Source organism: Panthera pardus, unplaced genomic scaffold (genome assembly GCF_024362965.1).
Source record: "Panthera pardus isolate Hobbes unplaced genomic scaffold, ASM2436296v1 HiC_scaffold_20, whole genome shotgun sequence".
NCBI lineage: Eukaryota > Metazoa > Chordata > Mammalia > Carnivora > Felidae > Panthera > Panthera pardus.
Genome location: NW_026526766.1, coordinates 15,006,400 through 15,150,578, shown reverse-complemented (window position 1 = coordinate 15,150,578; position 144,179 = coordinate 15,006,400). Strand labels below are relative to the sequence as shown.

General features: G+C 39.1%; 1 protein-coding gene across 1 annotated transcript; it reads left to right on the top strand.

Moving 5' to 3' along the window:
* The first annotated feature begins 66,010 nt into the window (after positions 1–66,010).
* ALDH1A1 (aldehyde dehydrogenase 1 family member A1) lies at positions 66,011–124,732 on the top strand. Its single transcript, XM_019463600.2, has 13 exons — positions 66,011–66,142; positions 79,718–79,822; positions 87,587–87,727; positions 89,909–90,038; positions 92,174–92,235; positions 94,009–94,137; positions 95,558–95,671; positions 100,333–100,435; positions 101,995–102,179; positions 106,744–106,908; positions 112,292–112,449; positions 119,316–119,390; positions 124,116–124,732. Exons 1-13 carry the CDS (start codon positions 66,077–66,079, stop codon positions 124,186–124,188), a joined length of 1,506 nt encoding a protein of 501 aa, XP_019319145.2. The 5' UTR covers positions 66,011–66,076; the 3' UTR covers positions 124,189–124,732.
* The last annotated feature ends 19,447 nt before the right edge of the window (positions 124,733–144,179 follow it).

The window sequence follows — 144,179 nt, the reverse complement described above, 5'->3', positions numbered from 1 at the left end:
GGGGTGCAGATATCATTCCAAATGATGTGTTTTCATACTCTTTGGGTAAATAAATCCCTCATAGTGGAATTACTGGTTCATATGATAGGTTTCTTTTTAGTTTTTGAAGAACCTCCACGCTGTTTTTGAAAGTAGCTGCACCAGTATGCATTTCCATAAACAGTGCACAAATGTTCTTCACGTCTTCTCAGAACCTTCTTTTTGACCGGGCCTTGTCCTCAGCCCTGTCTTCATTTAGCATAGTACACTTGTAGCAAGAATCCTGCTAACTCAGGTAAGACAGAATCTTTTACCCTTGATATCTGTTAAAGTTCTTCATCCCATTCCGTTGGTAACTGGTCACCATGGTCAGTCTTCAACAAGAGTCCTAAGTCAATTTAGCATGAATTCCCCTACCCTGGATGTGTTTTTCCATCCACTGACCCTCTCAATCTGCTCAATGGCCATAAATCTCTATCTGTCCTTGATGTGTTCCGAGTTGAACCCTATCTCTCTCCCCTATTGTGACAGTCTTGACCCCTACTGCAATAATCCTGAATAAAGTCTTTCTTACCGGCCTAACAAGTGCCAGAATAATTTTATCTTGAACATGATCCAAAAATTCACTTCTGGGTTTATACCCAAATAACCAAAAGTGGGTATTTGTACAGATACCTGTAACTCATGTTCATAGCAGTATTATTCACTATACACCAAAACATGGAAGCAACTCAAGTTTCCACTGGTGGGCAAATGGATAAACAAGATATGATATATACATGTAATGGAATATTACTCCGCCTTGAAAAAGAAGAAAATTCTAATTTCTATGCCACAATATGAATGAATGTTGAAGACATTATACTAAGTGAAATAAGCCAGCCACAAAAAGACAAATATTGCATAGTTTCACTTACATGAGGTGCCTGGAGATGTCAGATTTGTAGAGATGAAAAGTAGAATGATGGTTTCCAGGGAGCCGGGGGATGGGGAAAATGAGGAGTTATTATTTGCTGAATATGCATAGTTTACAAAAATTAGTTTCAGTTTGGCAAAATCAAAAAGTTCTGGAGACGCATAGTTGTGAAGATTGAACAATGTGGAATGTACTTAATACCACTGAAGTGCATGCTTAGAAATGGTTAAAGTGGTAAATTTTATGTTAAATGTATTTTACCACAATAAAAAAAAAGCACTGTAATTGACATTCTCAAGTGAAAAAAATAGTTCTCGACACACTGAGCTTCTTTTTCAGTTCATAGCATCATAATACAGTTTCCACTTATTTATTATGTGTTTCTCATTCAGCTTATACCACGGTATGATTTTTTAAAAAAAAACTTGTAAAAAACATAAACCAAAAAACCAAGAAAACCAGAAACAGGCGCATAAATACAGAAAACAAAATGGCGGTTGCCGCAGGGAATGGGGGAGGGGGGATGGAGAAAATAGGTGAAGGGGATGAGAGGTACAAATTTCCAGTTAGAAAATAAATTAGGAATAAAAAGTGCAGCATAGGGAATATACTCAAGACTGTAACAAATGAAGAGTGACAGATGGTAACTACATTGATCCTAGTGAGCATTTCGTAATACATAAAATTGTTGAATCACTATGTTATATATCTGAAACTAATATAAGATTATATGTTATCTATACTTCAGTTAAGGAAAATGTGGTCTAGATTTTCTTCCAAGTATCCCCTCTTACTGATTAAAATTCTTTTTTTAGTTTAAGCCTTTATTTTTGTATTCTTGCTAAAACATTTCAGAACTAGTTAGCTGGCATTCTTTTTTTTACCCTTTATTTTAAAATTGCAGTGATTGAATACTTGAAATTTTCTTAAATAAATATAAAAGCTGCTCTTTCTTTGTAAAAATAATTTTAAAGAGTACTTGACCCCCCCAAAGTAATTAGTATGACTGTATTAATAGGTCTGGATTTGACCTGAGACCCGATTTGACTGGATTTACTTCAGGGAACGAACCCATTTAAAGGGTTGAAAACAAACTCAAGAAGATATCTCGTCCGTTTGTTCTAAGAAGGACTCACCCATTCCCAGAAGGTGGCTCTTTATTATTCTATATTCACTTTTCTAAGACTTTGATTCAAAAGAATCTATTCTACTTCTTAATAATACTATTCCTGGTTCAAATTGCCTGTGTTTAACAATAGGCTCTTTACAAAATGTATTCCCTCTTTTTCTTCCTACTTAGGAAAGAATATAGTCTGTTTCTATAATGTGTGTGTCTGAAAGAGAAATGTGCCCCTATCTGTCAGGGGAATCGTGCCAGTTTAAAGAGGAAGTCAGTTTATTCAATTTGTCATTTCCCCTGGTACATTAATGTCTTCAAGTAAGTGGGACAAAGTGTCTCTCAAAGAGAGAAATTATCCCTAAGGGGGGAAAAAACTTAAATCCTACAAGAGCCTTTCTTGGTGGCTGGTTGTGTGGCCATGCTTTCTACACATTAAGCTATTTGGTGAACAGAGAAGAAGAATCTCCAAAAAATATTTACTCTCATTGTTTAATACTATACAGTGGCTTGCTTAAGACGTCTATGACCTAAATCAATTTCTTAAAAACATTTTGTTTAAACCCCTCTCTTTTAAAAATCGAGATCGTCTTCAATTTACCTCCCTGGGGAGGAATCCTGAGCTGAAAGGACAAGGCTGCAAATGGTGGAATGCCCAGTGAACATTTAATTGTGCAGACATCTTATTAGGATTTTAATTATTTTCATTTGTGCTCTGCTTACAAATACATTTTCGGTGATCTCTTTCTAACCCTGTTTTTTAAGTAATCCTGTAATTATTTACTTTAGCTGTTAGAGTTCTTCTTCCTTCCGTTGGTAATGATTCTAATTCCTTTTCTACCTAATACAATTTGCCTAAACAAGATGTAGATTATCTAATTTACTCACCAGTATATGCTGAGTTCCTACCCCATAGTATGAGCTCTATAAGCATTTGTTAAATACATAAGTGGATGAGTGCAGACCCACTAGCAAGAGTGATCCTACCTTCCACTGTACGATGACCTTCCCAAGTCATCCCTCCCTACCAAATTATTTAATCTGATCCTCACGGGACCAAAAGCATCCTTGACTGAGACTGTGAGAGATAAAGGAAACAGAAGAACCTCTTCATGGTTGAGATTATAGTAGACCTGGGTGTCAATTATATCTGGCTAGGAAAAGTGTTTTGTTTGGTCCACACATTTCAATCAATGTCCTATATTTAGGTATTAGAAATTCTCACGTAAAAACTCAGCTTGTCTTAAAAGATCATAAGATCTGGCAACACTAGGTTCAGAGTTGGCTGGACCTGGAGTGGCTGACTGATATCAGTGGGTCGTGCATATGTCTTTTCTTCTTGCTAGTCTTCCCTACGGGATCGTGAGTCCCCCAGAGCCATCATAGCATGTTTTCCTTATAGCTGGGACTCAGCAGCCATGTGCGGAAGAATGCATAAATTATCAATGGGCCACAGACAGACCTTAAGGTCAATTTCGAGGAGGGGTTGAAATAGTTATAAGGGTTAGTCCTCTGCTCTCTTCCTCACCACATCCAAGCCCATGGCTTATCCAAGCCTATGGCTTAACTACCATGTCTACCTTAAAGCTGGGTTGGCAAGCTTAGCCTGCCTCCTGGACCGTAACTGGAAATCTCTCACTGTCCCTTAGCAACTCGGACTATGTCAAGAGCTTAACCCATTGTCTAGTCAGGAAGTACTTTCCAGTTGACCACCCAGTTTTCTGTAACTCTTACCATTAGCCTCCCATCCGCATAACCTTGACATCTCAGCAAGTGTAGATTCCTCCTCTACTGACAGGCACATTCCACGAGTTGCCAGGTCTTGTTCATTCCTCAAAATAGTGAATGTCTCTTTTCTCTTTCCTTCCTCTCTTGGAGGTCACGTTTTGTTATCTTGATAAACACTTAATTGCTCTTCTTCACTCAAGTCTCTTGACTTCCAATATAGATTTATTCATAATGCCAACAAATATTTATCAAATGTTCACCACTCTCTTAGGAGTTAAGGGTTGAGCAGTGAGCAAAAGTGAGTCTCTACCCTCATGCAATGTGTAGCCAGCAAATGCACGAACACATACATAATCATACAATGCCAAAGGGAAATAAATTATATAAAGAAAAGCAGAGTAAGAGAATCGGTAGTGATGCAACACAGAGGTACAACTTTAAAAAAAAAATAATTCTTTTAATGTTTACATTCCTATGCAATTAAAGGGAACTTATCGCATATAGCTGCCAGATTAAACTGCGTTTTTCTCTTGGTGACGCTGAGTCTATACCTGAGACAGAATCATCACTTGAAGAGTCCGCTTGAATGTGCCTTTATGTTCGCCTGCAAAGCAGTATGTCACAGTAATCCAAGCCCATCCTGTAGCATTTTGTGTCTGGGATGAAATGCTTTGCTCCATCAGGAGGTAGCTTTCTACACCTACCACAAGGGGGAGCAAGTCTTCTCCGGGACTTAAGACCATAATTCCACTCCACACTTGCCGCCCAGATAGTTTAGCTCCTCCATACTTGGTTCCCATGAATTTTTCTATTCTTGGTTTTTTGTTTTTGTTTTTGTTTTCTTTTAATCTCCTGCATGTCTTTCCCACAACAAAAGGGAAATTCCTTCTTCACCTTATGTATAGCACCTTAGAGTTTGCTTGACTCTATTCCTCTAGCCACTATTTCTACTGGATTCTTAATTCTCTATTTTTAAAGATCTGGATATCTAAAATGGCACCAGCACTTGTGGAGAATATTTATTGTTGCAAATAATTCAAGGGGAAACCAGAAATGGCCTTTCAGTCAGCAGCTTACATGGACGGCAGGTAACATATTTTTGTCCCTCAGTTTACCTGAATTATCAAATGCAGTTAGGTATTAGATACTTGCCAAATAGGAAAAGTTCTTTACTAAAACTGGGGGTTCCAATACTGTACGTATATACAGGCTGGCAGGAAGATTAGAAACAATCTGAACTCAAAATTTCCAGTTGGCCAATAAAGGCATTAAATCACAGAGTGTCAGATGATGTTGCTGGTTCAGGAACTCGTTTATGTGCATTGTTCTTCCCATGAAGCCATGCCACCTCTCTCGGGATCAAGAGGCAAAATCTGAACTCAACTAGTTTTCTCACAAGTCTTGCAATATTCTGCTGATAATCATTATAAAAATGTTGCTTTGAGTTCTGAATACTTCAACGCATCTTATACCCACACATAGTACTATCTATGTTAATTGAAGTAGGTCTATCTATGCTGATTTGAGATGCAGACTGAGTGAAGGAAGCAAGTCAAACAATAATAATGAAAACAATGGAAATAAGAGTAATACCCCATAAGGATGACTTCTGTTTATATAAAGAAAACTGTATATGTCAACGCACGGATAATATTCTGGAAGTATGTACCGTCAAAACTGCTCACCGTGATATTCTAGACAGGAAAGAAAAAGGAGGAGGTGAAATGCCTTCCAAGGAGGCTTTCAATTTACACTGTGCTTACTTCCATACTATTTGAGGTTTTGCAACAAACACGCATGACTTCTGAATTTATGACCCTTTAAGAGGCAAAAATCAAAATCATAAAAGGAAACACCACAGGAACATTATTAGGGGAAGAAAATGGCACTTTTATGAAAGGCCCTTGAACTTGATGAAAAAACAAAGACATCTGTTATTTTCCCGCTGAAAATACAGTCGGTGACTAACCAGCACAATAATAAGAACTCAAGATACAGGCCTAGTGGTGACTTATAGTGAATCGAATTATGACTAACAAAGAATGGACTTTTTTTGCAGAGGGGTTAAAAAATTCTCACGAGCTACGTCTGTGTACATCACGGGCTCTACTATTCACCACAGTGGATATCCAGAAGAGATAAAGACATCTAGGCTTTTTTACTGCTCAAAGTTCAGGCTCAGAGGTGTTTCACCCTCCAATACTTGGCCTAAAAGAATGACCAAACCCTGGGAAGTTACTACTAGGAAGCTTTCTGTAAACTTCTGACTAGTGTCTTCTTATGTCCACTAATCCCCTGTTAGCTTTGCTTATAAAAATGTAATTACATTAATGAGTTTCTTTTATCTAAATTGAGCTCTATAGTTTCTCCTTTCCTAAAATTAGAACATAAGAAATAATTTTGAACCCTTTATATATTTCATGTCCTTTATGTAATATTCATATGTTTTATTAAAGGAACATTTATCCCACTCCTCTCCTGACTCCTCACATTGCCATAAGGAAAATGGTATTCAGTCTCAACCTCCAACTTAGAAAGGTATTAAAATAATACTTCTTGCTTTTAAAGAATGTACTCTTTTTCAATTTTTTTTTTATTTTGGAAGAGAGAGAGAGAATGCATGAAAACAGGAGAGGGGCAGAGAGAGAGGGAGAGGGAGAATCCCATGCAAGCTCTGTGCTGTCAGTGGGGAGCCTGGTATGAGCCCAAGAACTATGAGATCATCACCTGAGCTGAAATCAAGAGTTGGACACTTAACCGACTGAGCCACCCAGGCGCTCCTAAAATAAACTTTTCTAATCCCTTTCTCTCCCTGGCCATTTCTCCCTTGGCTGAAGGAATGGCTTATCTGATTGGTGAGTTCAGTGAGAATCTGGCCTTCTTCAGTGCCGGGTGTCTCCATTGGCTGAGATGTTTCGTGTTGAAGTTCTTGTCCATGAATGGCCTTGCACCTCGTCTATTGTTCTTTTTCTCTTGGATCGTTCTGTTCTCAAGTGGAACATGCTTTCATTCTGCTGCTCTTCAGTGCCCACTTGTCTGCCATTCTCTACTTTCTCCACCTTAGATTGGGGGGGTCAAATCCTAATGAAAGGAAGACCCACAATGTACCCAAATCCAGTATTATCAGAATAATCCTGATTCTGGATTTTGATCCTCATTTATCTCCTTGGGTTATCTCTAAGTTGTTTATGACCCATAGGAAGAGATGTGCGTGTACTTGGTAAGCTCGAGAACTACATATCCAAGTGTCTAATATGTATTTTCTCTTGGGGCATCTCAAAATAACCTAAAAAAGTTGGCACACTCAAAGCTAACTCATAATTTTCTCCCTTGGGTGAAAATAAATTAGCAAAATAGTAAGTCCCTTTTGGGTATCCTCTGTCATAGCAAATGACATTAGCTTATTTCTAGTTGTACAAGCCAGAAACCAGAAGTCTTCCCTAACCTCTTTCTTCTTTGTTTCACATATCCAATGCATTACACTTCTCTCCATCTCTGTCCCCTCCACCTTATTCTAAAACACCCTCATCCTTCACCTGAATTACTGCCATTGCCTCATAATTGGTCTGCCCACATGTTCTCTGGTCTCTGTTCAATGAGCTCACCATGTTATGGCCAGCAGCATCTTTTCCATGCCATCGATGGCATTTTATTTCTCTTTTAATAGACAAAACTCCTGGCATAGAAAGCAGTAGGAGTGAGCAAACTTTTCCCTCTAAGGGGCTAGATAATAATGTTTTAAGTTTTCTGGGCTATAATTTCTTTGTTATAACTTTTCAACAGTTACGGTAATGATCAAACAACTATGGACAATGTGCAAACAGATAGGTGGCTGTAGTCCAATAAGAGTTTACATATAAATCCAAGTGATGGGCTGAGTTTGACTCATAGGCTATCGTTTGCCAACCCCTGCCCTAGAATATTCTGCATATCACAACCTTATTTACCTCTCTGCCACCACCAATGCCACTCCAATTCACTTCCTTCATGCTTTTATTTTATTATTTTTTTTAAATGTTTTTTTGAGAGAGAGAAAGGGAACATGTGAACGCATGAGCAGAGGAGGGGCAGAGAGAAAGGGAGAAACAGAATCTCAAGCAGGGATTGGTAGCACAGAGCCAGATGCAAGGCTTGAACTCACGAACTGTGACATCACGACCTGAGCCGTGATCAAGAGTCTGATGCTGAGCCACCCAGGTGCCCCAGGAATAGTGTCTTTCTTTTGTTTATCATTGCATCCCCTGGCCCTAATGCCACTACATAGTTGGCACCATCTAAATTCTTGTTGACTGACTGAACACATGAATGAATCATGGGTGAATTGTCCCCACTCCACCACTAGCAGCCTCCGACGTCCTGTTGTAACCTGTGCCTCTATTCTCTAGCCTTCTCTTCATAAAGTGTTTCTAGTGATGTTTGTCTATCCCTCTTTCCATATCAATCTCCCTTTTTCTGCATCATTGGAGGACTTTCTATTGCTGTGAATATACCTCCATGTCCTTCGCACACGTCTGTCTTCTCTGGTGAGTGTTCTACCTTTGGCTCCCAGATAGTCATGCCACAGATTGGTCGAATCTCTCCAGCCTCCTGGAACACATTTGTAGTAGAACACGGTTGCTTTTATTCATGTGTTGCAATGGGAGAGAACGTGCATAATGAAAAGCCATAGGAACATCTCAGTAGAAGGGTGGTAAAAAAGGATGTAGAAGATTGGGGGAAATGTTTGGTAATTTGAAGGTAGAATTCAAGGAAGCAGGGCTTTTGCTCTGGATTGGTTGCTGCTAGCAAGAAGTGAGAATAATTCTTTGATCGGCGGGCTTCTTACTTATTTTCTAGGAGGTAGGGAAGAATGTGGCACAGCTAATGCTGAGATTGGTGAAAAGACAGTGGCAGTGATATTAGCCAGATCAGGTATCTTGGGTCTTTTTAATCATTTGGACAAATGTTTCTCTTTTTATGTACTCAAGACATGATTACAAAAGGTCCTTGTTGTTGCTTTGATCCAGGAAGGTTACAGAATAGCCTTGCTTTGTTTTGTTATTCTCTGAACTTGTTTATGTTCAATAGAATACCATGATCCACCTGTAAGTGGCAGGTCTGATCCCCATAGCATGAAGGTCTTAGCATAGTGGCAGCTCCTGATTTTCAGGGTTGCTGTTCTTTTCCTCAGAATGGGTCCTCTCAGGGAAGAGTGGGTGCCCATGAAGGATGCCCAAACACACAAAGGTTCTCTGTGCTTAGTTCTGTGTCTGGTGGTCTGGATCCAGGCAGGCTAACCTTGGCCAACATGTAATAGAATTTCAAGGGTGAATACTTTTGTTTATCGTTTTTCATTTTGTCCTAGTTAAAAAGTCACATTAAGTTATGAAGTTAGATAGATAAAATTCCCCGCTTCTTGAAAACCGCATGGCATTCTTTGGCCTGTGCTCACTAGTATCACACAGATAAGATAAATACAACAGCCCTCAATAATCTCCTCCAGTATATAATTAAAAAAAAAAAATCTCTTGGAGCGCCTGTGTGACTCAGTCAGTTGAGGGTCAGACTCTTGGTTTCAGCTCAGATCATGGTCCCAGGATCATGGAATCAAGCCCCGCATTGGCTCTGTGCTGAGTGTGGAGCCTGCTTAAGATTCTCTCTCTCTCTCTCTCTCTCTCTCTCTCTCTCTCTCTCTCTCTCTCATTCTTCCCCTGCCCCCTCCACACTCTCACTCTATATAAAAAAAAAAAAATCTCTTGTGTAATTTTGCCAAGATCATCTGTACGTTATCGACTGAGAAGGCAAACAACTGAATTTTGGAAAAGTGCCAATCTGCTAGCACCGATTAATGGCTGTAGCCACTGCCCCCAGGTATGGCATGTCCAAAGGATTTATGAGAGGTCACGTGTAAGGCAGAGCCTGAGGACTGTAGTAAGGAAGGGTCTGCATTCTGGAGGCAGAATCATATTACTATTAAATAGTCCATTGACACAAGAGTTACATAAACTTGGGGCACCTGGGTGCTCAGTCAGTTGAGCATCGGACTTTGGCTTGGGTCATGACCCCAGGGTTTGTGAGTTTAAGCCCCACATCTGGTTCACTGCTGTCAGCCTGTGAGCTCAGAGACTGCTTCAGCTCCTCTGTCCCCCTGTCTTTGCCCCTCCCTTGTTCACATTCTCCCAAACATAAATAAATATATTTGTAAAAAGTTACATAAACATGCATCGGGAGGTAGGAAGGCAAAGTACCTCATTTACCCAAATCCCACTGGAATCAGTAAAGCATGAGTTCTGGAAGTCTCTGTTCAGTATGTATTTTTGAGAGGAGACTTGATCCTATTTGAAGCTATGCAAAGTAAGTGACTGGTCACCAGGACAATACTGAGGCCATTAGATTTCGCTTCTTGGCTGGAGGAGGTGGTGTTGAATGTGAAAAAAAAACTTTGTGAATTTCAAGTACCACACACATATAGTGAATGCATATTAACGTTATTATTATTTATCATTTAATTGCATAAAGTAACCTACAAGTGTGTAAATATTAGCATGTGCATGATTATCCGGAAGAGAGAACATTGGAAATATGGTTCCTGGGGCACCTGGGTCTGGCTTCAACTCAAGTCATGATCTCATGGCTCGTGAGTTTGAGCCCCACATCGAGCTCTCTGCTGTCAGCGCGGAACTCACTTCGGTTTCCGTCTCCCTCTCTCCCTGCCCCTCCCCAGCCCTTGCTTTCTGTCTCAAAAAAACAAAAAAACAAAAAAACAAAAAAAAAACAAAAAAAACACAAACATTAGAAAACTAAAAAACTGCATGGGTCCTGAGAGAAAACTACTCAGAAATAAAAGGATTTAAAATGAGACCTCAGGAATATATGGCATTTCTAACATTCACACTACTTTTAATCTTTATCTGTCCTTAACAAGGTCCTTATCCCATCCCCCCCATATTCGCCACTTTTCTTGAGTTCTAATATTTTCTTTTTTTTAGCAAATATGCTGACCCTGAATTTCACACACTAAAATCACCAGGGATGATTACTCAACTCACCTACAACAAACAGGTCTGCAACCAGAGATATACGCCCTCTCTTGGTAAGGAGTCCCTTCTGTCCACGGTAAATGCTTCTAGTGTGTTACAAATTCTTCATCTCCCCACCTCCTCAAGGGACCTTTTTCATAAATTCTCCCTCTCTCTCTCACTGTCTCTCTCTCTCTCTGTCTCTCTCTCTCTCACACACAAACACACACACACACACACACTTCAATGTTTCCTCCGGTCTATAAGCTGTTTTATTTCAACACACAATATGATCAAGTCTCTCTTATTACAAAGAAATGCCTTCCAAGAGCCATATTTTTAAGAGCCATATTTTTATTAGTTATTCTCCATTTGGGAAACAAGATGTAGAGATATCTTGTCTCCCTAACACACACAAAAATATTTTCAACAGTTACCTAAACTCATTGCTTCTCCCGTTTAAATACCCATTTACTCATCGACCCACTGGCATTTTTCTCCTCTACCAATTATTCCTTGGAAACCATTTTGACCCAGATCACCATTTATGTGTAGGTTACCATTGCATAGCAAATTACTCCAAAACTCAGTGGTTTAAAACAAGAATAACTTATTATCTCCTTTGGTTTCCGTTTGTCAGGAAGTTGGTCAGGACTGAATGGTCACAGCCTATCTCTGCTCCATGATGTCTGGAATGCTCAAGGCTGAGGGTTGGAATCATTGGAAGCCTTGTTCATGCACATGTCTGTGAGTGAGATTTTAGCTGGGACTCTTCACTGGAACCCTTACATGTGGCCTTTCCCTTCTTCATAACATGGTGGCTGGGTTCCAAAGGCAAGCACCCTGAGAGAGAGCCCAGTGGAAACTTTATGACCAGGCTTTGGAAGTCACATAGCAACACTTGGTCCATTGGACAGACAGCCACAGATTCCCTCTCAGGCTCACTTGTATCATCCTGTTTCTTGCATGTATCTCTGTCTTAACACAACATGGGAATAGGAACTTCCATTAAATTGAGTTCAAGGGGAAATACAAACAAATTTGCAACTTAGCTAAAAAACAATGATAATCAAATGAAAATAAGAATTAAATTAAAAATGATAACCAAGACATTCTATACGAGCATCTATGAGATGCAGTTAAGACAGTGCTTAGATGAAAATTTCATTGACCTTAAAGAAAAGCTAATTCCAATGGTATTAAACTGTGTCAGACCTTAGAAAAGTAAGGAAAATTTTCAAGTTTGTTTTGTGAAACAAGAATAACAATGATTTTCGAAATTTTATCTTTAATGGGTAAAAGAAGCCTATTTATATGTTATTATAATTGATACATTTAGTCTGAGTTCTATCCTTTTATATTACATAGCCTGTAGACCTATCTATATATGATCTGTATTCTTTGCTCAGTTTTGAAAGTTCTTTAGATATTTTCTTATATTTTCTCATTTTCTTATATTTTCTAGTCTTCAGGTCTCAATTCAAATGTCACCTTCTCAGAAAGGACTTGTCTAACTTGGCTGAGACCTTCCATGCCACCTCTCTGTTTTCCACTCCTCTTTAAGTTTCTTCATATCATAATCAGTACTTGAAGTTAACTCACTGGTTTATTACCTTAATACTGGTAGTTAAAAAAATGTTATGCCTGAATGTTATTTGAAACTGTATGGTTTTTTTTTTTAATTTTAACTTGTACTCTTTCTAGTAATGCCTCACTCATTTTAAGCATTTGGTAAGTTTGTTACCACTGGATTGAATGAGTGAGGACTATAACCTTATGTAAAATGTAAAATATAAATGGTGATGATGAGGATGAGAGCTAATATTTGTGGAACATTTACTATAATGCCAGGCACTGTTCTAAGACTTACATGTTTAACTCATTTATTCCTTACAATAATCCTCTGATAGGTACCAATGATACTCTCCCACTTTACAGATGAGAAAACTGAGGCACATAGCGGGTATGTAACTTTCCCAAAGTCACAGAGTTCGTAAAGACTTGCTGAAGGTTAAGTAAGAAGTTACAAAGGCTATAACTGTATTTCAGATGGGAACTATGTGTAAAATAATGTCATCCTAAAAGTGGAAGGATTGTACTCATAATATTTTATTTTGTCACTATTGTGTCCTATGTATAATTCTTATCCTTTTATTGCATTTTAAGTTTTGAAAGCAAGCACTTTAAAAGTACCCATAGATCATAGAAGGATGCTAAATTAATAGTGACCAAAAAAGTAGCTTCTATTTACACAGCACTTTCTATGTGCCAAGCACTGTTCTTACTGCTCTAAATATATTACTTCTTTTCATTCTTACGATAGTAGCTGATGCTGTTATTTGCATTTTATACATGAGACATTGAAGCACAAAGAAACTTAGTGACTTTCCTAAAGCCACTGGGTTTGTAAATGGCAAAGCCAGAATCTGAACACAGTCAGTCTGGTTCACAGTCAGTGCTTACAGGTATTATGTTCTATTACTCAGTAAATGCTTATGGGTGATTAAAGAATCTCAGAAGACATATATTTCATTATAGGATAATATAATTTAAGGCATGATTTATTCATATACTTATCTATCCAAGTTCCAGGTTTATACTCTTGGATAAACCAAGTGAGAACACAATCTAGGTTTTAGTGAATCATACTGGGTGAATTAAGAAGTACATTTAAGAAATGCTTGATTTTCAGAGTCTATAATTTCTCTTGGGAACACAATGATCACAATGATCATTAATTAAGGTGAATTTTTTGAGAATCACAGCCATGTTTTATACTTCTTCAATAATGTTCTTTAAATGGTCTCCTCAAGATGCAATATATATTGCATATTAGTAAAAAATACCCATGGATTTATAGAAGCATTCCGATATTTAAAGGCATAGTTGCCAAAACAAACTTTCCAAACCAGCAATGACTATTTTATCAAAAAACAGGTTATGATGCCTCTTCAGACATAACCTTCTTTAGAAAAATATAATTTATTTTATTTTCTACAGAGTATTGATTAATTCCATATCTGAAAAGAAAAGAAAACAAGATGTGATTAAGTGCAAATTTCAAGACAAAACTTGGAATCTTCCTCATATTCTTGACTACAACTTATCACGAAACAAAAGTAATATTTTCCAAAGGAAAATCAACAAGTGTTAACAATAGCAACTATGATTATAAGCCACTGTTGAACTGAGTATGTGCATGGGGCCTTAAGAGCTATCTTGAGATCCCGGTTTTTAGATGAATCCATTCACAACAAGATAAAATACATCACAGCCACCGGAATACATATTTCATTGTTTAAGACTTTCTGAATCATCAAGCGGACCTACTAATGAGGCATTGGTATAACATGAGGACACGAATTACTGCTTCTTTAAATTAAAAAAAAAAAAAGACTAGTTTTTTATCCAAAGAAATAAATTTGTACAGTATCTTATATAAATTTCTGGCATAGAAATATACAGTAATCACAGAATATAAAAGAAAGGAGATATCAAAAACTGCCACTACAGGGGGAAAAAGGACATTTTGTAAGGATAAAAAGGGTTAGAGAGGGTTAAAAACTAGAAGGAAATTAACCATTGAATGATAAGCATGCAGAAGGATTTTTCCCTCTTCTTACGTGTTCTTTGTGTTTCCGTATCTTCGAGAATCAGCTGCAATTACATTTAAATCTTTAAAGTGTTACAAACTTCTGCTACAAAAATAATAAAGGGAATAGTGATTTACTTGAGAGGATTAGCAACTGAAAATAGTAAATACATCTCCTGTATGGCCTGACAACCGTAACTTTTATAATTTCAAGATTAGTAGTTAGTTTAGCATTAAATAGCAGTGATCAGCTCAGCACCTCAGGAACATTAATAATAAATTTATAGTGCCTTTACTGAAACATTTCTATAAAATTTAAAAAATATATATCAACTCATATCTCCAATGGTACACTAAAGAATCACCAGAGTGTGGCATCATCTATAATATGACCTACCAATAAAAACTAACAGTAACAGGTCATAAAAACTCACCTCATCTATATAAGCAATGTACATACCCCTGGTTATTATAACTATCCCAAATAACATAACTTATTCACATTAACAGTTATAGATATTGTAACAAAAGAAAGATCATTAGCATCAGAGGGATCCACCTTCTCAAAGACTAAAACCCCCATGTATTGTCCACTTTAACTGAACTTAACTAAATATTTTTGGTGAGTGACAGAGCTTCTCTAGCTGGGTTTAAATCCAATCACAGATTTCCAGGCCAGCAATTATAGGTTCTGTCATCTTCACGCAAGAACAGCTAGAAAATGTACATGCATCTCAGAAAAAAATATTATAAACCAATGCATATATGTAAATATCATTACCCATGCTGGGCTTCTCATTCTTGCCAGAGTTTTATGCCAGCGAAGAGAGAACTTTCTTCTAGGTCGTTTATCTTCACCAATCCTTCTTCTTAATCTCACAGGAAATCAAGGCTTACTTTTCTTTGGTCCGTAAATAAGCATAGCTCTTCATAGGTGAGGAAGAACCCCAACTAACAATTTTGAATCATTTCCTGAAAATTCTCGGAAGTTTCACTTGACCAAACTCACTCTATAGAAAATGACAAATCCTTATCTGCAACAAACTCCATTTCAAAGCAGTTTGAGGGAGAGGGGAGACAAACAAACAGCCAAAAAAAAAAAAAAAATTACAGGTGGAACCCATGGTGGGGCAGGCAGCAAAAGAGATCATTTGAATTTAAGTGGAGCACTTCCAGGAACTAGAGCACGGTCACGCTTTCCCATGTTCTTCTTGTCCCTCAGTCTGTATGGAGATCCAGACGGGACTCCCACTTCTTCCCAGTTAGTCAGCTGGAGTCATGCGCTTCTGTCCTCTGAATACAAGAATGGTTTCCTAGCCTCTGCATACAGAGGTGATCTGCTTTCATTGTGAAAACCTTCACAGGATGCAAGAGAGTACATGTTGGATCCTTGATTGTATCTGATTTGGGGACCAGTGAATGGAGGCATAAAGGTCTGCATTGCAAGAGAAAGACAAAACCGCCTGCAAACAATTTCATCCTCACTGGGGACTTCTTTTGGGGGCTTCCTACAAACTCCTCCGGAAATAGCTGACGCTGATTCACTTGCTTTGGGGACACACTTTATCATGGCCAAATTTTTTATGGCACTTGATTGTGAGATCTAAGATAAGTGATGTTGCTTGGCAACACAACAGCCCCCACCTAGACCTTTTCATTTTGACTTACCTAAATTCAAATTTTAAACTTTCAGAAAGAGCACAGATGGTTTTAAGAGTTAGCATTTAATATTTGCAAGGAGAAAAGTGTTCAGTTCTAATTTATTCTCCTAGCACAAGAAATTCTAAGTTTTTGTGCTAAGCAATTCCATTTATATCCATGTGAGATGTCTTGCCATTTCCCTCAGTCTCCACCCCAGCTGTTCTCATCACTACCCACACTCAAAAAAATTTCTCTCTCTATGCGTTTGTGGTCTTAATTTCTTCTCTAGAAAGGGATGTGCGGTAATCCAAGTAACGCCTCAGCCTAACATCGTATCATGATTGATAAAAAAGAAAGAGGGAGAGATGGAAGGAAAGAAGGAAGGAAGGAAGGGAGGGAGGGAGAGAGGAGGAAGGAAGGGAGGAACGAAAGAAGGAAAGATGGAAGGAAGGAAGGAAGTGAGTTTGCATTTGAACTGCCATTAAAGAAATTGCTTTACTACCTGCGACAAATATGACTTTCTTCTTTTTAATACATTTTATTTTTAAGTAATCTGTACACCCAACGTGGGGCTCAAACTCACAACCTTGAGACTAAAAGTTGCTCATATCACCAACTGAGCCAGCCAGGCACCCTGACACACATTACTTTCAAAGGGCTTTATATACAGAGTAAATATTGTTAAGATTCAAACAAAATGTAAGAAGGGTGAGTGGACATTTCTCCAAAATTTAACAAGTCAATAAATGTTTGTAAAGAATTTAAAAGATATTTATCAAAATATAACTTGGGGCACCTGGGTGGCTCAGTCAGTTAAGCATCCGACTTCAGCTCAGGTCCTGATCTTACAGTTGGTGAGTTTGAGCCCCACATGGGGCTCTGTGCTGACAGCTCAAAGCCTGGAGCCTGCTTCGGATTCTGTGTCTCCCTCTCTGTCTGCCCCTCCCTCCCTCACGCTCTGTCTCTCTCTCTCTCTCTCTCTCTCAAAAAATACATAAACATCAAAATATAACTTATTAAAACAAATTATTTATACATCCAGACATGAGCAAATGATTTATAATAGCATATACAATAGAGAGATATACTCAATATCCAATGTGGATAATAACATTAATGTTGTGGATTATTTATTTATTTAAAGTTTACCTATTTATTTAGAGAGACAGAGAGACAGTGTGAGCAGGAGAGGGTCAGAGAGAGGGGGAGAGAAGGAGAATCCCAAGCAGGTTCCGCACTTGTCAGCACGGAGCCTGATGCAGGGCCTGAACCCACGAACCAGGAGATCATGACCTGAGCTGAAATCAAGAGTCAGATGCTTAACTGACGGAGCCACCCAGGCACCCCAATGTTGTGGCTGTTTTAACGAGAAAGATGGCAACAGCGTATTGGATTATTAAATTAAAAGTTGGTTTCAAAATTTGCATGTGGTACATGATCCTATTGTTTTGCAAATATAAAGATGTGTGTACATGTGTAATAAGGGGAGTACCCTATTTTTTTTAATTTTTTTTAACGTTTATTTATTTTTGAGACAGAGAGAGACAGAGCATGAACGGGGGAGGGTCAGAGAGACAGAGGGAGACACAGAATCCGAGACAAGCTCCAGGCTCCGAGGTGTCAGCACAGAGCCGGACGCGGGGCTCAAACTCACGGACCGCGAGATCGTGACCTGAGCCGAAGTCGGCCGCTCAACCGACTGAGCCACCCAGGCGCCCCAAGGAGTACCCTAGTTTTTAAAATAGTACGATGATGGGTGATTTTTATGTTTCTCCATTTTTCTCCATAGACACCTAATACCTTTAAAAGGCACATAAGCCAGTTCAAGTTGTTTATCCGTGTCGTGCGGTGGACAAAGTTGATGATCAATTTCATACTGTGCCATTACTGTGCTGGCCGCAAAGCTAGGGTATGTCATCTCCAAACACACTCTTCTATGCGCTGCTTTGTGATGCTGAGGCTGTGAGGCTGTAAATAATCTTTCTCTTTTCCAGCTGGTTTCTTGTTATATTTGGCCATTAGGGGCACGTGACTGGAAGGCAAGAACGAGAGGAGGAGACATGTTTTCCATTTCCTTGTTTCTGTGGATGTCATCCCATTAACGACGTGTCACTGCAGCAGCAGCAACAATTTATGTCACTCCCCAGCCTCTTCCCGCACACCCAGAACATCCCTTTGGTAGAACCAGCGTAAAGTGGTCAGTGTCCTCTCCCAGTTCCTACCACCATTTACCAAGTCACCTCTAAACACGCCATGTTTGAGTGGAGACCGGAGAAAGTTCTGCAGCCAGTTCAGGCTTCAGGGCAGGCTAAGAGCTGCCCCTTGGGGGTCTCCGGCAAGCCCCGACAGGAGGATCACAGTGCAGAACTTTGGGGTGTGGGAGCAAGTCTAGGTTCCCCTGAACATACTCTTTTCTTCTTTTGAGGAACAGTCCCGGAGTGATTTTGGATTCTTGTGGAGACTGAACTCCTAACCACGGGACATCAAAATGACCACATGACCTGAACTGTCCCTCACAAACTGTGTATTATATGACCCATCACGTGGGAAGATTGGGCAAGTGATTAATCATCAAGTGGATGTGCTTTGAAGAGATGTACCCACTGCATCTACCCACACTCAAAAAAAATTCTCAAAAAATTTCTCAAAAAAATGAGAAGGTGTTGCGATGCCTTCATTTGTCCTTCAGTGCCCTTCTCTGACACCTATTCCTGCTTCATTTCTCTTAACTTACCCATGGTCGCAAGAGAAATAACTGTCAAATCTGGATTTGAACCCAGATCGAACTGACCCAAACGTCCATTAACCAATGACATGATAAAGTGTGATATGCCCATACAATGGAATATTAGTTGGCAATAAAAACGAATGAAGTATTCGTACATGCTACAACATGGATGAACCTTGAAATCATTATGCGAAAGAAGCTAGACAAAAAAGGCAACATAGTGTATGATTCCCTTTGTATGAAATGCCTACAGTTAATGGGCACATCTGGACAGCCAGAAGATGGATTAGTGGTTGCCAAGGGCTTGGTGGGGCAGGGAATGGGGGCTGACCGCTAATGAGTATGGGGTTTCTTTTTGGACTCTTGGAAATCTTCCAGTATCAGAGGGTAGCGATGCTGGAACAAATGCAAATATGCTGAAAACCACTGAATCACATACCATAAAAGGATGGATTTTATAGTATGTAAATTTTATCCCAAGAAAACGGTTCTGAAAACTGTAATTAAAACCAAATAATGAAACAGGGAGATGAATAGCTTCATTAGTTTTTACTCTAGGAAAATGATGATTTTTATCTTTGTTCACCAGCCTAAAATAATTTCAGAGAATGGTTTTCTGCATTTGGGGAGTAAAAACCGCTATTCTGTGTTATGTGTGCATACATTTTCCCCAAAAGGCTTTCAGGCAGAGAGCACTTTAATTTTCCAAGGTGTTACTATATTGATCTTTGAGATCTTGCAAAGTATTTGTGATACTGTGCTAAAAAATACAGCAGGAGGGCGAAAGTACGAATAGCTAATATAAAACAAATGCCCAGCTTCACTAAGAGTGAAGTTCATTTATAATGTAAATGAATTGAACACAAGGCCATCACCTCTCCCCCTCAGACTGGCCAACGTTGGAGTGAGTGGTAACAAGTGAGGAAGAAAACTCTCCTGCATTACTGATGGAAGCATAGTCATAGCTTTGGAGGAGAACATTCTGACACTATATACTAAAATTCATAATCTGTGTATCTTTTCATGCAGTAATCCCACTCATGACATTCTAGCCCATTGAAATAAAAGTATCAGGGGGCACCCGAGTGGCTCAGTCAGGTAAGCATCTGACTTCGGCTCAGGTCATGATCTCAGCTTGTGGGTTCGAGCCCCGCATCGGGCTCTGTGCTGACAGCTCGGAGCCTGGAGCCTGCTTCAGATTCTGTATCTCCTTCTCTGTCTGCCCCTCCCCGGCTTACACTCAGTCTCTCTCTCTCTCTCTCAAAAATAAATAAACACTAAAAATTTTTTTTTTAAACAGAAATAAAAGTATCAATGCATACGGGTATAATAACAAAGATGTATTTGACACCTTTGGAAACAAGTGAATGTCTACCATTTGGGGACTTTAATATACTGTATGGTGATGACTTCATGTAATATTTCTTAACCATCAAAAAGAATGAGCTAGATCTCTATATATTTCCCTGGAGACATATTCATGATGAAAGGGACAAGAGCAAGATGCAGAGAAATCTGCACAACATTTCATTTGTGTAAAACAAAGTAGGAAAATGTGTTTTATGTGTGCCCTGTGTATTTGTATGTATCTGTATATGATTCTACGTGCATGGAAAAGAGCGTAGAGAGACATATACCAGATAGGATAATTTTTTGTTATCTGTTGCTGCTTTGGTGACTGATACTCATGACTGAGACTCCAGCCTGACAGTGGTTTCTCAAGATCTGGGGAAGGGAGGAAGGACGGCTTTCTTTCAGAGTTACGTGCAGCTGAGGCTGTTGGAGCTTTGCAGGTACCGCCTGGATCCAAGAGAAATTTTTACCTGCTGTCATTTCCTTACCTGAGTGGTGAACACTGAGTCTGTCCTTGAGAAGTAACGAATTGGATTTTCTGGGTATGTGTTCTATTAGTCGATCTGCCCCTAACTATTAGTAAGAGTTTGCAACGCGCAAATAAAATGTAGATAACAAAAGGAGTGAAAATTTCTATTTTGTTATATAAATTACATTCCAAAACTTATTCTAAGTCAAGTGAAACCACTTTTATTAAAGGTCTTCCAGCAAGATAAATTTAAAGATAAATATCCTATAAAGATAAAGTTCATTATGTATTTCAGATAGAGTGCTTTCTACTCTTCAATTTATCGTAGAATGTTGACATAAATACTCTCCTTTGCTACTTGCTAATTCTCATGGAGCTGAAAATAGAATGTGATCAATTAAATATCCACGGCTGGCGATGAACCCGTGAGAAAATCCACCTTTTCTTATCTTTTATACATACATCACTAGTTTCAATGCGTGAAAAAAGAGAGCTGTGTTGTATGTTAAGAAAAAAAAATTAATTGCCCCAATTCTAAAACTGTATTGTTAAAACAGTGTGATATGTGTGAGGTCTTTTTTTCTATGCATTGAATATTTTAAATTAACAACTTATTTTGCCCCAAGTATTTTGCTAGCCACTGAAAATTCAAGGGCGAGCCAAGTATCTTTCCCATTTCCCTAGATCTTGGATTCAGTTGGAGCATTGCTCATATAAACAAAGAACAGTGGTAAAATGTGATGCAGTGGCCACAATAAAAGCAAATAAAAATGTTCACTTCATTTATAACTTTCCATTTTTCCACTTCCTCTTAACATAATAAAGTACAATGGTATGTATAAATGCTTTGATATGCTGATGTGTCTTTAACCACCAAATAAAATGTTACTATTGATCATTTTGAGAAAAGGGAGTTTATAAAAATGGTGTGAGCTAAATGAATTGCCTGCTAATTCTAAATATTAGGCGTTTAAAGTGGAGAAAAACATACATGGAATCATAGGTATATATTAGATCTAATAAAATGATTAAAATTAGATATATTTCATAGTATGTTTAAGAATACATAAACGTTTTTCGATTAGAAAAGCTGTTTTAAAATACTCTGTCAGATTTTTCTCTCCTTTCCTCACTCCTCTTATTTCTCCATTTGCTCAGTGTCGGAATTACAGTGTTAAAGCGTGTCAGGTGTTAAAATAAAATTAAAAAAAAGAAAGAAAGGAAGGAAGAACAACAACAATAACAAAAAGGGAAAGCAAAGAAAAGTCAGAAACACAACGTTCACAAAATGCATATTTAACCAAATCTGGGAGATCAAGTCAGACCGCACTTGGTAAATACTCTTTGGAGACAGTAATACTCAAAGCTTGTGTTTGCTGTTGTGCTTGGAGTTTGCTTTGCGTGGGATCTAAGACACCAGATGACCAGTAATCTCACTTGCCCTTTCTTTTTCTCCTCTCTGCGGGCTCTGCACACACCTCATTTCCCCCGCAGCCTCGCCTGCCCCTGGCCATCTCCCAGCTCCCTTGCTCTCCTACAGATGTCTGAGATGGTTAGGATTCAGCTGGTCACACCTTAGCCTGTCAGGACCCGGCGCCTCCTATGCCAAGCATTGGTTCATCGCTTCATTTCCTCTCCAAAGGGCCCGGGGACACGTCGGCCTTGTTAGAGGCCAGTCTCAGGGAGCCCAAGGCGGCGGCCGTTTCCCATTTGGTTACCTGTCATCTCCCCTTATGCTTTGGCAGTCTGAGACACCTACCTCGACCCCAGGGAGGGCCACGCCAGGGAGGGCCAGCCGTGGGCTACACCATTTCACGCAAGGCCTTTTGGATTTAACCTGCAAAGGTCAGCACTGATGGCCGCGTACGGGTAGGCACAAAATCGTGGTAAATTATTCTTAAGTTTGAGTTTGGCTTCACTCAACTTCTGAGGGGAACTCCGAGGCGCCTGAGCTTTGAAAGTTTAACACACGTGACCGGTTTTCACAACCACCTTGGGAGACAGACGGGTAAATAGGCCTTCCCGTTCCATGGCATTCCCTTCACTATCCATCCGTGTATTCACTCAACAAACTTCTTTGTCAAGACTCAGAGTACTCTGTACCTGGCACTGTTCTTGGAGTGGAGCTACAGAGAGTAATAAAGTACCGTTTCATGGGAGAGCCATATAAATTAGGCAGATGTGGCGCGGAGTAAATGTAACAGATCAGCAAAGAAGAACAAAGGAGAGTGTATCCGATAAAGTAAGATAAGTGGCTGCACGCAAGGCCCACGTGTTCCAAGAAGGTAGTGCCCGAGTGAAGCATGAAGAAGAGTTTACCAGGAAAACAAAACACCCTGGCATATTCCGCCCCTATTCTAGCTACACTCCCCTAAAACCCTATGGGGTTCTCATTAGGGTTCGAATCCAGGTTTAATGCAGTTAGGAATGAGGCAACGTTGGTTAGCAAATAACTGGAAAAAATGGGACAAGGCAAACTCATGCTGTCTGACTCATATTTAATGATTTTTTTTTTCATGAAACAGTATTATTTCCTCAGGAGGGGCTACTTCTGATTTGAAGAAAGCATTGATAGTAGAGAAGAAGTGAATTATAAAATGGAGATAATTTAATGTCCTCAGAAGCCAGAGAACAAAAATAAGTATGAGAATTTTTCTGAAATACTCCCAATATTCTAACTCCACCATACAAAATAAGTGGACAAGTGTCCATTTATCTGTTAAACTGGGCTTATTATGCAGTAAATGTTTTGTAGTTTTTGCAAAGTATAGGCTACCACTCAAACTTCACTAAACAAGAAGAGAGTTTAATTTATAGTTAAATTCCATACTGAAGAACTTTCCTTTCTTTTTGGGGGGCGGAGGGGGGAGGATCATCAGAGACCTTAAAACATACTCCTACCCAGCCAAAGAGGATGTTTTAAAATCAACAATTAGGGGAAATAAAACAGGTAAAAGAATACAAATGCATTCCTCTTGTAGACTTTCCTGGAAAGACAGCAGGAGCTACTTCACAAAAGATCACTAAGAAAAATTACCGAATGGAAAACCGGGAGACTGGAAATGTCTGTGCTGACAAAGTTTGTGGTGTAGTCCCGGACCCTTTGAGTCATCAGGGTGAGGCCTTCTCTTTCCTTTTGTATAATGGAGAAAACAGTCATGATGGTGTTCCAATATATAAGGTTTTGGTAGACAAATAATACGTGGGAAATAAATTGAAACATCAAATACTATGCATAAGGTACTAAAAAAGAATGCTTTTATTTATTATTACAAATCAAGTATTTTGTGTATATTAATAAAGAAGAATATTTATAAGAGCAGCTATTCCAGAGAACGAGTTGATACAGATAAACACCTTAGGAAAAACCTAGGTCTTCTCGTGGGCAGATTATAACAATTCCTGTTGTGTTGCCTGTAGTTTATTTTATTTTATTTTATTTAAAAAAATTTTTAATGTTTATTTATTTTTGAGAGAGAGAGACAGAGACATAGCACGAGAGGGAGAAGGAAGAAAGAAAGAGAGACACAGAATCTGAAGCAGGCTCCAGGCTCTGAGCTGTCAGCACAGAACCCGACGTGGGGCTCGAACCCACGGACCGTGAGATCATGACCTGAACTGAAGTCGGACGCTTAACTGACAGAGACACCCAGGCACCCCGCCTGTAGTTTATTTTAAATACTTCAACATAGATAGTATGAGAGATAGGTAGGGTAACTCAACTATAGTCTTCATACTAGAGTAGATTATTAGCACTTGAAGTGTTCTAGTTAGGATAACTAGAAATCATTTCAAAGTTGCTAATCATGGTTGTATTGTTTCCAATAGTAATGGCCTCTAATATCCCCATCTCCACCTGCAACAGGACAGAAGAGATGCCTGAAACACTTTTTTCCATGGTAAAAATGATATGAGAACCTGGTGAGCCAGGCCCATCATGTTCTTCAAAGCAGTGCCCTAGTCCTAGGAGTCCTGTTCCTTCCCATGGCACGTGGGCACGACAGAAACCACACCTCATCCCCGAAGATGACTAGCTGGTTCTCAAGACTTGCCAGATGGGCCTCCCTCCAGAGAAGCATTCATGCAAGTCCTGGTGGACAACTGAGGATAGAGCTGGAACTCCACATAGTCTGGGGGATAGGTTGTTGGAACGTTTTGTCCCTTGTTGGTGATAAATCTGTGGTGTGGACTCGTATCTGAGACTTGCTTCTGTAATAACATCCCCCTTGGTACCTGGGAGAGGGAACCACAACTCATCACCACCTCAAGTGTGAGGAGACAGGGAGAGAAGGATAGGAACTAGAAGCCAACAAAAAGGAGCGTAACAATTGAGAACGGGCAAATTGGCTTAAGCCACTTTACCAAAACTCTCTTTTTAGTATTATTTGGAATATCAATCCAAACTTTTCTTACAAATGTAGCAAACACCTACCTACTATAAATAGCAGACTTATGGAAGAGACTATTACTTTGTATGCCACTATGTAAGTTCTTCTTTGAAAGTCTTCCAGGAACATATTTCTCGAAAATAGTGTTTCTTCTGAGAAACTAGTGTGACTCCATCTTTTTTTAATGTTTATTTAATTTTGAGAGAGAGACAGAGCATGAGAGAGGGAGGGCCAGAGAGAGAGGGAGACACAGAATCCGAAGCAGGCTCCAGGCTCTGAACAGTCAGCACGGATCCCGATGCGGGGCTCAAACACACAAACCGTGAGATCATGACCCGACCTGAGCTGAAGTTGGACGCTTAACTGACTGAGCCACCCAGGTGCCCTTGATTCTATCTTTTTAAAATAATGACAGTCATATAGCCTATTTTATCTCCCTTTTTTCTCTAGTTTACTGAAAATTTTAAGTCTGATACTTCATTATATGTCCTTTGGGTTTAATTTTAGTCTTCCTCCTTGATACGGTTTTGCTTTTTTAAATTTGAGTCAAATTGTTCTGTATTTTATTATTACACTGGGGTGTTATTTCATTTTTTATCTTACATTCTTCCTATTGCATGGATTTGAATTACAAACATATACTTACAAGTGAACTTATCATATGATATGGATTTCAAACAACATGACTTATATAGGAGAATCTTGCAGCATGAAAAAGATGACCTTTCTCTACAAGCCTATTTTTTTTCTCTCTCTCTCTCTCTTTCTCTTTTTAATTCCAGTTGGTCAAAATATAATATCATATTATTTTCAGGTGTGTAATATAGTCATTCAAGGATTCCGTACGTCACCCGGTGCTCATCACTCCTTAATCCCCATCACCTCTGCTCTGGTAACCATCAGTTTGTTCTCTATAGAGAAGAGTCTGCTTCTTGGTTTCTCTCTCTCTCTCTCTCTCTATCTCTATCTCTATCTCTTTCTCTCTCCCTCTTTTTTCCCCTTTGTTCATTTGTTTTGTTTTCTAAATTGCACATATGAATGAAATCAGATGGTATTTGTCTTTCTCTGACTTATTTCACTCAGCATAAAATTCTCTAGCTCCATCCATGTCATTGGAAATGGCAAGATTTCATTCTTTTTTATGGCTGAATAGTATTCCATTGTGGATATACACCACATCTTCTTTATCTGTTCATCTATAACTAGACATTGGGCTGCTCCATATCTTGACTATTGGAAGTAATGCTACTATAAACATAAGGGTACATGTATCCCTTTGAATTAGTGTTTTCATATTCTTTGGGTAAACACCCAGTAATGTAATTGTTGGATCATAGGGTAGTTCTATTTTTTAGCTTTTTGAGGAAACCCCATACTGTTTCCACAGTGGCTGTACCAGTTTGCATTCCCAACCACAGTGCAGGGGGGTTCCTTTTTCTCCACCTCCTTGCCAAAACCTGTTTGTCTTACGTTATTGATTTTAGCTAATGTTAATACGTGTGAGGTGATATCTTGTAGCTTAGATTTGTAAGTGATAGTGAACATCTTTTCTTGTGTTGGTTAGCGATCTATTTGTCTTCCAACCCTATTTTTTCGGAGTAAGCAATTGAGAATTCAGAGAAATTAATGAGCATTAGAAGCAACAGTATGAAAGTAAATTTTCAGAGTTGTGAACCATGAAAAAATAGAAAGTGTGTGCATTTTCAATAAGAAATTTCATCAATGTGTATCTATAATTAATAAATGGTTTCCTCAAACAATATTAGAATAAATGTTCTCAGTATACATCTTTTACAAATATCTTTAATGTATGCTGTCATACCCAGTCTTTCTAATTTGAAAGTTTGCTTAAGCAAGTTTTTAAATCAATAATATTTTTTTAAATCATTAGAGGGTTTTTCTATCGCCATGACTTCCACCCTTCCCACCCCCCAAGCTAATGAAAAATATGGAATCAAGTCCAAGAAGTGCAAAAGAAGGTTTAATGCCATTTTGAAATATGGGCTATTCTCCTTCAAGTGCTGAAATCTCTCCTTGCAGAAAGTCAGGAACTTGCATTCAAATGGGTTGAAGCCACTGCTCAGGTTAGCACTCGCTTCTAAATCTTTGAAGTAGTTAGTGGCCCAATTTGTCCCCTTAACGTTTATTTCCTTTGTACCCAATGTCTTTGAGGTTTACCATTAGGATTAATTTCCTAATCTTCATGTTGTAGTAGTAATCTCTCTCATCAGTCTAATTTGAGTTAATTAGAATCTGTAGTTAGGTCTCAACCTGTGTTATAGTCGAACAACTGAAAAGACAGGCACAGACATAATTATTCTGTTTTATTGTCTGGAGGAGACAGAAAGCCAGTGGGGCTTCCTTATTAGGTTAATATCTACCTGACATCAAAATGTTTCAGTGATACAAATAGCAATGGAGACACTGGGCATTCCACACCCGTCTCTTGTGGCCTTGCCCTACCCCTTACAATCCAATTAATGCAAAGGTGATGGGAGAAGAGAAATGTTCTACATGTCAAAATGACAATGATCATTACATGACTCACAGAATGATAGATGGTGATGGCTTTGGGTAAATTCATGCTTTTACTTTTAAAATAAATTATATTTTTGTCATGTTTTATCAACACCCCCCCCCTTCAATCCATTATGAAAAAAAAAAAAGTCTGTGTTGGAATAATCTCTCTTGATGACCACAGTGACCTGATAGACATGGGAGTTAAACAAATATACAATGTTGTGGGTCCATCACCTCCAACTGGTAGTCAGTCTGGTGGTTGTGGTGTGGTTTGATACCCCAAAAGGGAACTTTGATTTTGAGCGTAGGTTGCAAGGCCAACTTTTGCTGTAAAGGTTATATACATTGCATTCTTCAAAATCTGCGTGGTTTCATCCTAATCTGAATTTCAATGAATGAATAGGCTATTAAAACATCAAAAGAGAGCATAATATTTGGTATTATTACATATACATAGCATTTATTGTATTCAAATGAACTCTAAGCCTCCAGTTCAATGGTTAAAAAATAGTAACTGTTAAGAATATAATCAGTCTGAATGGGTTATTAATGTTTACCAAACTGAGGTTTTTAAAAAAACCGTAAGTTCCAACAACATTTGTTGTATATGTAGAAAGATCTAAAACCCACTCCTTAAGAAAATTCTAGTTGAAAATCACTGGGAGCCATTAGAACATGAATAAATGTAAAACAAATGAAAAACAGGTTTTAAGGTACCAAGATCAGGTGGTAGGGAAACAAAATAAATGTCAGCTACTTAAGAAATCTACATTGAATAAGAAACTACTTAATACTCTTTCAAAAGGGATATTAAGGAATTATCTTAAAGATATTCTCCTCAGAGTCCTGTAGATTCATAAAAGTATTAGCTAACTTGTTTTGTTCTCATCTTTGAATAAAATATATAGCATGAAAACAGTAGTTCCTATTCACTAAAAATAGATTTTAATTGACTGTAATGTAAACTTGTTTCTCAAAGGTAGCTGTTATAGTCAGAATATTTTCAAGGGAGGACTTTTGTCGTGGGCTCACTGAGGTAAATTGTACAAAACCAAAATTATAGTAAGTAATGCAGTAAATAAATTAGATTTGCAGGGGGGGGGCACAACATTGCCATTTACATTTTAATACAAGTTAAACGACAAAATATGATTAAATATTTTTATGAGAAATCAAAATTCTGATTGAATTTTGCAAACAAAATTATGATTGAGTTGTGTCCTTTTATTACAATATGTTCTTAATCTATAAATGTTACATTCATTTTAGCTGCAACGTTTATATCTATGAGGCTGCCTCATGAGTTATAGAGATTGCAATTTTATTTGCAAGGGGAAAATGAGGAAATTCAGTTCCATGTCTTTGTTGGGAAATGAGCACAATGCATACTTACCTTTATGTGTCTCCTTCAAGAATACTGATAAAATATGTGTGAAAGTTGGGAAAATAATAAAACCTTTGGCAAATGTAAGGTGATAACAGAATTCTTACTGCATCTACCTAGATGATTTGAGCAGAAAACAATTCTCTGAGAATGCATTTTGTAATATTACATGTTGCATCTTGATGTAAATACAGAGTTAGCTTGCCCAGATGCTGTCTTTGTGCCATTTAGAAAGGAGCCCCGTTTTCCAGACAAATGCAGGTCACTGCCAGCGCCATTGCTTGGTGGGTGATTGTGGGCTGGATCTTGTACTTAGGAGACCTTGTTTTGTGAACAACCTTTATGACTATACATGTGACTCAACAGATGTGCTTTAATTTACAAATTCCAGTTTTCACTAAAAATATTAACCTTAGGGACACCTGACTGGCTGAGTTGCTAAAGCGTGGGACTCTTGATCCTGGGGTCATGAGTTCAAGCCCCAAGTTGGGCATAGAGCCTACTTAAAAACAAAAACAAGAAAGCCTTACATAGGCTCTGAACACTTACTAACAGTTGAAATCATTTCACATGGAGAAACTCATGCCCCATGTGGTTAGATTAGTTATAACTATGTGAAATGCATATAGTAAAAAATACATGCATAATAATTAGTGACAGGTTTATTGGATATGCCACAAATTCTGTAAACTGCAAAGATTGTTAAGTTTTAATTGCTATTGACAATGTAGATCAGTGTTGTTCCATTGAAAATGTAATGTGAGCCATGTTTGTACTTCAGAAATTTCTAGCAGCCACATAAAAATATTAAAACTGGTAAATTTTAAAAATTTCACTAATGTATTTTATTTAATGCACTATATCCTAAATATTATTAATCTAACACGTGAACAATATAAAAAATTACTGCTTTGTTGTTTTTCGTTTTTTTCCATGCTGTTTTTGAAACCCAGTGTATATTTTGCACTTAAATCACTTCAAAGGATTTGATTTTCATCAGAAATACTTCATCTGTACTTAGATTTCATAAAATTTATGGTTGACAAAGTTGTCCCAAGTATAGTTAACATGTTTTTTTTTTTAAGAGAGAGAGAGCACGAGTGAGGGAGAGGGGCAGAGGGAGACAGAGAGAGAATCTTCAGCAGGCTCCGCTCTTAGCTTAGAGCCCGGCAAGGGGCTGGGTCCCACGACCCTGAGACATGACTTGAACCGAAATCCAGAGTCAGATGCTCAGCCAAGTGAGCCACCCAGGTGCCCCAACATTTTTTAAAAGTAAAATTAAAAAGCCAATTCTTCAGTCAAACTACCCATATTTCAAGTGCTCAATAGCTACATGTGACCTGTGCATGGTTAGACTGTGTAGCTACAATAAAAAGTTCAAGTATATGTTTCTCAATCAGCAGATACACTTTTGGATATGTTTCAAGTATGGCTCCTGAGTATATAACAACTTTAAAAAAACAATATTCAAATAAAGACGTAAATCATTAATCAAATCCGAGAAATAGTATTTTAACAAAAGACATAGGCTTCTAGAAAAGATTTTGTAGAGTAATAGATGTTTACTTTGTTCAAGTACTAGTTTCCTATATTTGCTTATTAATTTACTCTGCTGTCATCTTTTTCTTTCATAAAATGACTTAAATCCGTAATAAGCACATTCACAATTTCCTACTTTAAAAAAAAAGCATCTTTTCTTACATATCTTTTAACTTGGGACGTTGTACGTTTTTACTTTCAAGGAATAAAGGAGAAAATTCAGTACATTTTTTTGTTCAGGACAGTGGCCCTTCCACAGATGAAGAATTTGGAGAAGACAGGTTTGATTTGTCACACTAACTTTTATTTCTTTTTAAGTTGCAAATTAGAAAATGAAATGATGAACACAATTCTGAATAGTCACACTCAACCATTCTCTTTCCTAGTCTCTAGAACAGTGCAAGCATTGCAAAGATTTCCCAAGCATTAAAAAAAACAATGTTTACTGCAAGTTTTAGTGTGCTATTTTTCTCTACTTTTATATCCTTCCCATATGTTCTGAAGAATGTTCACTTTTTAGTGATAAGATTTATTATTTTGATGGAAAAATTCTTGAGAATCTGTTCCATTACATTATTTTGTACTACCTTTGTCACCATTAAGTTAACAGGATGAAAAACTTGAATATATGTTCTCTAGAGGAAATCAAAATCCAATATGATATAATAATCTTCCTTCTTCAAGAATATGGATACATATCATTCAGATTCCTGATTTTTCTTTTGCTTAATTGACCTTAAAAATGTATTAATGTCGGGGCACCTGGGTGGCTCAGTCGGTTAAGCGTCCGACTTCAGCTCAGGTCACGATCTCGCGGTCCATGAGTTCGAGCCCCGTGTCAGGCTCTGGGCTAATGGCCCAGAGCCTGGAGCCTGCTTCCAATTCTGTGTCTCCCTCTCTCTCTGCTCCTCCCCCGTTCATGCTCTGTCTCTCTCTGTCTCAAAAATAAATAAACGTTAAAAAAAAATTAAAAAAAATGCATTAATATCATATGTAAAAACATATGCTAAATGTGTGCACCTAATAAATATTTCAAAAATTGAATATTTTCACTTTTCTTGATTTTATTCATTGAAAATACATGTACCTGTTTTCCTTCAAAAAATCTGTAAATAACTTCCTTTTGTTTCACACTTCAATGGGATGAAAAAGATAAAATTTTTATAGTGGAAACTCATATAAATTATTTTCCTTATAAATTATTGTGCTGTTTCAGAATTATATGCTGAAAAAAATAATACTACAAGCCTTCATTGTCTGAATGTTTTATATGAATTTTGCAACCCATGACCAGTCAGTGAGAGGATCCAAAACACAGGGAGCGAATTAATCGTTAAAGTTTCAGGTCTTACTTTACTGAACCTTTTCAGTTTGCAAAATATATTCAGCGATATGGGCAGCTTTGTATCTGGACAGTTTTGTGTCTGGACTTGACTCGGTGTGAATTTGAATGACTTTTATGGTAAATGACACAGACTGGCCCTATGTTCACAGATTGTTCTTTCTCCCATTGAAAATTACAGAGTGCTCATGTAATTCTCTTCAGAGAGAGCAGATGTCTCGTTATGTTCCTGTTCATGATGTCCTGTGATTCCAGAAGCATTGTAATATTTATTCCAGCAATGTAATTCATGCCACCATAAATATGCCAAACTGTCTGGTAACTCCATGAAGAGGCAATGAATTGTAGCGACAAAGGCGTGTTCTAGGCAGAGAATGATGTGCAAATAAGAAAGCATGCCGGCTCATCTCTTTAAAAGAAAATAGCTTTTACAAGACAAATCTTATTGCAGGAAGTTTGTTAATACACCTGGCAATTTTTATACTGGCATTTTATTGTATGTAGTGCTGCATGTAATAAGGAGTACACCAGTTACAGTGTAGAAAAACATTCTTTTCACATATTTTTATTTTATGGCAATAGTTGCAATGGGATTTGAGCTCCAGAAAATACAAAGGAAGCTCTATCTTGCAATTCATTGCAAGTTTATGTGCTAAATAAATCTTGTTTTGTATTTTGGTGTTCCTACTGGAAAACGTTTTTCATCAATGTGTCATGCCATATTTAGCCATACAAATGTATTTATCCATATGTTTCACAAAGAACATCTACTCCTGTTTAAATTTAAAAATACTCTAGTTAAAGCATAATGATTTTTCATAGTCTTTATTTAAAAAAATATATCCAACCTTGTTCTTTTCTAATACAAAGCTGTTGAGAGTTGTCACTTTTTATGCAGAAAAAGAGTAGGATAACTTCAGGTCAGCTTTGCCCCTTCACATTTCTGTATAATTTTGGACTTTTTTTTTTTTTGAGAGAGAGAGAGCATGCAAGCAGGGGGAGAGAGAGAAAAAGAGACGGAGAGAGAGAGAGAGAGAGAGGATCTCAAGCAGGCTCCATGCTCAGCACGGAGCCCGATCCGGGGCTTGATCCCACAACCCTGGGACCATGACCTGAGCTGAAATCAAGAGTCAGATGCTCAACTGACTGAGCCACCCAGGCTCCCCTAATTTTGGATTTGGGATTTTTGATGCCAAGGCTAGAGAGCTAGAGAGCTAGAGCTAGAGAATCCACTTGGGATTTTCTGGTACTTTCTTCACTCTTCCCCTAAAGTACTCTGGGTTTTTTGCCTGCAAGTGCTAGGCTCATCTTCTCGTTAATGAAACTTAAAAAGATAAATAAATGTGTGCTTCTTCCTCCCTCCATTCCCATAAAAGCACACTCCTCCCACAGCATCATCTAAAGACCATAACGCATTCTGCCAGGCTGCATTCCCTTGTCACCCCTCTGCTTCCCTCCTCGGTAAAGAGGAACAGAGTGAGAGATGTGTGAATTGGTGTGGTTCTCAAAACCTGTCCCATACCGGAAGCATTAGAAACACCTAGGGACTTGGTAGGAGATGCAGATTCTTGGGACCCACCCAACCTACTAAATTAGAGCACTAATTTGTGTTCTAACAAGTCCCCCTGCTGATTCTGAGTTTGAGAGCTGTTGGCATACAAAAAGGCAGCACAGAATTGCCCCAAATCATGTAGTCAGCATTAAAACCAGTAGAGAAATCATGTGCCCTGACTCCCAGCTTGCCCAAGACTCCACATAAGTGAACGTCATGTTCTTCTTGAGCCTTCTTTGGGTAATTTGGGAAACAGAACTTCTCCAGGACTTCACTTAAGTTGAAGAAATTTATGACGGCATTGATTGTCATATTTTAATAATGCAAACAACAAATGAGAGTATAATGAATAACGAACACTTCTTATTATTTAATAATTTCTGGACTTTGAAGATCATATGAGAGATAATGGCTCCGATTAGACTCTGTTGTTTCTGTTTCTAGGAACATGCTCCTACCAACGGGAAAACCTAAAGGTTTAAAAGCGCTCACTAAAATCTTTGTGAAGTCCACCGGTGTTTCTGAGAAGAAGTCTCTTGCAGGATCACACCGATGTACTCAAATACCGTTCTTACTTTTCTTTATCTTGGTATCAGAGAATTCATTGAAAGCACATCGGGGAAATGGTCTTCAGTTCTCTTGGCACCTTCAGACGTTCCAATGCTTTAGTACTACGTCGTTTTATTGGCCTCAAACTTGTAAATGAACTATGGGCACCATCATAATTGTTTTGCTGTTTGCAGCTAAGATTTACTCTGGATCTTTCTACTCATAAAATAGTTCTTTCTCAATTTGTTACTGGTGATATCTATGTATTTTCATTTTGTATATTTTTAAACGTTAACACGGTGGCCTGTCTTACCCTTCAAAGTATTTAGGGATCTGACACAGTCCATAATTTGGGAGGAAAAATGAGCCGCTTTGAAGTTAACGTTTCAAAAAATGATCCCCAGAGTATCCTACTATGGCACGAGCTTGACGTTTTCAAAGGGGGCCGGCCCCAGAGCCATTTTATCACAAAATAGTTTTAAACACCCTGTATGGCAATGCATTTCTCAAGTCACAAGTTGTGGAAAGAAGACAGGTTTTCAAGGGTGGTTATACTTAACAGGCTTGATTTCCCTTATACCTCAGGTATCTCCCCCCTGCCCCCCAACCCTGCCACTGTCTTAGGAACACTTTGTGTTAAATACAATGAAATTATCATCACCTGGGGGTTTGCTCTGACAGACATAATCCAGGTGAAACACATTTGTAAGAGGCAGCCAAGTGTACGATGTGGTGTGCCAGTGATGGGATTCCTTTTGGTCTGTAAATTGATAGGCACAGCCAGAGGGATTATGTAAATAACAAGGGAATGAAATGCAGTACAGAGGACGTAACTCTATCCCAGGCTGCGAAGCAAGAGGCAGCATGTACCTGGCACACGCTGGACCGGAGTGCCTAAAAATGGAAGCAGTTACTTTTTATAGTCGTGTTTCTCCAGGGGACCTATTCTACACAGTTCTGTTAGACAATCTCAGTCTTCCAGTGCTGCTGCGGGAAGGTCTAAATCATTCTGTAGATGGCTGCTTGCAGCTCTCTTGGAACAAAGTTTCGGCTTTTGAAGTTAGTGTGCCCTGTTTTCATATTTTAAAAAAGTCTGTGATGTGCCTCATGCTCGAAAGGAATGGTTTCTTGCACCATCTCCTAGGATCATGGTAAATGCTTCTTCATCTCATTTTATAGTTATTTATCGAGTTCACCTCTTTAAGACACAAGTGATCCTATTTTCTGAGAATATAATGCTAACAAAACCCCGTTCTGTAATAACCCAGTGGATGTGACAGATTCATAGACACCCGGGTGTGGTAAGAGCCCAGACAGTCTTAAAGGGTCTGAGAAGGTTTCCTAGATATAAGTCCTAGTAATGCTAAAACCTGAAGTCGTAAATAACCCAGTGAAGCGAAGAGGGAATGTGGGGAGTGGGGGGCAGTAAAAAAAAAAAAAAACAAAGAAAAGGAAAAAGAAATGGAGAGATTTACAGATAGAGAAAAATAGCATAATAGTATGTTCTGATCCTCAGAAGCAAGAAAGCTAATTCTGTTCAGAGAAATGACATCATATGATGAAGTTTAACATTTATGGGCAGGGAAGTGAACGGTTGGCTCGAAGGTAAGCAAGATGTACAGCATGAAGCAAATTTAACACTCCTTGCTAAAAAGCTTGAATTTTAGCATCCAGATCACAATGGGAAGCCACTTACCAGGTTTTAGCAGGAAAGTGACAGCCAGATTTGGATTTCAGAAGGATTTGTCTGGCTCTGTGGAAAAAAGATTAGAAAGACCCAGGTACAGGCAAGATACATCAAAGTGACCAATCTTGAGGCAGTCCTGTCTGTCTGCATTTCTTGTTTTTTTCCAATAAGGAAATGTTTCGAGTGCTCATTCAACCATTTTTACCTGCAATGGGGACTTTTCTTCAAATAATTATCATAGAAACACAACTTGGAAAACTATCTCATAATTATATGGAAACAAATAGCTAAGGTCATTAGGTCTAATCCCTGCCTTCAGTACAAACCAAAGTCTTAAAAGTCAAGAACATTTACCTAACCATTATTTCTCTGATATGTTGCAATTGCCCCGATGGGCTATTCTGGTATTTTCTTGCCCTTATAAACAACTCTATAGCATAGTGCCTGGAAAACTATAGAAGCTCAATAAATATCTGATGAAGTATTATTTAAAATAGTCTCTTCTGTGATCATATAGTCTAGTTTGGGTATAGAAAAATATTTGGATCTTTTTTCTACCAAATTTCTGCATATATCTCTTCCTTAAGGAAAAGCTTTCCTTAACATAGCCAGATCAATAATATCCTTTCTCTGAGCATTCAGTCTAGGTTGGGGGGGGGGGGGGGTGGGGGGAAGTGTGCTTGATGGAGGGGGTCTTTTAAAGAATAAACTTTTAACTGTGAACTTCGACATCAAACTAATTTAACTCGAATCATTCTATAGTGGCAAAACACTTTGGACATGGCCTTTCCCAATGCAATGAAGGAGAAAATGTTTCACCTCTAAGCAGTCATTCCTGTTGTCATATATCACTACATCTATGGTTCTCCTTTCTACCTGCTTCAAAATGAAGGCCATTAAATGTGATGCTTAATTGCAAAAATATTTATCTACAGATTTACTGCCCACATATCAGGCATGTAAAAATCAAAAGGCTGCCTTAATCTTGGCTTTGAAACCAAGATTGCTCCAGGGAAAGTTGAAAGCTGCTTAACCCCAAATGCTTTTCAGTACGAGCTGATTGCTTAAGGACTATCTGCAATCTGGTGTGGGATGGGGATCTATTAGTCTACTCATATCATATTTGATGCAGAAAAATTTATCAGCCATCCTTTAAACATTTGCGTGGAAGTAATTTTTTCTTTTTTTTTTTAAGTAGGAAAAACTCATGTTAATGTTTAATTTGCCCTCTTTAGATATGTCATTTGAGTCAGATTGTTATCATCCATGGCAAATAAGTATCTTAATGAGCAGCTTGGGAGTATAAAGTTCACATGGAATCACGCATGACAAAGATTGAAAGGCAGGTCCATCTCGTCCAAAGCATCGTTTCTCAGCTGGGGACACAGAGGACTTGAAACCCCAAGTGCCTCCACCTGTCAGGCTCACACTGCTGATTTTTGGACGGATGGAGCTGGAGCCCTAGACTCCTAACATAAATCTGGGCTCTCTTCAGTCGATCCTGAGTCTCAGTTGTTATGTTGGGATTTTCAAATTGGAGCTATTAATAGACTGTGAACTACTGAAAACAAAAACAAAAACAAAAAAACACACCAGTCATTTGTACGGAATAGTTTTATATTTTGATCACCAATTATAGTCATTGACCTTTCTGGAGGATATTTTAGTTTACTGACCTGTTTTTTACTTCCCACTGCCAATAATTACCTAAAATTTCACAAACGCATGCGAATTATATATATAATATAATATATAGTATGTGTTATATTATGTAACACATTATATATTGTATAGTATATTAGATATAACATGCCATATTATATATATTATATAATATATATACAATTTTGTGTTTCCTATTAGCTACATATATCCAAATTAACCCTTTTGGGGAAAGATTTTGAGGATAATTCTTAACATAATCATTGACTAGCTTTCACAGATTGTTTGACTAATTGGTAACTCCTATGATATATTAACCCATGTTATCTATTCACTGATTCCCTAAGCCACGGAAGTTACCTAAATAAGAAACCAATTATTTTTTCTCTCAAAGCCTTGTTCTTTTAATAGGATGACTTGGTTCAGAACAGGCACAGACAGTATAAGTTAGGCACAGTCTCCTAAAAGACAGAGCAAAAGGTACTCTAACAAGTCTTCTAACATCATTCAGGATCCTGGGGAAAGGTATATAGAGATCCACTATGACATGCAGAGGAGTCAAAGAATTGCAAGAGCTTGTGATTTTGAACCCAACACTTCCTAGGAAATTGTAGTTTTAATGAGAATTCTGTTCAAGAAGCACTCTCAACATCAGACCTTTGAACCCAATGACTCATTGTCCAACCATGGCCACCATGACAGCCAGATTCAGAGAGATACCCGAAAAGAGCACCTAGCTGATAACAGAGCCCTGACATTTCTCTTTCAGAGTTTGTCCCTTGAGTTGCACCGCTTCTCTTTCACAAATCTACTATCAGGGTACCTCTCCCCAACACAGTTATTTCTCGGGGATTATTACTTTCATCAGCTTTTATTTATTTTCCAGGAAATACTAACACATGATGTGATATGGACTATTTCATATGTTGTATTTAATATTGTCTATAATATAATCTCATATATAAACATAACTGAAAAAAATTCTTGAGCTAACACTACGTTCAGTTCATTCTAATCTATTCGATTTTAGTCTATTGCATTTAATTTTTTTAAATGCTGATCTCAACCCACTAAATTCATACCATTTCATTTTCAGTTTGAAAATTAACCTGACTGATTATTTGATTTGTCATTTGAAAATAATGTTTTAACCAAATTAAATTTTTTTAAAGACATGGTAAAAATAATTTGTAAACCTTGTTAATGATTTTCGGTTTTACCTTACAGGTCACAAGAAGCTGTTGAAGAATTTTAAGCAAAAAAAAAAAAAATGGGGTGGTCCTGTTGGTATTTTATTTTGTACCCAATTAATATTTTAATTAGGGGTAACAGGGAACGCCTGAGTGGCTCAGTCAGCTAAGCATCTGACTTCTGCTCAGGTCATGATCTCATGCTTCGTGGGTTCAAGCCCCGCATCGGGCTCTGTGCTGACAGTTCAGAGCCTGGAATCTGCTTCAGATTCTGTGCCTCCTTCTCTGTCCCTCTCCGACTCGCTTTCGATCTCTCTCTGTCTCTTAAAAATAAATAAACAAAAAAAATTTTTTTAAAGGGTAACAGAAACTAATGAAACATGACATTTCAATTATTTTTCCCAACTATAAATAAACTGATAGAAATTATTATTAAGTCTGATTTAAATATTTCTTTGCAGGATGCCTGGGTGGCTCAGTCGGTTAAGCATCCGACTTCAGCTCAGGTCACGATCTCGCGGTCAGTGAGTTCGAGCCCCGTGTCGGGCTCTGGGCTGATGGCTCAGAGCCTGGAGCCTGCTTCCGATTCTGTGTCTCCCTCTCTCCCTGCCCCTCCCCCATTCATGCTCTGTCTCTCTCTGTCTCAAAAATAAAAATAAACGTTAAAAAAATTTTTTAATATTTCTTTGCAAAAACAGTGACTTCAAATTACCTGTGATCAAAAACATTCCCTGGGGCTCCTGGGTCGCTCAGTCAGTTAAGCTTCTGACTTCAGCTCAGGTCATGGTCTCATGGCTTGTGAGTTCGAGCCCTGCTTCTGGCCCTGTGCTGACAGCTTGGAGCCCAGAGCCTGCTTCATACTCTGTGTCTCCATCTTTCTCTGTCTCTCCCCTCCCCACACTGTCTTGCTCTCTCTCAAAAATAAATAAAAACATTAAAATTTTTTTTTAAAAACCACTCCCCACTTTTTTTCCGGTTTTATGAAATATAACTGACATATAACATTTTGTAAGTTTAAGGTATACAACATATTGATTTTTTGCACATAGATGTCACAAAATGGTGACCACCGCAGTTTTAGCCAACACCTCCATTACGTCACATAATTACCATTTCTCTTATGTGGTAAGAACATTTAAGATCTGCTCGCTTAGCAAATTTTAAGTTTATAGTACAGCATCATGAACTCTAGTCACTATGCTGTACAATAAATCCCAGAACTTACTTACAGACTTATAACTGGAAGTCTGTACCCTTCCTCCCAACCCCCAGCTCTTGGTAACCACCATCTTAGTCTCTGTTTCTCTTTTTGGTATTTTAAGTGTTTATATATGTATTTATTTGGAGAGAGTGAGAGAGAGCATGCACGGGCGCACACCCACAAGTGCAGGGGCAGAGAGGGGGAGAGCAAGAATTCCAAGCAGGCCCCATGCTGTCAGCATAGAGAGCCTGACTTGGGGCTCAAACTCACAAACAGTGAGATCCTGACCTGAGCCGAAACCAAGAGTCGGACGCTTAACCGACTAAGCCACCCAGGGGCCCCTCTCCTTTTGGTATTTTAAAACACAATTCTGGCTGTGCCATGGAGCGTGCCTTGGGGGAGACGGAGACATCTGTACAAGAACCTGGAGCTTCACTTAGCAACAGAGGGGGATCTGCTTCTTATCACAGCTTAGCCCCCTGCGTCCAGGAAGCAATTGGAAGGCCAGGGTTTTAAGGTGGTGATTTTTCACGTGGCAACAGTCAGATCAAGGAAACAAAGAAAGTACTGCAAGGGGGTTATGAAATTAGTCTAGTCTTTTGGAGCTGAAATTTAGAAACTTCAAACTATAGAGCCCACTGGCGTGTTAGGCCTGTGTATTTTATTATCCAAAGTGCTTAGGTATTTTAATCGCTCAAGTATTCATTCATTCAAGTGTATCGAACAATTACCACATGCCAAGATTGTGCTAAGTGTCAGGGTTTTAGAGGAATAAGGCAAATCCCTGGCCCTGAAAATGATTCACGCATCTTCACCTGAAAGAAAACAAATCTCGTGTTTTCAGTATTTATTTCCCTTTTGCACTTCCTATGTACTTACTAAAACTCAGAAACTCTAGCCTGGCTTTGCTTTACTGACAGGCACCTCTAGTATCAAGGAAAAAAAAGTTTAAAAAAAAAACAACAGCACCATGGGAAAAAGCGAAACTTGAGAGAACATATCCAGAGCCACTTGGTTCCAAATGGACCTTCTGAAGGAGATTGTCCACAGTGAAAACATCTTTTGAGGTTCTGTATTTTGTTTTAAGAGTTAGCATGCCCTTAGTCCCACAACGTAATCTTAGTGTATGTCTTTTTAAAACACATTGGGTTAACTATTAAGAAAATCTGTGGTTCATCACCAAGAACTGAAAGATGAATGAAAGACACTCTCCATTATTCATACACACATCTCTCGGAATGTATTTAAGCCATCAGCAAGTAATGTTGGCAACAGCTGAAACAGGTTTACGAAATACTAAAGGACATATGATAAAGATCTGAGCAGTAACACAGAACTGAAATAAGGGTTATTCAAAGCACACTTTCCCCCCAAACTCTAGTCCACAATAACTCCCTCTGTGAGTAGCAGGCTTCGGGGGAAGATCAAAGAACTAACACTTGAGACTATATCAAGAAATCTGGTCGTTAAAGAGCCAAAAATGTAGATCTGAATCTTCTTTCAGATTAACTCAGGATATGAAGCAGAAGAAAATGGGCAAAAGAACTTTCCAGCGAAGTGAAGAAGAAAACAAAAGTAAAAGAGAAGAAAGCCTTAATCTATATAGCTCACAGCGGACCCCTAAAATATGGGCACTTAAATATTGTATCTGTTACCTGTAGCCTGTCACTTCCCTCACTAAACTGCTGATTATTTGTCCTACATTCCTGAAAATTATAAAACCACTATAGAAAGTTTAAAATGCTAACTGACAAACAAGGAAGTTCTGGAAACTGTTCAACACTCCTGGTGGTTATCACTGCAGGGGGGCTGCATTAAATGGCAAGCCATTCTTGGGTATTCACTATTTCTATCTGTAGTTTGTCATACCTAATGAATATTTCTTTATTAATTCTTAAACTTGCAAAATAAAACAGTAAAACTAAATGATCTCCAAGGCACTTTAACCTTAGGATCTTATATATTCAACCCTTTTGGAAGGATATACCAGTTGGTTAGATTATATATAACATAATACACACACACACACACACACACACACACACATACACGGACACACACCTGAAGTGTAACATTTCTGATAAAGGCATCATGAGATGGGTCTCGTGGAACTCTGAATGCTACCACCAACTTGATCAATAATTAGTATGTTAAATAAAAGTGCCAGGGTGCCTGGGTGGCTCAGTCGGTTAAGCGTCAGACCCTTGATTTGGCTCAGGTCATGATCTCACGGTTTGGGAGTTCAAGCCCTACATCAGCCTCTATGCTGACAGCACAGAACTTGCTTGGAATTCTGTCTCCCTCTCTCTCTGCCCCTCCCCCGCTTGCTCTCTCCCTCTCTCTGTCTCAAAATAAATAAAAATAGACTTTAAAAAGAAAGAAACATTTTTCAACAATAAAGAAAGTTCCAAATGGGCATTTGACTTCATACAGCATCTGTTGACAAAGACTATGTCTTTAACCCGAGGAAAATGCAGTTTTCCCTGGATTTAATCTGGATGTTAGGACTTAACCTTTAATTTCTTGCACAGTGAGTCAGCATTATTTGGTGCTGGTAAAGCAATAAACTAATCTGCACACTAGCTGTTATATAACCCATAAAAATAAAATCTACGCCCTTCTCTTTTCCCATGGCACTCTCATAACCTTGTACCTCCTTACAACCCCCAAAGACCATTATGTATGGTCTTTCGCAATCATGCGTGCACCTTGTGTATACACCTGAGGTCTTGTTTGTATTTGGTTGCTGCGGTGGTACCCACAAGAGCATTTTTGTGGTAGGTGGTGCTGTTTGCACCAAAACTCTAATTCAGACTCGACCTGTAGACACCAGAACTTAGGAGACACAAGTGAACTCCATGTGACTACGCTGTTCTGTATGTCAATACTGCTTCCCATAATTCTGTGACTTCTGTCTTCTGGTCTTAGTAGAGATAATTACCTCTTTGGTAGAGACTTGAGGAGACCAGTGAAGGCCTTGCTCTGAGAAAGAGGCTACGTGGCAAAAAAAAATGTTGAATGTGCTTGATCCTAATAGTTCAAGTCTTGCTAAAATGGTTGCCTTTTGTTATACAGCAGTCATTTTGTGGCGGTTCATGGGAGGGAAACATCATAGAAGAGATTAGAACATTACCTCAAGCATATTAGTTCATGAACATATAATACTTTAGTTTATCTAAAATGTGTGAGTCTTAGGGGTGCCTGGGTGGTTCAGTCAGTTAAATGTCGACTTCGGCTCAGGGCATGATCTCACGGTTCGTGGGTTGGAGCCCCGCGTCAGGCTCTGTGCCGACAGCTCAGAGCCTGGAACCTGCTTCAGATTCTGTGTCTCCCTCTCTCTGTGCCCCTCCCCCACTCATGCACGCTCTCTCTCTCTCTTTCTCAAAAAAATAAACATTGAAAAAAAATTTTTTAAAACGTATGTGAGTCTTAAAGCACCTGTTCACCTCTCAGTAAGTAGAAACATAGACTATTGGATGGTACCCAGTAGATCCCAGTCCCAGAAGGAAATACTTTTAATGAACTCCATTACTCAGGCCTATAATCTCTTGGATTGTTATATAACATTTCACTTCACTATTTGAAAATGCTTGCAAACCACAGAATGTCTTTAGCATCACAAATAAGTTACTGTGCCAACATGCCTCTGCCGTCCTGCTGAGCCGCATTATTCGATGCGTTCTCTTAGCACAAAGTATTTTCTGAGGGACTAGATTCACTTGGTTGGAAATATCATACTTTCGATAACTTTTTCACACAAAAATCGGGGGTCCTATTTCATGCATGCATTCAGTCAATCAGCACGTGTCTGTTCAGGTATTTGTCGGGAGCTATAGTGTAGAGAAGAAAGCGAAGAGAGTTGAGAGATGGTTCACGTCTTCTAGCTGCTCAAAGGCAAGCGAAGGAAACAGGCACATCACCCTAATTATAAAACAGTATGATTAAGATTATAAGCAAGATCAGTGCAAAGTGCCATAACAATAGAGAGGTTAGCAACTGACGGAACAGGTAGAACTGAAGCTGGGAAAGTAACACTTGAGCTGTTTGGAGAAGAGGAACAAAGGTCTGTATGACGGAGGGCACATAATAAATTACAGAAACTTAAAAGGTTATATTAGGAACATTAAGATGATGGTGATTTGTATGGTAGTGACATTTTCCAACCTGAAGGATGGTAGGGAGTACATGGGAGATGACAGGGAACATAGAATGAGTCTGGTGTACCTATGTGCCAGGCAAGAGGACTGTTCTTACCCCATGCGAAACTGAAAGGCTTTGAAGGACTTTTGAGCAGGAAACTGGAGATACACTGCAACTTTATTTTAAAGTGATAATTCTGGGGGGGACCGGGGCGGCTCAGTTAATTAAGCATCCGACTCTTGATTTCGGCTCAGGTCACGATCTCACGGTTCGTCAGATGGAGCCCTGTGTTGGGCTCTGCGCTGTCAGAATTCTCTGGAATTCTCTGGAATTCTCTCTCTCTGCCTCCCCCTGCCCCTCCCCCACTCATGCATTTGTAGGCACACTCTTTCTCTTTCTCTGTCAACAGAAAATAAACTCTAAAAAGTAAATAAGTAAATTTAAAAATAGAGTGAGAATTCGGGTGCTCTTATTTAGTCAACATCTGTTAATTTTCAGCCGTCCCCCCACCCCCAGCCTTTGTTTTGCATATTGTCCCTTCTTCCCTGTGCTCTTTGCGATTCTGGTGGGGCTGTCTTACCACAATTAGTTCAGGCACGTGGTACAAGCTTGCTAATCAGCGTGGTCCAGGAGTGCACCCTGACCCTAGAGAGCTTAATACGGGCCTTTGAGGGTAGGGAGGGCAGATAGCATCCATGCAATGGGGCATCATGCTGTTTTCTCTGGAATGTCTACCTACGAGGCTCAGGTAAGCCTATGCTCCTCGACCATCTTCATCACTATGTGGCCAGAACCTGCCCTAAGGAGGCTGATTTCGAAGAGAGGTGAGCTGCGGGATGGAAAGAGAGAATTCTGATGCCATCTTTTGAACGCTTGTACCTAGCTAAGTTAAAATCAACTCTACTCTTCAGTAAATTATTTTTGTTGTTGTTGTTTATTTCGTAAGCATAGTTTGATCCCGGTATCTGTGTTTGTAGTTGAAAATGTTCTCACTAATGTAGAGTGAAAGTCAGATAAGCGTGAAAGCAGACAGATGTACTGAGAGGAATTAAAGTCATCTGGATGAGTGAAGATAAGGGCCTGAACTAAGACAATGGAGCTAAAGAAGAGAGTATACATCCAAATGTATGAACCCTGAATGAGCGAGAGATTTGGTGAGTTATTAGATGTGAGAGAGAATGAAGAGTGACAGATGTTATCTATGAAACACTCTCCACCATAACACTGAGGCAAGTGAAAGGGTGCATTCTTAACTAAAATGAATGAATGAAAAAGCGGGATATGATTTAGTTCTCCTTGGGGCTCCGTCCAAGGAAATCCATATGGTTTACTGAACCCTGGTGAAGAGCCAAGATGAAGAAACAGAGGCTGTGTGTCCAGTTTTTCCCTGGTGCTACGGGAGTCAGGTTCCAAGCCCAGTGTAATCAGTTAGCATGGCACTTGATGTTCCTTCATCTAAAAGCTGGGCACTGTCAGATGTGACATGCCAGCTAAGCCGGGTGCCCACAAAAGGATGATGCTGGCTCACGGTGCTCTGCTTCTATGTTTGCCACTGCTTTGAATGGGATAGAAACTTAAACCCTCATCTTTGAAGCTGATCTTTGTGGGTAACTCCAAGCAGAGCAGCAATTCGATCTCCAGTTCCCAGAGGTATTAGTGATAGTGATTTCAGAGCGATGATGCCACATCTGTGCCAAAATGCAGCTGGAAAAGAAGTCCTTTGCCTCTATTCAAGAGCTCAAGATTAATCTTGTGTGATTTGTCCAATATGATGGAACGAAAAAAAAGCAGACCGAACAGGGGCTTAAAATAGATGTTAGCTGTTGAGAAAAAAAAAAAAAAAAAAGTCAAGTTATGCAGTAGGTGGTATAAATCTGTAACCTCTAAAGAGCCCATTCAAATTTTCATGGAAAGCACCAAACTTCAACATAAAGATGGTGACCAGGAGACCCACTGGTGAAGGGCCGTGGACAATAATGACTCAAGGTACCCTGTTTAGCGTCATGGACAATCAAATAAGTGCTTATTAAAAACCAAGCCAAAGCAAATTATAATGTTTAAGTGAAATCATCATTTTTGAATTAAGTATGATGATGTTTAATTTATGGTATTTAATGCCATGAAATATCATTACTCTTAGTCAATATGCCTATTCCTGAGACTATGTACTCAGGATATTATTCAGCATACGAAAAAGGTATATGGGGGTGCCTCGGTGGCTCAGTCAGTTGGGTGCCTGACTTGATTTTTGACTCGGGTCATGGTCTCACAGTTTGTGAGTTCGAGCCCCGCATCAGGCTCTGCGCTGACAGTGTGGAGCCTGCTTGGGATTCTCTGTGTCCCTCTCTCTCTGCCCCTCCCCTGCTCTCTCTGTCTCCAAAATAAATAAATAAACATTTAAAAAAAAAAAGAAAAAGAAAAAGGTATACGCATAAAATGTCCATTATTGCACTCTCTATAATATAAAAAAAAAAAATAGAAAAAGTTTGACAAAGAACAGGGAACGAATAGACAAAAATGCTCCAAAAATGTCATAGTTATAAATATCATAGTTATAAAATCAGTTGGAAATATGGAAAGTGAGATGATTTTTGAAATAGAGAAACAGTATACAAAATCATATATATATATTATGTGGACAAAAAGTATACATTTAGACAAAGACTAAGTTGACCCAAATAAAGAAAACAGAAACAAATAATACATGTATTAAAACTTAATTTACGACTGAAATTAAATGAAAGACAAACTATTCAATAAATAATGCTGGATAACACAAAGGCAAAATCAATTCCAGGTATATTAAAAAAACTTTAATGTGAATCGTAAAACTGAAAACTTTTAGAAGATAACGGAGAAGAAAATTTGTCTGGCTTCAGGGCAAGGAATAACTCATCAAACCATATAGTAAAAGCATTTACCATGGAAGAAAACTAACACCCAATTAACCTCATGAAAATAAGAAACCTATGTCTATCCAAAGACACCCTGCAAAGGGTAAAAATACACAAATTGAGAGGAGATATTTGTAACATATGATTGACAAAGGTCCGGTATGTAGACTGTAGCAAGAATTGAAAACTGGGTGAAAGGCACGAATGTATACTTCATAAATGAAGAAACGTAAGTAGCCATTAAACAAGTGAAAATAAAAAATAAATAAATAAATAGAGAAACAAGTGAAAAGATTCTCAAGCCCATTAATAATCAAAGGTTAGAAGTTCAAACCACACTGAGATATGTTTCATACCAAGGTTGCTCGACACAATTGCATGGATCGCGCACTGCTCAACTCCAGGGAGCATCATCCTTATCCACTCGAATATGATGCCATCTCCTCCCCCTCAAACTGTGGAATGCATTGGCCCTGTTTTACAACCAGCAAACTGGCAGAAATTCAAAAGTCTGCACTATGGGCAAGGATGCAAGGATGTGAAGCATTAAGAACCTCGGCCACTGCTTACTGACGTGTAAATGAGCTCAACCACTTTGAAGAACAGTTTGTCTCCATTCAGGATGATTAATGGAAGGTTTAGAAGAGGAGTGGGAAAGAGTATTGAGTAGTGATGAACACAAAAATAAGCAGATATTCAAAATAAAATGTGAAATAGCACTGAAAGGCGTAAAAGTTTCCAGATGTACTTAGACGCTTGGCCACAAAAGTGAGGAAAGTAGATCAAGATGAGATAAAAAAAAAAAATCTGTCAGGATATATTACATGTTTGGGTTTTGTTTTGTTTTTTAATGTTTATGTTTTGGAGAGAGAGACACAGCACGAGTAGGGGAGGGGCACAGAAAGAGGGGAACAGAGGATCCGAAGCCGGCTCCGCAGTGACAGCGGAGAGCCCGACACAGGCTTCGAAGTCTTGAACAGAGAGATCATGACCTGAGCCGCGCAGGCTCCCCTACACTGGATGTTAACTAACTGGAATTTGGATAAGACCTTTAAAAAACAAATTTAAAAAAAAGAATTTAAAAAAAAAAAACCTGCCAGGATGGATGGCGTTAAAGTTCCGAAGACATCAGTAGAAGTGAAGTTGAAATAATTTTCCAAGCTATTTGTGTTCGTATACAGACAAGACATGGGCCAGCAAACTATGACCTGTGGATCAAATCCAACGTATTTATGTTTTATATCCTATTTATGTAGACCTTGGACCAAATCCAGCCACTACCCATTTTTGCAAATTACTGGAATAGAGTCACATCCATTCATTTACGTAGACTCCATGGTTGCTTTAGGTCTGTCACAGTGAAAATTCATTGTTGTGACAGAGATCATAGGGCCTGCTAAGGCTAAAATATTTATGATCTCACACATAGAGACAGTTTGCTAACCCTTAGACCAGACCATTAGGTAAACAAACAAACAAACAAATTAGCATGCTTGGTGCAATTAGAAATATGTATTTTAATGAAATGATGAGACGATTCTTGATCACTATTCTGCAGAGGAATTACAGAGTTCACATATACTAAGTTGAAGAGAAACTGGACGAGAACAAGGGCCAGAGCGTGTTCATGCCAAATTGATATCAAGTTGTGACTAAATATAACAGACTTTGTGATATCTAGTAAGCATAGTGGAAAATCTTGGACAGATTGCCAAATATTTCCTATGAATTGGAAAAGTCTTCTGTCATGTGCAAGATAGATATAACTGACCCAACTTAAAAGATCAAAAAAATAAATGGTGAGAGGTTCAGTTTTGCCACTAGATTTTCTGGATATTCTGTTGGCTTTTTGACTCTTCTAGTTACGGTGACACAAGAGCAGATCATTTGTCAGAGTGAGACTAAACCACCTTAACTGATTTCCAAAAATCCAGTGATCTAAGAATAAAAGCTGTCCATGTCTCTCTCCCATAAATGTGCCTATGAGTTCACTCTAGGTTTTCAGAGATCCCTACTACTTGAGGTCATTCATAGATCAGATTCCTTCTGTCATTGCAATGCCATCCCTGAGAACTGAATCCTCACCTCATCTAGCTTCTTGCTGGTGGAAAAGGAAAGAGAAGACGGAGGGGGTAGCCTTCATGTTTGAAGTCCTGGACCGAGAAATGGACACATAACTTCTGGAACTGTGCTGTGTAGGCATGTATCAGTCTCAATTCTATTGATTTGGAAGATGAGGATAATGGATTCTGGTGGACAAGTAGCATTCTCTTTCTTACAAGAGATAATAGTCTTCTATCTAGAAGAATTCATGCTAAACAGAGATTAAAAAATATGATTCAAAATGTGAAGATCATAAGGTAATTTATAAATGGTGTTTGCTTGAAAGGAAAGCCCAGAAAAATTCTCCAGGGTTTTCTACTCTTTTTTTTTTTTTAAGTTTATTCACTTATTTTGGGAGAGAGAGAGAGAGAGCACAAGCAGAGGGGGAACAGAGAGGGAGGGAGACAGAATCCTAAGCAGGCTCCGTGCTATCAGCACAGAGCCTGATGCGGGGCTTGAACTCATGATCCGTGAGACCATGACCTGAGCCGAAATCAAGAGTCAGATGCCCAACCGACTGAGCAACCCAGGCTCCCCAGGGTTTTCTACTTTTAAACTGAATTATGAGAAACATGCAGAGATCTTCTCACCCTTCCACTAGGGGATGAGAGGAGGAAATGTAATATCTTTCCAGTTACTGAAGCTTCGATATATTTAGCTTTTTGGATTATGAGAAGAAAGCTGGCAGAATGACAACATGGTCACAGAACAAATTAACCTCAACCTAAGATAACAAAACCTGGCAGTTCAAAGCTGCCACAAAGAAGAATTCCGGCCAAGTGACATGCTCATGGTCTCCTTGCCTCTCAAGGCAAATAAACATAAAGTTTTGTGAGAAATATCCTTGTATGTTAACCAATGAGGAACACCATGTATCTTGTTTTACTAACCAGATTAATCACAGTTTTGTGGATGGAAAACTGTGGTGCTAACAACTTTCCAAGAATGCTTTGGACCAGGTATGCTGGTTGGGGATCCTGGCTCTTAACCGTAATATGAGTATTTCTATCTATGGCCAATCAAGTTGAACCATCACGAGGAAATGTGGAAAAATAAACCATCAGTTATTCAGAAGATAGACACTGGGTGGCCTATACCCAAGTCTAAGTACTTTACTAACATCAATGCCAGTAACTTACAAAACTTAAAAATAATTATGTTAGATCCTGTTAATATGCAAGGCACTTCCCTCTGTACTGCATTTGGTAGAAGGCTGAGTGAGGTGGGCCATTCCCTCAATTTCTAAGCCTCTGCAAGAATGAGCCAGGGTATGTAGGGGTGCTAGATTTAAAAATATAGCAAGATAGAGTTAATGCATTTTTATAAAATGTAGCAAGGCAAAGAAGGTAGGGAGCAAACTGATTTGGAATGGTCGGTCAGGAAGGGTCAGGAAGACATGAAACTGAGGCTATAACTGACCTCACCAAACTCGGTTTTCTTGCCTGCACAAATGGGAAGAATATTTGCACTTTTCATCTGTATCTTTATAAAAACAGAGAGCAGAATTGGGTTCATAATAATGCTAAAAACCCGTCAGTTGTCATCATAGCTATTTTTGTTGTGGTTAATGTCGTTCTTTGAAACTTTGATTTTGAATAATGAACAGGATTCCAGTAGCTACAGTTTTTGGAGTGTATAAAGTCAGGCAGACGGAATGGAAGCATCAGCTGCTGGATACTTCATTGGTATGAACCCAGAATGCAATAGGATTTAGTATGGATTTACTAAGCAAAATGCCTTTCTAATCCAGATGCCTAAAAGGGACTCTGAAGCACCGTGGTTTTTCTGTCCTTGGTTCTATATTTACAAAGAGTGATTTTATTTGCTCAATTTTATGAATGTCCTGTTTTACACTCTTCGGGGAGAATACCACCAGCCTCCTTCTATACGTTCCCCAGGGTAAAAGAATTTGTCCATGCACACACAGCGCTAGCCCAGATTTGGAAGCACGTAAAAGTTTTTTGCTATGGGGTCAGCCCCCACTCAAATGGTAGTTGAGATAAGAATAGGTATACAAGGTCAATTTCAATACCCTGGAATGGTCTACTTGGGTAAGGCATGAGTGACTCACAATTTCATGAAACAGACTCGAATCTCTATACACAGGTGCTTGCTAAAATCCAAAGAAGCCATTTTTTTGGCATTAGCTGTGTATTTCTTGACATTTCACAGCTTGGGAATTGAATTGGAAGCCTAAGTTTGTACTGGAGGACAAAATTCTCATGGAAAATCAACTAGTTAATGCACAATGAGCTTTCCAGAGCTCTTCCAGGACTCTGGACTGTTGAAGTTCATTTTCTTGAGGAACAGTTTGGATAGCCTACAGATAGTGTTAGATTATATGTGTTTATGGAGTTCATGATCCACTTATTTAATAAATCATTCTTTATATAGGAACTTAAGGGAGATAAATGTGCCATTGCTTTTTGGTCTCGGAAAGTTCTATCCTGGGAGAGCCACCTCCCAATGGTTTAGAGGGAGGCTTTGAAATGTGGGCCCAGGACAATCATGATGCTATCGCCTGCGGGAAGCCATTTCCTATGTTCACACACCATTTGTTTTCAAAATGTTTAAACTCCACATTCTAAATTGCTGTTCCGTGCTTTAAAGCTATACTCGCCTGGCTTCAGACAGAAATAAATTCCCAATTCTCAGGATGTTGTACAAACCCTTTCCAAAACTAATCAGGATGACTTACGAAAAATGTTGGTTAGTACCTAGTTTTGTTTTATTCTTTGAGGGAGGGGGGAGATGTGAGAGAAACCATCCTTTATCCTCTAGAAAATGATCAGAAACAACAAGAAAAGTATACAAAAGTTACCCTTTTGGAATATTCTTGAAGTGTTACCCGATACATGCTAATCATTATTTATGTTGTCACAATATCTAAGGATTGAGAATGAAACAATAGGACATGGGAGCAAAATATTTTAAACGGCATGAAACTCATATTTCCCCAGGGCAACCATTCCTGGATCGGTTTGAAAGGAATAAAAACTGTTTCTCAGGGTTTTCATATCCATGTTGTTGTAAGGTCCAGAGCCCCATGGAAGAATCACCCATTATTTGGGGTGTTTCTTGGGTTGTCATCTGTGGTCAAGAATAAGCTTCTATTTTCTTCCCCTTTATATGTTTCAAGTAATTCATTGAGGTGAAATTTTCATACCATAAAATTAACCATTTGAAAATCAACAGTTCAGTGTTGTGTAATCCATTCACAGTATGGTTCAACTACAACCCCTCTCTGGTTCCAAAATATTTCTGTCACTCCAAAGTAAAACTCCTTACCCATTCATCAGTTTCTTGCCAGGCCCTGGCTACCACCAGTCAGCATTATGGCTCATCTGCTTCCCCTTTTGTGACCCATTCCTTTGAGTGAGGGCTCTTTCCAGCCTTTTATTGTCCACAGAATCACCTGAGAGCACCTTGTTGCTGCCATTTACAGCTGAATAAAGCTGATTCTAGAGCCAAAGGTACAACCTGTCTCTTGGTGGTCACTAAGCTTCCAGTACCTATCCTAGCTGCTGGAATACTATCTTATCTCCCTGGCTACCTTATCTTTTGGGCATTGCTCTGGGTCCTACATCTTTGCTGCCAAAGTTGATATAGTAGAGTCTCCAAAAATGCCAGTGAAAATGTATTTTCTGGGTTTGTTAATGCCTTTAAGCCAATATCTAAGGAATAAATCTGTCTCTTCCCTTTTACATGTCTCTTTATCATGTAGGTAATAGAGATAAATTGAATACCCCTGGGATTACTTCATGTATATGTAAAAATGACTTTGCGTTAGTCAATGACTTTTTAGTTGATTAATTTCAGCCTATTCTTTCCCTATCGTTATGATGTGAGACCACGTTTAAAAAAGGGAGTGCCGAATCAGGAGTAAATCTCCCCAGAAAATAACAAGTTGTGATCAGTTTCAACCCTCATCTCTGATAACCAAAGCATTATATAAACAGAGATTTATTTGTCCGATGCGATCTTCACTTAGAGAATTATTCCCAGGAACATCATAGCCCCTCCTTTAAGAATACTTCTAATGAATTAATATGGTCAGTTCTCAAGACAAATCCAAAAATATCCGAAATCTAGTGAACTTTGAGGTTAGACTCCATCTAGAACTCTAAGTACAAATTTAACTTAGTCTTGGAGCAGTAATAACCTGGTATGACTTTGTAACTTATTAGCATAAATCAGCCAAGAGTTTCTATAAAGGGACAAAAGCTGAAATTTCTGGAATAGCTCCAAATCAAGGAAGCTGTTCTAAACAGATACACCTTGATGCATATAAGTAATAATGAAGCAAAAAAAAAAAAAAAAAAAAAAACTATAACAGACTAAGAACATTTTCTGATATTGATTGCCATTTATAAGAAAAAGCTTCCCCAAAGTATGTGCAAACTAAAAATAAACAAGTCATAAGCCTAGAAGTTTAATAAGCCAACTAGGTTTACTTTAAGAAAAAATTTTTTTTAACATTTATTCATTTCTGAAAGGCAGAGAGACAGATTACAAGAGGGGGAAGGGCATAGAGGGAGACAGAGATCAGAAGCAGGCTCCAGGCTCTGAGCTGTCAGCACAGAGCCAGCCACGGGCTCGAACCCACAAACTGTGAGATCATGACCTGAGCTGAGGTCAGACGCTTAACTGACTGAGCCACCCAGGTGCCCCAGGTTTACTTTTTGTTAATGACTGTGTTCTTTTGGAAAAGTAATTTCTATTTCACTCACTTTAGCTGACTAGATTATGTGGAAATTCTCCTTAAAAAACACAACTAAAAATGCAAGATAAAAATATAACAAATAGCTATCAAAAGAATATTTGGCCCAAAAAGAAAGCAAGAGAAATCCCCAGAAGACAAAAGAAGAGAGGAAACTAAAAATTGGGACAAACTATTCCTGCCCTTGAGAATGTGTTGCCTTGATAGCCAAGTAAGGAGAGCAGTCAAGGTTGCATGAAGAGGAGATAGAAACCAAGAAACTCGACTTCCTGGAATGATTGACGCTCATTAAAGAAAGTAATAGAAAAATATGCCCTCTGAATCACTGGGTGACTAGGCAACGGCATGGCCAGAGCTCCTTAGCCTAGGCTGTGGGTGTAAAAAAATTCTTTCTTCTTTGAGATTTCATAAACAAAGGCTTATACTCGCTGTCTGTGTCCTATCACTTAGCCTTGAAGCTACAGTCCCTCCCAAATGCTAATGAAAGAAATATCAGAAGGCTAACAATCCAATGTTCCTTCTTCCCCCTTCCAGTACAGAGTAGCAAAAATAATTTCACATCTTAAATGTAGTTCTGATAAAGTGGTGAATTAAGAACACTCACTGAAACGTCTCTGTGATTCTCCTTTCTGCTATGGAGATTTGTATAAAAATGAATAACCCTGCTCTATTTCATAACACATTCTTGGAAGTGTTATTTCTACACATGAGCCTTCAATGACATTGAGACTTTGGAGATTGGTGCTGTGTTTTGTGAAATATAACCTCAGTGGACTTTTATGTGTTTTACCCAAGTAATTCTATTTGCACTGACAAATATTCTGAGGTTTCACTATTAGCCCAGAAGTACATTAGGCTTTTGTTTTGTTAGCATTTCTGTGTAAAGATATAATACATCTGTGATTCTGTTGAATTCTTTAGTTAAATGATGATTTCAGACTCTTCATCTTATTTAAATCAACACAAGACAACACCAAAAAGAATACGATGATTTTTAAGATAATCAAATGAAATTCTAGAAAGAAAAAACAAAACAAAACATAGTCACTGAAATGAAAAGCTTAACGGATGCCCTAAATAGCAGATTAAAAACAGCTGAATAGAGATTAAGTAAACTCGAGTATAGATTTGAGGAAAAGGTTTAATACACCACACAGAGAAAGCAAGATGTGGGAAACAGAAAACAGAAATTCAATAATACAGAAGCTAAAATCAGAAGATACAACATACGCGTAACAGGAAGAAAGACTGAAAATCGCCAAAACTAACGAAGGCCATAAAACTCAGATTTAGGTATCAAAATAAACCCTAAAAAGTATAAAAATAAAACATACATTTAGACATATCATAGTAAAAATGAGAGTACCATGAAAAAAACAGAGAGTACTGATAAATGACTGACAGAAAAACAAAGCTGCCAATCTAGAATTATCATTTAACCTAACTTTCATTTTAAAAACTGAGAAAATTTTCTCAATAACTGACTCTGATAATGGCAGAACAAATAATTTGGACTGAACCCTCCACTGAAGAGCAATGAGAATCTCTGGACAAAATATTTATTTAAACAAGTGTCTTATAAGCAAAACTTGCTAACAGATAGTGAAATGCTCTCAGGCCAGATTCCAGGGCAGAATGGAAGTCCTGAAAAGGAAGCCCACTGTTTGGACAATCTTCACATTGGGGGCATTTCCTCATTGCGGATATATAACATCTGAGTAAGGCTGTGCTGCCCATTTGACAATCTGGTGGCACTTAGCCCAGAGCATGCAGAGACGGAAAGGGTAGCCTTGATGAAACCCTTCTACTTTGATTCTAGAATACTAAGGCCCAGAGTTGTTTGGAGAGACCTAGAGATACCAGGAGTCTAGCAGTAGCAAATACACACATTCTTTGGGAGAAGATAACATCATTGTAGTTCTCTGATTGTTTCTAGAAACAAATTTTTCAATCGAATGCTTCATGCCAAAGAGCGAGCAGAGCCAGAAGAGGGGAAGACGACATGAAAAAAAGCCATAAAGAACAAAGGACAAGATGTATTTCTCAGTGCAGAGGCTTAAGATATTGGGATTATCAGACATAGACTTCAAAAGATCTGGATTTAAAAGACAAAATTGAAAATTTCATGAGACCTGGAAACTAAAAAAAAAAAAAATGATAATAAAGGAAGATGTCTTGAACTAAAAATGGCCATTATCAAAAGCTGCCTGGGTGAATTATTTAATAAAAATTGGACGCAGATTGGGGCACCTGGGTGGCTCAGTCGGTTAAACGTCTGACTCTTGATTTTGGCTCAAGGCATGGTCTCGTGGTTCATGAGATTGAGCCCTGCATCGGGCTCTGCCCTGAAAGCATGGAGCCTGCTTGGGATTCTCTGTCTCTGCCCCTCCTCTGCTCGTGTTCTACCCTCCTCTCTCTCAAAATAAATGAATAAACATTAAAAAATATTGGATATAGATAAAGGAAGAATTAGTAAATCCATTTGGATAGAAGAAATTTTCCATAAATGAAGCCTGGACAGACAAAATAAGGAAAAATGGAGAAGAGAAGGTACATGAGTAAAGAATACGGTGATATGATCTATAAAATGTGGCTGGAGTCCCAGGAGAAGGGAGAAGTTTCAATGGAATCCCAATTGAAATCCCAGAAGCTTTTTAGGGAGATTGACAGACTGATTGTAAGATTTATAAAGAAATAAATAGGATCAAAAAAAACACAAACAACTTTGCAAAAGAACAATGTTGGAGGGACAACACTGCCCGATTTTAAGACTCATGATAAAGTGATAGTTATTACAACAGTGTGGTACTGGTCTAAAGACAGAGAAAGAGATTAATGGAATGCAATAGAGAATCCATAAATAAGCCTACATATAGGTGGACAGTTGATTTTCTACAGAGGTACAAAGGTAACCTCATGGAAAAGAAATAGTTTTTTCAATAAATGGTGCAGGAACAATTGCCTAATTCATATGCAGTTGTTGATACTATTTTCCTTTTTTTAAAAAAAAATCATTATTTTATCTGCAAGCATGTCCCATTTTAATCAAAATATTTTTGTACCTTTTTTCTCTTCTATTGGTCAGTCTTGCAAAGGATTCCATCTTATTATTTTGTCCAAAATGTCAACCCTTTGGCTTTGTTAATTTTCTCTATTTTGTCTCTCTTTTTTTTCCCCATTTAATTAATACCTGTCTTTACTTTTATTATCTCCTTCTTTCTACTTCCTTTAGGTACATACTGCTATGGATTTCTTAGCTATTTAAAATGAATATTCAATTTGAAAAATTCTTCTTTAACTTAAGTTTTCAGGAACAAAAATTTCCTTTGAAGTGTTTCCCTTTTTTGCTGGGCCTCGCAGATTTTAATACATGACAATTTTATTATTGTACATTTCTAGATATACTGATATTTTCATTCCAGTGTAAGTCATCAAATGTAAATCCAATTTAGCTTTATCTCCTGCATGCAGGGATTGTTTAATATCAGCAAAATCCATAAATGTAACTGACAACATACAGAATTTAAAAAGAAAAAAGAAACATGAAAAGCTAAGGTGATATGAAAGAAAATAAGTTTACAACATTCAACACATTCATAATAAAACAGAAGCTGTGACTAAAGTAAAAATAAAACAGAACCTTCTTTAAACTAACAGTGGGTTTTTACATATAAACAAACAAAACCCATTATAAAAATCTATCCAAATGAGAAAACACTAGCAAATGCTGGAGAATATAGATCCACAGGGTCCTTTTTCCATTGAAGGCGGAAGCCTAAATTGATAGAGACGCTTTGGCGTTATATCCCAAAGTGTAACACTCATGTTCCTTAAGAACCAGAAAATTTGATTTCAGATATATACAGTCAAGAGAAATATACACAAAAAAAATTTTTATAGAAGCACTATTCACAATAGCAATCCCCAAAAACCCATTAGCAAAAGACTGGATGAATAAACTATTATCAGAAAGGTATAATATCCAGCAGTCAAAATAAAGAACCTCCAGTGATATTCAATAATATGGATGACTCTTATTGGTATAATATTTAAGGAAAAAATAAGTTCATTTTTATAAAGTTAGAAATAACTTTGTGGAGCACCTAGAAACACAATGGAAGTCAGTCAAGAGAATAATGAATACAGGTTTCATAATTCTCCCATTTGGGTGAGAATGAGGGGACAGAGCAATCAGATGAAGGACCACAAGTATACGCGTAGGTTATCTTCCCAGTATTTTGTTTTGCATAATGGCTTGTTGGTACTTATTGTTATTATACATAACTAATTATAGAACCTTCCTCCCACCCACCCCCACCCTCAAAAAAAGAGGCCTCTGAAGTTCTAAAAATCCTTTCAGGGTCACTGCAAAAAAACAGAAGGCACACCTGGCTGGAGTTTTGAAGATGATTTAATGAAGGGACTCTTTACAGAACGTGGGCAGTCCACGAAGGGTACTGAAGAGCTCAGAACCCGAAGATATAGACGTGGAAATGGTGTTCTCAGAGCCCAGTAAATAAGGGAGTTGTAGAAGCCAACGCTCCACAGGGAGGGACACTCAGCAGGGCCTCGGTCTTGGGAGGAAGATGCCGCCCTGCCAGAACATGCCAGAACGTGCCAGAATGTGCCAGAAAGCACCAGAGTGTCGCTCAGACAAAAAAGAAGCAAGGGAGGAAGCACTCGGGCTTTCCTCTCCTCCTACACGTCATTCTCCGGTCAGCACCTCCTCCCCCACCCCCACCCCCACCCCTCATTTCTACTGGTTAAACTAAATCAGAAACCAGGGAGCAAGAGAGGTAAGATTTGAGGCAGTGATGAAATGGAAGTGGAGTGGAAAAAAGTAAGATTGCCATGCACACAAACATGTAAATAAACATCTATCAGCAATCACATGGATATGGGGAGGGATGTAAATAAAGTGTTTCAAGTATTTGGATGAACCGAAGAAAAAAGTAAAAGCACCAATTAATTTTAGACTCTGATAAGTGACAAAATACCCTTAGTATCTCAAAGATCCATTAAAATAACAATAAAGACAATATGTAATCCCTAAGCTGATAGAGGGAATGAGGAGTTAATTTTTAAATTAATTAAAATGAATGTACACTAAATGTAAAATTAACATTAGTTTGGTTTAATTTAAAAAAAATTTCAATGTTTATTTATTTTTGAGAGAGAGACAGAGTGCGAGCAGGTGAGATGCAGAAAGAGAAGGAGAGACAGAGAATCCGAAGCAGGCTCCAGGCTCCAGGCTCCGAGCTGTCAGCACAGAGCCTGACACGGGGCTCGAACTCCAGAACTGTGAGATCATGACCTGAGCCAAAGTCCGACACTCAACCCACTGAGCCACCCTGGCGCCCCTAATTTTAAGACTTACATCTTAAGTTAATTTAAACTAATTTTTAGAAAAAAGGTAAGAAAAGAGAGAAAAAGAACATAGAGTAAGTAAGACCAAAGTATTTCATAAGATGGTAGAATTTTTAAACATAAATTTGTCTGTATATTGTATTACATATCAATAAAGGAAATGATCCAATTAAAAAAGAATGTTTATAAAATTGCGTAGGTAAATAAAACCCAACTATGGGCCGTTTGAAGAACCATATGCAAGACATAAAGATACAGACTTTTTTTTTTTTTTTGCTTTATTTATTTATTTATTTATTTATTCATTTTTAATTTTGTTTAAGTCCAAGTTAGTTAACATGCAGTGTCACGATGGTTTCAGGAGTAGGATCCAGCAATTCATCACCCACACACAAAACCCACTGCTCATCCCAACAAGTGCCCTCCGCAAAGCCCATCACCCACTCACCCCATCCCCCCACCCCACACCCCTCCAGCAACCCTCAGTTTGTTCTCTGTGTTTACAAGTCTCGTATGGCTTGCCTCCCTCTCTGTTTGTATCTTATTTTTCCTTCTCTTCCCCTAGGTTCCTCTGTTTTGTTTCTTAAAGTCCACATATGCATGAAATCATATGGTATTTGTCTTTCTCTGACTTATTTTGCTTAGCATGATACACTCCAGTTCCATCCACGTTGTCGCAAATGGCAAGATTTCATTCTTTTTGATTGCCGAGTAATACTCCATTGCATATATAAACCACATCTTCTTTATCCATTTGTCAGTCGATGGACACTTGGGCTCTTGCCATAATTTGGCTGCTGTTGGTAATGCTGCTATGAACACTGGGAATATGCAGAGATTAAGTAAGGAGATGGAAGACGACATATTATGCAAACCCTAACTGAAGGAAAAGCTACTGTAGGGATAATCTCTCCAAGGAAACTCTAGGGCAAAATCATAAAGAGGAGCAGAGAGAGCTTATAATGATAAAAAAGTTCAATTTCCTAGGAAGACGTAGAGATGCTAACTTTATAAGCAGATAAAAATATAGCCCTACTAATGTGAACTGCAATGATTGAGGGGTTGTTTATTGCCAGCCAACAGAGAAACGAAGAAATGCACTTCCAAATAAATCATGAGTCAGGGAAGAAATCACAATGGAAATTTGAAAGTATCTTTAATTGAGCAAAAATGAAAATACTATATTCAACTTGTAGATGTCACTAAAGACACTCACAGAGGGAAATATAGAACTTTAGAGGGAAGAAGGATGAAAATAAAATGATGTAAGTATCGAGAAGTTAGAAAAAAGGGACACCTGGGTGGCTCAGTCAGTTAAACGTCTGACTTCCGTTCAGGTCAAGGTCTCACAGTTCATGAGTTCGAGCCCCACATGGGGCTCTGTGCCTATAACTCAGAGCCTGGAGCCTGCTTCAGATTCTGGGTCTCCCTCTCTCTCTGCCCCTCCCCTGCTCATGCTCTCTCTCTCAAAAATAAAACATTAAACATTAAAAAAAGAAGAAGTTAGAAAAGGGACAAATGTCGAGAGAAGAGAATGAAAGAAAGTGAGGTTATGAACAGAAATTAGTCAAACAAGTGAACATACAGTAGAGAAAACCAACAGAGCCAAAAGTTCTTTGAAATACTACCAACATTGACAATCTCCTGACAAGAAGACAAGAATGTGAGCCTCTATGAGACTCTCAAAGAAGAAAACTATAGCAGAAGAAAGGGCTAAGGTAAAAGAATGAGCAATGGCCAAAGAAATTTTTATATAATTAAGTAAAGTAAAATAGGAATTGATTGAACAGGGCAATAATTATATAATTATGATTCCTTTGGGGCAGTGGAACAAAAATTTGTAGCAGGCATATAACATGTAGAATAGGAATAGAGAATCAAGAGATAAAATTTTCAGAGTCCTTAAATTTTGTGTGAGATGGTGATTAAATGTATACATATGCTTCTAAGTGTGTTAAAATTTTTAGGTTAACCAATAAAAATAGATGCCTGAAGTTTGGTGGTACCGTTTTTGCATGATCAGAAACAGGAAATTCAAGAAAGAGATTCGATTTTGGGAAATGATACCATGTTCAGTTAGGGTTCTTAAAATATAAACGAAAGGACTAGGTTAAGTTAATTGAGCACAACATCCTGTTTATAACAGAGATAGGTCGGGTCTATGTCAGAGCGCAGCGGTTCTCAAACCTAAGCTTGACTCAGAATCACCTGAAGGGCTCATTAAAGTACAGACTGCTGGGCTCTATGTCCAAAGATTCTGATTCAGTAGGTCTGAGATGAGGTCTGAGACTTTGCATTTTGTAGAAGTCTTCCGTGAGAAGTGGATGTTGCTGCAACTTTGGACCTTGACAAAGTGGAGCCAGAACTGCGTCAGTGGTTCTGACAGCTGACTACGCTTCAGAACTACCACAGGACCTTTGCATGCATACTGATATCTGGGCTCAAACCACTCCCAGGGAATCGGAATCTCTGCCTTGTTTTGTTTTGCCTTGTTTTATGTTGTTTTGAATTCCCTGGGTGATTTCAGTGGGCCAGCAGGCTAACACCACTCCTTGGGTCTTCTCCTTTAGGAAGTTAAAATCTAGGTTTTAATTTTTTAAACTAAAAGAAGAAACGTTTCAAATGTTTCTCGTTTTCTTGTTATACACTGCATGGGTTCACATGAAACAAATATGTAGGCTCTTGAGTTTGGAAACCCAGGTATATGACTATGTGACATGCAGCTCGGGTGCCCAACAGGCAGCTGACAGGTAAAGCCAGGAAAGTTCAGGAAAAAAGAAAAAAAGAATGCATGGCATTGTAAGTTAGGCTATTGGTGATATCTTAATGTAGGGTGAGAGAAAAGGGGATAAAGATGGGACGATATACAAGGTGGGCTTTGAGGTACTGATATTGCTCTGTTCCCTGACTTAAATGGTGATTTTGTTTTGTTCATTTTATGAGTATTTATTGAAACGTACGCTTATGATTTTTACAGTTTTCTATATATGTATGGTATGTTTGACTTTAAATGTTTTTTTTTAAAGTGTTGAAAAAGCTGGGGCGCTTGGGTGGCTCAGTTGGTTAAGCGTCTGGCTCTTGATTTCGGCTCAGGTCATGATCTCACGGTTTGTGAGTTCAAGCCCCTCATTCGGCTCTACCTTGACAGTGTGGAGCCTTGCTTGGGATTCTGTCTCTCTCTCCCTCTCTCTGCCCCTCCCCAGCTCACGGGCATGCATGTGCATGTGTGTGCATGCTCTCTCTCTCTCTCTGTCTGTGTGTCTCAAAATAAATAAACTTTTCTAATATATGTTGAAAAAGTAAAAAAGCAAAACCACAGCATTGACACTTCTGTTTGTATTCACCCAGTTTAAGGCACAGTTTCCTCTGCTTACCAACAGTCACATCTCTGCTCCAAAACCTGATCATTCACATGAGCCCTAGTGTTTCAACTGCATGATTGAATTAAATGTAATTTAAATTGGAGATTTATCTGGAGGAAAAGGAGTGTTGCATTTATGAAAACTATGTGTAAAACTGAGTGTTACACAAACACCTAACCTTGTCAAGTTGTTCAGCATGTTCCTGTGTAATCTACGCACAAGACCATGGTAAAACAACATGGGAAATGTCATAAAAATCTCAAAGTAGTCTACATTCACATTGCCTCAAAAATGCCGTTAGTGTCTTTAATTTCTCTCTCCACTTGGAGGAAACAAGTGCACTGTGAAGGCCATGCAAGATTATTTCAAAGTCTGGCAGCTGACCCAGTTCTAAGAAATGTCTTTGGCCCGTAAAATTTAGCAAACACCTATATAAGCTAAACTCAGGATCTGAGGGAGGCTTTAGCCTACTGTTTGTTTCGGTGACTTTACTTAGTTGATCAGTGTCCTGATTGTGTCAGATAAGAGGGGCGTCTGCCGAAACAAAGAGAGAACAATGGAAGGGTGTGTGAAGGGCAGGAGAAATCAGAGGGGAGGAGATATTGCTAATTGGAGAAGAATGGCGGAGGAACAGAAGTTAGCCCTCAAATACGTTCGCTCCTGTACTCAAACGCTGCCTTCCACCTCCATTTTTAACACCAGCACGCCAACCGAGCACAGATCCTGTCGCCACATACAAGACCCACTTTTTCCAAATTATTAAAGCCCCAGTGGGCATAAGAACAATGTGGTGCCTGCAGAAATTGCAGCGATCCAAGGCAGAGGGATATATCCATTTCTGGATTAACCAACCGGCAGACTCATCCAGCCATGCTTAGGGCAGCACTGAGGAGCCAGGGAGGGAGATGTCACCCAGCATAAAAATTTAGCTCCGACAAATCGACCCTGGATTTTGAGAGCAGAAAATGTAAAAAGAAGCTATTTTTTATTTGACCAAATAGTTATGTTTGTTTCACAAATTTGAGTGGTTTCTATTTTAACTACTCCACGTGGGTGGGAGAAGGTAAGGTTCCATTATCTTTCCAGCGACTAAGTCTTGAATGGAGCTCCGGAGGGATTCCTTATAAAATAAGGCAGTAGTTTCAACAGTAGCTGGAGTCATAGTTTGTATGTTTCTTGGTATAATGACAGCTTTCACAAAGGACTGGAAGAAGTTATGAGATTCAAGAAAAGAATAAATTATGTTTCTCTTTCTGCCCCATCCCTCTGCCCCATCTGTGCGTGTGTGTGTGTGTGTGTGTGTGTGTGTGTGTGTGTGTAATTTAGCTTGTCCGTCCGAAGGTAAGGAAGATTAAACATCTTTTGTTTATTACTCCCAACTTCAAGTCCCATACATATAAAAATGCAACAGGGGTGCCTGGATGGCTCAGTCGGTTGAGCGTTCAACTTCGACTCAGGTCATGATCTCACAGTTCCTGAGTTCGAGCCCCACATCGGGCTCTGTGCTGACAGCCTGGAAGCTGTTTCGGATTCTGTCAACCTCTCTCTGTCCCTCCCCTGCTTGCGCTCTGTCTGTCTGTGTCAGAAATAAATGTTTAAAAAAGCAATAAAAATAAAATAAAAATGCACACCCCTGAGTCCAGTCTTAAAGTGGGTCTCCCCTGTGCTCTCACCGAAGCCGTGTGCGGTGTGTGAAGGAGGGAAGTGGTCTGATAAAGCCTTCCATCCGTGCAACCATTCCCAGGAATACACTATTCCACAAGGCAAGCTCTCGGGACGGGCCGATGCTTCCTTCAAAAGTAGAGATCGCAGGCCCTGTGGTTTCTGGGCAGAAAAACAAAATTTGCCCTTCAAGTAAGATTAAAGTTGGAGAGTTCCTGATACTACAATCACGGTGCTTCACCCATGAAAAGATACTTGGTAAATATTTGTTGGAATCAAATGGGCAGGTGTGGTAACCTGTTTCCAAAGCTGTTCTTTTTACCTACCTTCAGTAATGTCTGCTGTGAAGGGAAATCTTCTTATGTAATTATTTAGTGAAATAAAATCAAGGACGAGCATGCAGCTAGTGAGCTGACACGACAAGTGTGTTGGACAGCAAGTGAACCAGTGTTTGCATCCACAGACCGCTGCAAAGCTGGAAACAGAAAGACAGCAGCAAAACACAGCTGTTTGGGCATGGCCGGAGCACCGCTCTGCAAGTTATGTAATAGCTGTTGTATAATTGTGCATTTAACTCAAAACACATTTTTAAAAGACAAAACAATTAGATTTTCCAAAAAGAGAGCAAGAGAAAGAGGCAGGGACAGAGACAAAGAGAAAAATAGTGAAATAACACAGACGTTTCTATCTGGCCTTCAAGCACGTGGTGCGACAGGCATGGTCCTTGGAGATGGTGGTTTCAGAAATTGAGGGCTGGCCCATGAGCCCGATCTGGCCTGCCTCCTGTTTTTGTAAATAAAATTTTATTGGAAAACACCTATACCCATTAATGTATCTATTGTCTATAGTTTCTTGCATGTAGAGTCGAGTAAGTTACAACAGAAACCATCTGGGCCAGAGAAGCAGAAAACATTTTCTGTCTCTTTAAGAGAAAATGTTTGCTGACTCTATCTTAGATGAGTAAAAGGGCTAATAACTGTAAGTGTGCGTGAGGGTGACTATTCACTTAGGGAACCCAACTGGGAAATGAAATTCTGGTTTTGCACTTGTTGGATCTGTGATCTTAAGCAAGCTACTTGCTCTCTCCTTATCTGCAAAATGGGGAACCAAGCAAGAATGGAAAGAGAAAGTAAGGCTCCTGTGCCTGATTTGGAGCAACTGTTTAATAAGCCTACATTTCCCTACCTAAATCCCATATTTGGGAGAGCTGGCAATTTTTCCCGGAAAAAGAAATTGTCATTCTCAACTCTCAATAATCAGAATTAAGAGTATCCGTGGTTTTCCATCGTGTTCCTATTGTAACTTTTGCTTGAGCTTCAATACAATAAAGTCTTGTGTTTAAAATGGGACGCGTGTGGTTAATTTTTTTTTTTTAATGTTCCCAGACTGAAACATTCATTCTAAGAAATTGAACGACTTAGGGTCCTGTTTAAGTCCACTTTTTGTACAACTGCCTGTATCAATCACTGATAAATACAGCCAACTTCCAAAACCAAGGGTTACTTTCATTTTAGATGGTTTTAACAGACGCTCTTGCCATCTTGCTATACGGGTGACTGTGTGTGACAGTGTACTCGGAGATCTGTAAAATTCCTGCTGACCTTTCTGTTCTCCTATATAACAAAGATAACTCGGAGCTTCTGCAATCACAGTAGGTCTGCTTACCCGGCACCAAGAATACACGCGATTGGTAGGATCTTTTAAACCTGACTCGAGGTAGGGTCTGTACGGAGGGACTTTCTTCCCACTCTGCTTTTCTGGCGCATGGACTGATTGGCTGCCAGCATTGTCCTGAGGACACCTGGCCAGGGACCTCCCCTCACCAGCTTCTTCTGAGAACAAGTGCCCTCTGAGACTCTTTTCCAATCCTCAAATTCTCTGATTCCAAGTCTGTCAGAGAACGGAAAGTTTCACAGTAGCATAAAAAAGCACGAAAAGCCAAAAAAATAGTAACTGGCCTTAGTGGCCAGAGCAGCTGCACCGCATATCCTTATCACAGGTTTCGGCTTTGTCAATTAATTCGTCTGCAAATAGTGCCCTGTCTCCAGATGTAGTTTCAATGCTGGAGCACTGGTTTCTTAAGGATTTAAGTTTAAAGTCAAGGGCTTCCTGCCCTAGGTGTTACAAATAAGTAGTGTCGTTTTCTTTTTGCTCCGAGTTTGTTCATCCAATCATATTCCAGTATGCAAATAAACCTTAGCCCGTGCAGATAAAAAGGAACAAATAAAGCCAAGGGCTCTATCAGAACCAAATCGCTGAGCCTGTCACCTGTGTTCCAGCAGCCGAACCAGAAATGTCGTCTTCAGGCACGGCAGACTTACCTGTCCCACTCACCAATTTGACATATAAATATACTAAGGTTAGTACAATTTATATTTGCTGCTTTGCTTCAGGTTGCTAAAAACTACATGTGTGGAAAGCATAAAAGGTCAATGTAAGTAAACCTTGTGTAAAGAGCCCTTTGCAAATACAAAAATAAAAGGCTTGCAAAATGCAGGTTTGGGTTTGGTATCTTGATCAAATAATGACTTCTAGATCGTACCAGGCAACTTTTCCTAAATTTATTTCTTAAAATATTTCTCAGTGAAAGGAATTCTCTTCTGTGTGAAAGGTTCTTGCACCAGGGTTCAGTAGACTTTACTAAGCAGTTCTATTAACTTCAGTGTAACCCAGCATGCATGATAAGAGAGGCCAATACTTACTAGAGAAACTTACTGGAAAGAGCCAAACAAATAGGAAATGATCTTTTTCTTTTTTTTAGGAAATGATCCTTTTTTTTTTTTAAAGGAGAAACCGCACGCTGAAGTAAATGGTTTTTCTATATGTTTAATGAGTGCCAAAATCAAAGGACCCACGTCTGATAATTGGAGGAAAGCTCCTGTTTCAAAAACTCCAAATAGACTTGCATTATTTAGCATATCTAGGGAAAGAAAGCATTCTTATTTCTTTCTTCGGCCAAGTTTGTTGCCATTGGAGCAGATGCATAATTGTTAACTGATAAATATTTAGAGAAACCAGAGCAGGAGCCAGACCTGGACTTAAAAATCCACAGCTAGGAAGAACGAGGAAATGGATCCTGTTTGAGTTGTTCAAAAGTATCTCTGAACTTTGCCTGTTTCACCCTGTTATATGCCTGCTTTCCTGTGAGAGTCTAGAACTCCCAAGCGAACAGATAAAACGGGCAAACAAACCAATCTGAACAAAATCACTTAAATTGGCTTTATGGTACACTACGGACAGCAAGCGAAGAGAGGCACCGTTCCAACTTAGGGAGAGCCATTTTGCTTTCTGAATTAGCCAATGAAAAATCAAGAGCAATACAACTTAATGATAAAGCAAAAGCCCCACTATTATTGATTTCTTCCCTTACTTGTAACCAGGGATGGTTTTGAAATCCTAAGGTCGGTTACATTTTCATTTTCATAAGCACAACAGATGAGGAAGTTGCTCAGCTGACTGATTCTTTTCCTTAGGAAAAGTATCTGCCGAGATCAGATTGTGCCTTTAACATGGTGATCAGCAGCTAGAAAATGTATTGAGGTGTTATTTTTATGATGTTTTATTCAAAAGGAAAACATGTTTTGAATTTAATTTTATTCCAAATGCAAACATGGAAAAGGGGGGTGAGTCCATACCCTCCAACAATTTGCACTTGGGAAGGGTGTGCCCAAAAGATGACAAGACTTCAGTCTTCCGAGCTTCCTTACTCCAAATTGGTCATTCACAAAACATCCCATCTAAAGCAGGCACATTAAGAAATGCATTTCATAAATGTCAAAATCATTGGCAATGACTAAAAATTATCTTACTACTATTATTACAAGGTCTTTTTTTCCCCCTATGATATACTTGGGAAGATATTTTCGGAGTTCCAGAATGTCACATTTTAAAAAAATGGTGGAGCGCCTGGGTGGCTCAGTCGGTTGGGCATCCAACTTCAGCTCAGGTCATGATCTCACAGTCTGTGAGTTCGAGCCCCACATCAGGCTCTGTGCTGGCAGCTCAGAGCCTGGAGCCTGCTTCGGATTCTGTGTCTCCATCTCTCTCTGCCCCTCCCCCTGCTCGTGCTCTGTCTCTCTCTCTCTCAAAAATAAATAAACATTTAAAAAAATTAAAAAAACTGCTTTGCAGAAGTTTGCGATCTTCTTTGTTATGTGTACCTTGAGGAAGCTCTAAAGTGAAATATTCTTTCTACTGCATTAAGCTTCATTTAGTAGCTGTGAACTGAGCATGTAAAAAACAGTAGTGGATAAATGAAATGGACCTTAAAAATCTAGCATGCAAACACAGATCTGGCGATCCTTTAACACAGAGAGATGTTTTTTAAGATTGGAATCTCCTGTTCACTTCAAAGCCGGTAGAGGAGAACACCCCTCCAAGGAAAATGAGAGCCCTGAGTGTTCAAAAGAAGGTACAATTCAAAGAGCAGCCATTTGTTCTTGTTTTTAAGAACTTTTCTGGGTAGAAATACCCAATGCAAGGGAGTGAATTTTGATTGCTCACACATCTTCTCTATAAATCTGTTCTGCTCAGATAGCATTTTATTGTCTGATTTATTAGTTACAGCGTTTTTACACTTGGGAGGACACCAGTTATGTATGTAATTAAATCTAAATGGGTGAGCTTTTCAAATGCCTTTGCATTCGCTTTTTACTGTGCCCCACTGAAGAATCGTATTGAATTTGTACTTGCAAGAGGAGTTGGAAAAATGATGGTTATTCACTAAGTTGCCTGATTGCAAACCATGGAAGGAGACATTTTACAGTGTGTGTGGAATTACCTTCAATGGCCAGCCCTTAAACTCTGTTATCTGTCTCTTACTATGTTAATGTCTTTCTCTATTGTCACCAGAAATAATCTCGATCACTGGGGCAAGGTGGAGAGGAGGGACAGAAGAGCAGGGTTGAGTAACAAAAAAGTGATTGCAGCTCCCCATTCTCAAGTTTGAGACTGCTTTTCACCCAAACCAAAGAAGTCAGCGTTGCATATCTTTTATGACTTATTCTCTATTACAGTCTGATTATGTTTTTATTGTTGTTGGGGTGGGTAAAACAGAGGTCAGCGTTAAGAAGTTGTTTTAAAAAGATACAAACATTTTTAGAAGTTAAAACCTTAATAACATCATTATGAATCCACATAAACTCGGATTCCATTCTTAACCTGATTTTTCCCCTTTGCAATTGTAAATGAATCCCATATCTACCAGCTCATCCGTTTTACTGAGGCTTTAAATGAAGATCTTCTTCGACACTTATGTGATTGTTGGGCAAACTACATTGCCTCCCTCTGCCTCGGTTTCCTTCTGTGTAAAATGGTAATAATAAAGGTCCCAATTTCCTAAGGGAGATAAAAGCATTAAGTGAGTTGAAAGCATATAAAGCGTTTGAAATAGTGCCTGGCACATGGGAAGTGATTGATTAACATTGGTTATCCCAGTCCTATTTATTTTTCTGCATTCTTTCCAATTTTCCAGAATCTTCTTTTACTCAGCCTTTCCAAGACCTCAGCCTTTCCAAGCCTTTCCAAGACCTATCACATTGGTGCGAAGTTCCCAGGGTTTATCCACTATTTCAGGGATCAAAACTTTTCTCTTACAGGATTCAGTAACTTTGTTTTCCGTTCTCACTTTGCAACATTGTTGTTTTACCTTAAAAAACAGAGAGAGAGGGAGAGAGAGACAGAGAGACAGAGAGAAATAGAAAATTCAAGAAGATAAGCTTTCTCGGATGGGATTCAAACCCCAAAATGTTTACCTTAACTCACTGAACAATAAGATGTTCATACCAGAAAAGATGTTCATCTGCTAATGACATTTCATACACTTACAGACACAGGCACTTACACGCAGGAAATAGTTGTAGCTAAAATTCATTGTGTTTACGCTGTACTAATGACTGAGTTATTTGCATTGATTCTGTTTACTTCTTAGGATAACCCTAGGAGGAGGTTCTTTTTCTTGTTTTTTAGATGAGGAGACTGAGGACCAGAGTGGCCAAGAAACTTGCCTTAAATCATACTGCTAGAGGGGCGCCTGGGTGGGTCGGTCAGTTAAGCGTCCAACTCTTGATTTTCACTCGGGTCATGATCTCATGGTCCTGCGATGGAGCCTCATGTCGGGCTCTGCTGACAGAGAGAAGCCTGCTTGGGATTCTCTCTCTCTGTCTTTCTCTGCCCCTCCCCCGCTCATTCTCTCTCTCTCTCTCTCTCTCTCTCTCTCTTTCTTTCACAAAATAAATAAACGTTAAAAAAAAAAAAAACATACAGCTGGAAAGTGACACAGCTAGACTTTGAATGGGACAAGCCCTGTCTAAGATCCAGACCATTACTTGGGAACATGGGGTTGCTGGATTATTCTGTCCTTTATTCTGACTCTCATTTGTCCATTCCTGATTACTGGAGGGGACTTGACCATGAGCCTTTCCAGCTGCTGCTCAGCTGTTCCCAGGCCAACAGGAGGACGTTGGCGGCCAACTGAGGAAAAAAAAAAAAAGGAGAACAATAGGGAAGCTTGGAAGCAAACAGACATTCCGCTTTGATTGAAAAGGTGGGGTTTGGGCTGGGAGAGGCTGTGATGCAGAGGATTTAGAAATAGGTGTGCAATGTCTATGGGAACTATGTGTCTTCAACTCCTATGGAATCACTTTTGTTTGGAGTAAGAGATGACCTTCCTAGATTTCTGGTATCATCGTATAACACATCGGAGTTAAAGATACTTTTTTGGTAGAGAAGAGTTATAAATCACTGCACACTAGGGGCCACGGGCCAGTATCTCCTCTTTAAATTCTTACAGCAAACAAATTCAGGCTGCGTGCATTTCCAGCTACCCCATTCTCTTCCCTCCTCCCATTTTCCCTTCCGTTTATTTAACAAGTCACTGAATTACCACTCTGTGCTTGGTCGGATGTATAAGGAGGCTTAATAGGGTTCTTGCCTTAGGGAGCTTATGTTCTTGGAGGGTGTGGGGAAGAAAACAAGCAAGTCAGTGAATAGTTTCATCATAAATTTTGATAAATGCTAAAGAGGACAACTGACGGGAAGAGCTTACTTTTGATGAGCTGTTCGGGAAGGTCTCTTTAAGAAAGGGACATTTAAGGTGAGCCTGATTGATGCAGAGCATAAAGTGTCCTTGGAGACCTGGGGGTGGGGGTGGGGGTAGGGGGTTGGGGGGAGAACAAGGAACCGGAGGTGAGGGCAGGTGCAAAGTCCTTTACAGGGAAGAGCCTGCTGTGTTCAAAGATCTATCAAAAAGCTAACAGGGCTGTAGTAAAGGGAGGCAGAGAATAGAGCAGGTGAGGCTGGAGGAGGAGGCTGTGGCCAGACCGCCTGACGGATTTTGTAGGAGGGAGACCACGGAGGGCTGCTTCAAACAGAACGGGACTCAAGTTCAAGGCAAAGCTGACTGTGCGGAGGCCCTGCTTTCACTTGGGAAATGTTGCTAACTCCCTTCTGATTGAGGCAATATTCTGTTTGCTTTTGGCTCGCAAGCAGTCGAACAAATCGCTGGGTGGCTGCAAGGGACGGTGGCTTAACAAGATAAACGAGGCTTCGATTTCCAGCTCTTCTACTTATTTCATGCTATGACCTTGGCCAGGCTTCTAATCTCCTTGAGTTTCAGTTACCCTGTCTGAAAATTGGGAATAATAATAACTACCTTAGAAAGTGGCCGTGAGAATTAAGTGAGGGTATTTGTGGAAAACGCCCGGCACTTATTAGCTGCTTGGTCCAGGCTCTCTTTAACCCTCTCCTTCCCAAGAGGACTCCTGCAATTCTCTAGGGATTCTATTCCTGATGGACATGGAATGAATTCTTGCAACGCCTGCCATAGTTTAAAAATGCTTACATCTACTGCTCTCATTTGAGGCTCCTAAGTAACCCGTGGGAGGGAGTTAGAACATGTTACTAGTGTCCCATTTTAAAGCTGAGGGAACCGGAGTGCAGACATCTTCAGTGATTTGCTCAAGGTCACATGGCCCTCAGGAGGCATGGATGGAATGAACTGGATTTCGAAGCTTCTCATTTCAGATCTGATACTTTTCCACACTATACCATTTCCCCCTACACACTAGCCGCGGTCCTACTCGCATCCTCCTGGATGGTCTCTAACAAGAGCTTTCAGACCCATTGCTTCATTTGTATTGTGCCTTCCTCACTCTGATTGAGAGAGTAGACATTTGGATGATGAAAGAAGAGGTATGATTTGGGCACTAGATCCCCAGACAGGTGGACCAACAAGAGAGAAGGCGCTCTAGGGTAGCGCTTCTCGAATTTGACTATGCAGGTGATTCAGGGAGGATTCTTGCTGAAATGTAACTTCTGATTCTGCAGTGAGGTCTGAGATTCTGCATTTCTTTTTTTTTTTTTTAATTTATTTTTGAGAAAAAGAGAGACAGAGCACGAGTGGGGGAGGGTCTGAGACAGAGGCAGACACAGAATCCGAAGCAGGCTCCAGGCTCCACACTATCAAAATGGAGCCCGACGCGGGACTCAAACTCACAAACTGTGAGATGGTGACCTGAGCCAAGGTCAGATGCTTAACCAACCGAGCCCCCCAGACGCCCTTCAGATTCTGCATGTCTAACAGACTTCCACGTTTTGCTGATGCCACTCAAAGTGTGGCCACTTGACCAACAGTAATGGCCTAATAGTTTTGGGTCAACCTCATAATTTTACCTGTAATGACCATCACCTAGTTGCTTAGGGACCTGACTTTCTCTTTCTCTCAGAAAATTACATGCAGCCAGCTCAGAATCACTGACCTTCCCCCTTCAGAAAGTGCCTGAGTCCAACGGGAGCCAGGTGGTGGCCACGAGCCCATGGTGGAACCAACATTGATTTTGCTCCCGGGAGGTAACCGTTCAGTACAAATGCAATGTTTTAGCTCATCTCTGAGGACTACTGTCTTGGCAAATCATTTCATTCTCTGGCACCTGCCTGCTTCAAGAAACCTAATCGGCAGCAATCCTAAAGTGAATAACGCATACTCTAAGGGATGGTTTGAGCCCAATTTCACGAGGAGTCTTGCCACTTCAAGTGTTCACGTGATTTCTTTAAACTGGACTTCACCTACTGGATTTGTCAGTACCTTCTTGCCAGAACGAGAGGGCTGTGTGAGAAGACTCTTAGGGATTATGGGAAAAAGCTCCTTTGCAGAGGGACCCAAAGTTAAGGTCGTGCCTCCGGTGTGGCATGAGTAATCTGTGGGCTGATGTAATACAGATGCATACCTGAAACCTCATGGGAAAACAGGCATTGATAAAATGGTGATACTTTCTCTCAAAGCAGCAGTCACCTGGCTTGTGGTGGTGTTGCTGATGGTGGCAGTTTGGGTTTTCATGATGCTGCTATAATTATGGCCAAATCCCTCACCCACTTACCAGGTTTAAGTAGCAACATAGAGCCATGTTCAAAAGAACACGGGCAATGGTTGCTTGATAACTCGAGCCACTGCTAAAATATCAGAGGAGCAGATATTTGTGTGAACCCTGATGCCATAAACCGATATATTGTGAGCACGTCTGTGTATCAAAATCTCCCCCCCACAGACACCGTTTGCAAGGGATGTAAATTGTTGCTAATATTTGGTTTTCTGATCACACGCTGTAATATCTCTACCTGATGACTGTGTTGTAATGCTGGAATCGTTAACGAAAATTTGTTTCCTGGGAATCTATCTGCACAAATATCACAGATGTCAAAACTTTGCCTGAACAACTACCAACTCCCCCCTCCATCCAGGTCCTATCATGGGACTATTTCCACTGCTCTCCTGATCCTTACTACGAAATTGAAACAAGGCGAACAACACATAACTGAACTGCGCTCTGTATCTGGCACTCTCTTTGGAAGGGAGAAGGCTCCCATGCAAGCAATTGTATTGTTGAACCTTAATATCGTGAAATATACAGAGAAAAAAAGTACGAACTTTCTGGTGCTTCTGCATCTTACCTCTTTGATACGGTGTATGCGTGATGTGCAGAGGTCATTGATGAGTACTTTTGTCACCTGTGGGACATAGGGAAGTTGTGGTTCGAAACAGACATGGCTTCTCATCTTTTCCTTTCCTGAGTTGAAAAAGCTGAAGGGCTTTTTCAAACAAGAGTAAAAGAGTATACATTCGTGTTACTGAAGTCAGACTCTAATATAAAGCAGAAACGAAAGGAAAATTTTCTTTCTCCTACAATTGTTTTGGTCACTCCCATTGTTTTCATTCCTCTGACTACAGTTAAATATTTTCCTCCCTTCTGTTATTTCCTCCTTAATTTCCTTTTAGATTTTTTTTTCTTTTTCTTTTTTCTTTTTTTACTTTCAGTCTCAACATTTTGCTTTGCTGCCTCAGGGTTTGGGGTGAAAGTAGTTGCCAGAGATGTAGCTTTGATTCTTTTAAATGTTTAACACCTCCGCCTGACTTTTGTTCAGCCTCTCCTATTATTCATGCCCCATCTTAATATCCCCCCTCCCCCTCCAAAGTCTTTGGTACTTTTGTAGGTGCCTAATGCTGAGAAGAGTTTGCACATTTACAGCATATACCGCTTCCTGTACATTTACCCATCACTCCACATGCTGTGACCCAGGTTCTCAGTTTTGGAAATGCACACAGGGGACATAAGATGGGGAATTCCGTTACCCTCCCTCACCCTTGGTGTATCGCAAAAGAAATTCTCTGTGCATTGAAAATGTGAGCTATTAACATCCCTCTGCCACTGAGAAAGCGCTGGCTTCCCTTAGAGGATCTAAAGCCACTGCTGTAGCCCCAAAGAGGTGATGTGACCTTAGGGCACCTTGGATATCTATTGGAGGGAGTCAGGGCCTCTCTCCCCTTTAAGCCAACAGGTTCCAAAATGTTCTATCAACAGGAAAGGCTAATAGGTTTTATTTTGCCTATTAGTCAAATTCGGCTTGATCCAAGCCAGAAATATTTTGAGGAAAGGGTTTATTTATTTAGAATTGTAACTTTATGCCAAACACATTAAGACATAATTTTTACCCTGGAAAGCCCTTTTTTTTCTCTCAAAATTATGATGTATTCTTGGGCACTAAACTGCATTCAGGAAACGGCCACTTCTTTTTAAAATCAAAGGTCATGAGGCATCCCTTAAAGGCTGACATATCTAAAATTTAAAAAGTAAAAATCAATTTTTAAGTTTCCTCCACATTCCCATTGATTGTTTCCCCAAATGAGAAGCACTTGACGTCTAACAGCATGCATAGGAGTCTCTAATTCCCAATCAATATTGTGAACTTTAAGCTGAGGTCTAGTTACATATATTATTCACAAGTATCCTGCGTCCCAAACTCATAATTAGCATGTAGTTAATACAACAGTTAAATAGGACCCAAGATTTTTTTCCTTTTATACGATGATCCCTTTCCCCCCAAAACTTGCTGAAGGCAAACAACAAATGGAAAATGAGGTTGTCACCATAATAGGTCATTTCCACGGGCCTGAAATAGGTTTCATGATTATTATACCAAACATCCGTTAGGCTACACGGCTTCACATAACCATCTTATACAACAGAAAAGATGATTATTCACAAACATTTGGTCACACAGTTAGCTGGAAGGCAGATGTCAAATGTAAAACCCACAAAATTAAAGCAGAAAGAAAAAGGTCATTAAGGTAGTTCTTGCCCAAACACTTCTCCACGGCTGAGGAGAAGAAAAGGAAGGGAGGGTACCTGGCCTTTACAGCCACCTTGGTCATCTCATTATGTATGCTGGGCTCTGTTTGTTTGCCGAAAGGCCCCTGTTTGGGGGAGAACACATATATCTCGTAATCCTAAGACTGTATTGCTATCTCAGTATACTCTTCCAGCCTTATGGACGCACGCCTGGAATGTTAAAAATTGTCTCCCAGCTAATCTCCTGGGACTCTGGCTGCTCTGCTTCAAATCCATGTTGGGTACATTCACATCAGCATTCCTAAAACACCCATTTGATCCTGTCATGCCCTTATTACATCCAGAACAGAGTCCAACCTTCTCACTCTACAGACCAGATCAGGATTCACTACAATCTGGCGTCCTTTTCATCATCGAAATTTATCTATGACTTGTTTCCACAAATTCTCTGCCTGTGTCCCGTGTGTTACACGTGTCCAGAGGCTGGTTCCTTCCTTTGCTCTTGTTCCCCTTCTTTCCACCAATCCGATCCTATCCTTCAGGGATGCATTCTTCTGGCCCATTTCCTACCCTTTTGTGAGTTCCACCCTGCAATTTACTGACTAGAGCACTGCTCTGGTCTTTACCCTACAACCTTCCATTTTTTTACTGGCTGATCCTGATGTGAATACGTGCTCTTCTTTGATCACAAGCCCCTTGAAGGCAGGGGCTCACTCTCTCATGCTTTCCCATGGTACCTTCCAGGGGCCTCAGGTATTTACTCACTATTTGGAAGAACATAAGTAATTTAATAGCAGGATATGAAAGGCTAGTTGAGGAAAGAGGGGAAAAGAATGTTAAGTCCAATTGGACCAACTAGGGAAATCATCACGAGGCGATGATACTTTAAGTGAGACTTGAAGTATGAGTAGAAGAAAACAGTGAAACTCCAGCCTGAGGAACAGCATGAGTAAATAAATAAATAAACAGCATAAATAAATCAGTGAGGCTTGAAGTATGAGTAGAAGAAAACAGTGAAACTTCAGCCTGAGGAACAGCATGAATAAATAAAGGAACAGCATGCAGCAGAAGGGCATGGTGTTTGCGACAGTAGGATGAAACTAAAATACAGGGTAAATGAGGAAAAAAATAAAAAGTTGGAAAAGCATATTGGGGCTATTTATGGTTAGGAGAAGCATATCTGGAAAACCTAGAAGAACCACCTAAGTGTCCCAAGGAGTGGCCAAAATGTGAATTGGGTTGGTTTAGGAAGATTATGATATGGGGGGGGGGGGGGGAGATGATATTTTAATGAGGCAGAGGTGGGGGCAGGAAGAACAAGCCATCTTTTTATGATAGTATAAGACAAAGTGATACCAAAGGATAACTAGGAATTGTGTGTGCCATTAACAGGAGAGGGAAAGTGTGTGTGTGTGTGTGTGTGTGTGTGTGTGTGTGCCTGTGAGAGAGAGAGAGAGAAGGAGAGAGAGAGAGAGAGAGAATGTGTAAGCAGCATAAAGCTAGGGATGACAGTGAAACGAATTTGGGACACATTGTTTAAGATGTTTCCCAGCCATCCCTTGGGAAGAAAAATACAAGAAAGTAAGGACTAGGGATGCATAAAGGAAAATACTCTTTAAAAGTAATTACAAGATTCTCTAAAATGTGTTCATGAGGGCTAGAATGCTGATGCACTCGTTGGGCAAGTCAGTAGCTTTTTAATTCTTTTAAAAAATGTTTATTTATATTTGAGAGAGAGATAGCACGTGTGTGTGAGCAGGGGAGGGGCAGAGAGGGAGAGGGACAGAGGATCCCAGGGGGGCTCTGCCCTGACAACAGAGAACCAGATGCAGGGCTTGAACTCATGGGGGGCTCAAGCTCACAAACCGGGAGATCATGACCTGAGCCAAAGTCAGAGGCTTAACTGATTGAGCCACCCAGGTGCCCCAGGGCAAGTCAGTATTGAATTTATCTTTCTTCGAGGTGAACTCAGATGACATCATGTTTTTCATGAAGGACATTAGCTGCGTGCCATTACCCTTTCCCACACCTCCATGGTTGTGTCCTTGAACCTCTAGTCTCCTCATCAGAACTGCTATGCACCCCCCTCCCTCTTTATTTATTCATGCACATTTTTTCCCTGTCAATTCCAGGCTAGCACTACAGTTTTTCGAGCTCCTCTAAACACCTGGGCTGATGCTGTTTTGACCTACAAATAATTGTGTTGGTGTGAATAGGCAGATAAGAAAGATCATCCTTCCCTTTGTTTTTTTTTTTTTTTTCCAACAAATCACAAATATCATAGTGTGCTCATGTGCAGAATATTATTGGTCTTACCCATGTGTATCTACTGGATTGTTGGTCTTTTGATTCAATTTTAAGTTATTTATTCAAGAATCTTTGATGGACCTTAAAAATCACCTGAAGGAAGGGGCGCCTGGGTGGCTCGGTCGGTTAAGCATCCAGCTTCAGCTCAGGTCATGATCTCACGGTCCGTGAGTTCGAGCCCCGCGTCGGGCTCTGTGCTGACGGCTCAGAGCCTGGAGCCTGTTTCAGATTCTGTGTCTCCCTCTCTCTCTGCCCCTCCCCTGTTCATGCTCTGTCTCTCTCGGTCTCAAAAATAAATAAACGTTAAAATTAAAAAAAAAAAAATCACCTGAAGGCTGAGATTGTATTGGACTGTGTGGATAAACCAGAAAACCAGACCAACATAGTTGACCTTATCTTACAAAGCTTACAGCCTAGGAGAGAGGGGAGACATTTAAAAATGACTTTTCAAAAAAGTGACAAGTTTTACGATGGAAGTTTAGGAGACCAGGGAAACAGTTTTGAGATCAGGCTGTCTAAGTAATCTTGTCAATTACAGAATATAGAATTAATTGTACTTAAGCATTTAGGGATACATGATAATATACATTTTATTAATTTGACAGAATATTAAGCTATGGTATAGACATGACTTCATAGAATAGCTAAGTTAGTGTAAATTCACAGGTTATTTGAAATATATACAATATGAGTAACTAAACTAAAAATGTATAATCTTGATAGCTACCACTGGGGAATTTTTAATAGCCAACTGATTTGTATTTAGTATAGCAACAAATTTAAACCTCGGTTTGGGGGAGGGGGGCAGTGTTTCAATACTTTCTTCCTCTGGGTTGCACTGTTAATAACTTATCTTTAAATATCAAGTAAGGGGCGGTGTCTGAATTAAGATATATGTTAAAAATATAGTGCATATGTCACCCTTCATTTAAAACTGCATGTATCACAGTGATTCTGTGATTCACAATTAGATACAATAATTCACGTTGTAATAATAAATCTAATGGAAGGTTGTAATACATAATGTTCAATAGCATGCTTTTGGTGACTTTTATGTTTCAAAACTAAATAAGAAAAAGGGGAATAAACAAGAAATAATGAAATGAGAGAAGGGACAAGAAATTCTAGCTTTTTCCAGAAACAAAACATAACTTTATTTACCACAAAAGGAGGACTTCTTAATTAAGCTTTGCAAAATATTTTTACTCTGTAAAATGACACATCAAGGCCCTATTAGGCTCCATAATGAAGCAAAGGTTGAAACTCATACTTTTTAAATGACATACTAACATTTTAAAATATTACTATTCTTTCATACACAGAACAAAATCCCATGTTTTCTAGACCCCTCTGTCTATTTAGATGCAAGTCTCTTAGATATCACTAAGAAATCTAGTGCCTGATTTTATCTGAGGGCAAATAAATGATTAGATAATCTCTTTAAAAGAATACAACCCTTATGCCTTGAAAAAGTCAATGAAAACATTTCACTCACTAATTTTTTTTTCTACGCAAACTTCTTTTAAAACCTACCTTTAAAACAGTAAAATAAAGGATCAGAAAATAGTCACTTATGATACCAAATCTCCAGCAGCCCAACATGAGAAACTTCAGAATCTGAAGTGAAAAACTGAGATGATTAATCGAAATTAAAGCCACCAAAGCCTCTGCCCTTACCTCAAACTCAGATAGAAGCACTATTTGTAGATTTTTTTCTCTGGTCTGTATTTTCTAGGGTTCAAACGACCTCATACCTCAGTGTAATTTCAAAGTATTGCTTTGTTTTAATAAGTGTGTGTACACACGCATGCACACGCCTGTGTGTCCGTGTGTATAAATGTCTTGAACGGCCCAAAATGCCTTGTAGGGTGGGGCAGGTGAGGTAGGTGAAGGAGGTAAGGTTTTAACATTGGCCTCACTTAGGCCTATTGAAATGCTGTAAGTCTGTAAAAGAACTTCTGAAAGTTGCTGCATATTTAAATGCTCCTTTCTTTTCCTCTCTATAGATTTTCATAAACAATGAGTGGCATAATTCAGTGAGTGGCAAGAAATTTCCTGTCTTTAATCCTGCAACCGAAGAGAAACTCTGTGAAGTAGAAGAAGGAGATAAGGTGGGTTTCGCAGCACATAGGCCGGGTTTCTTTGTTGGTCAACATCCTGAGCTCCCAAACAGGCCACAACTTGTAACATGTCATGAAAATACCATTTCTGGGGCCCTGTGGGAAAATTTTCTTGGTACATAAAGGGCACCCGTAGCCTTGTGATAATGATGAGCCTAGGTTTCTGGGTGTGTTGTGCTGGGTTTTTTTACACTATTTCTCCTTGCTCGCTCTTCAATTTAAATAATATTGGGGTTTATTGTACAAACAGACTATATGTAAAGTGATTGGTCATAGACGGATAGAGTAGAGAAATCCCTTATTCTTATAAAATTTTTTTCTTTTTTTGGAGCGCCTGGGTGCCTCAGTCGGTTAAGCGTCCGACTCTTGATTTCGGCTGAGGTCACGACCTCATGGTTTGTGGGTTCAAGCCCTGCATCGGGCTCTGCGCTGACAACACGAAGCTTGTTTGGGATTCTGTCTCCTTCTCTCTCTGCCCCTCCCTCACTTGCTCTCTATCTCTCTCTCAAAATAAATACAAATAAACTTAAAAAAATAAAGATTTAAAATTGTTCTTTTTTAAGTTGCAAAATGAAACTAAGGAAACAATGTAGGACGTTTGAAATGGTATATTGCCAAGTTAGTTGATTAAAAATCATTGAAAGAACATTGATTAGTACCTTTAAAAATTGAACTTTTAAATCACTAAAACTGAACCATCAAAGGTATTGTTGCTCTCTATCTAATCACGCTAATAACAACAAAATCCAATTTTTATCATTTTTTTAAAAAAATTCTAAATATTAATTTAATCTTCAAGCATCCCAGTGGGAAACCTATCATTTGCGACCACTTTCACAAATGATAATGAAATAGCAGAACGGACAAGCTGGCTAATTTACTTTAGGTGATGTTGCTAATAAATAACAAAATCAGTATTCAAAGGCTGTCCTTCTGACCCCAGAGCTTGAGACTGGCAGGGCAACCTTACTTTGTGATTATTATAAAAGTAAGATAGGGTAATATTAAATAGCCTGGGCATGAGGAGAGTAAAAGCCTTCAAAATTTTTATATGAATATATACCTTAAAATGTATATGTGTTTCTCAGTCTTTTTTTTAAATTTTAATTTAATAATTTAATTTAATTTAATTTTATAGAAAGAGAGAAAGAGTGTGAGCGGAGGAGAGGCAGAGAAAGGGAGAGAGAATCCCAAAAAGGCTTTGCACTCAGCATGCAGACTGTTAACGGGGCTCTATCCCAAGACCCTGGTATCATGACCTGATCTGAAATTAAGGGTCAGATGCTCAACTGAATGAGCCACCCAGGTGCCCCTGTTTCTCAGTCTTTAGTAGTCCAAATGTTATCAAGCTTTAAATCTCTGTCTCGTAAGGTATCAAAAGGTAAATTATTTCACTATGTAAAAAGACCACTGAAAGATGAAGTCAGGATAACAATCCAAAGTGCATACCTTTTGTGGCACAATGTTCGGTTCGCTGGGTCAGTGCCATGTTCCTACCCAGCTCCCACTCTTTCATTACCTTCTACCCACTTGGTGAGATCACCGAGGTGAGATTAAGCCTTGCAGATCTATTTTAAGATAGCCATAGACCTGAGAGGCTCGTTTGGGTTTAGAGAAGCGCCTGGATTCAGGTGGCAGTATTATCAGAAGACATAAGATCCGTGCCTCAAGGGGCAAGAATGCAGAGTTTAGCCAGAAGGGTCGACAGCTTGAGAAGTAGAAGCCTAATAGAAGGGAGACAAATGTCACCTGCTTTCAGATTTCACTTTGTGTATACACCAGAGTTTATCCGTACATAAATTCTTCACGGGCTTCTTATCAGCTCTGGGGAAACAAACAAACAAACAAACAAACCACAACTCTCTTTGGTTTTGGCTTTTTCTCAGGCCTCCCCCAAAACGTAGGAGTCCCACCTTCACCACGCCCAGAATCAGCCTCCATGACTGCCAAGGTCACAGTGCAGCCCTTGGAACCCAGTTCAGATCATTATCTGCAGCGAGACCACAGCTGCTCCATACTTTATTTACCCTCTTTGAGTTTCTGTTGCTTTTTGGGTAAAATGAAGAGATAGGGAAAACTTGGGGGAGGTTAAATAAGAAAAGATGTAAAATGTTTTAACAGTGCCAGGCACATAAAAAAGCCTCAGTCTTTTTTTAAAAAAATTTTAATGTCTTTTTTTTTGCTTGAGAAAGAGAGAGACAGAGTGCGATGGGGGAGGGGCAGAGAAAGAGGGAGACACAGAATCGGAAGCAGGCTCCAGGCTCTGAGCTGTTAGAACAGAGCCCGACATGGGGCTCGAACCCACGAACTCTGAGATCATGACCTGAGCGGACGTCGGATGCTTAACTGACTGAGCCACCCAGGCGCCCCCAAAAACCTCAGTCTTTATAGGGTTTTACACTTCTTTAAAACACCCCAAACTTCCCAGGTAGCATTGCCCTCTTCCTGTGTCATTAGAGGACATTATACGCACCTATATTATCACCCTTGTGTTGTATAGGTTTGGGTTAATTTGTCTGAGACGGCATGCTTCTTGTAGAGACCAACACTGCATCTCACCTTTATATTTTCGGGGTCTAACACTCTCCAGGTAACGGATGAATGAGCTAATCTCCTCCGTCAAGCTCTGAGCTTCCATATACTCCACACACCTCATCTTAAAAATCTAGTACTAAATTAACTGTTGACTAAGGCAGTGGCTCTCACAATTTTGCGTGCAACAGAATTCCCTGGAAGGCTTGTTGAAACACAGATGGCTGGGCCCCACCCACCCCTAGAGTTTGTTTCCATAATTCTAGGGTGGGGCCTGAGAATTTGCATTTCTGACAGATTCTCAGGTGACTCTGATGTTGCCAGTTGGTTGGGGTGGAGGTGGAGGAAAATGCTTGGAGAACCACTGAACTAGGTATTAATAAGTTGTATCCCCTCTGTTAGCATTTAATGGAGGGCATGGACTTAATAAGTAAAATGTGTAGAGTTGGAACCTGCACTGTGATCATCACCCTGCACCTCTATGAAATGTGACAAGACCAAACTTGAACAGAGATATACTGATGGTCCCTGGTCACATGCTCCAGGAGACCTGGAAGTCTGTGTTCTTTGGGCTATTCCTAGAAATAAGAGGAACATGTGTTCTTCACATTCAACAAAGAGGAATGACGTTTTATCAGAGACTTCCAGAGATCTACGCAGCACTGCATTAAAGCACCATATTACATCAAGTGTCCTTCTTGTTGCTTGAGTAGCTCTGGAGACTCTGGGGTGGTGGGGAAAACAATAAAGGGCAAGGTAAGGTACATTTGAGCCCCCTGACAGCTGCCTCCTCTTTCTCTCCAGAGGCATAAATGCTACTCAGGAGTAAGACCGCAGAACTGGTTGCAGTTTGCAATTAACAAGAGAACAAGTATTCCGGATGCTTTGGCTCTGGTGCCTTGGACATCTCTCTTTGCCACGGGCTTCCAACTTTAGTTTCATCATTGAAACAAATCTGTGCCAGGAGTTCCAGCTGAATCTCCTCAGGCAGTCTGAGGACTTTTCTTGGCATCGTGGTGGCATTTACCTTCTTCCTAAACCGTAGTGAGGGAGAGCTGATGTTCAAACCTGAAGCTTTAGAAACGTTGGTCATTTGTTTGCTGTTTGCTTTTTGGCAATTTTACTCCTGCTCATAGCAGAGCAGCATTGTCTGTGCAAATGTAGATCAGGGACACTCATTAACATCCAGCAAAGCTTCAAATCAGGTCACAATGCTAATCGAGTTGCTGGATACTTGATCATTTGAGTTCAGTTGTTTATGATATAAACTGTTCAGGGTAAGCAACAGTTTGCTTAATATTTAGCACTCTTGTCATCGTGTTCTCTTTCAGGGGTAATCTACTAACGTTTCTTTCTAAGTAATTATTGCTGGTCTCCCAGTTTTGCCGACAAATGTGTATTAACTTCTAACGTTGCTTAGTGAAAGGTACAAATCTAGTAAATTACACAGTCACCGTAAACCTAATATTCTGGAACTGACTCTTTAGATAATGAGCCAAGAGGTTTTGGGGATTTAATTTATGAGCAGAATGGAGCTAACAATGGGCTATATACCGCCTTTCAATGGTGTTATAAAGAAAGGAGGAGGGGCAAGAACAAATGGAAGTTACAAAGCAAAGCACTGATGTGGGTGGGAACTGTTTTCTTTTCACTTCACTGGCTCTTTTAGGCTATATTGACTAATCCTGAAAACTGCTTTTAATACTAAGCATGACCTAACAAATAATTGGTGGGGATAAAAGTAAATGTCCATTAAAGTAAGTGCTTATGACAAGTGTAAAAGTAAAACTGGTCTGAGAACTATTTTCTCCAAATTGGAATGGATTTAATATGGAAATGCACATCCTGGGAGTGATAGAAAAGTTTGTCTTTCCTTAACCATGTTTAAGAGGACTTTCATATTTTATCTTCATTCAATCCGCTTTCATACATTCAGCTTTAGTCCCTTACTTCAAAAAAAGGAACATTTTAAACACTCTAAGGCAAAAGCGTTGTTGATGGTGGCAAATCTGAATGTGCCAAATTGTTTACTGGTTGATTAAAAAGCTAATGTCCTTGCAGATGCTATAGTCCCGGAATAAAAAGCCAAGAGATACGAGTCGTAAAACTTTTATTATGTTTGTAACAACAAGCTTCATGCCTAATACGGTTAATGTAAAGGCTCTGTTACATAATGGCATTGATTAAAGTATGATTTACGATGTGAATGTCAATATAAGCAAATTATTTATATCAGGAGCACTCTTCTATAAAATCAATGTAATATGAAGAGTTTAAAAGATAGGTCATTAAATTATTAAATATTTATTAACTGCCTATTGTAGGCCCAGAATAGGAAGGAATAGCACAGCTTTTAATACAGATAGCAATAAATATTCATTGCAAAGATCACTATCAGGATATTCTTGCAAAGCTATGAAATTGGATTTTGGAGCCAGATGTGAGATCTAATTTTGGTTGCTAGGTTTCCTGCTGCATTTCATGTCCTATAAAGCAAGGTGCGTGGTGCTTAACCGTGGTAGAAACTGTGCAGTTATGGAGGGTGTCACTTAGTGCGTAGAGCTTGGTAAACCCTTAACTAGTAGCTATTATCAAGCTGGATTAGCCTGGCAAGAGCTTAGGTAGATTCTGGTCTTTGAGCTGGGTCTTTTTTTTTTTAATGTTTATTTTTGAGAAAGAGAGAAACAGAGTGTGAGTGGGGGAAGGGCAGAGAGAGAGAGGAAGACCCAGAATCGGAAGCAGGCTCCAGGCTCTGAGCTGTCAGCACAGAGCCCGATGTGAGCCTCAAACTCATGAACCGTGAAATCATGACCTGAGCCGAAGTTGGGTCAGAAGCTCAACCGACTGAGACACCCAGCTGCCCCTGAGCTGGGTCTTAAAAAACATGTAGAATTTTCAAAGTAAAGGAGTGTGCTGGTAGAACATTCTAGGGAAGGAGAATGGCAGGAGCAAAGATGAGAAGCAGTTGGGCTAGACAGAGGAGAAAAAAATGTAAACACAAGTTTGGGTAGGTGAGGTGAGGTGGTGCCCCATAACGTTGGGTCTTGAAAATCAGGAAGAGGAGTCGGGCCTTAGGACCGTAGGGCAAGGGGAGACGTTGCAAATATTTGAAAGGGAAAGGGATCACGTAAAATTGTTTGAGGAAGATTAGCCTGATAGCAGTAGAAAAGACAGTTTGGTGAGAGAAGATAATGGACATGGGAAGATTAGCAGCAGTATGAGATAATAAAGCCCTAAAATGATACAGGGTAGTGAAAACTGAAAGGAAAAAATTAAAATATACTAGAACTGAGAGTTGTTTTAAGGTTGTTTTGCCGCAAATATGATAGCACGTGTTACCACTTAGTGAACACTCAATGTAATGTCTGTCACATAGAAAATGTGTTTCCAGTGTTACCTTATTTAATTTTCAAAAGGACAGTCTCCCATCTTCGCTATTTTATCATTAGCAACCTGATGCCGAGACTTACAGAATAGTGTTTGACATATTTTTGGATGGGTGGAAGGATGGATGGATGGAAAGAAGGATGGATATCCCAAAACTCACAGAGATAATAGATGAGGAAACAGAATTCAAACTTGAGTTGTTTTCTTCCAAATCTATGTATTAACCACCATTACTCTATTTCTATGCCTGCAAGATAAAATAGAAGATAGGAGAAAAGGAGGATTATAACCCAAAGGACACAACCTCAAAAAGGTCTTTATTTCAGGAATGTATTTTCCATATGACAGAGTTAATTGTCTTGAAGTCATTTTTTTCCCATATCCCTTCGAGAGGCCAACATATATTTTATAAGCTGTGGTATCCACAGATCCTGCTGGCAATTTCAGACTCTTGTGTGGTTTTTTTTTCCAAACACTGCTGTCTGAAAATAACTTGGAAAAGGTTAGAACCCATGGCCTAAAACAACGTCCAAATATAAACAATCAATGTGATTAGCTGAATACCCAAAATATGACTATATACATATTTAACCTCAAAAGTTAGGCAGTGAGATAAACAAGTGTGTGATGTATTATAGTGAAAGCATGTTTACTTGTGCTCGGTGAATATTATCACTGCATCACACCAGATTACACTTCTTTTAATTTCGAAAAAAAATTTATGTATTTTTAGAGAGAGAGAGAGCGCAAGCAGGGGAGAGGGGAAGGGGGAGAGACAGAAAGAATCCCAAGCAGGCTCCAAGCCGCCAGCACAGAGCCCGACGCAGGGCTCGAACTCACGAATCATGAGATCATGACCTGAGCTGAAACCAGATGTAGACAGCTCCTTCTTTATACCAGTTTCACTCTGCTATGCTTTATTCTCTCTACACAAGAGGAATGAACACACGATTATGATTTTTACCCTTCAACAGCAAAACCCAGTTCCTATACACCTGCAGTAGGTTCCAGATGAAAGTGTATAGGCTTTAGGGTCACCGGCCATCCAAGAAGATACACACCATTTTAGTCGATCTTGAGCTTTCCCTGGAACTCTTGGTAACACAGTCACCAAAGCAGTATCACGTAGTGGTGAAGAGCAGTCTCTACAGTCAGAGGCTCTCCGTTTAAAATTCCCTTCTGCCACTTCCTGCCACTGACCTTGGGCAAACTTCCTCTCTCTCTTTGCTTCACTTTCTTCATCGGTAAAATGGGGAACGTATTTGTCTCACAAAATTCTTAAGAATCAAATGAATTGGGGCACCTAGGGGGCTCAGTCCGTTAAGTATCCCACTTCGGCTCAGGTCATAGTCTCACGATTTGGGAGTTTGAGCCCAGCGTTGAGGCTCTTGTGCCATTAGTGAGGAGCCCACTTCAGATCCTCTGTCCCCTTCTCCCTCTGCCCCTCCTCTGCTTGTGCTTTCTCTCTCTCTCTCTCTCAGAAATAAATAAACACTTAAGAAAAGAATCAAATAAGTTAATGTGTGTAAAGTAATTAGAACATGATTTGATATTTGTATGGGAAGCCTTTCAGTGATAGCAATACTTAAATACTATAATATTTCTATTCTAGGAAATCAAGCCTGAGTTCTGTGCGTGGAATTCATCATTCCAAAGATTAGGCAGCAGGTATATAATTCCAGTATACGATACTTCAGTTTGTACAATGTGCTAGACATGGGGCTAATGAGGACACAGCATCTACTTATGAGGACCTTTAGTCTGTTCTATAGGGTTCCTGCCATTGGATTCGCTAACGCGTTTAGGCTACTGAATTGAATTCCCTTTGGCTTACAGGAGGATATTGACAAAGCAGTGAAGGCCGCAAGACAGGCTTTTCAGATCGGCTCTCCATGGCGCACCATGAATGCTTCAGAGAGAGGGCGGCTAATATACAAGTTGGCTGACTTAATTGAAAGAGATCGTCTTCTCCTGGCAGTGAGTATTAATCAAACTGGGCAGGTAGCGAGATCTCTAGAAAGTACTCGTTGTTTGGATTGGCACGTCGGTTATGTTTTAGTCATCACTACATGCTCACTACAAACAAAACGAAAAGACCTCGACCAGCTCCACTACAGAAAATCTTATCAGTGAGCTTATTCTCGAGTGGTAATCTGCACTCTAGTTCCAGACGATGTTAATTTCTACTTGTGTAGATTCTACAGTCTAAACCTTGGCAATCCAAGTTAAACCAACTTACACAAATTTCTTTTCTCTATTCTAGAATTCCTTAGAGCCTTCAACGAGGTCACATGCAGTTAATAGCCTAGAATAGTACGCTGGGTTTCTCCAACTTACTTGAACACGGGACTCTTTTTATGGAAAATCTCATACAATTTGTCAAAGGTGCCCAGAATATTTCTCTAAAATAAACCTATTTCTCTTTAATCTAGCCCACCAAGACACTTAATAAATAAATGGCTGCTTTTTCCCCTCCTGAAATGTATGCATCCACAATGATCTCGATTAAATGATATTCTCTTTACAGTTGAAAAAGGTGAAGAATAAGGAAAGAAATCCAATCGTGCATGGCTTATGATAATTATATTTTAATGTATACTGATAAAAAAAAAACATTTTGGCAGTTAGATGAGTCAGTAAGTAAAATGGGCGGGGTGTTTCCTTATTTTCTTCTTAGTTAGGTATTATAGTGAAGCCAATTGAACCTAAACCAATACCAACCAAGATCAAGTTTCAGAGCAAATTTTTATTACCTTTAGAATCTCTTACTGGCAGTAACAAAGAAGCCTCTATACTTATTTTTAAATCAACAGGAGCAATTATAGTTAATCAAAGAACTATTTATTATTTAAAGGTTCAGCGTAATTCAAAGTATGCAAAAGTGTGGACTTAGGAGTTACACACAATAATATTACATTAACCAAAATGTCCTGGAGGAAGAAAGCAGAATTTGCCAAAACTTGACTTTTCTTATTTAGCTGTTCTGTGGAGTGTAGAGGGCTTGCTCCCTCTGTCTGATAAGATCCTAAGGGGGAAAGAAAATCAGGACACGAAAATCACATTTGATCTAAGTTTTGAGGTGGCTCACAACATAATGCAGAGACAGAAGATTGTCTGATAAATGAGGAGCTGTTTTAACAGTTTGTCACCTGGACATTCCTGGCAGGACATGAGGTCCCAAAGAGCTCTTAAGAGTTCCTGCTTAAGGAAAGGAGGAAAGGAAGACAGGTCATCTGATACCAATAGACGGTTAGAGCACTAGTCCAGAAAATGTTGCGCTTTAACAGCCTGACCACTCAAACAAGAATTATGATAATAGTGGCAAAACTGGGAGTTTCACAATTAAAACTTCTGCTGAAGAAAACTCATGAACTAAAAGACGCAGGGGTCACTGAAGTTTGTGTAACTTGATTGATTATATCCAAATGGCATGCAAAAATTAAAAATCATTGAGGCACTATTGTTTTTAATTTTTTTAATGTTTTTTTTTTTTTTATTTTTGAGAGAGAGAGAGAGAGAGAGAGTAGGGGAGGGGCAGAGAGAGAGAGAGGGAGACACAGAATCTGAAGCAGGCTCCAGGCTCCAAGCTGTCAACAAGAGCCCGACTCAGGACTCGAACCCAGAAATGGCGAGATCATGACCCGAGCCGAAGTCGGACACTCAACTGACTGAGCCACCCAGGCGCCCCAATCATTGAGGCACTATTAATAGTCCCCGACACTTAACTGTCCCACAGTTGTATTTATGCACTAAGTGAAATTTTGTTGGGGCTCTGATCCAACAGTGCACATAGTTGCACTCACTCTCACCAACTGCGTGTCTATCAAATTGGAACCGATTCCTAGAAAGCTGGTCAGCTGGAGGACAGTCAGAATGAGATAGAAGGAAGGAACACTAGGTAGGGGTTAGTAACCAGAATCTCACTGCCCTTTCTATCTGGATCTTGGTATGTGACCTTAAGCAAGTCTAAGTAAGTCATTTTAGCTCTTTTTTGTTTTACCCCCTTTGTTAGAAAGGGAAGGTGATATAAGATGGCTTACAGGATTTCTTTCTATTTCCAAAATTCTCTAACACATGATCATTCAAAATAATAACGCTGTATTTTTTAATCTAAAATGTTTGTGGAAGTTTATGTTTGAGGTTTGATTTCTTTTTCAGACAATGGAGTCAATGAATGGTGGAAAACTATTCTCCAACGCATATCAGATGGATTTAGGGGGCTGCATAACGACATTACGCTACTGTGCAGGGTGGGCTGACAAGATCCAGGGTCGCACGATACCCATCGGTAAGGAGCTTTGAGAAACCACCAGGGATGGGGGGTAGGTGCGAGAAGATAACTGTAGAGCTGAATTATTCCAAACCCTCCTTTTTAAAGATGTCACCCAAAAAGGCAGTCTTATTTTCACCTTGACTTTGAGACGATGCAGCTCTGAACTTCTGCTAAGATTTATCACATAGCTTTTTAACATTGTTTCTGCATAGTCACACAGAAAGTACCACTACAGATGTGTTAGACAATTTTAAAGCAAGACCAGTCTTGTGCCCACAATCACTGAATTAGGGCAATTGTCTCTCTCATGGCACAAACTGTTCAAAGCTGGCCTCAAATTATTTATTGTGTATTCCAGTAGTGGCATTTATACCCCTCCTATAATGTAATTATTTAAGTGTCTTTGCATGTTCCAGAGTGAGTCAGTTATGGTCATCTGTGCCTGGTCTAACTCAGTAGTTACAGCAGATTAATTAAACAAACCAATTCACATTGATTTATTTCAAGTAGCTTCAAAGTAAGATGAGACTGTGTTTACAGCCCAGTTTAAGAATTTGTGTGAGTAGATGTGTATGTATGTGTTTTATTATTTCAGTAGAGCATGCACATAATGAGATATGAATATAAAGAAGCATCAGTTTGGAAAACATGATGGGTAGAATTTAATTCCTATAAATGCACTTACTGGCTGTAGAAGTACAACACCCCCTGGGCTGGCCCTCCTGGGTATTTTCAATCTCATGACAGCCTCCAGCAGGTTAAAAGTGATAGCCAGGAATTAAAAGGGCGGGGGGGGGGGGGAGTGAGACCATGGTAAAAAACAAGAAATGTGGCTATGTTAGAAATTCTTGCTTTACCCTTTGACGAGGGAGAAACCATTTTAAGTACAAATAGACTTGATAAGGAGCTTTCTTGCTATGATAGCCAGGAAGTTTTTGTGAGAACTAGAATAGAACAGAACAAAATGTGCCATGTAACCTCAGAATGACCACATCAAACTTTGAGGTATATCAATCAATGAAATCCAGATTGCAAAGCAATGTCTTTTACTTCTGACACTTTTTTTAGCAATGTCTTTTACTTCTGGCATTTTTTTTTTTCATGGATTAATAGAGTCTGCTTTTATTTTTTGGTAGGAAAAAAAAAGCCTTTACAATCAGCAATAGGCTTGTAGGGAGATATATTTTTTTTAATTCTACTCTCTTCTAATTTTATTAGTTTTACTTCAAAAAAATTCTGCCATTACTGATAGAAGTTAGAACTGCCAGAAATAGCACTCTAACACGTATTTTCTTAGTCATACACCTTTTACCTTTTTTCTTTTTCTTTTTTTTTTAAGTTTATTTATCTATTTTGAGAAAGAGAAAAAGAGAGAGAGAGAGCACATGTGCGTGTGCACGTGCATGAGTGGGGTTGGGGCAGAGAAAGAGGGAGAGAAACAGAGAATCCCAAGGAGGCTCTGCACTGTCTGCACAGAGCCCAGCACGGGGCTGGAACTCACAAACCATGATCATGACCTGAGCTGAAACCAAGAGTCTGATGCTCAACAGACAGGGGCACCTAGGTGCCCCCCTTTTACCTTTTTTCTTAAGAAAGAAAGTAAACTTTGAGAATGAGGATGATGTAGAATAAATAGCCCTTCTACATGGGTGAGAGATAGAACTAAATATCTTTCAGATATTTTCTGGTTTCACATCTTTTCCTTGACCTATATCAGTTTTATGGTTCCTCTCATTTCAAATTAGTATTTCAGAACACAATTTTTCATTTTGTAAGTGGTTGCAGATATGTTTTCTTGGTTTCCTAAATTTTTGGTTTTGTTTTTATTATTATTTTTTTCAATGTTTGTTTATTTGGAGAGAGATAGAGATAGAGTGTGAGTTGGGGAGAGGCAGAGAGAGAAGGAGACACAGAATCCAAAGCAGGCTCCAGGCTCTGAATTGTCAGCACAGAGCCAGACGTGGGGCTCGAACTCATGAGCCATGAGATCATGACCTGAGCTGAAGTCAGATGCTTAACTGACTGAGCCACCCAGGCACCCTTGTTTTTGTTTTTAGTTATTGTGTATACCTTTCTGTAAGTATCAACCCAAACCACCATCCCATGTATGTCAAATATACTTGTCCATAAATGATTATTTTATTTTCCAGATGGAAACTTTTTTACTTATACAAGACATGAGCCTATTGGTGTATGTGGCCAAATCATTCCTGTAAGTTGGTTTTCTATATCATTTTCCATTTTAAAAAAGAAAAAATAGAATTCTGTTTCATTTGGTAAAGAAGCTTTATCCAACATAAATACGTTCTCAGAGATTTGCTAAATGTGGACCAAATGTAGTAACTGATGAGCTTAGGTCTCCCTGTGACTGAACTCTTTAGGTACAAATGAGTTAGTCCAGAATCGTGTCTATATTGTGGTGTATCTCTTGAGTGTTTCAGTACTTGAGTGTGTTTCAGCATTGACATTGACATTTACTGTATGGCTTGTTTTTAAAATGCTGTGTTATATACTCTTTTTAAGACCCGTGTTTCACATGTCACCAAAGTGGTCATCACCAACTTCTCTGCTTCTATTCTTCACTTTTTATCTCCTCATTGAGACTTATCATGGAGAATAGTAGCAACCGGTGTTCATGTCCTAAATGCCTGTTTTCAATTAAAATGGAAGGAACTGTTGGACCACTGTATGAAATGTATCCTACCTTTAGTAGTATTTTTAAGCAGAATCATGAAGATTTTCTTTTAAACCCCCAAAAGAGGAGGCTACCTAACTGATTTCGCCAACATATTCAAAGAGGCCAAATAAAAAGTTGGCAGAGTATTCTGAAGTTTTTGATTATTTTTTAAAAATGTTTATTTATTTTGAGAGAGAGAAAGAGAGCAGGTGCGAGTAGGGAATGAGCAGAGAGAGAGGGAGAGAGAGAATCCCAAGCTGGTTCCAGGTTGTCAGCAAAGAGCCCAATACGAGTCTCCATCTCTGAATCATGAGATCATGACCTGAGCTGAAATCAGGGGTTGGTTGCTTAACTGATGGAACCACACAGCCACCCGTGAAGTTTTTAAATGAGGAAGTCACAATGAATTATCTTCTGCTCCAATGAGACTGAAATGCATACATACAATTTTTTGAATGAAATTGCTCATTACTTCACAAATCTCAATAAAATTAATAAAAACTACAAAACCCTGGGCACTAATAATGGCTAATATTTATTGCATGACTATGATGAATCGGTCAGTCTGTTAAGTCTTTGGCCTACTTTCTTGAAGAATCCTCAGGATGACCTTCCAAAGTAGAGAGGATTTTTATCAGTACTTACAGATGAAGAAATCATCCAAGGAGAGCATGTAACTTGTCTGAGTTCACTGGGCTAGTCAGTGACTGAGCTGAGATTTGATCCAAGTTCTTAGCCACCAGACGCTAAACTTTAATGTCTTTAGTGAGATATTTGCCTTAGAAATAAACACATACCCACATACCCCCATACCCCCCCCACACTCACATACATATAATTTTTATTATTGAAGTATAGCTGACATACAGTGTTATATTAGTATCAGGTCACTGTTAAGTCTTACTATTGGGTGTGTAGTTACAATAAATGATCTATAAGGAGGGAGGAATAATCACACTTTTCAAACACGTACAGATAACTTCTAGTGTGTTTAATAGCAACGTTTCATTTTTAAACCATGCAGTGATTTTTTTTTTCCCCTCCAGTAGATGAAGAACTCATAATAACAGCCCTTGATAAAATTGTATGGCTCTCTTCCACTCCCGTCCCACATCTAGCTTATTGGGAGCCTTTTAGCATTTATGAGTTTGCTTTTAGCAATTAACTGAATTCGAATACACCAGTTGACCGCACAAAACTACCACAATTATTATTTCACATCGATGGGTAGTGGATAATGTAGAAGTTAGATTGGCAAAGGTAGCTTTCAGTGATACAAAGAATCTATTGTTATATATTGCTTTCTAGTGGAATTTCCCGTTGGTCATGCTCATTTGGAAGATAGGGCCTGCCCTTAGCTGCGGAAATACAGTGGTTGTCAAACCTGCAGAGCAAACTCCTCTCACTGCTCTTCACGTGGCATCTTTAATACAAGAGGTGAGTTTCCCCCATCAAAATATGCACAAGAACTCGGGAGGCTTCACTTACAATAAGAAGACCTCACTTCGTGCTCCCCTAAACTACCTCCCAATGGCTCCCGGCCAGTGATGAAGACAAATTTAATATGGCTGCCAGTTGAGATTTTTTGCAATCAGCCCAAATGAACCTCTGCCCAAATGGAGGTAAGATGCCAGATTCAAAGGCTTCATGTCAAACAGTCACCTTATGATCACTTTTGTTTGTTTGTTTCTTTTTAAAAATTTTTTAATGTTTATTCATTTTTGGGAGACCGCGCCCCTTGTTTGTTTCTTTGGCCTAACTCTCATGAATGTGACTTCATGTTGAAACTGAAGTATCCTTCTTTCGAATGTTGAAATGAAAATTCGTTTATAACCGGTACCGATGGCCTGGAGGTTCTGCGATTTAAAATTAAAAAAAAAAAACTAGTCCATTTGAAGGTTGGAGGCCTCTCTGCTCACTTGTAATATCGTGCCACATAATTTTTGAACACATCTACCCACAAGGGGACATGTTTATATTCTGTTTTCTATTCCAGTTTCCTCTGCATTTGCCTTCTCGCTTAACAAGGGGCAAAAAAAAATTTGCACGTGAAATTTATTTCCATCCACTGTCTGGATTGTATTCATATCTTTTTTCTTGCAAACAATTTATTGCCCATTGTCCTTCATGTCTTTCCAGAACTTAGAAAACAAGCTTTAGTTACTAGACACTTAAATTTTAAAAACCTGAGTGTAAATCTTAAAACTATTCTTCACTTTAAAAAACAAGGCAAAGATATATCAAAATGGGGCATGTTGGTGCCTACAACATGAAATGTGACTGTGCCCATCTCAGGTACACACTGTTTTCTACCTCATCATTTTTTTAAGCAGGAGTGAAATCAGTCTGTGCCACTTAATCATGCACGGGATGACAATTCTTATCTAATGTTTTACTGATTAAATATTGCCAGTAGGCTTTTGCCACCCAGTTGGTATGCCCTGTACAATCAATAGCTAGAAACTAAAAATGTAAGATCCTTTTAGATTTGCCGATAGGTTAATAAACGCATTGCTTTCCTTCTATGTGAGTAATTTACCAAGCTCTTTTACCCATACTATCTTTCTGAGTTACCGTTAGGAAACTTGAGACAGTCATCACTGGGGCAATGACCCATAAAAGTCAAACATGGTCTTACCCCGAGGAGAAATACTTCCCCAGCAATGCAACTCTTGAGGTTATTTTAAGTGGGCTGAGAAATGAAATAATAATAATGAAACCACATAAACGAATCTTTCCTGGTAAAGAAACTCATAAGCTCGGCATAAAAAGGCAACTTTGATCCCATACACTCCTCTTTTTTGTCGTAGAATGAGATTCTCAGTTCTGTTGTAAATATTTTACTTTGTATCTTCAGGCAGGTTTCCCTCCAGGAGTAGTGAACATTGTGCCTGGTTATGGACCTACCGCAGGGGCGGCCATTTCTTCCCACATGGACATAGACAAAGTGGCCTTCACAGGATCTACAGAGGTAATCAGTTACTGGGGCCAGTAGTGAGGAATGTCTGTGTCTCCAGGTGTCAGAAGCGTGTGTTTTATGTAACTGTTTTTAAGCCGACGTTTCTTTAAAACAAAAGTTCTTTTTAATGATTTGTTCCTTATTCAAGCCTTCAGACGTGTTTATAGAACATAAGCAGATGTAGTTGAGATGAAACGGAATACCTGTGACAAACTTGGACTACAGTGAACTGCTTTTAGAATGTTCATTCCTTTCCCTGATGAGAACTATAGCCGATTGGACCCTGTCATGTGATTAGTATGGTTTATGATAGAAATTCTAAATAGAGCCACAGTGATTTGTATGAATGAATGTAATTTTACCCTGTAGATTACGAAAATTAAATTGCAGAACATCACCCTTAGCTCCTTATTTGGGGTTCTCTGTTTCTTGATCGTTCTGAAAGGGAGCCAGCAACTCAGCTTCCTGAATGTTACTGCTGGTTTAGCCTAACTTCTATGCCTTTTTGGCTCCAGTGCGACCTTCTGGAAGGCTAAAGAACAGGGTCTCAGCCATGGGCACCGCAAGAAGAGGCAGGAAGGAGAGAGAGAGAGAGCGCTTCCTGGAAAGTGGAGTTTGGGAGAATAGATTCCCACCTATTGAGATGATTTCCTATTGCAAGCAAAAGACAGTGGTAAAATCATACTGTACCAAGTAAAACACAATTTGAGTCCTCTTATTGGATTATGTGACATTGTTAGAAGATCAGTGCAAACCTTTTACTGGTATTCAGTAGAAAGTTTGAAGAATGAGAATGCTTTCCTATAAAGTGGCTGTTAGAAATAAGATACACAGCAAGACGTGATAAGATACTATGATATGTGTTGACTGCTCTGAGGGCATTCACAGGAAGGAATAAGGAATGGTGATGTCTACGTAGGTGTTAGGACTTGCTCTGAATTTTGAAGAGGGGTTACTTTTTTCACTCCCTTGGAGATTGAGAAGCAAGAAGAACATTCTAGATAATGAGGAGAAGCTAATTGGATTATTTTATACTCCTACTTAGCCACTCCAGTATAAAGAAACATCTACATAGAGAATTAAAATGGTGGAGGGGCGCCTGGGGGGGCTCAGTCGGTTAAGCGTCTGACTTCGACTCAGGTCATGGTCTCGCGGTCTATGGGTTTGAGCCCCACATCGGGCTCTGCGCTGACAGCTCGGAGCCTGGAGCCTGCTTCAGCTATTCTCTCTCTCTGCCCCTGCCCTGCTCACACTCTGTCTCTCTCTTTCTCAAAAATAAATAAAACATTAAAAATTTTTTTTAAATGGTGGAAAATCAAAAGTTAGTCTTCTTGATTTTTTTAAAAAATTAAATACTTATGTACTTTTTCTTACATTTCATAGACATAGAATAGAAAAAGTTTACATTCTGCAAACCCCTAGTTGATGTGAGGGAAAGCAAATCCTGCATTCGGTGGGACAAAATAATTGGAAATGAGACATGGCAATAAGTTAGAAAGTGGTAAAGTCACAGATCTGAATCATAGCAGAGGAGATAAGGGCAGGAAGGTACAAACTCCTCAACTGAGCATTCTAGACCTTCCCCCAAAGGGCTCCATGCATATTTCCTCCTCTAGATCCCATGCCCACTCATTCTCTAGTTCATCTGGGCTGTTGCCGGACCCCCTCTCTGGAACCACTGCCTATTTGTCTTGGCCCATCCCCAGGCCCCTGCAGCATTTTGGGGGACTTTACCTGCCAAAAATAGAAAAACTTTGAGGTTAACAGCCTAGGCAACATCTGGGTTCAAATTCTGACTCTATCCCTTTATGCAGTGTGTCTTCCGAAAGTTAAGTATCATTGCTAAACTTGCATTTCTAATTTGTGAGTGGGAGTAATAATGTCTACCTTAGTGTACAGAATAAAATTGACAGAGCTAATGAGTAGTAAACACCCTACTAGCGAGCACCCTATAGAGGGCTCAGATGTATCGTTTCCTTCCTCCAGGCTTGTGCCTACTGGTGGCCACACCTACTATGATAAGGCTGCTGCCACATGTTACCTCTATGGCTCTCTCTGCAGTTCCGGGGGCATGCTGAATTTTTAAAATGCTTATTTATTTGTTATTGAGAGAGAGAGAGACGGAGAGAGGCTGAGAGAGAGGGAGAGAGAGAATCCCAAGCAGGCTCTGTGCTGTCAGTGCAGAGCCTGACACGAGGCTCCATCCCACAAACTGTGAGCTCATGACCCAAGCTGAAATCGAGAGTTGGATGTTTAACCGACTGAGCCACCCAGGTGCCCCCATCCTGAATTTGAACCTCCCCTCCTGTGTCCCCATTAACCATGGTACATGATTATAATAGCTCGTGCTCTTTGCTTGGTCGTGGATCTCTCTCCTTTGCTGACCATCCTCAAAGACTATTTTATGCATTGTTATCTGCAGAAACCGGTACAGTAACTACTTCTGGATAAGCATTAAATAATCAAGTGTAACCAAGATGATTTTAGAGGCCACGCAGAAAACTCGGTCTTCCTGGGCTCTCTTTTAGCTTCAGGTTTGTGTTTAGCAGATAGCAAGAAACTCACCAAGGGCCGTGAAAGAGGCAAACAGGGGATTCCATCTTGCGTGGTCCTTATAGCAATGACACTCTTTCTAAAAATCCTTCTGGTAAGAGAAGAATGTTCATGCCTCATTCGATTCGTTTAAAACAGAATCCAACATACACTGTGCACGGTGAGATAAGCTCGGCTATTTTCACGAGCATCTGCTGTTTCTGCCCCACATGGCAATGCCACATTATCATGCCACATATTGTTGACCATGGTCTTGAAGGTTCTTATCCTTCTCATTGCAGAGCTTTTTTAAGAAAAATGATAAACCTTTACTTTTTTCCAAGTAAAGGAACAAAATCACAAGACAAAAATTGATGTTTCCTTCTTTTAGCGTTAGCTAGACCTTTGAGAAAACTCAAACAAACCTTTTGTTTGCCATCTAAACTTGTCCTAAGCAGATGTGTAACCTTCCTCTCTTACTCATACTTCTAGCCATTCTTCATTCTCATTCTTCTGACATATGTGGCTTTAAGAAAAATATCTCCAATCTTATTCCCTTCCCCAAGGCAAAACTTACCTACTTTAATCAAGTTTCCCCAGTAAATGTTTCTAAGTTAAAAAATTAAGAAAAAAAAAAGATGCAGAAAGAATTAAATTCAAAGGAGGAAAAGAAAAGCATATTATGTAGGAAATACAGAATTCTTAATCATCTTAAATGAAAATTGAATAAGAAGTATATTACAGAAAGAAAATGGTATATAAGAAAAATTTCAGACAGGATTTCCCCACTGCAAGCATGTTAGTTTCTCTTTATTCACCCATATTAAAGGGTTTGTGCACAACATCTTGAAATAAGATAAAAACATTGGCAGATTAATTAATGCTTTACTCTGTAATGCACAGTAGCATTCGGCTCAGTAACCACGTAAAAATCAAACACACACTCAGCAAGCATCTACTTATCTTTTGTTCCATTGGGATAGAAACTTTTTATTTAACTCTGATGTGTCAAATAGGAAAAGAAACCCAGAAGCAAGATAAAATGAATCATCTCTCAAAAAAGCAAAGCAAAGATCATTTAAGTACATTCGGACTTCAATAAAACTAATGAAGAGGAAATAGTTGTAAAGCAGGCCAGGTTTTAGAGATGGAAAAATAAAACAACTACAGAAAATAATCTTGATGGGATGTGATCCACAAAGAAAAAAAATGAAAACAATGTCTTTCTCTGAAGAGAGGCAGCAAGCATTAAAGAAGAAACCAGAACAGTAGGATTCCAGCTAGCTGAAGTAGCAGCAGAGAGCACAGATCCAATTTCTTTTTTCTAGCTCTACTGTTCAAAGGTGTGGAGGGAGAGGGGAAGGGAAGAATGCAGGGGGGAGACAGAGAGAGGAAAAGAGAGAGAGAGAGAGAGATACCTGTCAGTCAGTTCATAGTTAAACAAACCCCCACCGCGACAGATAGTGTTAACAAGAAATACACAATGATAGGATTTTATCACTGCTACCAAGGAGGTGATACCTGTTTGGGAAATTGATATGGACACAAATAATACAATCCGAGGTAGACACTGAAGCAATCCTCATGAGCGTTGTATGGGGCAAAAGAGGAAGAAAAGGTCATGTCTACCCAGAGTCAACAGAGCAGGCTTCAAAGAAGTGTTCAGATATCAGCTGGACCCCAAGGAAGGGCAGGACTGGAGTCAACCCAGGTCACAAGGAGCACGTGATGAGAAACAGAGATGAGATTTGGGGGTTAGTGAATATGACCGTTCGGACAGAGTTCTCTGGATTGCAGTAGAGGGATAAAATTAAAGTAGGTAAGTTTTGGCTGGACCGTGACATCTCAAGTCCATCAGTAGAAAGGGGAAGTTCTGATTAAAATGAAAACTACCTCCTGTCCAGTGGTGTTCATCAAGGTCAGCGGTGGATCTTTTCTCAGGAGCGTTTTTCGGATTCATCGTGTGTGCTCGGTTGCAGGAACCTTTGATATCTGAAGGTGCCAGTCTCGAAAAATGCCACTAATGTCTCTCCCTAATGAAACGTAACTATGGCACAAACATTGTCTAAATTTCGAATGCCAAATAAACCCACCTTCACGGGAGCACACTAAGCCTCCTCCTTTGTAATGCTCCATTACAGGTTGGCAAAATGATCAAAGAAGCTGCCGGGAAAAGCAATCTGAAGAGGGTGACGCTGGAGCTTGGTGGAAAGAGCCCCTGCATTGTGTTTGCCGACGCCGACTGTGAGTGAAAGCCACTCTTAACTTTTCACCCCTCACCTTGGTGTCCCGTAATGCCGTACGGAGAACCTGAAGTTTATAAAAGGGTTTGCCCCTAACGTCAAAATGTAAGGCATTAATGAGAATCTAGAATTACTCGTGAAAGTCTCTCAAACTGTCCTAAAGTACAACACCTAGATAAGTCTAACACAGACACTCTTTCCTCGTGATTTGGAATAGTTTGCTGTTTCCTCAGCTGAACTCCAGGCAAACTAACTGTTTTGCACTTAGGAGCCATGGTGTATTCTTAATTAAGTCTATGCCTTTAAATATTGGCATTGGGTTAGGCGTGGTGAAATTGTACTGGGACCAGCTAGGGAGACAGTAAATTTCACATTTGTCCTTTCCCTTCGCTCTGGGTCATACACACATTAAATGAAATGGCCAGGGGAAAATGACGCCTATTATTCAAGGAATTTCTCCCTCTCTTCCTCTTCCTAGCAAGTGTAGTCAAATTTACATATATTCAATCTCCAATCATGATCTGACTCCACTATACAATATCCCAGGTTCATTCTCAGTATATTACCGAGTAAAATCCCATAGTTATTTTCTAAATGGATGTCAATTAGCAGAAATAGGTTGTCAAGCATTCATCTAGCTCTTTCTTTAGCAGTTGAGGTATGTGGCAATGAACAAAAATGGCTGAATGTGGTCGTAACTGAAGCTTTTCAGACCACACTACCTTATTATATAGTCTACAAACGAGATTCCTGATTTTTACCAAACCTTTCTGTGAACTGTTTCCACTACAACGTAAGTAGGTGTGGTTAGTTCACAAAAGAAATACAACAGCACTCGACTGACATATGTTCAATTAAGTCTTCAGCATTTAAAAAATTAAAATGCAGAGAAAACTTTCTTCAGGTTGTTTAGGACTTAATAATGACGCAACCTTTTCCTCCCTTTCAAGACCCATTCTACCATCTCAAATACATAGGGAAGAAGAGCTTAGAGGCATATATGAAATAATACAGTATATTTTAAATAAAGTTGGAGAATGTTTTTTCTGGAACAGGGTTCTAAAGCTTGGTGAATGATTCTGGATATCAATTTTTTTCAGAAATAACACTTTTCCTATTGATCAGGGTGTCTAAAAATATTTTTAAGTTATTTAATGCAATTGATAGTTCATATTTTCTTTGTCATGTAGTTAAAACTTGGAGCCTGAAATGTTCATAGTCACCTAACTCAGTATAAATGGAGATATTTATAAAAATCGTTTGCAGTGGGATTGGATCTTGTGACACTTTCTATATTCTTGGTAATACCTATATCAAAATTGTAATAATAACCACAATTTTTTTTAGATTCTATATTTTTTGCTATCATTTCCATATCACAGAGAGGATTAGAAAAGGTAATTTGTCACCTGGATGATAAGAGGTGGGATGTATTGAATTTATGTCTGACTCTGCAACTCATAAGTTTTCTACACCACCATATTGCCTCTGACAGATATGTATAAAAATATGTAACCTTTGGAAAATAACTCTTCTTCAATGTGAGCGTCTTCTTTGCAGTGGATAATGCCATTGAATTTTCCCACCATGGATTATTCTACCACCAAGGCCAGTGTTGCATAGCTGCATCCAGACTCTTTGTGGAAGAATCAATTTATGATGAGTTTGTTCGAAGGAGTGTTGAACGGGCTAAAAAATACGTTCTTGGAAATCCTCTGACCCCAGGAGTCAGCCAAGGCCCTCAAGTGAGTATAAAATGGAAGGAATAGCCTTCACAGAGGACAAGAATAAAGTGCCCTCTTCATGCTTACTTATTACTGAATAAGATTATTTCCTTGCCACAGATCTTCCTAGGTGACAATACTGTATCAGTTTGGTATTTAACAAAAATAAATAAATAAATAAATAAATAAATAAATAAATAAATAAATACAGCACCCGATTTAAAGAAAGCATCCTTTCTTGTGTGTTGCCCCCTCTTCATGTCTTGAAACAGTTTAGAAGCATGTCGGAAATGAAAGATGTGAGGAGAAACAACAAATGCTGTAGGTTTCTTGTTTTTCCCCACCTGCACACCTCTTGATTCCCGTATGTGGTCTCCGTCCACTTTGGAAGTTTGTATACAGTCCTATCATTTATATCTTCCTCTGAGTCAGTCCTTTTTCTCAGTTTACATCCCACAGATGTGGGCAGGAAGCATACCTCTAAACTCTCTCCAGTCTTCAGTTACTCTGATTGGCCTTCTAATGGTGGCCTGGGTGTCCTAGAAGGTCCTGAGTTCCTGGCTCTGTGACAAACTTCTCATTTTAGGTGGAGAACCCTAGTTCTCCAACAACCCTAGGCTTCCCAGTTTTTTCTGTCTTCTTAGACCCATTATCAACATGAGAGTCTTGTTCTTGTCCAAAAGCTATCTTTGCCCTTTCCTTCCTTCCTGTTCATTGTCTGTTATGCAAGCTCCTGGATCTTTGGTTCTAAATTTACTCCAACCTTCTGGGACCTTGATGTAGAGCAGTGGTTCTCAGTTGGGAAAGGGGATGTTTCTACTGGTATCTAGTAGAGGGTAGAGGCCAGAGATGCTATAAAACATCTTACAATGCAACAGGCGAGCCCCACAACTAAGAATTATCTGCCATAAAATGCCAATAAGGCTGCTGTTTAGAAATCCTTCTCTAGAGTCTAGACATTAAGCTTAGAGTCTCTATTCTTTCACACTAAAAGTTATACACTGTTCCATGCTGTTGATTTGAAGCAAACACTAATCTTAACTTACTAAACCAAAAATAAATGTGGTTTACCAAAATACTGAATTTACTGGGATAAGTACCTGGCAAAGCCAAAAGGAACAAGGAGGATATGATACCTGACCTCATGGAGTTTACAGTCTGGAAAGGTTAAAAGGATGTTTTGGGTTCTTCTGCTCATGCAAGATAGCCAAGTAGGAAAATCTCAGGATTTAGACAATCCAGGTATTGAAACCTAAAAGCCCTAAAATAACTCAGCTGGCAAATGAAGTAATACATTGATTTATCTCAATCACATGTGTTTTGTTTTTATCTTTGAGTTAATGAGTACATAGAATTGATGATTTTGCTCATATTAGGTAGGTTTTCAAATGGATGCCAAGACATATAATAAATTTGATTTTGATTTGGTCTCCAATTCTAAAAGAAGGATGGGATTCTAAGCTTTCAGTTTGATTATTTCTCTCTATAAATGACTACCTAGCTATGTAAAAGTAAAGCATTTTTCCCATTTGATGTATTGATAGATAGATGATAGATAGATAGATCTAAAGAGGAACAGGGAAGGAAAGAAAGGGGAAATGAAGAGAATAGAATATGTAAGATACTTAATATTAAACATTGTTGGGCAATACACTCTCCCATTGGGGGATCCGTGCAATTCAACCAGAGGCTCAAAAATTGATCTAGAATACCTCATTCTTCCTAAGAGAAAGGAGTTAAAATAGACTTTAAGAAAATTCCTATTCATAGGATCTTAAGTAAACAGTGATCTAACTGCTTAATATGAGGCCTTAATCTCTATAAGCAAATAGATTTTCATCGCAAGTTTTACTGAGTAAGTAGAATAAGTAGATTTTTGAGAAGACTGAAAAGGCCTTGAAACTTCTTCGCCCTTAAAAATATCTGTTGTTATAAGACAAAACTTACAGAAAGAGACATTTATGCACTAAGTACATTTATAGATACAAGTATATGTAAATACATATTACATATATACACACACATATATACATATGTGTACAGTGTATTATATATACATATATATAAATTTCTTAATGGGTAAAGTGATTTTCCAATTTGATTTCACAGCCCAAAATGTGCCTTTTTAAACACCTGGAAATGTCTATATTTTCATTTGAAAAAGAAGTAATGATACCAATATTAAATGTTGTAACATTATCAGCACAGTTGCATTTGTCTTAATGCGGAGAGATGGGCTTTGGAAATCGAGGTTGGATTTAAAATCTAACCTCCCTGAGGCTCTGTTTTCTCATCTGTAAAATGGGAGTAGTAACACCAATCTTGTAGGGTCATTGTGCAGTGAAATGCAATAATCTATATAAAGCATCTATCTAATTGCCTGGTTCACAGTACATGCTCAAATGTCTGTTAAATAAATGAGAATTGCAGGTTCCCATTTACAACTGTGGTGACAATTATTATCACAGATCAATAACTCCATATATCTGCTCTCCTTGCTTTTGTTGATCTATGGTCTCCAAATAAGTTGAAGGATGTGTCCGTGTCATTTCCCCCTTTGTCTTCTTTCTCAGCCCACGAACCCTAAGGAATGAGAGAATTTGCGCAAACACATCAAAATGTATACTCTGAGGCTATTACAACGCCATGCCCTATTACATTTCACAGACTAGCCCATGGGCTAACGGCCCATCGCACAGTAGAGAGCCCCTGCTACATCCTAGCATTATTGAGAAGTTCCTGAGGGCCAAAAGGAGAGCCAAATTCAGATATGGCCAGTCTGAAACCTTCTGAGGAAGATTAGTATGTATGGTGGATCAAAATCAGCGGGACTCAACTGAGTATGTCCCGAAGTATAACTGAAAACTTCCCTCACTAGGCCTAGCTCTAATGCAACATTCCCAATCTTTCCTGTGCATTTGAATCACCAGAGGATCTTGTTAAAAAGGCCAATTCTGACACAGTAGGTTTTGGGTGAGGCCTGAGAAATGCATTTTCGCCACCAAGTAATGCTAAAGTTGCTGGTTAGAGAACCACATTGTCATTTGCCAGCCAGTAAAAGATGAATTCCTATATTTTTAGAGGTTATTGGCCATCGAAGTCTTCCAATAGTCAAATCCTTTCAGCCTTTACCTCCCAGTGCATAAGCCAGACTAGCACGGTCACCAAGTACCCACTCTGGTCATAGGCAGGGAAAGGTTATGGCTTAGGGCCATAACAATCATGATTGTTTTGAGGCCACAGACAAGTGAATATTTTGGAATAGGCCAGGGAAGCTTTGCACGGAGACACACGGATGCTTGGTTATTTGCTGACAAACCAGAATATTTTCACCAGGCAGAACTAACAGCACCACTTAGTCTGGCTGTAGAAGATATTATGCAGCAATTTAAATATCAAACCAACAGTTCTTAAACCAACCCTACGACTTCCTTAATTTGCTGGAAATGAAAGAACGTTTTCTTTGGAGACTATTCAATTAAATATCGTGCACTACGGAGGATTGAGCAACGTCGTACCGAATATTGTGCCAGATTTTAGAAAACCTTTTCTGGTTTCAGATAGCACATAATCTAATTGGATATGGGAGCTGGTTTGTGTGGTCAGAGGTCTTTGAAACCTTTTTCTGGGATTTAGAAGATGGGGGAGATTGCAGGGTAAAAGATGATAAAGAGCAACACTTTTTAAGTAGTGAGAAAAGACAAGTTGAGCTAGCAAGAGGGTCCCCCCCCACTTGACTCCTGGATCTTCAATCGTTTTCCTTTAAAAATTTTTAATAATGTTTGTTTATTTTTGAGAGAGAGAGAAGGGGAGGGGCAGAGAGAGAGGAAGACACAGAATCCGAAGCAGGCTTCAGGCTCCGAGCTGTCAGCACAGATACACGGGGCTCTAACTCACGAACCGTGAGATCATGACCTGAGCCGAAGTCATGACCTGAGCTGAAGTTGTGACCTGAGCTGAAATCGGATGCTTAACCGACTGAGCCAGGCAGGCGCCCCTAATCTTTTTCCTTTAAAACTAAACCTTAACCTGCTGAGAGGGACCTGAACTGAAGAGGATGACCAGACTGTGGTCAGCATGGATCTGGCCAGAGGAGATAGGAATGAGGAGAACCAAAGAGAGGTCTAGGGATCGGCAAAGTCCCAAAACATCTGCTTGCCAATTGCCATATTTAATTAAACCCATTCCCAAAGTTCTTTTTTCCTTTCACTCTTTATTTCACTTTGGACTACAGTAGTCAAGTAAGTATGTTTGACTATGAACAGGCATTTTTCCAGGATAAATACATAAATAATGTAAATAAATAACACTTGTTTGCAGTGATCATGTGCTTTTCTTATGTAACTATAAAACAGATACTAAATACAAATATTTATCTTTAAGTGTTCTTTCCAGAAAAGTCAGGAGAATAAACAAAGAATTAATCTGAGCCTCTGTCAGCTATTTTGATAGGATATTTGACTTCATAACAATATTCGAGCATTTTGAAGCCCTCATTAACAGGCTGGGTGATGTATTACTTCCATAAACTTGCTTTCTTAATTCATTCACTTATTTTCCGCTCCGTATGATATTTTTCAAATAGATTGACAAGGAACAATATGAAAAAATACTTGACCTCATTGAGAGTGGGAAGAAAGAAGGGGCCAAATTGGAATGCGGTGGAGGCCCCTGGGGGAATAAAGGCTACTTCATCCAGCCCACAGTTTTCTCTAATGTTACAGACGAGATGCGCATCGCCAAAGAGGAGGTAAATGCTTTCATCCTGCTCTGTTCCCTTTGTTGCCAAGTTTTCTCTACGTGTGTGGGTACAAAGTGTCCCTTTAAAATTCTCAGTTCTTTGAACATCGTTATTGGTTTGCATGTAACTTTCCATTTCTGTTACCGATAAACGTTTATTTGTGATCAAGACTCAAAATAGTAAGGGAGTCATGAGCTGGCCAAGAGTTTCCAGCCAAGGGCAGATCAGGATGCTTAATAACTTCTAGGTGATTCTTCCACAGCCTGAGAGATGAAGAAAACTTCATCTTCATTGTTCCTTTTTCTCCTCTGGAAATAATATATTTGAAGATTATTGGATTGATTATTATCACATGATATGAAGGATTTTAAAAATTTTTTAAGTTTATTTATTTAGAGAGAGAAAGAGTGAGAGAGTTTGGAGGGGCAGAAAGAGAGAATCTCAAGCAGGCTTTGCACTGCCACCACAGACCCAGACACGGGGTTCGAACTCACGAACCATGAGATCATGACCTGCGTCAAAAGTTGGACACTTAACCGACTGAGCCACCCAGGTGCCCCAGATAGGCAGGATTTTTTTTTTTTTAATGAAGGCACTTAATTGTGATATGCACTGGGTGTTATAGGTAAGTGATGAACATTAAATTCTACTCCTGAAACTAATATACACTATACTTTAGCTAGAATTAAAAAAAAAAAAAAATACTTGAAACAAAATTAAGCCTCTTATTTTGAGGTAATTGTAGATTCAACTGCTGTTATGAGAAATGATGCAGACAGGTCCCATGTGCTTTTTACCCTGTCTCCTTCAAATGGGAACATCTTGCACAACTATAGCATAACATTACAGCAGATATGTAGATTCAACTGCTGTTATGAGAAATGATGCAGACAGGTCCCATGTGCTTTTTACCCTGTCTCCTTCAAATGGGAACATCTTGCACAACTATAGCATAACATTACAGCAGGTATGTTGACATTGAAACAGGCAAAACACCGAACGTCTCCTCACCACATAAATCCTTCATGTTTCCTTTCGAGTCAAATCCATGTGCCTCCTACACCACACTGTCCTTCACCCTAGGCATTCCCTTAACCACTTATCTGTTCTCCATTTCTATTACTTTGTTGTTTCAAGAATTTTACATAAATAGATTCATTCTCCATGCAGCCCTTCAGGATTGGCTTTTTTGGTGTTTTTCTCACTCCGCTTAACTTTCTACAGATTCAACTACGTCATTGCATGTAAGGATAGTTTGTTCTTTTTTACTGCAGAGTAGTACTCTGTTGTATGGATGTACCGCCATTTAACCATTCACCTACAGAAGAACGTGTGGATTGTTTTCCATTTGGGGCTACTATGAGTAACGCTGCTATAAACATGGGTGTGCATGTTTTTGTAAGAACCTAAGTCTTCCTTTCTCTGGGATGAATGCCCAGGAGTACAATTACTGGGCCGTATGGTAGATGGAAGGTTTTTTTGTTTTTTTGTTTTTTTTTTTAATTTTTTTTTTAACTTTTATTTATTTTTGAGACACAGAGAGACTGAGCATGAACGGGGGAGGGCCAGAGAGAGGGAGACACAGAATCTGAAACAGGCTCCAGGCTCTGAGCTGTCAGCACAGAGCCTGACACGGGGCTCGAACTCACAGACTGTGAGATCATGACCTGAGCCGAAGTCGGCTGCTTAACCGACTGAGCCACCCAGGCGCCCCTAGACGGAAGTTTTAAAGAAACTGGCAACCTGGTTTCCAGAGTGGCTGAACACTTTCACGTTCCCATTAGCAATGTATGAGCAACCCAGTTTCCCTGCACCCTCGCTCACATTAATGTTGCAATTGTTTTTGATTTTAGCTGTTTTAGCACTATGTTGAATAAGAGTAGCAAGAGCGGACACCTTTGCTTTGTTCTCTATCGAGGGGGAAAAGCATTCAGTCTTTGCCATTGAATGTGATGTTAGCTGTGAGATTTTCGTAAATGCCCTTAATCAGGTTTGGGAAGTGCCTTTCTTCTAATTTGTTGAGAGCCAAAGGAGAATGGTTTTGTCAAATGCTTTTTCTGTGTTAACTGAGATGATTATGCGGTATTTTTTTCTTCATTCTACCAATGTGGTGTATTATATTAATTGATTTTTGAATAATGAACCAGCCGTACATCTCTGGAATGAATCTCACTTGGTAATGGTGTGTAATTCTTTGTATGTATTGCTGAATACTATTTGTTAATGCTTTTCAAGAACCTTTGCTGTGGTTGATATTCGTCTTTAGTCTGAGGGATATTGGTCTATAGTTTTGTTTGTTTTATAATAAGAACCATTTAGTGATTACTTATTATATGCCAGATATAGTGCTAAGTGACTTATCAGGACCAATATAAAACATAAATATGTTCCTATGAAATATATTAAATATAAATATTTTATTTATATCATCAATACATATTTATATTTATGACATTTGTATTTATTTTTATAAAGTTTAGTGTATATAAATATATTTTTATAAATAAATATAAAATATTTACTATAATGGAAAATATTCTCATTTCATTCTCACATCAACCTCTTGAGAGGAGTATTATTATATTCTTTTCTTTAGTCTTTTCTTCCCAGAAACAAATGCTCTCATTTCTTATTTTCACCTATTTAGAGTGGTAGTATTTTTCTAATAAAAACCTCAGGGCATTTATAAAGTGTATAATTCCTATATTACATTGTTATGACTGGTTATTAAATAAAATTAAACATAATATTTCGGTCCAAGAATTTTCCTAAGTAACGACATGGTGGTTGTTTTCAGCGTCTACACATTATACATATTTTATTACCCCTATGAATATAACATGTCAAACTTTTTTGAACCTTTTTGTATTGTTATGTGTTCTGGGTCTTGAGTTTGCCTTTGATCCACAGACTCAACTATGATTTGGGATTCTTGTCCTAAATAGTAAATGAAAAACCTAAGTTCTGGAGCAGAAAGGGGTAAGTCACATGGCTAGCTAAAGGCAGCTTAGGAGTATAGCCGATTCTCATGACCCCCGTTCCCCGCTCTTTCTACTGTGACCTACTTTTGCTCATACCAGCTTCGTTATCCATCCAATTCCACTTAACCGGACATTGTAGAACCCCACGGAGCATGTGGGAAACTTTCTGCTAAAAGGTGATAGAATGTGAATGTTACAAGGAACATTACGAATGATTTAAGCCAAAAGTCAAATTTATAAATGAGGTAATTAAGATGCAAAGAGCTTAGGTGACTTCTTACTGTTACAGAATTGTAGATAGCTTCATCAAACTAGAAGGATCTCTTAAGCCCACCTCTCCAATCTCCACTATGTCCATCCGTTTGCTCCTGACTAATGGCCAGCCAGTGTCTCTTTAAACAAATCCATCAATGGGTAACTCATTATTTCTTAGGCTTTTCCATGTTTAGACAATGCTAAGCATTAGAAAGTTCTGCTTCTGGCGGCCTACGAATCCCTCCTCTTATGTTCTATCTATTGGCCTCATACCTGCACTCTGCCCTTTTCCACATAAAAGCCATCCGTATAATCGAAAACAACATTTGTCCCCTACATTACTCCTTACCTTCCCTATGTTCTTGGCCCTGTTTTCAGCTCTTACACTTCGTAATTTTCCTAGACAAATATATTTCAGCTAAATATTTTGTGAGCACAAACCAATTGACATCAAGAAGATATTATCCAGAGATATGATATGTAACTAGGAAAGGCTAATTTGCACTTGGGAATTATGAATAATCTACCTCATGGAGAGAGGGGTTTTAGCAAATCCAGAGATCGATTCATTGACTTTGGGCTACGAAGGTGTTACACAATATGCATTACAGCAGCAAGGCCCTGCCAACTCAAACATACTGAATCAGAATCTTTTCATTCAGTGAACTTGTATTTCATGTTTGTGATACAATAGAGAATCTGGGAGAGTTATTTTCTCTACCCCCCAAAATGCTATCAAGGAAGAGGGGAAGTGCAGAATCAGATTTGCAAACGGTAAACAAATAGGAAAAATAAACCATAACAAAACAGATGCATACGGATAACCAAACAGTTTCTCCACATCAATTCAGCCCTCCACTGATTTTTTGCATTTATTTGCATATAATTTTTGCGTGTGTTGACAAATATTTGTCTTATTAGAACTGCCGTTCTTGCATACCATGGGAAAGAACAAAGTAAAACACCATTCAATCCAGGACGCATTTATTGTGTCCCTATAATATACATAGTAGAGTAGCTTTGCTTGTTTCAAAGAAGACTTGAGCCACGTGCTGTACTCAATTAAAATTATGTAAGATATTAACATACTTATTACGGTTGCTGCTATATATCTGGTTCCCAGGTTACGGTATTATAATTAGATTCACAGCCTTAGGATTTGCACTCAGCCTCTGTGGAATGGTAGCCCCCAACTCCCAATACTTAGGTCAGTGATGAACACTGATCTTTGCCTCCCCTGATTTCCATTTCCCAGAAAATTCTCATAACACTCCGAAGGACCCCTCTTCCTTTAGTTTTAATATATGCTTTATAGAAACATAATACAGGAGTTTAAGTTTTAAGAGAAAACTCAGTCGCTTTTCTCCCATCTGGGGAGGAGATAAAGAATAAGTTGACTTCGGGCTGAGCTAACTAGAGAATCCAGCAAAAGTGAAAGAGTAGTTTAGGCTTGAATGAGCAAACTGTGATTTTTGTTTCCTATCCTGTGATTATGGTCGTTGTTAATGAAACCATGTTTTGGTTAGTGGTTGAAGGTTTAAGCTCTTTCAGTAATAGACTATATGGTTTGGTATATGTGAATTGCATAAGATTTGGCCGAAGAGTAGGAGCTGAACAAAAATTCATGTTGTTTCACCTAATTTGACTGATTGTGAAAAGACCTAAGTCCAATAGATTTCAGTTGGCGGTACACTGATAGCTAAGACAAATAATTATAATTATTATCCATTGTTGCTTTACTCATTTATCCAGTAGAACAAGTATTGGTTTCTTGGGTTTACTGTTTAGGTAGTGATTTGGATGATGAAGAAAACAAGAGAGAGAATATAACACATTCCTAAAGGTAAAAGAAACTCAAAGTTAGTAACTTTCTGCGCAACGGTAAGTCTTGGAAGTCTAATTCCAACACCAAGAAAATAAATATTGCCTTATTTATCTGTGCTCCATTTTGTTCCAAAGGGAATTTAACCCATGACCATTGCCTGTCCTTACCTGCCATCCCAGGACCTACCATTTTGATTCCTAAATTTTAAAATACAAAATAAAATCTTGATCGGGGATAGTTTGTAGGGGAATAAAACTACAATACCATGTAAAACATTTAGTTTTCACCTGCTACTCTGATTTATTTCATTCATTTTCTTTTTACGGTATAGATATTTGGACCAGTGCAGCAAATCATGAAATTTAAATCTTTAGATGAAGTGATCAAGAGAGCAAACAATACCCTTTATGGCTTATCAGCAGGGATCTTTACCAAAGATGTGGATAAAGCCATAACAGTCTCCTCCACTCTGCAGGCTGGGACAGTGTGGTAAGTCAAATCTACATCATCTTGCCTTTTCACTGTTAAGTGCGTTAACATGTTACTTTGAACGTTTTTGTTTCTCTATTTACTTATTTATTTTTGAGGTATTCACATTATATTAGTTTCAGGCATACGACACAATAATTTGATATTTGTATCCACTGCAAAGTGATCACCACAATAACCTAGTTATCATCAGTCACTATACAAAATTAATTTTTTTTTTTTTTTGTGGTGAGAACTTTTAAGATTTACTGTCTTGGCAACTTTACCAAATATACAATACAAAGTTATGAACTAGAGTTGCCATGTTGTATATCATATCCCCATGAATTATTTATTTTATGCCTGGAAGTTTGCACATCTTGACCCCCCTTCACATATATCTTCCACGCCCCAAACCCCTGCCCTTCTGGCAACCACCAGTATCTATAAGTCTTCTTTTGTTTGGATTTTTTAAAATTCCAAATGTAAGTGAAATCTTACAGTATTTGTTTTTTCTCAGATTTATTTTACTTAGTATAATACCTTCAAGGTCCATCCGTGTTGTCACCAATGGCATGATCCCCTTTTTTTACGGCTAAGTAGTACTCCATTTTATATACGTATACATCTTTATCCAGTCACCTGTTGACGGGGACTTAGGTTGTTTCTATATCTTAGCTAGTGCAAATAATGTTGCAATGAACATAGGGGCACATACGTCTTTTCGAACTAGTATTTTTATTTTCTTTAGATAAATACCCGGAAGTAGAGTTGCTGGATCATATGGTAGTTCTATTTTCAATCTTTTGAGGAATCTCTCTGCTGTTTTCCATAGTGGCTCCACCAATTCACATCCTCGCCAAAAGCACAAGAGAGTTCCCTTTTCTTCACATCCTCACCAATACTGTTATTTCTTATCGTTTTTGAAACTAGTCATTCTAACAGGTGTGAGGCAATATCTCCAGCGGTTTTGATTTGCATTCCCCCGATAATTAGGGAGGTTGAGCCTCTTTTCATGTGTCTGTTGTCCATCTACATACCTTCTTTGGAAAAATGTCTAGTTAGATCATCTCCCCCATTTTTTTACTGGACTGTCTGGTTTTTGATTGTTTGTTGCATGAGTTCTTTATGTGTTTTGGATGTCAATCTCTTATTAGATAGATGATCTGAAAATACTTTCTCCCATTCGGTGGACTTTCCTTTTGTTTCCTTTCATTTGGTTTCCTTTGCGACGCTTGAGTCTTTTATGTTGCTGTAGTCCCCACTTGTTTACTTTCGCTTTTGTTGACTTTGCTTGTAGAGTCAGACTCAAAAATTTATTACCAAGACTGAAGTAGCTTACTGCTTATGTTTTTTTCTAATATTTTTATGGTTTCAAGTCTTAATTTAAGTCTTCAATTTATTTTGAGTTATTTTTTGTGTATGGTGCCCAACAGTGGCCTAGAGCCAGTATTTTGCATGTATTTCTCAACAACACTGATTGAAGAGACTGTCCTTTTCCCATTGTCCGTTCTTGCCTCATTTGCGATAAATCAATTCAGTATACATGCATGGGCTTATTTGGGGGTTTTCTATTCTGTTCCATTGATCTGTGTGTCTGTTTTTATGCCAATACCATACTGTTTTAATTATTATTGCTTTGTAGTATAGTTTGAAATTGAGGAGACTAATGTCTCCAGATTTGTTTTCCTTTTTCAAGATTGCTTTGGCTTTTAAGGATCTTTTGTGGTTCCACACAAATTTTAGAATTGTTTGTTCTGTATCTGTGAAAAATGTCATGGACATGTTGACAGGAATTGTATTAAATCTGTAGATCGCTTATGGGAGTATGGACATTTTAACAATAGTAATTCTTACAATTCATGAGCACAGAATATCTTTCCATTTATTTATGTCTTCTATTTCTTTCATCAGGGTTTTATAGTTTTCAGTACACAGGTCTTTTACTTCCTTAGTTAAATTTCTTCCTAGGTATTTTTCTTTATCATACAATTATAAATGGTATTTTTTCTTAATTTCTCTTTTTTGATACTTCATTTTTAATGTATAGAAACACAACTGATTTTTGTAGAGTCTTTTCATGAAGTCTATAAGGTTTTCGATGTATAAAATCATGTCATCTGCAAGTAGTGACAGTTTTACTTCTTCCTTTCCTATTTGGATAGCTTTTCTTTCCTTTTCTTCCTAATCACTCTGGTAAGGGCTTCCAATATTATGTTGAAGAAAAGTGATAAGAGTGGATATCCTTGTCTTGTTCTTGATCTTAAAGGAAAAACTTTCAGCTTTTCACCATTGAGTATGATGTTAGCTGTGGGTTTGTCATATATGGCTTTTATCACATTGAGCTATATTCCCTCTATCCTCACTTTTTGAGAGTTTTTATCATTAACGGATGTTGAATTTTGTCAAAATTTTTATGCATCTATTGATATATGATTTTTACCCTTCATTTTGTTAATGTGGTGTATCATGATGTTTGATTGGCAGATATTGAACCATCCTTGCATCCCTGGAATAAATCCCACTTGATCATGGTGTATGATTCTTTTAATGCTAATGCAAACGTTGAATTTGGTTTGCTAATATTTTGTTGGAGATTCTGCATCTATGTTCATCAGGGATATTGGCCTATAATTTTCTATTCTTTTTTTTTTTTTTTTTTTTTTTTTGGTGGTGTCCTTGTCTGGTTTTGGTGTCAGGGTAGTGGTGGCCTAATAAAATAGTTTGTCTTTAAGTTTTTGAAAGAGTTTGAGAATGATAGATATTAAATCTTTGAAAGTATTGTAGAATTCACCAGTAAAGTCGTCTGGTCCTGAAATACGTTTATTGGGAATTTTTTAAAAACTGATTTAATTTCCTCATTAATAATTGATCTATTCAGATTTTCTATTCTTCATGATTCAATCCTGAAAAACTCTGATTTATATTTTTTGGAATTTATGTATTTCTTCTAAGTAGTCCAATTTATTGGTGTATAATTCATGGTATTTTCTTATGATCTTTTTTATTTCTGTGGTACTGGATGTAACTTTTCTTCTTTCATTTCTGATTTTATTTTTTAAATCTCTCTCTTTTGCTCTTGGTGAGTCTAGGTAAAATTTATCAATTGGTTTATCTTTTTAAAGAACATGCTCTTGGGGCACCTGCATGGCTCAGTCGGTTAAGCATCTGACTCTTAATTTTGGCTCAGGTCAAGATCTCACAGTCCTGATTTCAAGCCCAACTTGGGGCTCTGCACTAAGGGTGGATCCTGTTTGGGATTCCGCACCCCATCCTCCCTCGTCCCCTTCCCCACTCTCACACACAGACTCCCTCTCTCTCTCTCTCTCAAAATAAATAAATAAACATTTTTTAAAAAATAACATGCTCATAATTTTATAGATCTTTTCTACCATTTTTCCAGTCTCTATTTCATTTATTTCCACTATGATCTTTATTATTTCCTTCCTTCTACCAACTTTAGGCTTCATTTTTTTTTTTTTTTTTTTTTTGGTTTCTTTAAGTGTAAAGTTAGGTTATTTACATATGCATCCATGAAAAAAGGTAAGTTCAGGATGCTCTTATACTACTGTTTTGAGTTGCCCCTAACTTGAATTTTTTCAGACTCATTTTTTAAAATTTTTTTTCCTAGACTCACCTGTCTTATTAGACAAGCAGTTGCTGCCTTAAAAACCAAACCATTCCAAAAACAAACAAAACAATACAAAACAGAATAATAACAAAAATCAAATTTGTTTTAAAAATTTTTTTTAAATTTTAAAAACCTGCTATATTGGAAGAACTTCGGAAGAGTATTTTCTGTCTGGCCTCCTAAATAGCTCCCCTAAAATATTTCATTGTCTGGCTAATATAGTATAAGTGTTACTAATTTCTAGGTAGTTAGCACTATGCTATACACAAAGGAGATGAAAGTTCTGCTTTCATCAAGTTAATTAAATGCTAGGACAATATTTATTCAATGTCCCTATGTCAGAAAACATTTAATTCTTATTTCAGTTTCTTTTTCTAAGATTATTAGAAATGTCTGAAGGTCTTAATTTGGGAAAACATAGTGAGTTTTGAGGAACGTGTCTATTCCTTTTTAACTGATTTAGACCCATTTTGAGAGAAAAAGAGAGAGAGAGCTGCACAAGCGGGAGAGGGGGAGAGAGAGTGAGAGAGAGAGAGAGAGAGAGAGAGAGAGAGAGAGAGAAACACAGAATCCGAAGCAGGCTCCAGGCTCTGAGCTGTCAGCACAGAGCCAGACGCAGGGCTCAAACCCATGGACCGTGAGATCATGACCTGAGCTGAAGTCAGATGCTTACCCAACTAAGCCACCCAGGCGCCCTGTGATTTATATTATATCTTTATTTATATCTCCGAATTTTATACTTTAAGCCTATGCCTCACAAACTGCTACACTTCTGTCCAGCCCCCAATCTCTGGACGGCTTTGTTGGTAATTCCCCCCTCCCCAAACCTCACTTTGTTCCCTCAGTCTTGTCAACATTCAAAGTTTTATTTTCTTTCTTGATGATAAGTCACATCTACTCAGGTTAAAAATCCACTGGACATTGAAAGGTATTTATCTTTAAGAGACAGCCAAGCAGTCCTTGCCTCTCTCCGTAGCTCTGAAATCTTTTTTCCTAATCAAAGAGAGTCACCATTAATTAATACACTCTATGCTAGGCATTATTCTGCATTCCTTATGTTCATTATCTCGTTTCACCTTACAACAACTGTGCAATTGTTAATCTGTGTAATTTGTGCAATTTGTCAATGAAAACACTGAAGTTTAGTGAAGTTCAGCCATTGATCAAAGCTAACACAATAAATGGCCGCCGAGATGCAGACCTATTTCACGACTCTAAAGTAGTGATTCTCAACCCAGCTGTACATTAGTCATCTGGGGAGCTTTAAAAATAATAAACTGATTCGGCGTGGGGTGGTGCGCATAAAATCCATCAATTATATCAATCTCTGTGATTCAATATGGATTTTTATTTAAAGAGTATTTTTCAAAGCTCCCATGTGATTCTAGGACTGGGACTAGGACTGAGAAATTGCTCAAAAAGCCTGATTCTTTCTATAATGGGATGTTTTCTTTCAGAGGCTTAAAGTCAAGCAATAATCAGTCAGGATAGTGATTACAGTGGGATTTTCCTACGATAAAATTATTTGTAGGATTCAGCATTCCTAATGCATGTATGAATATTATCTCCAGTCACTAAAAACTTACTCAGTACCAAGCATTCTAAGAAGCATATTTGATGCATCATCTTACTTATACCTTGAAATAACCCAATTAAATATTGTCACTTCCGTTGTACAGAGAGAAAGCATATATTTAGAGAAGCCAGACACCTTTCCCAGTGCCAACTGGGTACTAAGGGGCAAAGCCAGGATTTGTGGGCTTGGAACCTCCCTTCTTTATAACAAGAAAGGACTGTGGAAGGAGAACCAATTGGCCAGGCTGATTGTTTTGAACTGCAGTTTTCTCCAACTGGATATTTCTTAGTTCTCCATTTACTTAAACTAAAATAGTTTCATTTCCAGTATAGGGTCAAAAGACTAAACTCATTTTCGGCACCTTTCAACAAAGACAAGTTTCAGGTTTTTGACTTTGGAATGCTATGTGCCTGCTGGATCAAGAAGCTTAGGACATCATTCTGCCCAGTGGCATGGAAATCCCCAGTCAGGAATTCCTCTGCTATTAAAACAGAGGCATATTCTTACTGCTACTTATTCTAGAGCATAATTCTAGTTCTGGCATTGTCCCAGACATAGTTTCCACATGGTGTATTCAAGATAACTACTGAATCCCAGGGTTGCTGGGATTTTACCCATAATTTCAGAATAGGGATCTTATTTTGCAGTTTAAAGGGCAATTAAACAAAACTGAGACAAGTTGTCTTTTGAAAGCATACATTTTTTTAAGGAACTATGCTCCAGAAGGAGAGACTTGGATAAGAATCTGTAGTCCAGTGAGAATATGGAGCTCTGGGAATCGGGATTGTAAATGCTTTACTGAGGAAATTTGTGGATATTATTTCAGGATCAAATTAGTAACCAAACTTCATGCGTAATACAATGTATTTAGAAGTCACATTGTTGTTTGCCTATTATAATAACATCAAAGGAGAGGAAATACTTTAAAAATATTGTTTCTCCTTTAAATAGTATATTTTTCCTCATATATAATGAGAATCATATAGGTAATTAAATTTTGCTGTTGACTTTGGCCACCAGGAAATTTAAACAAATTGTTCATGTCCTGCGAAACTACATTCTAACCTTTGCTCCTTGTCTTGACTTTCTACTGTAACTTTTTTTTTAATTCTAATTATTCATGTTTTTGTAACTATATTTGTTCATACAAGCATCTTTAAACATTTTATGAAATACGGCAAGGAAAAAACAAATTAATAGTGAAATCCAACTCCTGCCAAGGCCTGTTGTATGAAAGCAATTAATGAAAAAAGGAAACTGAGGAATGTGATACATGTTACAATTGCAAAAGATAACTGATTCTAGCCTGTTAAGTACACAGTCCTCAAGAGAATTATAAAGGTTATGAATATAGGCAGTAAAGAATATCCACCCACCGAACTCCATTCTCTGGCAAACCATATCCTTTCTCCTATGCTATGTTGGCTATCTTATTATCATTCAAAATGGCTCTCTACACACAGAGCTGTACCATTGTATTTCTTTCTAGGCAGTACTTACCCATATACTTATACTTCTGCATTCTAATTTATAGTACTGCTTTTTTGTTAAATAACAATGAGTATGTAACATTGAAATTAACAAGGTTGTTAAAGAGCTTTCTGAATTTCTAAAATTCCAAATTTAGGAGTTATTTCATAGGTTATGTATGATCTACATAGACTTCTTTTTTTTCCTCAGGGTGAATTGCTATAGCGTGGTATCTGCCCAGTGCCCCTTTGGTGGTTTCAAGATGTCTGGAAATGGAAGAGAACTGTAAGAACCACTTTCTATTAAGACAAATGTTTACCTTGATAAAAATGGTTGTCACTCAATGGAATTAATCCATAGTTGCTATTTGAATTAAAACCTACCTCTGTTCTTCCCTGGAAATTCCTACTGTCAAATAGCTTTTAAAAGCTGGATTTAGCCCATGAGTGCAAAAAAGTGATGGCATAGGGGAAATATAACATATTAAGCTCCTACTATTCATAAGGGACCATGCTAAGCACTTTACCTTAGTTATTGAAATAATGCCAACTTTTACGATTTCTTCCTGTATATAAGAATGTAATCCATCTGGGAAACATTTCCACAAAGGAGGCAGAAACTACAAATTGGTGACTGTGAGAAGTGTGAATATATAAGAACACTCCAGTCATTTAAATATGCCTCTTAAACAAGTAAATCATGTGACTTTATCTCAAAAAGCTTTTCAGCGTAAGAAGAGTGATTCTCACGTGTTGAAATATTTTTGATGTGGAATCTAAAATTTTAAATTACCTCAATTAATTATCTTTTTGTACTAAAATATAAGCTGAAAGGGAAATTTAATAAGGAAAACATGTTTTATAGTCATGACTATGCTCAGAATATATATACAAAATCATTTACAAGCCTTTAATTGCTTTAGAAACTTGGGTGTACAGACTTTTTATAATGTGCATATACATGTGTATACACCGAAAGGGGTGACAAAATGTTTGGTTGATTTTATTCAAACAATTCTAACCATTTTATTTCTTAAACATTTCTTGTATTTATCAACACATTTTAAAAGTCATGCGGCAAAAAGACACATCATATACAAACCCTATGGAATCAAACATAGTTAAAGCTGTTCATTCTGTAAATAGCAAAAGCAAATGAGTCTCAGTTTCTAAAGGTCATGAATGCATTAGGTAGCCATCTACTTTGTCATTTGAATAAATCAGCGAAATTGAAATGACGCAATCTCCTTGGAGAACCAATAAAAAAGAAGGATGATAAAATGATCCATCCTTCTCCTCAATACACATTTGTTAAGTACTTGCCCAGGAGCCCCAGAAACATGATGCCACATCCCATCCTCCACATAATTGTGGTGGCAGGAGGAATATGTCAAAAGATAAGTAGTGCAAAATAACCTATACACAACATGAAGTAAATAGTCATAAACTGTGAGTTCATAAGTCATGAGGTAGAAGAGTGGATAAAATGCAGAGCACACAGCACTGAAGGACAGAAAACCTGGGCACCACCAGAATATAACATCCGTGGCATGGCTCTATCTTCCACAATTTTCATCCATCAGGTAAAATCAGCAATTGTGGGTGGGGATAGGAGTGGGAGAATGATGTAGAAGGTCTACGAGCTCCTTTCCATACTTAAGATTCTATAGTATTAACCCCTGTGATAACTCAGTGGATAAGAACTTACTGGCAGTTGACCCTACAGAAAATACAGGACTCGATCTAGGGCAGGAAACAAATGTAGGATGTCAGTAAGCAGAGAAGAGAGCATTCTTGAACACAACGTTACATGTGACACGTGGAGGGGTTTGTGAATTTGGATGGCTGGCGACGATTTGTGGAGTTGGAGAGTATGATACCAGAGTTAAATAGGATACAGATTAAGAAGTCTTGGCTTACATTTCATTAGTAGAGCAGTGAAAAGCCATGGCTATCTGTAGAATGGCGTTGGGGAGGTGGAATGACAAAGGATCAACATGTAAAGGGAGCATGGCCCGGTAGAGGAAGCTTAATTGGACACTAAGCGACCTGCACTTGTATCCCAACTCCACCTTTTGCTGGCCATGCAGCCTGTTTCACGTTGTCCAACTTTGGAGCCTCCATTTCCTCTTATTCAAAATGGCGATGTTAGCAAGCCTCTTGAGATAGTCGTTTGAGAGTGAAATGACACACCCTGTGCCTGTTCGCCAGCATTCTGTCACAAGGTGAGGACTCGGCAAATGGTTCCTTCCTTCCCTGGTTTCTTTTCTTTACAGTATTCATTATTAGAGAGTCCTTTGGCAGAACAACTTTGTACAAAAAGCTGTAACAAAGGTTAGATTATTTTGAAGGGCGGACTTCGTGGCTGGCCCAGCTACCTAAGACATTTCCCTAGGAATATTGAAGATAAAACTATCAAAGGGGACAAAATAACGAAGAAGGACCAAATAGGTCAATTTTGTTGATTATAGTTTGGTCCAACTTTATGGTTGAGGCATACAGAAATCAAATAAGGGAGGGCATGGAATGTCAGAATTAAACTTCAGTAATTTCTTAAAATTCTGGGAAATGAATACAGATAATTCCTTTTTACATCTGTATAAATATAAAGAAAAGAGTTAGTCTGTCATTTTTTCCTTCAAAAATTCCAGTTGAGGATGCTGTTAATTTCTACTTGAGACCAAATTTGGTGAACTTAATAAACAAGTCATTTGCTACAAGATGTTTAAAGAGAATTACTGAAGCAATAACCTCACACACACGACTCCTAAGGGCTCAGTTACAATTTATCCTCAAAGATAGGAAGGTATAATTGATCAGTTGGGAACAAATTCCTTAGAGAGCCGAAAATAGTGGTACACAGACCTCAGTGTGGTGGTAATACGAAGGGCCCAAACCAGGCTTTGGGTCTCAGATCATGGTGCTGGCCCTGCAATGAGTCAAGTGGTAGACATTCCTTCCTGTGTGTAATTGCACTAATTTTCACTTCAGTTAACATAAGTCACTTGTGACTTTACTAGTAGATCACTGCAAACTCCATTGGTTCTCGGCACCTCACAAGCTCTTTCTTTCCTCCTGTCCCTTGGAGAAAAGGGGAGCATGAAATTGTTGTGAACCACTGGGCTTACAAACCAAGCTCGCAGGAATATTTTTTGTTTGATTGTGTTCACCAAGTCAGTCTAACAAACATTACCTCTGTGCTTACTTAAGTAGTGCCAGGCTCAGTTCTGGGTACAGAGTGAAAAAAAAAAAACAAAAAACAACAGATGTAGCTTATTTACTAGTACCTTATTACTACAGTGTGGACCTTGGGTGAGAAGCAAGGTTATCATGTGTAAGTTTGTTGGAAATACTACTACTGAAACAGAATCAGCATTTTAATAAGGTCCCAGGTGATTGGCACATTGAGGAATTTAGCACAAAACTAGTAGCTCATAGACTGGCAAGATAACGAGAAATGCAAACAGATGTTTTTGTGTTATATTATAGACAGGAATGTCTACGCATTGGAATACTCCAGAGTGGGACTTAGTTCAACCTGAGTATGACAATAATGACACTTAGTACTCTCCTGAGAGTTTCAAGTGTCCCTGTAACAAAATACAATGGAAAGCCTATTGGCAGAAATCATGGGTTAATTTATCTAACTTTGTGAGACAAAATACTTACTAAAATATTATCCCTTAATGGGTTTCAGACAACTGAGGCTAAGCCCTTTAATTACTTTGAAGAACATGTTCATTGAAGCTTTTAGAAGGTATTTTCAGAAGCTTAATTGCCCAGGAAAATAATCAGTGTAAGAAGATTAGGTTACCCAAGAGAAAAAGATGTCTTCTACATACCTGTCTACCTCACCAGATGGGAGGGGTAGAAAAGGATCAAGATCATTTTCTTCTGCAAGCCTGCATGTGCCTGAGTGTTATAATTTTAAGAGTGTTCCTATGTACATGCGATGTAGTCCTATCATCAAAATAATCCAGAGAATAAGGAAGCTCAATGCTTTTCGTTATTTCTTCAGCAGAGGGTAAATCACAGTTTCCAAAATGGGTAGGAACTCTCAATGAACCCAATAATAGGGTACCAGGATCCTAATTGATTAACTCAGGTTAATTCTTGGTCATTTGGTTTGGATTTAAGAGTTATAGAAGCAAATGGCAGTGGTTGTCTGAATAGAAAAACCCCAAACCCACAAGCAGCCCAAAGGTCTGAAATTGGGCCAGTGAACCCTGTCTTCTCTCCCTTCAAAACAAAACAGAAAGAAAGAGGAAAGAAAGAAAGAAAGAAAGAAAGAAAGAAAGAAAGAAAGAAAGGAGGGAGAGAGGGAGGAAGGGAGGAAGGAAGGAAGGAAGGGAGGGAGGGAGGAAGAAAAACTGTAACAATAAAAGTCAGGATTTGTTTTGTTTTCCCAAAAGTCAAGAGATACTGTTAATACTACTGCTAGAGAATATTTTGTGTCAAACCGTATCAGGGCACTTTAGAATGAAAATAGAAGTCTGGCCATTTTTTGGCCCCTTATCACTTCCAGGCCAATCACACACAGTAAAAACACTAAGCTAAGCTGTACTTGAATTTACAGTTTTACTCCACTACTCAAGTGATTGTATATTACTACTTCTCCTCTTGTACTAATATGTCTTGTTTATTTGAACCTAAACTAGAAATGATACAATTCTTCTTGGACTGAACCGTCTTTTTTTGTGTGGTGACTGTTTGTTTATAGTCAAATAGAACAATGTCAAAACTGGACAATTTCTGTGCAAATCAACAGAATGTACACGGTCATTTAAAATGCAAAAAAAAAAAAAAAAATTGAAAATTTGCCCCACAAGGGGATTTATGTGAGACCAGATATCTTATGGGTGGCTGGCTGGCTACTATTTGAAATGCTTCTGTACACAGAAAATATTTTCCATTGTCCCTAACCAGATAGGCAAGAACAAATTTGTACCAAATCATGGACTAGTACAATTGTACTGCTGTGCTAAATTCTGTGGGTTTTCCCCCTGTCTAGGGGAGAATATGGTCTCCACGAATACACAGAGGTCAAGGCGGTCACAATGAAAATTTCTCAGAAGAACTCATAAAGAAACTACAAGAGTGGAGCAAAGAATCCTCAGTGGATAAGCATCTCCTCCAGTCGCTAATATATCGTAGTGGGTTTTAAATATAAAACTGTTCTTTTCTTGATTTTGTTTTAAAACGTAAGCTAATCGTATTAGCATTAAGATTATACATAGAAAACTTGACATGTAGCTTATTCTGAAAGAATCCTTTTTCTTCTGATATGTGACCCCCAAGTCCTATTGGTAATAAAAAGGATGGATTTGAGGCAAGATCTCTCTAAGCTCTGTGATAGTTACGTGCTTCTCTTTGTAGCTACTTGTCCAGAATAATCATGTTATAGAAGAGGACCAGTTGCCATGTAGCTTCTTTCTCTAATGACCCCTTAAAGTCCTCAACACACCCTTGAACTGCAGAGTAGATGTGTTCTGTTCCCAATAGTTTTGACGTCACTGGAGTTTGTTGAAATGTTTCCTAGAATGTCATGTCTGCTTGTCAAATGAAGTCCTGCTTGAAATACTTAGCTGTAATCTAAACGTAAAGCTTAATAAAAACAACCTTGCATGATTTTTGTCAAGTTTGGATTTTTTAAGTAGAAGTTTTGGTTATGGGGATTTACTCTACTCTCCCTGTCATTAAAAAGCAATGTTAAATTGGGCACAAATATGTATTTAAGAAGAAAAGTCAAAACCACTCATTCTCAAATAGGTAAAGAAAGAGATTTTCTTTTCTAGAGGAATTCTTGAAATCAATAGTAAACATTTAAAGTAAGTGGCTTCAGTCTTTCAGCAAGTATTTATTGAGTTTGTAGATAGTTCTGTGCATTACATTAGGTATTATTGAAAAAAAAAAACAACAGGTGAATAGTGGATGTTCCATTACCTCAAAATGCTTTGATTTAGTGGGGAACAAAGACGCCATACACCAAAAAAAATTTTTTAGTGATGGGGCATAGAAAGGGAATGAGAATTGAAGAAAACTGAAGAGCGTGATAATAATGTACCAATGGGGTAGAGATGACCTTTAACTGAGGGAATTGGGAAGAACCTCATGGAAGAAATTTAACAGGATATGAACCTGAATAATGAGCAGATTTGCAGTGAATAAAGAGGAAAGAGGCTCCATATCATACTTTCTCTCAGGGTATATTCCATTGGAAAAAATGGAAAAATTCTATATCATATTTTCCTCTCCTGGAGTTTCAAATTGCACATTGCTGTTTTCTAGGTTCTGAGAAGTTCTAGCACCTGCTCAGTTTTGTTTGATACATATTTTCTTCTAAATTTATTTAACCATAGACCTTCCCTTTCTCCTATCAGTTAATACTGATTAAGGAATCCACATTGCTGGACACTGTTCTACACAACAAATTAGCACTGAGTGCTCTGAGGAGAGCTAGAGATCAAGATCAAAGCGGGGCAGCTGGAAGAATGAATGTCCTCAGTGTAAATTAACATATTTGTGCCCTCATACAGAGAACTTCTGCCTGGGTTCCCATGTAGAAAGTAAAAACAAGTGAGTATTTTGTGTGCACATATATTCTAAAAGGCTCTTCGTTCAGCAACCTAAAATGTTTAGATTAACATTTTTTTCAGATTCAGATTTTATAAAAATAATTATTTATCACCTTACATTAGCAGATACCTCAGTAACACTGTTGTTAGGACATGTAACAGCTGCCACAATGTATGGACAAATGCAATTCTTTGGCTTCTCAGACCCGAAATAATCCGAACTCCAACTGCAAGAATTTCTTCGGATTCTGTGGGCCTGTAAGATTTGCAATCTAGACTGTCTCGTAGTATTTGGGACCTCATTACTTTGAAATCCGGAGAAGTCAAAGGCATAGGGAGAACTGAAAGATCTTTGGGCGTTGAGAAGAAAAAATATCCAAATACAGAGGAGAATCGCATTTCCCCAAAACCAGACAATGTCTACATTTTTAAAAGATGTGTTTAAAACTATGCACAAATAAATTAATAGGCGGACAAGTTAATATTGTAATGGCAACCCACCAGAACATTTTAAAATGTAAAACAAAGAGGGCTGATCCCAGAGCAAGATAAAAGCCAGAAGCAAGTTTAAATATTTGAAAATTAAATCTTCATTGTATAAATAAGACATTACAGGATTAAACAGAAAATATCTGTTTTATATTGGCTTGCCCTGAGCCTCTAGACACTATTTGTATTTCTTTTCTTTCGATTTATAAAGCTATGCTGGCAATAATTCTTAAAACCTTGAAAAGTTAAAGGGTATTTTATTAGCCTATGCGCTACAGAAAATATAAGGAATTTTATCATGAAGAATTCAGTTCTACAATCATTAATGTGATATCATTGTCCCCAGTATCCACATGGTAGAAAGTGTTTTCTGTTCCAGGAATGCCAAATGATGTCACAGATGTTGGAACTACTGTTCAGGTAGAGACAGTGTCAGGGATACGATACAAATGTCCGAATGTCTGCCCACCTCCTTTCCTCCCCGCACCCCGCCCCTGCCCATTTTCTATGATCCATGCTCCTGGATTCCAGTGTAATAGCCAAGGGGAAATAGGGGGAAAGTATTTTTTCTTAAATGTTTTTGTGGCCAATTGAAAATAGAACTAACTCAAAGTAGGGAATTTTAACCATTTCCTCACATACTCGGAGGCAGTGATGAACTTAGAAGACCCTTTTCCCTGGGTAATGCATGATTTTTTTGAGTCACATTTCACTTGGACCTTTAGAAGTGTACATATACCATCTACTGAAAGCTTTTTCTTCCTGTTTATTTTCTTTTCTTCTTTCTTTCTTGCTCTCTTTCTTGCTTGCTTGCTTTCTAGTATATCAAATAACCAGGTTATATTTTGACATGAAGCAGAAGTTCCCAATTGGAATTTCACTCGTTGATTTATCTTGGGATTTTTAAAAAAATTTTATTTTATATATTCTCTGGGGATGCATTTGAGCCTTATCATTTTGATGGTAAAAGAATATACTGGAAAGAATTGGAGATGGTGGCTGTTCTCTCTCGATATCAAAATGCAGTGACTGCCGGAAGGGCAGGGAAGCTTATTCTTACAGCATGCTGGGACTGTGGTATTCTGGAAGATGCTATCCTGAGTCAAGACACAAATGAGAGAGAAACAGCTCAATTATCACCTCTGACATTCTGTGGAAGGGTAAAGACGGCCATAAACTTCTTAGTTGGGCTTAAGATTGCAACACAGAATGGGGTGCCTGGATGGCTCAGTTGGTTAAGAGTCTGAATCTTGATCTCGGCTCAGGTCATGATCTCACAGTTCCCGAGTTCGAGCTCTGCACTGATAGTGCGGAGCCTTCTTGGGATTGTCTCTCCTCCTTCTCCTTCTCTCTCTCTCTCTCTCTCTCTCTCTCTCTCTCTCTGCCCCTCCCCCACTTACTCTCTCTGGCAAAATAAATACAGTTAAAAATAAAAAAAAGATTGCCCTACATTATGTCTCTAAATGGGCCCTTGGGTTCTGAGCAGTGGGTTTATCCCAGGGAAAAATAGTCACATCTGTCAACACCTATTTTGGCATTACCCTAATTCCAAAATCCCTAGAAAGTTAACTTTCTTTCCAAATGAAATATCTACGGCAAAGGTATAGCAATGCTTTTCACATGTTTACTTTAGTGCCATGTGCTCCCTAGCCTTTTGTTCTATTTAGAAAAATGGACATCTCTGGGGGGCACCTGGGCAGTGCAGTTGGTTAAAAGTTGGAGTCTTGATCTCGACTCGGGTCCTGATCTCACCGTTCATGAGTCGGAGCCCCCCATCGGGCTCTGCACTGATGGCACAGAGCCCACCTGGGTTTCTGTCTCTCCTTCTCTCTGCCCCTCTACCGCTTGTGTTCTCTCCCTTTCAAAATACATTAAAAAAAATTTTTAAAAAAGGATAGAAAATGGACATCTCTGAGTTTTATAGAAATGTTCACAGGAGGCTGACATAGTGTTTTCCAGGAGTGGATTTCACCGGATTTTAAAAGTTTAGTTTGGTTTTTGCCAAGTCACTTATTTAAAGATTCATCAAGCCTAGGGGTGCCTGGGTGGCTCAGTCAGTTAAGCTCCCGACTCTTGGTTTCAACTCAGGTCATGATCTCATGGCTCATGGGTTCAAGTCCCATATCGGGTTTCATGCTGACAGTGCGGAGCCTGCTTGGAATTCTTTCTCACTCTCCTTCTCTCTGCCCCTCCCCTACTTGCTCATCTCTCAAAATAAATAAGACTTTAAAAAGTAATAAATATTCATCATGCCTAGAAAAATATTACCAAATATAAGAACACAAAACAGTTTCCTTCAACTTTTCATTTTAAAATAACCTCACTTTTGGAAGTGTTGCTATAGCAGTTCAAAGAACTCTCATATATCTTTTATTCGCTGATTTCTAATATTTTCCCTCATTCACTTTATCATTCCAATTCTCTGGATAGATTCACTTTTTTCTTGAGGGAAGCTCTGGAGAATAACTCTTGGATATCATGTCCTTTTGCCCACAAATGCTTCAATATCTTTTTCTAGGAACAAGCTCATTCACAAAAGCCAGGGAGTAATGACCTAATTCAGGACATTTAACATTGACAAAATATTAGTATCCAATATACAATCCACATACTATTTTCTCAAGGTGCCCTTATTGTCCTTGATGGCATTTTTTTCTGCCTGTGTTCCAAAATTTGATCCAGGATCACTAATTGCATTTGGTTTTCATGCTTTTCTTTCGTCTTACTCTTCCTTACTAATGGTGGTGTAACATGTAAACACATCTAATATTCTGCCAGGTTGGTTAATGTCTTGGCCCGGAGAGAAACCTAGGAAACACACAAAACTCACAGAGTTAGCTAAATTAAGAGAAGCCAGAAAAGAGCATTAAATAGTTTTAAAGAATAAATACTTCATTTCTAGATTGATTATTAATTACCATCCTTCATGATAAAACTGAGAAGGATTCTGTACATACAGGCTGACAAACATGTCTCCGTTCTCGGACAATTCTGAAGAAAAGTTGTGTTCCCTTGAGGACGCTAGTCCCTACTTCTTACATGCATTATTGCAATACTGCCCATTTCCATTTCATTCCCTAGATTATTTGAATATTTTCCCATAATAACAGGTTGTCCGCATTCTGATGACATCTAGGGAGGCAACATAATTGTACTTGGTTACAAATCCCTTGGTGACTTAGAAACATCTTAAATGACTTTACTCTCAAAGCACAGTTGTGGTAGGAAGATCTTGATCTTTGGAGTCAAAGAGACGCTAAATTCTGGTTCTACCACTCACGAGTGGTATTAGCTTAGGTCAATTATTAAGCCCTTCCCATTTAGCCATCATTCAACAGGTAAAGGTGGCTGTTGATACTTAGGAAGCAATATAATATTGTACATAAGCCCATGGGCTCCTGGAGTCCAGCAATCTGGTTTCCAATGCCTGTTCAGCACCCACTGGCCTTGGGATTTGGAAAAAAATAACCAACCTTTCTAAATTTCAGGTTTTTGTTTTTGCTTTTTAATCTGTAAGGAGGAATTAATACTGTAGTTATCTGAGTTATTCTATTAAAAGAAATAATGTTTGTAAAATGCTTAGTAAGCTTCGTAGCATATAACAGATACTCAATACATGTTACTGATCTACTGATGAAGATTCTGGAATTAATAATAACAATATCGGGGCACCTTGGTGGCTCAGTCGGTTGGGCATCCGGCTTCTGCTGAGGTCATGATCTCACGACCAGTGAGATCGAGTCCTGCGTCGGGCTCTGTGCTGACAGCTCGGAGCCTGGAACCTGCTTCAGATTCTGTGTCTCCCTCTTGCTCTGCCCTTCTCCTGCTCACGCTCTGTATCTATTTCTCAAGAATAAACATTTAAAAAATTTAAAAAAATTAATAACAATATCAACAAAGATAATAAAGTTTCTTTAGACACTATAGGAAGTATCTTTCTCTTGACCTTGACTTTGTATCTTCTGTAAGTTCTTTCTCTGGTTTCCTGTGTCCTAGCTATTAGGCTACCTTCAGTTAGGGCCATATAATTATGATCTGCCCATCCCTCCCCACCATCTTTTTTAAAAAATATCATTCCTTTAGACACAGGTGAAAATTCATTATCAAAGAAAGAGCAGAGTAGAGGACAATGTGAGCAAAAAACTTGGCTTAGAATCGAAGTTAGAAACTTAAATACATTTAGTACCAAAGTGGGGCTAGTTCTAATTAAATGAACCCAACTGCCTTTCACCCCTGAGTTGCCAGTCATAATGATTAATCCGTAAGCTAATAGTCAGGGACAGCGGGACTAAGAGAACAACAAACTGAAGAGGCTGGTTTCAAATGCAGCACGGGAACCTACAATGACATTGGTCACCCGGTGTTTGATTCAGAGACTCAGCCCACATGCATTCAGTGAGGATTAGTGGACTTAAAAGCACATGGCTTAGCATTTGTGTTCAATGTTCAGTCACCTTGCATTCATGCGACCACAAAATGTCAGAGCTAGAAAAGAACTTAGCGTCCTTCTAACCCAATAGCTTCATTTCACAGAGGCATGCAGAAATCAAGTGATGCTTGAAGCATCACTAAATTATCAGTGGCAGGGTTTAGCTAATAACCCCTATATTCTAACTCCTAGTTCTATGCCACTGCCTGTGTCCCATGCGGTATCGTAGATGCTTACGTTGATACTTGATTAAATATGTAACATGCAGTGCTGTATTTTATTTATTATTTGTATTCCTTCTGTCTAAAAAAAGTAATGCTGCATTTTGTTTGCATGTATTTTATTTATTGGAATTTACTCCTTTTGTCTAAAAAGGGAAAAACCTCCAAGTGATAGGTTTTTTTTTTAATAAACCTTCAACCACTTGCAAAGCAGAGTGTCATGATAGAGTTACAAAAATTAAAATCCATTAAATGTGCTAACTTCTTAACTTATCAGAAGTCTACTGTGTATGAAATATTGTGTATTGCAAAAGAAAGGATGAATATTAAGTCCTTGTCCTGTGCAAACACAATTTTAGGTGCCTTAGACAGGTTATTTGTTTCATATAAAAATGAAAAATCCTGCTCGTACCGTGCTTCCATCTAGTAGAGGAGATGAGAAATATACACGAAATCATGAAAATAAAAGATCAAATGTATGAAGTACCGTAAGATGGATAGCAACAAAATCTGCAATTGTTTGCGGGAAGGAAAATGGTCAGTTTCTGGAGTGACTTTCACGAAGTAGGCAGCACGTGGCCCAACCCGACACAGAGCAGCAGACCCTGAACACGAGCAAATAAAGCAAGGAGCATGTTCTATCCTGGAAATGAAAAGTAATAGTGGAAAAGCCCCACTTTACATGGTGAACGGTGAACTTACATGGCCCTGGTGGGTGGAGAAGTAAAGCTGGACAGGCAGTTTGGGGCAAGATCATGGAAAACTTGAATTCCAAGTTAAGCCATAAAAATTTAACAAGGAGAACTCTTAAAATCAACAGCAAATACATTGTTGTGGGATTTTTCTTTTTTTTTTTTAAGTGGATTTTTTTCAATTAAGCTCTTAATTTTTTAGTCATTATAGATTCACATGTAGTCATAAGAAATAATAAAAAGAGATTCGGGGGCGCCTGGGTGGCTCAGTCAGTTGAGCATCCGACTTCATGATCTCACAGTTTGTGGGTTCGAGCCCCACATCGGGTTCACTGCTGTCAGGGCAGAGCCTGCTTCAGATCTTCTCTTCCCTTCTCTCTTTGCCCCTCCTCTGCTTATGCTCGCCCTCTCTGAAAAATCAATAAACATTTAAAAAAATGGAGGTCCAATGTGCCCTTTATCCAGTTTCCCCCAATGGTAACATCTTGCAAAACTGTAGTACAATATCACAACAGAACATTGATGTCATCGCAGATAAGATACGGAACCTTTCCATCATCACATGGATTCCTCAGGTTCCTCTTTTATTGTCATACCCTGTCTCTGCCACCTTTCTCCTTCTTTAACACCTGGCCATCTGTCCTCCATTTTTATAATTTTGTCATTTCATGAATCACACAGTATGTGACCTTTTTTCTCAGTATAATTCTATGGAGATTCATCCAAGTTATTGCGTGTGGTAAATTAAAATATATGGCTGCATTTTTACCACTTGGCTTTTTTTTTTTAAGTTTATTTATTTGTTTTGAGAGAGGATGAGGGGCAGAGAGACAGAGAGAGAATCCCTAGCAGGCTCCACACCCCTACTCAATCTCACAACAGTGAGATCATGACCTGGGCCAAAACCAAGAGTTGGAGGCTCAAATGACTGAGCCACTCAGGTGCCCCTGCATTTTACTACTTGTAATGGGAAGCGTCTTGCCAGATCCTAAGATAGATACCTCTAGAGAGACATTCACTATTTTTTTCTTTAATAACTTCTCAATTGAGTGGAATTGTCTTATCATATTCCAACCAAGTATGAGTGTAGGATAACAATGAAAGGGTAGGTAAGTAGGAGGAGGATCTGTTGGCAGAAACAGAGAATGTTCCATTTCCTCACTTCCGGAAAGTGTAACTGAATCTAAGTTCTGAGTTAGATTTGAGAAAATAGAAGAAACAATTCTTTCAGCAACCGTGTTAGATACTCAACAAAGGCTTGAGGGTACAGTGCAGGGCACCATGGGAGAAAGGGTGCTTCATAGTCTTAGACAACCAGGCCAGTAGATTTTCTACACTATGTGTCTTCTTCATTCATTTCCATTCGTGAGTACTCCCCAGAAAGCTCGAGGTAGAAAGCATGTAATTTCTCCCTCAGGAGATTTTGACATACTGCCAAACAGACTGGTTTCCTCCGCTTCTCCCCCCCTCCAGAAGTTAGATTGTCTCCACATGAACCTGGATTGTTCTCTACTCTTCCAACTGCTAAATCTGGCTAAGACTATGGTGACCCTCAGAAGTACTCGTGACCCTCCCTGCATAGTGGAAGGTGCAGCCGCCCCAGAATACCACGAAATACCATGGGATATCGCCCAACACCAGAGAACAACACACAGACCAGCAACACCCCTCTCTGACCACTTAGTTCACTCCAGCCACTATCGTAGGCACACTCAATGAGTCATCTCATCACCTCTTCTCAACAACTACATTAGACCAGAACTACTTTCCTGAACTTGTGGGCAAAGAAACTGAGGCGCAGAAAATTCAGCTTACATGTCGAGTAAGTAGCAGCATGAGAATTCAAAGCCAGGCAGTCTAACTACATAGCCCTCCTCATTCTTAACCAATAAACTGTAATAACTGGGCATCAAAGCACAGTCAGGCAATCCCAAACTATAGAGTATAATTAGCAAAACTTAATTTTTTTCCTTTTGCCTTAAATGTTGCATGAAAAGTCATTGAGACTTTTCAGATTTCAAGTATATTTTATTTTTCCTCCTCTTTTTGACCTTTAAGTCCAGATGTCCCAGACTTCTCTGTTATATTCTTCTTGACTTCTGCTGTCAAAAAGATCCATAGACTGGGAGGTCTTGGTGGCAGTTAACCCCCAAAGACACAGCTGCTGGAGAAGTCCCTCCATGTCTCTTTCATGCTCATTTTCACGAAGGAGCACACAAGGGAAGCCGTCATCTCATGCATTAAAATGTTCCCCAGCTTCATGATGCTCAAAACACTGGCATCCACAACTCCAGTGCCCAAGGTCTTCTTCAGCCAAGGGAATTGATTGTCGTACTTCTGTAACATCTCAAGACTTTTAAGCTGCTCTCAGCCGATGTTCAAAGATAAAAGGATTTTATTAGGGCTCATCCCCTCCAATAACCAAGGGAGTGCTAGTTTTCGGTCAAATCAAGTCTGAAGGGAAAAGGTGGAGGAAGATGTATTTACTTTTAAGAATTTTCAAAGAGCGAAGTGATGGTTCAGGGGAAAATCAGGGTAAGATTTGTAGAAGTAAGGAATGAAAGCACAAGGGGATTGGAGTCACAGGTGCTGAAGGGGAAAGAAGAACTGTATTTTCTTACAGCGTTGACTTTGGTGATGCTTTTTCATGGCTTCAGTCAATGGTCACCTTAACCCAGAAGCCTCCCTACTGCACGCTTGTCTCCCACTCGTCTAGTTATTTGGCTCTCCTATGTACTCCCCAAGATGCTCGGTCGATCTCTCACCTGGAAGTTATTGGTCCAAACTGTCACCCTCTGCTTACCTGTTTGCTTTACTCATCGGATGGAAAAGTTGCAACCTGAGATTGGATGCTTTGCTTTTATTTTACATTTTGAGATCCAGTATCGTGCTTTACCATGTATTAGAAGTTCAAATAAAAGTAACAGAGTGAATTTGCGCTCCAATACCCTGGTCCTTTGCAAGCTCTGTTTACACTTCCAAAAAATGGTCTCATATATAAATCATATATGTTGGATTTGCCACGACCCTGGTTTTGGCCATTGGCTCTTCCCACTCCTCTATGTCTGGGAATGATGGGAAGGGTATGGAACCCAGTGACAAAGAAAAAGAGACTAAGAGAGAGCCAGAGCTGCCCGTCATTGCATGGGCTGCAGGTAGAGAAGAACAAGCTAAGAAGATCAGAAATCTGCCCTTCTTCACCCAGGCAGGCACAGCGAACCTTACAAGAAATACTATAGAGATCTTGCACAAGAGAGGTAACTCGAACATCACACAGACTTGCTTCAAAAGAGCCAGCTCCCGACTCTGATGTGAGTAACTGAGCCCCTTTGGGTGCCATAACCGTTCTAGGTTTTACTCTCTTCATCTCCTCAGTGAAACGGGGACATAGCAGTGAAAACTCTGGAGGGTTGGAAGAATCCACGTAAGTAACTAACTTAGCCTGATTCTCGGCTCACAGCCCCTGGTTCGTAAAGGTTAGCTGGGACATCATTAACTATGAAATTATTCACGACAGCTAACATTTTTACTGCATTTTATATGATACTTGCCCACACTTTATTGTATTTGATCCTTGTGATGTCTCGTGAAGTGAGCTGGGAAGGTACGGTTATCCCACTGGATATATAAGAAATCCCAACTTCTAAGAGATTTACCGACTTGCTCGGGTTCACACAGGTAAGGCATAATGGCACAAAGATGACGCTGAAATCTTCTGATTTCATTACTCCAGGCTCCTAGACAGTGCCCTTCCGTCAATAATTGTTCTTTCTCTCACCATACTTTTAAACTCAGAGCCTGCTGGAGAAGCAGCTATGGCAAAGGACAGTAGCTCAGTACTGGGGAAAGAGTCAAAGGGAGGAAGGAAGGTGGCGCATGGAGGCAGTGTGGCATTTCTCCTTCACTTTGCCAATGAACGTCAAAGGAGAGCCGCATGTGGTCAGCTCTGCATAGGGAAGGGATGCACGTATGGGATGCAGCGCTCAGTGTTCCTGGGATGACAACGCCGTAACATGACTTCCTCAGGGATGCTCTGTTTCCTTTCAAAACTCTGACCTCCTAACTCTTACTTGTTTCCTTACCATTTCTAAATAGTAAGTAGAGCATAGGGCAGGGTGGGTGGGGACAGTGTAAGAATAGAGGCTGTCTGTACCTCCATCCAGAAGAGATCCCTCTCTATTTGGGGCTTGAGAATCTGATCGCAAATCCCTTCATATCTAAAAGACGGACAAAAGCTTCAAAAGAAGGTCTGAATGGTGATGGAGGTGGAGCAATATGGAAATTTCTGGATCTGTCATCCAAGTAAATATTAGAAGCAAAATGGCCATTATTAAAGAGCCAAAAAACCTCCCCCAAACAGGATTTGCAACATCAGGCATTCTAAAAGGTAAAAGCCCTGAACCTTGCCAATCCTGGACCTTTGCATAACTGAAACTGAGAAGTCTGTCACAGCCTCTCCTCGGGCAGAAAGGGTTGAGGGTAGATGAAAATGTTTAGCTACAACCTGCCCTTGGGATAATTGCACGTTCCAAACGACATCAAACAAAAAGGCAGTCTCGACTTTATTGGCATGAAGTGCTATTAGGTTGTCAAGAATCCTGTGATCTCAAACTGCAAGAATAGGCAGAAAATGACTATGCAGAGGATATTAAAGGATTGCAGGATATTCTCTCCACTGTTGCATTACCATTTTTTTTCTCTCCAATCATTTTGAGTTACTTTCTGGAGAGGAAAAACCAGGTAGGATTTTCCCATAAGGCAGACGGTGCAATTTGAAGAAAAAGAATGGCTTTGCTAGGCTTATAAATATCCCATCTGATCTTCTCCTGGTTTATAAGCTTTTTTAGAATCAAGGAAATGTGGGAAGCTCTGACATGATTATACCCAGCAGGTAAAAGAGAAGCACTGAAATTCCATTTCTGTAAGTCATCCACATTGCAATGAATTTTCCAGGGCTCTTCTGGCTGTGACAGATTGTCCGCTGTAGATTTGAGGAGGAAGTCAGCATCGAATGACTGCAAAGTCAATATCAGCCCCCTAGAAACAGACAAAATCATTCTGTACCTGCCACGGGGCTATAAGGGAGAAGGAATCACGTATACATTTAGCCCAGACCTATCATTATATAGATGAAGACACTGAGGGTCCTAGAGGTAAAGCGAGATGGTCGCTATCACACAGCTACTTAGTGGCAGCTTTACAACTAGAATCTAGGATTGCTGATTCGTCGCCTGGGATCTTTCCCAGCAGCTCGCAACTTACAATTTTCTAAACAAAAAATGTTTGCTATTTGCACCTTGAGTTGGGAAGTGACTTGAGAGTTGCTGCCATACATATTGGTGGTGGTTGGTTTGTTGTACCAACTTAGTATGTGTTTGGGGAGCCAGCTTTACTCCATTCTCACTTCATATGGTTTGGGAAAGTTGGAACCCGTGCATGTTCTCTAACTGCTGGGATGGGCATTAATTCCCATCCGGTTGACTCTGAGTGAATTCTGATCTTCCTGGGTTTGTAGTCCCATACCAGTGACCTACTTAATTTGCATCCTATTGAGGGTGACAGCCTACCATATGTGGAACGGTCTTGCTCTTTTAGTATAATAGCCCTTGCCGTTCAGTTTTGATAAGAGGTTATCATTCTGGGGCTCAACAGGATGGAGGTTTGTTTTAAAGTGACAGCCTGCTTCTCGCGCATTCATTCTGGTTTGTGCAAACTGTCCCACGTGGCCTGCTTGATGGAACGGGGCAGAGGTGTTTTGCAGCAAGGCAAAGGGTGAATGGCCAGCTTTGGGGAGCTCTGCCTGCTCCTTCCAGCTCTGACCGGAACATCTCCTGTATTATTTACATACTCTGCTTCAACAACAGATTATTAGTTGAAAATGAGATACAGAGGGTCACCTGTGTGGCTCAGTCAGTTGAGTGTCTGACTCTTGATTTCCACTCTGGTCATGATCCCATGGGGGATCGTGGGGTGGAGCCCCGCATCAGGACCTGGTCATCCCAGGGTCCCTGAGGCACATTCAACATGTTGGACTCTGAAAAGCTGTCAGGGTCACTAAAAGCAACTTGTGGCATTATTTAGTGACTGTAACATCAAGCCGGTGTTTCTCACATCCACCACTAGATTATGATGTTTTAAAATTTCCCATTTCTTGCAAAAAAATAAACAAAAAAAAGATAGGTCCCGTAAGAAAGGTAACAAATGGTTTCATACCACTACAAAATTAGGAGGGAGAAAGAAAGAAAGAAAGAAAGAAAGAAAGAAAGAAAGAAAGAAAGGAGGAAGATTAAGAAAGAAAGAATCCAGAGGAGAGGTACCTGTAATCAATAATGCCTAACCCCCTGGGCCCCTGATGAATTCCAATCTCCCGCTGGGAGGAAAACAATATTCCATCCTCTTCCTTGAGATGTACACAGGTATGACATAAAATTCAGTCCAGCCCAAATGGAGTCCATCCTAAGGCATGGGCCAGTGAGCCAATAAAGTTTCCTTTTAACTTGAATCTTTGCCCTTGAAAACAAGACAAAACCTGCCTAATTCTCATTCTGTCTCTTTTTCTTTCCCTGTCTCTTCCCCCACGCCCCCCCCCTACTCATAACCAAATAAGAGATATTCCCATATTATATACCTACTATTTCCTCTCTCTTGAGCTGCCACCATACTTTTGATAGAAACCATTTTTCAATGTTTGGGCAGCTTCAACTCTGCGTTAAAAAAGAGACAGGGCAGAAGGTGACAGCAATCATCACAGTTTATTTTTTGTTGTTGCATGTCCTAGAAAAGAAACTCATCATTCTGGGATAATTTAATACTTTGAAGAACAGCCCGGAAACACAAGTAAAAGGCCTCAGTGCTCTTCTAGGCAATGTAGCTACAAGAACTAAGGGGTCCAACTCTGCTTTGGAAGAGAGCTCTAAATGCATGTCACTATTTTGGAATATGTGCAAAGGATCTTAAAATGTCTCTTCCTGGATTCCATGTTCTGTTCTGTTTTGTTTCCTTCCTGTTGTTCTTGGGGAGTATGGATATGGGAGATGGCATCAGCAAAAAGGACAAGGCAAAGAATTATTTCTTTTCTTGAGTTTTCTTTTTGCCACTGAAATAAAAATATAATAACCATGATAGTTATTGCGTATTAAATTCTGCTATACACATCATGGTTTCATTTAAGCCTTGAAGTTCATGCCAAGAAATAGTTGTCTCTATGGTATTGATGAAGGCTGTAGCTGGGGAGGTAGGGATGAGAATTTGCCCAAAGTCATAGGATGTCCTCGTTGCTAAGAACCTGTGTCCTGAACGAAGCATTTCGCACGGACTATTTTGTGAAATCTTCACAGGACCCCTGGAATAAATGCATGATTATCAACAGTTTTGTAACTTGTCAAAGTAACAGGCTAAGTGGGAAGTTCAGAGCAAAATTAAAACCTGGGTCTTTCTGACTCTAAAACAAATGTGCTCTGACTATACCATAAACATTCTCATACCTCGTCAAAACAAATGGCCTGAGTTTTAGTTATACATGGTTATACATGGTGACCATGCATAGCCAACGATAATAGATTTAGCTTTTTATGGACTTCCTGAAAAGCATTTTTTGCAACATCCTTCAGCAAGCATTTGTTGAGGTGTCTGGGCCAGGCGTTGGGCTGGACGATGGAAGCATGGCCATGATAGACTTGCCCCAACACTTGCCCCCAAGGAGTTCGGAGTCTAAGAGAGTGGGGAGTGAGGATGGGGGAAGAAGAAGAAGAGAGTGAATTAGAGCACACAACACAAAGTCACACCCTTCTACAACACAAACTCAGTGAAACGGAGACCCAGTAAACTCTAAAGTAGATTTTTCAGCCATGGTACCACTGTCATTTGGGGCTGGATAGGTATTTTCTGTAGGGAGTGCCCTGTGCGTTGTGGGATGTTTAGCGGCACCTCTGAATTCTACCCACTAAATGCCAGTAACACTTTCCTTCCTCAGATTTGACAACCAAAAATGCCTCCTGGGGATAGGAGGTAGGGTAGCCCCCAGTTCAGAATCATGGACCTGGAGGTACACCATGGCAGAGATAAGCAATGAAACAAAATTGCAGGTTGTTAATAATGCCGTCTGATTTTTTTAATTTTTCTTAATTTTTTTTAGCATTTTATTTTTTGAGAGACAGACAGAAAGAGAGAGAGAGAGAGAGCATGAGCAGGGGAGGGGCAGACACAGAGGGAGACACAGAATCTAAAGCAGGCTCCAGGCTCTGAGTGGTCAGCACAGAGCCCTATGCAGGGCTCGAACCCACGAACATGAGATCATGACCTGAGCCGGACCCTCAACCAACTGAGCCACCCAGGTGGCCCTGTCTGATTTTTAAGTAAGGGCTTGTTCCGTGCCAAGTACTTTAGAAACCTGCTATCATCCCACCCTGACAATAACCTTTTGATGTGTATAAATCATGTTGATGACCCTTTTATAGGACTAAGGCACCAAGAACTCAAGTAACTGACCCTATCAGCTATGTGGTAGTTTCAGGTAGAGCTAAGATTTGAATCCTGGCCTGTCATCTTAATACATGCACTGACACATGAACAACATTTTTAAGTCTTGCTGGTTCTCTCATGTTCTTTCCATGTCCACAGACTAAACATAAAACTGTCAACATAAGAGAATGCATATTTATAGGTTAACCCACTTCTTTTGTGGGTATTCTATCTTGTCCACCTCGGACCTAATTAATCTAGTTAATTCTAGATGATTCAGTTATGGGAGCAGTGCCCATAGCCCATATATCTAGGAAAAATATGGGCTTTAATTCTGAAGAGTGGCATAAGTTTCATATCTTGGTTTATCTTTTGGTCATCCAACCACTAACTGTGGAAATAATCAAATACTATTGGCTGAGGCTAAATGTTTCTAGATATTTTTATTGGAATGAGTTAACAGAAGCCAAAAAAAAAAAAAAAAAAAAAAAGACCTGGATACCTTCTCTCCCTTAAATAAATACCTACAAAGGATCTCCTGGATTACTAGAAAGTTTTCATTTAAATTTCCAATTCTATCATCCCAGCAATACAAGTAAATTTGCATTAGTTATGTTTTCTAGGTATTTCTCGGAAAATTCTAAGTGGAATATTTCCTTTATGGACAGAGTTTTCTTTTTTTTTTTTTTAATGTTTATTTATTTTTGAGAGAGAAACAGAGTGCGACCAGGGGAGGGGCAGAGAGAGAGGGAGACACAGAATCTGAAGCAGGCTCCAGGCTCTGAGCTGTCAGCACAGAGCCCGACCCGGGGCTCGAACCCACACAACGTGAGATCATGACCTGAGCTGAAGTTGGTCACCCAACGGACTGAGCCACCCAGGCACCCCCTAGAGTTTTCAAATAGTCCATTTGCTAGGCTTACGTAGCTAAGCGAGAATAGTGATCATTTTATACTCATTCATTTACTCCAGTAGACTTTTAGGATCTGCTTCCTGTTCTTCAATTTTTTGTGTGTGCATCTGTGGTCTATTAATATGTATCCCAAATCCAGTAACTATAGGAACATCAACATAGGCATCAGAATTGTTACTGGAGCTTTATTAAATCAGTGCACTAATTGTGGACTGTTATCTGTGAAATCAGGACCTGGGGACAATAAGGCCACCGGTAACATTGTGACCCAGGGTGGCTAAAGCGCTGATTCACAATTAGCCTGCTGCACTGTGGCTAAGGATTAGGGAGAATTAGGACTGTTTGTCAGATCTCTGACACTCAAGTCTACACCCTGGACACAGTGGCACCAGATGCGTGTCAGGCGGTGTGTGGGGACGTTCGACGACTTGATTTAAAAGAAAAATCATCTGTAGATAGGACGTTGTTTATTTGCCCGGCTCAGATTTGCCTTTGTGCCGTTTTGGTGGAAAGAAAGAGAACCAGATCTGCTAGTGTATGTAATAAATCTCCCCCAAGAGGCAGGGAGTTTGGCCAACTGAAAATGTGAAGCGAGTTATTTGCATACACTTTAAGATTACTTTAGGAACAAGCATTGGAAAACCTTGTGTCAATCACAAATTGAGGATTTCTACCTTCAGGTACTACATAAAACAAGTATAAAATAAAAAAACCAGTCTGAGTGGAATAGCACTGTGTATATTTCAAAGGTTTTCACAACAAAGGTTTTTCACTAATTTTGATAAGATTTCCACCACTCACCATAAATATGTATGCCCCTTATTAAAATAATAAGGTACTTAAGTAATAAGACTTCTGCCTATGTATATACATAGAAAATAATTGGATTCTCATTCACACACTTTGTAACTGAGCAAATTTGCTTCTTCACTCTAATTGGGCCGTGAGTCGTCTTTTTAAGTCCATACTTAAATGCCACTTAAAGAATTTTTTCCCATAACCTCATAACTGTAATTAAGTCCCCATGTTACACTGTCTCTTAAAAGCCACACATTTTATGCGGAGCATTTATAGTGATTTACAATTTTATATGCATGTTTGTTTAATATCTCTCTTCCTTATTACTGCCTTATCTACCCCTGTATCTCAAGTCCCTAGCACCATAGCAGATACTTTGCATATTCATGAATGAATAATGAATAAATGAGAAGCAGACAAAAGAGTGAGTATGTGTTCCCTTAAAGAAGCAAAGAGCAGCCCCCAGTAAGCCTTTGCTGTATTTTGTTTCTCTTCCAGAAATGTCTGTGATATTTCTTCTTGTATATTTATAATAAAATTCTCTTTTCTTGAGCCAGCTGGAATGAGTCTCCATTCCTTGGAACGGAAGATTCCTAAGTCATAGCTAGAGAATGGGGCACATTGACAGAATTGTCAAAGTGAATATAATAATAACAAGGTAACGTTCTAGCAGGAAACATCAGAGGAAAGCAAGAGTCCCCTTGGTATTGTTTATCCTTGCTTGGTCCAATCTGAAACTGAAACTCCCAACCAATTTGCTTCTTAAATTTAACCCTTTAAAACTGGCCTCTGACTCCACCTGGTGGAGATTCAGAAACCTGTGGAAATAAACCAATCCAAATGAGGATAAAAAGGCACCAGACTGATTTCATTTCTCAAAGAAGAAAAGACACATACTGAAAAAGTAAAATAGATGACCTTCTGGAACGTTTTCACCCACTCAGAGTCCCTGACAACAAGTAGGCTTGCTGTTCTCGGCTCAGTTCAGAGGGTCCAGGGATCTGCATGTTCCATTTTCACAGATTCTTGCCCCAAGCTTCTGGGATCCTTTCTACCAATGGGAAGTACAGGCAGGAGTCTTGCATGCTGGAGTGGGGAGACGGGATTTGCTTCCTGTTCTGGATTCTGTTGGCACTTTCCAGCAGCAAGAGAGCAGCCAACACTCCATCATCATCTGATGGCACTTCTGGCATCCGCAGCAACAGTAGCTGGCCAGTAGCCCCTCAGCTGCCCCAGTACGGGTTTGGGTGGTGCTTTATTTCTGGTTTCAGCACTGGCCCAGACAGACCCCTTCTCCAGGATTCTGGACTCTGATGGCCCATAGCCTCCAAATATTCCTTCAGATAGAGGGTTTGTTGCTGGTCCCACAGAGCTATCTGAGTATAACCAATTCCCTGTATTTGATTCCTCTGTTTGAAAACCTAGAGTGGATTTTGACCCACTTCTGCCTCGAGGCCTGAATATCCTGATTCAGATCAATTTCACAAAATGAATTAAAAATTAAAAGTTGGGGCGCCTGGGTGGCTCAGTTGGTTTAGTGTCTGACTTCGGCTCGGGTCATGATCTCACAGTTCATGGATTCGAGCCCTGTGTGCGGCTCTGTGCTGAGAGCTCAGAGCCTAGATCCCGCTTCAGATTCTGTGTCTCCCTCTCTCTCTGGCCCTCCCCTGCTCATGCTCTGTCTCTCTCTCCCAAAAGTGAATGAACATTTTAAAAAATGATGCAATTAGACAAGAAAAATAAATAAAAGACATCCAAATTGGAAAGGAAGAAGTGAAATTATCTCTGTTCACAGACAAGTTGATCTTATATGACTCATAAAACTTTATACAGCTTTAGTTCATAGTAAAGAACTGATGAGAGGCACTTGGGTGGCTCAGTCGGTTGAGCGGCCGACTTCAGCTCAGGTCATGATCTAGCGGTCCGTGAGTTCAAGCCCCGCGTCGGGCTCCGTGCTGACAGCTCGGAGCCTGGAGCCTGTTTCGGATTCTGTGTCTCCCTCTCTCTGACCCTCCCCTGTTCATGCTCTGTCTCTCCCTGTCTCAAAAATAAAAATAAAAATAAATAAATAAATAACTGATGATTCCATAGACACACACACACACACACACACACACACACAAATACACATATACCTGTTAGAAGTAATAAATGAATCGAGCAAAATAGCAGTATACAAAATCAACACACAAAAATGAGTTGAACTTCTATATATTAACAATGAACAATCTCCATAGAAAATTAAGAAAGCAATTCCATTTACAGTAGCATCAAGAAGGATAAACTCCTTCAGGAGGTTAATTTAATGTGCTTTTCTACTCCCACCACTGAGCTGTATCCAGCATCTAACTTTTGGTCTTTAATACTCTGGTGGACTGAAGGGACACAGGATCCTTTGGAGGAGAGCTCTATCCAAGCCCTAGAGAAAAAAAGACAAAAGTCTATGTGGATCTGGATTATACTGTTTTTGCCAAACATCTACTCCTTATAATAAATCT

Bases quoted from the DNA above. Each gene is read 5' to 3' on its own strand.
- ALDH1A1 (XM_019463600.2), top strand. From the start codon at position 66,077: ATGTCGTCTTCAGGCACGGCAGACTTACCTGTCCCACTCACCAATTTG. The intron at 66,143-79,717 runs GTTAGTACAATT...TCCTCTCTATAG, and splicing joins TGACATATAAATATACTAAG to ATTTTCATAAACAATGAGTG. The intron at 92,236-94,008 runs GTAAGTTGGTTT...ATTGCTTTCTAG, and splicing joins TATGTGGCCAAATCATTCCT to TGGAATTTCCCGTTGGTCAT.